General features: G+C 40.8%; 1 protein-coding gene across 1 annotated transcript; it reads left to right on the top strand.

Moving 5' to 3' along the window:
- Nucleotides 1-72,981: 72,981 nt before the first annotated feature.
- Nucleotides 72,982-140,198, top strand: rbfox3a (RNA binding fox-1 homolog 3a). The gene is made up of 11 exons (XM_062378710.1): nucleotides 72,982-73,212; nucleotides 74,667-74,810; nucleotides 94,079-94,132; nucleotides 98,275-98,367; nucleotides 105,295-105,355; nucleotides 112,683-112,736; nucleotides 126,835-126,967; nucleotides 129,322-129,361; nucleotides 129,553-129,617; nucleotides 137,989-138,075; nucleotides 140,087-140,198. Exons 1-11 carry the CDS (start codon nucleotides 72,997-72,999, stop codon nucleotides 140,196-140,198), a joined length of 1,059 nt encoding a protein of 352 aa, XP_062234694.1. The 5' UTR covers nucleotides 72,982-72,996.
- Nucleotides 140,199-144,179: the final 3,981 nt, after the last annotated feature.

The following is a 144,179-nucleotide window of genomic DNA, read 5'->3' as shown; positions in this document are numbered from 1 at the left end:
GGTATAAAGGCGCTATATTATTAAGGGCCTTGAAGGTGAGGAGGAGAATTTTAAATTCTATTCTAGATTTAACTGGAAGCCAGTGTAGCGATGCTAATATTGGAGAAATGTGCTCTCTTCTCTTTGTTCTCGTCAGGACACGTGCTGCGGCATTTTGGACAAGCTGTAGAGTCTTTAACGACTTCCTGCTGGAGCCTGATAATAATGAATTACAATAGTCCAGTCTCGATGTAACAAAGGCGTGGACTAGTTTTTCTGCATCTTTTTGTGAAAGGACATGTCTAATTTTTGAAATATTACGCAAGTGGAAAAAAGCGGTCCTAGAAATTTGTTTTAAGTGACTATTAAAGGATAAATCAGGATCGAAGATCACTCCCAAGTTCCTGACTGTTTCATTGGAAGCAAGGGCAATGTCGTCTAGCGCAGCTATATCATTAGATAATGCATCTCTAAGGTGTTTGGGGCCAAGTATTATAACCTCTGTTTTGTCTGAGTTTAATAAGAGAAAATGCGGGTCATCCAGGTTTTTATGTCCTTGAGACATGTTCGAAGTTTAGTTAATTGATTACTTTGTTCAGGTTTTATTGACAAATATAACTGGGTGTCATCCGCATAGCAGTGGAAATTTACCGAGTGTGTCCTGATAATGTTTCCTAGTGGAAGCATATATAATGAGAATAAATTTGGGCCGAGCACAGAGCCCTGTGGAACACCATGATTAACTTTGGTGTGCACAGATGACTCATCATTAATTTGCACAAATTGGGAGCGATCAGAAAAATACGATTTAAACCAGTTAAGGGCGGTTCCATTAATGTTAATTAAATGTTTTAGTCTTTGTAATAAAATTTGATGGTCAATTGTGTCGAATGCTGCACTGAGATCTAACAGAACGAGGACAGACACAAGTCCCTGATCTGAGGCTATTAAAAGGTCATTAGTGACTTTTGCCAAGGCTGTCTCTGTACTGTGATTGGCTCTAAACCCTGATTGAAAGTCTTCATATATATTATTTTCCTGGAGAAACTCACACAGCTGATTGGCTACCACTTTTTCTAAGATTTTAGAAATGAAGGGGAGGTTAGATATTGGTCTGTAATTGGCTAAAACCTCTGGGTCTAGGGTGGGTTTTTTGAGTAGGGGTTTGATGACAGCTATTTTAAAAGACTGTGGTACATAACCTGATGATAATGACAGATTGATAATGTTAAATAACAAACTATCAATTAGGGGCAGAATTTCTTTAAGTAATTTGGTAGGAATGGGATCTAAGATACAGGTTGTTGGTTTAGAACCTGAGATTAATTTGGTAAACTGATCACGGGTGATCAGAGAGAAGCTGTCTAAGTAATGGGTAGGATTCTCAGCCGTTTCTGAGATCTCTGTTGTTGGGAGGGTATTAGTGCCAATTGAGGGCAGGAGATGGTTGATTTTATTTCTAATAGTTTGAATTTTATCATTAAAAAAGGTCATAAAGATATTGCTATTTAGGGATCGAGGAATACTGGGTTCGGTGGAGGTGTGACTCTCTGTCAGCCTGGCTACAGTGCTGAAGAGAAACCTGGGGTTGTTTTTATTCTCTTCTATTAGTTTTGAATAGTAGGCGGCTCTTGCTTTGTGGAGAGCCTTTTTATAGTCTTTAACACTATTCTTCCAGTCTATGAGGTTTTCAACATTGTTGCTGGAGCGCCACTTCCTTTCTAGTTTTCTTGATAATTGTTTTAACTCATTTGTCTGGGAATTATACCACGGAGCTAATTTACTATGTTTGACATTTTTCTTTTTTAGAGGCGCTTTTGAGTCTAATGTTAATCGTAATGAGTCTGCAGAGCTATCGACGAGGTGGTCGATCTCAATGGAGCTTAGGGTTTTAAAGAATTTGTTGTTTATATCTACTGCTAATACGGGTTTAAATGTAATTGGGATTATTTCCTTAAATTTAGCTACAGCACTATCAGGTAGACATCTAGAAAATTAATTTTTTATTAGTGGTATATATTCAGTTATTGAAAAATCAAAGGTTATTAAATTATGGTCTGATAGAACTGGATTGCGCGGAAGTACTGTTAAATTTTCAATTGCGACACCGTACGATAATACAAGGTCAAGTGTGTGATTACCACAATGAGTAGGTTTGTGCACACACTGACTGAAACCAATAGAGTCTAGTATTGAAATAAATGCTACGCTAAGGCAATCTTTATTATTATCAACATGAATATTAAAGTAACCAACAATAATAATTTTATCGGTCTTTAGGACTAAGTTTGATAAAAACTCAGGGAATTCCTTTAAAAATTCAGTATAAGCCCTGGGAGCACGGTATACTACGGCAAATATGATTGGCTGTTGGTGGTTCCTGGATTGGCGTGGAAGACTAAGAACCAGACATTCAAATGACTTGTAGCTGAGTTTAGGTTTAGGATTAATTGATAGACTGGAGTTAAAAATAGCAGCAACTCCACCTCCTCGCCCAATTTCTCTAGGAACCTGTGAATTGATATGACTGGGGGGAGTAGATTCATTTAGACTGACATAATCATCAGGATGCAGCCACGTCTCAGTGAGGGACAATAAATCGATGTTGTAATCTGAGACTATTTCATTAACTAAAAGAGCCTTTTTTTCCAGTGATCTAACGTTTAAAAGACCACATTTAAAAGTCTGGGTTTCCTGTATTGTTTCAGAGGTTGTTTTAATTTGTATTAAATTTTTGTGTGGAGTTCTCGCTCTATTATTGTTTAATTTCAATAATTTAATCGGACGGTGAACAGACACAATCTCTATGGGGTTTTGTGACTGATCCAAAGGGAGCGCAGAGAAGTGTTTAGCACTGCAGCTCTGCTTCCTGGTCCCAACTATGGGTTGTCATGTTATAGACTTAGTAATATTCCTAGATAAGAGAGCTGCTCCATCCCAAGTGGGATGAACGCCGTCTCTCCTAACAAGACCAGGTTTTCTCAAAAAAAGTTAGCCAATTATCTATAAAGCTCACGCCGTTTACAGGACACCACCTCGACAGCCAGCGGTTAAAAGACAACATGCGGCTAAACATGTCATCACCTGTTGTATTAGGGAGCGGGCTAGAGAAAACTACTGTGTCCGACATCGTTTTAGCAAAAGCACACACCGACTCAACATTCAATTTAGTGACCTCCGACATACGAAGCCGGGAGTCGTTGCTGCCGACGTGAATTACGATTTTATTGTATTTACCTTTTTTAGTTTTAGCCATTAACTTAAGTTTAGATTCGATGTCGCCGGCTCTGGCCCCTGGGATTCAATTAACTATGGTCGCTGGTGTCGCTAACCTGACGTTTCTCAGAACCGAGTCGCCAATAATCAGAGTTTGTTTATCAGCGGGTGCCTCGCTGAGTGGAGAGAATCTATTTGAAACGTGAGCTGGTGGCTCTTTAATCGTGGGCTTTCTAAGTCTAGCACTATGCCCCCTCTGGAACGTCACCCATCTGCCCTGGGCTCCCGGCTGCACGGGACTAGTCTGGGGACTGCTCGTTAAGGCTAAGCTACGTGCTAAGCTAGGTGGCTCCGCGGCTAGCGGGAGGTGGCTAACTACAGCTAACGGAGTTTCTAAGCTGCTGAGCCGAGCTTCTAAGTCGCTAAGCCGAGCCTCCATCGCTATCAACACACTACATTCATTACATGTACCACTACTGTTAAGGGAGGCAGAGGAGTAGGTAAACATTAGACACTCGGAGCAAGAGAAAGCAGTAGAGCAACAGGGAGAGAGAGAAGACATCGCTGCTATAGAGCTACGAGGGTGAGCTCAGACAGAACACAGAATCACTAAGCACGATAGAATAAGGGTTGGTATGTGCGAGTGTTTAACTACAGACCGGTGATTTTAGCCGTAGTGCTACAGAGAAACAGTTGTGTTTAGCAGCGGAGCTAATTCGCAGAGCGACCACCACCAGTGGCAAGAAAACAGGAAATGACGCAGCACGCTTACCGTAATGACGACGTAACACACCATGTAACGTTCCATGATTTTAAATTATGTAAAAAAAAAAGTCACATTTTATCAGCATATGCGGTCGACATTATTGTTTTTGTAAAAAATCTGGAGGACGTCCAGGAACTGGGAAAAATCGTCAGTAATTTTAAAACAATGTCAGCTGCTAGGGTGAATTGGGGGAAAAGTGAAGCACTGGCAGTTTGAAGTTGGGAAGGGGGTCTACCCAGTCTGCGGGGGGGGTTGACGTGGAGGAGAGACGGTCTCAAATACCTGGGGGTTTATGTAGGCAATGAGTCCATGGTCCAGAAGAACTGGGAGGGTGTGGCCGAGAAGGACATTGATCATTAACAACCTGGTGGCTTCTGGCTTTCGGCATCGGCTGGCATGCCTGGAACCACCAAAAGGCTTAGTACAGAAATTACAAGCCATTTTAATAGACTTCTTTTGGGACAGGTTACACTGGGTGCCACAGTGTGTATTGTTTTTACCAAAGGAGTAGGGGGGGCAAGGGCTGGTGCACATTCAAAGTAGATTATCCACTTTTAGATTACAGTTTTTACAGAAGTATCTTGTAGGTCCACAGGATGTTGTTTGGAGATGATTGTCAAGCAGCATCCTGAGGGGGACAACTGGGCTGGTTTAAGACATGCCACTGTTCTCAATGGATTTTAAGCTTTTTAAACTGTATGGATTATCTACTTTTTATCAGTCACTTTTTAAGGCATGGAGCCTTTTTAAATGGAAAAGGCTGGAACCTACAAACTCTCTGCACTGGCTTTTAGAAGAGCCGCTGATAAACGGCCTGCCTCACCAGCATGCTGAGCACCGCTGGAGCAGTGACCCTGAGGACTATTGTCGATGCAGCGGGTCCTGGACTAAAAAACATCCCGGAGGTGGCGACCCTCATCGGGCAGAACTCCAGGCGTCAGGCAGAACGCATTCGGAACGAATGGATGAAAAGACTCACGGACGATGAGGTGGAAATGCTGAAGGATTACTCTGATGGAGCGGAAACCCCTGATGACAGCGACCCCTTTCCGGAGCTAGGTTTTAATCCAAATCTGGATGGGCTCTCAGGACCTTTTTTAAACAAAACAGACTGGAAACAAGTGGACCTGTACACAGCAAAAGGGAGAGCCATCTATGAATGCTTTGTTTTATCCTTGAACTGGAGCAAGCTGGATGTGAGGCCTGACACGGTGTGGAGGAGGAGACTGGATCTGGACATCAATGACAAACCGGTGTGGAGGGTTTTATATAAACCACCTTTAAGAAAGAGGACTGGTGACCTGCAATGGAGGATTTTACACGGAGCCATTGCGGTTAACAGTTTTACATCCATCATCAACCCAACAGTCATGTACAATTGCCCATTTTGTGGAAAAGGCAGAGACAGTTTTTCATGCTTTTTATGATTGTAAAAGACTTTTTAATACACTGCAGAAGGTTTTTAAACAGTTTGGTGAGACATGGTCTAAGAGTGTCTTCATTTTAGGAGTAGGGTACACAAAATCAAATGAGTGCAAAGGGAGACTTTCAAATTGGATTGTGGGAGAAGCTAAAAATGTCCATTTACAGCAGCAGGAAGAATAAAGTGGAACGCAGGACAGGACAAGAAGCTCTTCCTGTTTTTATCTCGCTGCTGAAAGCAAGAGTGTGGGTAGATTTTAGGTTTTTTAAAGAAATGAAGGACATGGATGGCTTCATCAAACAGTGGTGTTTTAATGATGTAGTATGTTCTGTGGTTGATGATGTTTTAAGTTTTAATATAACATTCTAGGTAGGTTTTAGTATTGTGCTGAAACTGTACAGATCCATTGAAACTTTGACAGTAGTGTTGTTTAAATTTTGAAAATAAAGATTTCAAAAATCAAAAAATATCTCTCTCTCTCTCTCTCAGACACACCCACACACACGCAAAGTGTAAATTATTACTTTTCTTTTCTGTCTTTTATCATGAAAACTAAATGTGACACTGTAATAAGTTAATATGAACCAGGAGACTGTGTTAACTGCACTCAGTGTCTGCTCCACTTGAAACATCATGTTTGTGTTAAAAGTCCCTCATAGAATTAACATATTCAAAGGGTTTCAGTTGATAATTCAACATAACCTGAATTTAAATGACTGATTTGTCTCATTGACAATAATGCAAAAGTAGGAACATGTTGAGGATAGCTATTGACAATTTGTCTTTGTTTCTAAATCAATGCCATTCCCACTCCTTTTCATTCTTGTTATACCTTTTCCATAGTGCTTACTATAATGCTGAACACAACAGAAATTACACACAAATACGTACGCAGACATTATTGATGTAATTTTGTCACTGTAGTGGTTGCAAGTCAGGGGACACAAATAAGGCCCATGCTATCAGCTCTACTCTCCTTACCGAACCCGACTCCAAGAAAAAGGAAGGGGAGACGGGAGGAAGACAGCTGCATCTGTTCTAGCCATTCCTTTATTAATTACAATTATAAGAATAAAAACAGTGGGTTTTTTTCTCAATTCTTGGTAATATGTGTCCACACTGCACCAGAAACTACAGTGAACATTCAGAGGATTGTGTTGCCCCAACTTAAAGGTTCAGTGTGTGGATTTAGTGAAATCTAGTGGTAAAGTTGCATTTTTCAATATAAGGTTTTTAAATATAAAGGGGCCCATTCTAGGGCAAGGAAAGCAACAATTTGTTCAATGTCGATGATTACACACATGTAAAATTGTCACTTGGATTATTTTATATTTCATTTCCGACTATAGATCCCTTGCATCTAAATCGTACACACTGACACTTAAATGGTTAATAGATTCTGTCAATTTTGTCATAAGGTTTGTGTCAGTACGTCCGTCTTTAGGCTCTTCTGGATAGAATACAGGCCGCCCTTCCATACTGTCATAGAAAAATGTAGAGATAAATGCCCTTTGGCTATTATACATTGTATCATGAGCTCCTAATTTTCTGTATTAACTGCAGCTGTGAGAATAGATTTTTAGTGGAAAAAGACAGATTTAAATTTTATTGTTAAGAATTGAGGTCTTCATTCATTCAAAATGCATCCACATTAAAGAACAATAAATTGTCCTTTAGAGTGATTTTTTCTTCTTTTATTGTTGTACTGTGTCACATATATTTTATGATGTGACAACAATATGGTTGGGTTAAGGGAAGATTAAGTTTGGGTAGTAGTGTATCTATATTTGGGAAAACATTGTGTGTAAGATTGGGAGGAGTGCTGCGGAACATTTATTGATTTATAACATTATTTTTCAATATTATCCCCTGCACATGACCACACCTTATTTGGGGCATTTGCTCAAAGGACAGCTTCAAAATAAAACCTTTCATCAGTAGCTATATGGACAAGACAGTTAAAGTGTTATTAAAAGGTTAACTTCTGCTTCTTAAAAAAAACAATGTACGCCTAAAGGAGAACATTTACCGATGTAATTTGACAGGATACACAGTGTATTTGATTAATGTTTGTGTGTGTTTGTGTGTGCGAAGGACAAATCGACCGACAGTATCTCTTTAAAGTTTCTGCATTTCACACAAAATAAATTTGTGCATATTTTGGGGGCAACAGCAAACCAAAGAGAATAATATTTGCAGAATGGCAGTTGCTTTAAACTGTGCAAGTTAGGAGGTAAGATAGGAGGTCAATATCTGCAGACTTTAGAAATTATGCAACTTTCTAAAATAAAATGTTTCAGGAATACATTTCAAGTTTTTTTTGCAATATGATATTGATATGCATAGATAAGTGCTAGTTAACAACAGATAAACTGGACATTCAGCTGACACAAAAAGAAGCCTCACATTAACGCACATTTTCTCTTGGAAATCATTGCATGACTGTGGATTATAGTGGCATCCGATCTTCATGGTGGATCCTGATCAGGGTGGGTGCTGACCATACACTATGATTACAACTGGACTGCTTGTTATAAAATATTTCTCCTCAGATACTCAACCATTATTGACAAGAATCCATCAATTCATTGACCTTCCATTAATGCTAAAAGGGTTTATTCTAATCAATGCTCTAGATACCCTTATCTTTCTGATGTTCTCCATTACATGTTGCATCTATTGCACTTCTGTTACTCCTGGGAGAGTGATCCCTCACACGTGGCTCTCTCTGAGATTCCTAGGTGTTTTTTATCCTGTTAAATTTTTTTAAATTTTTGGGTGGTGGTTTTTCCTTACCCTTGTTGAGTGTTTATTGCGGAGGATGTCACACCTTGCTAAAGCCCTATGAGACAAATTGTGATTTTTGAATATGAGCTATACAAATTAGATTTGATTGATTGAGTGATTGATGACACACTCCAACACAGATGTGCTTGGACAAGAAAGGGTACAAGCTAATAAACTAATATCCTCCAGCCAAATATGGTATGAAGCAATACACTGAAGATTTTAACCTGGTTCCTGTGCAAATCCTTAGATCAACTGCCGGTGAAGGCTGAACAAAGCTCAAGAGTCTTTAAAAACAGTTTCCTGTCCATCTATCTATGTTTTTCCAAACAAATAATCATTAATAAAAAGTTTAATTATCTATTCTATTGAGTTTATTCAGCCAACATGTTACAAGAGAGTTGGGTACCAAGCCCTACCGTCAGTAATGTAAAACTCTGTACAACATAAATCTCAGAGCTATAAGTTACCGTATTAGACCATGGACAGAGAAGTTTACAGATGCCGGGGGCCTGAGAGGCTTTAATGTTTCTTTCATGAGGTATATCTGCAGAGTTGACTTTTTTTGAGTGGTTTGGTTCTGCAGACAGGTAAGACTGACCGAAATGACATAGCTTTATAAAATGTCTAAATTGCCAGAGGTTTTAGAGATTTATTGACATTGAACTGCCAAACCCCCCCTTGTCTTACCTTAAGACATACTGAAGATGGATGCAAACAATTTACCGTGTTTGACATTATTGTTATAATTTGCATTAATGTAACACTTGCCTCGGGTCTTATCGAAAAATAATGAAAAATACTTATACATACATACATGAATTAGGTTTTGTAGGTTAGAGAACTGCATATTACATCAGTTAGATTATATTTATGATTTCAATAGTACAATGTCAGACAAGACATTGATTTACTTTATTGTTAGATGTCTTAACAGCAATTTAATTTTCAAGACTGTTTGATTCCAAGGTGATTTAGTCTACATTGGGAAATTTAGCTTGTAAGTATCAGTAGGTGTGTCAGTTTAGCAGCAAGATTTTTGTTTGAATTGGAGATATCACACAGAATAGTACTTCCTCTTTCAGCTTCAATGCAACCTCATTCTGTTTGTTGCTTGCAGATTGTTCTGTATCAACCCGCCAGCTGTAGTGTTGATGGAAGAAGTAGCCAGCTACTTCACCAATACAAACGCAGAGAAGATTTCATATTTATAGTAATGTTAAATATGTTAGTAATGTTATATTATATATATATATCCATCGATCCAAGGACCCCAGCTTGGTATATAGCCTGTTCCAAGTTAACAGAATGTGGATCAGACGGAAAATGTCTGTCCTGTCAGAGCAATGGTCACATTCAGTAATCCCTCTTTTATATTGTTATTCTTTTCTCTAAGGTTAGTATTTTAAGCATCATGGGCGTGGAGGTGGCTCAGAGAGCTGTAAGAGAGGACCACTCAGCTGGGGGCTGTTAGTTGATTGATCCTCATGTTTAAAAGGCAGCAGTAGAGCTGCCAAAGCGAGACACAAGGACACATTGGAGGAGCACGAGAGAAACCTTACAAGAGACGCACGTAGAGAGACTGAGATAGTCAGAGCTGAGCTGTCACACCAGCAGAAATGCCGGTAATTTGAGATTGAGTTTTAAATTTGTCTGCTCGTTTCATTAAGAAAAATGTAAAGAATGCTACAAAGAGAACGGTTTGTCGCTGGACGTTGTGGTGAGACCCCAGTGGCAATGTCATTTTCCACAAGCATTTGTATTGTTTTTTACTAAAACACTGCAGACATTAAGTCACATCTCACAGCTTTGGTTAACAGCTGTGGGGAATCTCTGAAAAAGCTAATACACTGCCAATGGAAGTTAACTAGTCACAAAAGAAGGATTCAATGCTTTGAGTATATGACTTGAAATCCCCAGAAGAGGCTTCCTCGAATGTGGGTTCTGCATGGACCTCTACATCATTCAGAGGGTGAAGGGGATGGAACGGCAGGATTTCAAGGCCCCGGGGAGGGAGAATTACCAATCGGACTGTGAATAAATCAGCTTGCAGCGCACAGAAGAAATGTATGAGTCACACTAGATAGATAATACAGAGTCTGAGTTGACTGGGATTTCCCCCCTCCCACTCTTGTCAAAGGTAGTGATTGAGGAACAAGGTAGATTGAGGAACAAGAAGAGGAGGACTCCTCTTCTTGTTCCTCAATCTACCTTTGTCCACTAATTTGGCTGTCTGTTCTTTTCATTTTTCTACCTTTCTCCAGTTCCAACTCAGTCTTGCTTATCTGTTTAATCAATCCGTTTTGAAATTTTGCTTTCTCCAGAGTCCATTTGTTTCCCAGCTCATTCCCCTTACTTATTTCCTGAGCAGAGAACAGGATGTGAGCATGAGAAAAAAAGGTTTGTGGCTTCTGTGTCGGCTGACAATTGTATTATTTAATCTGGTTTCATCTTTACTCTCGTCTCATCATTTGCCACTGTCTCCTCCATTTCAATATTGCTTTATCTATATCTTTCTTTTCCTCATTTTTTGTAGTAAATGGTAAATGTCTGTATTTATATAGCGTTTTGTTGTAGATGATGGTGGATCACGAATCGTGATTGCGTATCAGAGATTGTGATCGTTATGGTGGATCCTGTATCTTGCTTGCTGATCGTGATAATAATGGTGGATCGTGTTGCCATCTGATAGTGGTAGACCACGATCAAGCTGCCAGCTGATGGTGGATCCTGATGGCGGCAGTGGATCATGATTGTGGACTATGATGGTATCCGATCGTGATGGTGGACATGATCATGATGATCATTGAGGGTTAAGGGCCGAGGATGTCACACCTTGTTAAAGCCCTAGGAGAAAAATTGTGATTTGTGAATATTGGCTATTCAAACACAATTTGATTGATTTATTGATTGATTGATAGTCTTTCAAAGTGCTTTACACGCCATTCAATCATTCAAACACACGTATGCACTTATGTGCCAGTGTCTTGTCCAGGCATGCAGATGGGAAGACCACCAACCTTCTGGTTAAAGGACAACCACTCTAGCACCAGATCTGGCAGCTGATCCTTGATTATGATTTTAACTACTGTAGATTGCTTAGATCTACAATATGACTAGCCATGGTGAGAGGACTGTTTGGCTTGGGAACCTTATAGTTGGATCTCTGCCTTTTGTGGACATTTTGGTTTTGTTGTTACCATTAGGCTCCATTAGCACCCCAAAATCCGAGGTCATGGTTCAATCAATCAATCAATAAAATTGTTTTTATAGCTCATATTCACAAATCATAATTTGTCTCATAGGGCTTTAACAAGATGTGACATCCTCTGCCCTTAACCCTCATCAAAACAAAAAATGTAATCCCTCTTCCAGGACGGACAGAAGTGCAATAGAAGCCACGTTCAATGGAGAACATCAGAAAGATAAGGGCATTTACAACATTGATCAAATGTAAAGTGTGTCCATGTTTAAAGTATTTATGCATAAGACAATGTCTGATAGAGATAAAGAGAGCATCAATGACAAATTAATTGAGTTTCAGTATATTAATTTCAGTAATGGTTGAGTATCTGAGTAGACTTTTTGTTTATCAAGCAGTCTTGTTGAAAATAATAGTCCATGATCAACTGCCACCCCGATCAGGATTGACAACCACAATCAGATGCCACCATAATCCACAATCCATCATTATGGTCCACTAGACGCCACTATCAGGATCCACCCTCATGATCCACCATCAGCTGCCACTTCGATCATGATCCAACAGAAAACATTGGATTGGTGCTAGCTGCTGTCACATTGAAGGAGTAAATGTTTTTGGGCGTCCTGTTCACGAGTGAAGGAAAGATATGCAAGATGGAAAGCCGGTTGGTGCAGCATCAGTAACATCTGAATGTTATTCTGCACTGTTGTGGTAAGAAGAAACCAGTCCTAGGTTTACTGAAGTCAAACCATGCAAATCCCAAAATTGGGTCCAGTTGAAAATTCATGCTCACAAAAAAGTTATTTTGCTGCTTATTTATGTCAACTTTTTTCTGTCCTCCCTGTTTCTTGCTCTTGTTTCGGGAATTCACTAGCACTGCAAAACAACATCTCTGAAATACCTGCTGCTGACATGGCCAAAACATCCTGCCTCTGCTCTGGGAAGCATGGTTTCCATCCACCCGCCTCATTCCCCAGGATGCTTCAGGCCCTTACTTCTATAAATCAGATGCACCTATTCCAAAGAATGCAAATCTTGGTGGGGGTGCACTTAATCCCACACAGATATATTACTCTTTTGTGCTGTGTGTGCTTTGTGTGTGTGTGCGTACATATGGATAAGAGATATATTGATGATGTCCACTGGAAGTGCTAAAGCAGAATGGGTCGGATTGAGAATTGTATTCCTGTGATGACCAAAAATTAAAAAAAGCTACTGGAGTGCATCCTGATTTCTCCCTTTTGTCCTGTCCCCTGGAGCAATTTATCCTTTTTGACTAAAAAGAAAAATGTTGACTTTGGGAGAGAAAAAGGCGTGATTCTGTACATATAAGAAGAGGCAATGCACAAATCTAAAGGTGAGGTAAAATAAGTTAAAAGCAAACAAAGGCCTGAGTGTTGAGTGTTTGGCTGGTCAGCTGGGCATCAGTGATGGATGACCCTCCAACAGATTTGCTGAACATTAAAAGCTCATTCAATTTGGTTTGAGCTCTTGTTGTCATGGAGCCTTGGTCCCAAGCTGCTTGTGTCTGTAGGCTCTGGGTGAAATACTGCTATGGATCCACAAGCGAGGAGAAATCGGGATAGTAGGGGTAGTGATTCACGAATAAAAAAATATGCTACTTCTTTAAAAACCTTTTCTCACAAATTAGTACAATAAATACATATGGGCCCTGTACATTGGCTTTGTTGGGCCCTTCCTCATATCCATTGTTTTGTCCATGCAAATATAGGAATCAGCAATTGAATATATAACGGCTGTATTGATTATCAAACCAAAACCAAAACTGTCTTCCAGACGTCCAGGGTTTCAATTCGCAATACGTAAAGATTGAGATGCGACACGTCTCTCTGCTCAACCACACACTCTACCACAGCTGCAGGTGCAGCCAGAATCTTCAGAGACTCCCCCCCCTGCTTTTTCTTAGGCACCCACTAAACCTCCCCTCCAAAAAATAAAGAATTAAATAAAAGCGAAGGTAAAAATCGTGGATTCTGCATAAAGTTACAAACCTCAAATATATGCCTTTGTGGTGGCTCCTAGAGGACTTGGTAATGAAGTGTTTACAGTAGCTTTAAGAAAGACTGCAGCCTCTTTTGTCGCTGTACAGTCTGAGTGAGGGCCACACTTTCACTTTTAGGTTTTACAGAACTACAACGTATTTTTGTTATTGTTTTATGTACCCATCCTATACTAAGACAAAGATGGAAAGTTATGTATCTATCCTGAGTCCTACAATATATATTTATAAAAGTTTTATTTTATTTCCCTATTTCAACCTGTTATTTTATCAATATTTATAGATGAATTATAATTAGTGCCCCGAGCACTGACAGTGGAGGGCCCTATTGAAATTGTAAATATTATTATTTTTATTATTCAGGCAAAGGAATTGGCTTTTTGAGGGCTTTAACCTGCTCAAATTCTTACCAAAATGTTCAGAAAGTGGTGAAAATGTACGTATTCTGGAGGAATTTTCAATGGGTGTTGCATAATGTCTCAATGGTTTCACCCGAGACCCCAAGATACACAGGTGTATCATGACCAGACAAACAAAAAAGTCCCTTGGTGCAATTGCAATAACACAACAGGAAACCTGCTATTTTGCATTTAGTGGCCATTTTGGCCATATTCCACATTTTTACTTTGATATACTTGTACCAGGGCTTTCATTTAGATTGTTTTTTGTACATGTGATTCTTCAAGTGATCACTGAGAGCTGAGTATGACTCAGCACATACTCTCTATAGCTTCTCTTTTGGACAGATAATTTAACTTTTGATATAGAGGTGTGATTCTTAGAATATTGACAGATATGGGTTTAAATCGGTTATTATTTAAACAGTGCTATATTTATTCAGAGAAATGTTTCTGTCAAGTACATTTAAAATCAAGAACAGTCGTTTGATAATGATAAACTTACAAATGGGTTGGTAAGTTTGATAAAATATTCTGTATTTTTTTATTTTCTGTTTTTAAAAGTATAGAACGAAGGAGAGAAGGGTGAGGAGAAATTAAATGACGGAATAGGACTTTATTGTTTCTTCCTTGACTTTGAGTGTGGATCTACCTTGCAGAGGACAAGAAGGATAAAGGGAGGAGAATGCTTAATGTCGTCGCCCTGTCAAGTTGTCCTGAACACAGATTGGTTAAATGCAGAGGTTAATTTTACCTACCATTGCTTGAGTGTGTTGTGCATATCTGTGCATGTTTTTGGTATAAATAAAACATATTTCAGGACGCTTTGATTCCTCTCAACAATTACCCTTTTTCTGAATACTGCTATGCCTCGCCAACAGGGACTGGCTGCGTCTTTCAAAGTCACTTTTACTGCAGAGTCAACCTGTCTGTGCTTTGCATAAGGTTCCTGTATCCCCTGCTACAAGCCGTATTGCTTTCACGCCTGAACTTATTTGTATTGCCTCTTACTGTTCTCTCCCAGAGAAAGCAGTTTTGCAGTCTCGTTGTTCGTTGTTAACATTACAGAGGAGACTCATCAATATGCTGCTGCCTCGGCCATGATATGACATTATGCATTACAAGCAATAAAATGCACTGGAGGTTTCAAATTGGTGACAGTTTATTGAGAGAATGAGAAGACCTACAGTCAAAATTGCATTAAGCATCTACATACAACATTTCTATATAGAATATACTTCAGCTGAAATCAGTGACTGTTTGAAATTGTAATCTCATATTTGTCAAGTACACATAGATCCTCCCAAAAAATTATGTTGATTGACTTAAAGAGAGCCTACTTGCAACATCACCCTCTGCTAATTCACTGGCAGTACTTCAGAATCAGCAACATAAAGTTCCAGCGGATGTTCCTGACTGAAGACCTAATCAATCAACAACATAGCAGCTCCACTCCAGACACCACAGAGAGCAGGTCTCCCCACTTCAGCCCTCCTTAGCTTTTATAGGAGCAATCCGAAGTACCCTGACTAACTGCATAGCCTGGGCAGAATGAATGAAAAGAGTCAGCTGAGTAAAGACTGCAAATAGCGCAGCAAATGACTGACTATCCTCTTCCCTTACTGCTGGAGATAACCAGCGCAGCGTTTGCAAAATCTTTAGCATCACAAGACGCCCTAATCATCCCAAACAAGCAAACACTTCTTCTTCTTCTTCTTCTTCTTCATAGCTGTCAAAATGATAAAAATGATGAGGGTTTAAAATTGAGATTAAATTGAGATTATGGTAAACTATTTAATAATTGTACTAAAATAGTTAGTTATTATTCATTAATACAAATTCAATGTGTTTATTAGGTTATCCAAACTATCAAATACCTGATGTGTGAGTGGGTTTGTGTGTTCTATTGAAATACTAAATGGCATACTTTTTCATTTCATTGGAGCTTAAGCTTTAAGCTATTTTTTCTTCCTATTTAAACCTTATTAGAAGTCAGTTTTAGATGTAATATAGCACTCAACATATTAGTAGAATATGATATAAAACCATTACACATGATATACAATTGAGCACACTAACCCTAACCCTAACACATAGGGGAATCCAAAACACTGTCTGATGTAGGCAGAGAGGCAACATCATGAAAAATAAATAATATTTTAAAAAAAAATATTTAACAAAATGAATAAAAAAAATGAAACAGTATAGATCGCAGAATTCATTGCATGTGTGTGAGTGTTTGTTACAGCTACTTTAAAATTATTTTTCTTACATGCGTACTGATTTTTCTTCAAAGGTTAATTTTCTGCGTTCAAGGGATGACAATTGTATTTGTCTTAAGTAAAGATTTAGCAAACACAATAATGCATTACAATACTACAATCTGAGGCAATATTTTGGGCTAAAGATAACATGGGGAATTCAGAGAAGCACATACCACCACCAAGGCCAAACTGTTTAAATAGCTGAGATGTCAATGGTGAAGTAATGAAGATAAAAAGGTTGATGTGTGAATCGATGAGTTTTTGTTTGTATGTTGCATGTGTTCCCATCTCGTCTGATATGTTAAAATGAAGTTGAGTACATTGAGTACACAGAAAGTTTTTGTGTATAGATGTTAAAATGGATTGAATTGGACAGATCTGATCAAAATATATGTGTGTATGTGAGGGGGGCCACAGAGAGCACCGATACAAACAAGTCAAAGATGACGCGGAAGTGTTGAACTTAACAATCTTTGCTGTTTGCATGTAACATTATCTTGATCCCTCTATCCATGTGTTTCCTATTCTCCTCCCTACCTTACTCTCAATGGAGGAGGAGAAGTTGTTTAAACCCAACTTCCCTCCACCAGCCTTAGATTAAACTAAATCATTAAATCAGTGTTGTAGTACATCAAACAAAAGATATAGAGCTAAAGTATAAACTGCTGCCTACCTCCCCTTTGAGGCCACACAGAGGAAGAAAGGAGAGGAAGAAATCAAAGGAGGGAAGGGAGTGGGGGATGTATATTTAGCTGTACCTCATTATTCAGCCATTAGCTTTCTTCGTTCTAGGGAAATGCTACACTTAAAGAAAATATCCTGCATAAGTGAGGGGGGCCACAGAGAGCACCGATACAATGTGAGGGGGGCCACAGAGAGCACCGATACAAACAAGTCAAAGATGACGCGGAAGTGTTGAACTTAACAATCTTTGCTGTTTGCATGTAACATTATCTTGATCCCTCTATCCATGTGTTTCCTATTCTCCTCCCTACCTTACTCTCAATGGAGGAGGAGAAGTTGTTTAAACCCAACTTCCCTCCACCAGCCTTAGATTAAACTAAATCATTAAATCAGTGTTGTAGTACATCAAACAAAAGATATAGAGCTAAAGTATAAACTGCTGCCTACCTCCCCTTTGAGGCCACACAGAGGAAGAAAGGAGAGGAAGAAATCAAAGGAGGGAAGGGAGTGGGGGATGTATATTTAGCTGTACCTCATTATTCAGCCATTAGCTTTCTTCGTTCTAGGGAAATGCTACACTTAAAGAAAATATCCTCCCCACAACTGAGCCATAAATTCAATTAAGCCATTACATCAGTTGTTTGATTTGTGTAAATGCTGTATTTGTTCCCGTCCTTAATTGTTTTTTAATAAAATGAAATTTTTTTGGAAGGGAGAGTATTCCACCTTGTAATTATCTTTTCATCCAAACCAGTAGAGGATCAACATGGGCCAAAGCCACAGAATTATTTTTTTATTTGGCCTCCAAATAAAAAAACAATTGAGGGAGAAACACACTGGCATGATTTCTTTCTTTTGTAGAAAAAGTGTGGAGCAGGTTTGTGGCAAAACCACAGCAGTACAGAGTTGGCTATGAGTGAGTAGACTGGAAAGGGTTAATGCATCAGCTGCTCATATATTGTAACATGCATATACACACAGACACACGCATATATACCTGCGCACAGAAAGCAGAAAAAGACACACACAAACACACACACACACACACACACACACACACACTTGCTCTCTCGGTTTCCCTCTCCCTCTCTTATGCTTCCCCATTTGATGTTGGAATATCCCGCAGACTTCCCTCCTCCTCCCCTACTCCAAGCCACCCCTCTTCCCTCTAATCCCTCTTTCCCAGCCCTCTCCTAGCCCTTCTGCCTTTCTCCAATCACTCCGTCTCTTTTCTCAAGGACCTCCCAAGCCTTCTTTGTACCGCCTTATGCCTCCTCCTCCTCTACACTCTTTTCTGGTACCCTCCTTTATCTGTCTCCCCCTCCCTCCATACCCAATCATGTACATTGGCTTCTCCCACCTCTTTCTAAAAGTAAACAGAGGAGAGAGAAGCAGAAGCATCATTGCCTTTCAACACACATTAGATCCCTCCAGTCCTTACGACATTGATGCTGCTCAGTGTGTGCTGGAAGTCAGAGTGCTGTGTGTGTGTGTGTGTGTGTGTATGTGTGTCTGCGTGGTACTGGGTATCCCTCGCCTGCATCAATTGAAGTATAGACTCTGTTTGCTCGTTGCTGCCTCTAATAGAAGTGTAGAAGCGAGAAGGGAAGGAACAAGAGGTGTAGACAGAGAGTGGTCAAGAGAGGTTGAGAGGTGAGAAGATAGACAGAGCGGAGCATCAGTAAAAACGGGTGTAATTTAGACTCTATGAGTAAGGTGTCCCGTCTCCACATGCTGTGCTCTATGACGAACTCTGGCTGTGTGCTACTGTCCGGGTCTGGGATGTTACCGCATTCTATGCAATGCTCACCTTCCTTCCTCTATCTGCCCCAGGTAAGAAAGCCCCTATCTCACCTCCCACGCCAACATCCCTTTGTGATCTCACTTTTCAATTGTGTTATTTTTCCTCCTTTATTCTTTTCCTCCTGGGTTTCTAACTTCCCCCTGCGGCTTATTTTCTCTTTCTCAACACATTTTCCATCTTTACATCAAAGCTTGATTCTAAGATGTACATCCTGTTTACTTAATTTCTATTCATCTCTAAATGATTCACCTCTTTGGGAACAGATTATTCACTGATTTTGAAAAATTTCACTAGCAGTGTCACACTTTTTTTACAAAACTTGTTGATGGTAAGCAATCATTTAATCATGTGTCCCTCCACACTGGTTTACTGAGTGGCATTGCAGCGATGAACATGTTAAACAGCTGTGTGTGTGTGTGTGTGTGCGTGTGCGTGTGCGCGTGTGTGTGTGTGCGCACATGTCTGGGTATGTGTAGTGGGCAGCAGGACAAGGGCAGATGTCTGCTCAGATATAAAATCAACAATAGAACCAAATGACTGAACCCAGAACCTTATGCCTACTTATCACTCTTTGTGCCTCACTCTGTTTGCTTGTTGTAAAGATCTCAACTGGTGTGCCATTGCTCAATTAGCAAATTACACAACACCACATTCCACCATGCCTCTATGAGTATATGTTTTTTGTGTGTTTGTGCATGTGCTTGGTTTTACTGCTGGCAGCATGTTCTGTGTCAGGCGGCATATTTTTCTCTAGACAGTTTGTTATTGTGGTCATATAAAATATGATAAGACTGGAGAGAGCTGCCATATAAAATATGGACGGGCTGCAGTGAGCTAACCTGCCACGTCCAGACTCTAATTAGGCACCACACATCACCTTTACAGGGCAGCTCAGACCACCTGCCACTAACACACACACACACAAACACACACATGAACACAGCATACACCAGCTGGGATCCACACAGATTCAGTTCCATGTGGTGACACAAACACCATGGGTCCTTAAGGGAGCAGTCTGTTATTCCCTCGTAGTAAGTATGTAGCAGTCTGTTATTCCCTCGTAGTAAGTATGTGTGTACATTTTTTTTAGTTGCTTACAAACAGATGGGAAGACCCTATTACATGGAGCAAGGTTGTACTATAAACTGTTTTCCATCTCCAATTAGATGAGTTATCCAGAATTTATTTATCAAATAAAAATAATTGAAAATTGAGAAAAGAAACCTAAAAATGTAAATGTGTCAACTCATTTTATAATAGTAGTACTGTAGTACCGGGTGCAATGTTTAATTCAAATGAAAGTCAGATTATTTAATGTTTTATCGACTGCTGTAGTTTTCAGATGTCTTGTAAGGATGTAAAGGTAGACCTTAACTGTGGTGCTCTTCCGACATGCTACAGATAAAGCTTCACAACTGCATTTTACAACATTTTATTCTTAAAAAAAATTTTTATGGGGGGGGGGGGGGTAATTCTGCATTTTGAAGATATTTATGGTAAAGATTGGAAACTTTAAAAAGACTATGATATCTTACAACAGTATCAAACCAGGGACATTGTGGTCCAATTGCTCTGATATTTATTTTTGCAGTAAAGTATGTAGACATGACAATACATTGCTGTAAGTTAAACTGAGGGAGGGAGACTGAATATCTGGAAAAACTATAAACATTCTTGATACTGTATCAAATGAATTGGCACAAATTGGTTGAATTTGACTTCTGACTAGGAGGTGTGTATGGCTTTCTACTGTGACATTGTGTTTAAACCCTCAATAGGATCCCACTATTCATCTATCCTGTCTTCCTCTATCCATCTATTTGAAAAGACAACATGGATCGCAGCTAACCATACCTCAACACATTCATCTATTTCATCCCTGTCTATTGGATTTCAGCCTCTTTTTTTTCCATCACTCCCTGTGTCTCTCTTGCTCCTCCTTTTTCCATGGTCTTGGAATAAAAATGTCTGGTAAGTCAATACCATGTGCTAAATCTGCTTGTGCAAGCTTCTCTGCTTCTCCCAATGGAGGGTGGGGTTGGAGAGAGAAATCATTACCAAGGCGTACCGACACAATATGTTTCTGAATCTCAGCACTCAACCCTGCACACATAACATTTACCCCTTTAAAACCCAGAATAGTTTTACAGCAGCAATATTTCATGACAAATACAAACAGAACAACATCAATTAAAACCCAAAGAGCGGAGGTTTAAGCACCATGGACAGCACCTGTAGATAAAGCAAACACTATGCAAGAAACCAGGGGTAGAAAAAGACAGAAAAATGAACAGCGGGCAATTATCTCACAGATGTTGAGAGAAGAAATAAAGCTTGGTTTGTTATCTATCTATCCACCTATCAATCTATACCCCTTTCTCTTTCTCTCTCCAGCTAAGGTCTAGTATTTTTCTAGTACTGTATTTGCTTGCTTTTCCGTCTGTTTGTTAGTTAGCAAGATTGTGAAAACATTTCTGGACAAGGTAGAAGGATGCGTTATCAGACACAAAAGAACACATTCAAGTTTGGCTGGGAATCCGAATTTTCAACTTTATTTATTATTCCGAGATAGGACATGCTAACCTTTTTCATTAATTTCTCAGATAATAAATTTAAGGGATCTTAAGGGATTTAATGCAAATCAAAAAAAATCTGGTATTTTTAGGTGACTGGTATTGCACACACCTTAAAAAATCTGGGTTAGTGAATTTAAATGTGGTTTCAAAAGGAAACGGTTTGGCTTAGGCAGACATATGTGCTTTTCTGAATGCTCCATGTTAGCTGTTGCTGCTTCTTTTACAGGTTGTAATTGGTGAATCAACATTTTAAAGTGAAAGTAAGAAATACAGTGGTGCAGCGACAACGCTCTCTCTCTCTCACTCCTCCTTACACAAACATTTACTCTGCTTCCCCACAATGGCACAAACATTGAAAATATGTGTTTGATTCACTTCTCCCAATTCCCCTAATGGGAGAAAACAAATGTAAACCAAAAGTTAGAAATGTCTCAGAAATTATTTTAGGAAATACAAGAGAGCAGATTCAATCCATCTGAATTACACAAGTCAACATTGCTTAATAAACAGGATTATAAAAATAAACTGAGTTAGCCAACTTGTTTATTTATTAGAACACACACACACAGCTTTTCACTCCATCCTCAAGTGTGGTCTTTCAGAACAGCTGTAAATACTTTTGCATTTCAATATTGCCAGAGACTGAACATGTTCCTCTGCACATCCTCATTATGCTGTAATCTTTGTGTTAGTTGATTTGTTGTTTATACCTCTGTAACCGCCATTTGCGTTACTCGTATTGATAAACTGAAAAGATCATGGGCTCAACATGTCAGATCAAGCTAAAGTTTTGAAATTTGCATATGATCTATAAAAAGAGCAGGTGCAATAACAGAGATATAACAAAAAAAACTGATGAAAGAAAGATTCACTAGATCCAATCTTCTAAAAGTAACGGAAAGTACCGGTTGGGCTTAGAGAGATGGATGAAGGAAAGGGTCATAACTTGACATGCCCGAGGTCTCAAGTATCGTGTTGGGTAAAGGTCTCTGAGCAGCCACACAGATGTACAGTTAAAGGTTATCCAGAAAAACCCGCTTGTTAGCACTGCAGTGATTTGACAGCATACAGTTAAGAAAGGGGGCACAGGTCACAACTCTAAGTTGTCTTGGGGGAGCCTTAACCCTTTTTCCTAATTTGTATAAGGTTACACTTATGGCAGGATTCCCACGTTTAGTTTGGGTTTTCTCACCAGTGCTGAATACCCCCTTTGTACTGTATACCACTGGATTCAAATTTGATAGTTAAGTATCATGTAAAGTTATTGTTAGTTAAGTGTCAAAGGCCTTATCCTGGTTCAAAACACACAGAAGCATGATTGATATTTGCACATTCCGTCTATCAAGCACGTCTCTAACTACTTATCATGTGTGTGTGTGTGTGCGTGTGTGTGCATGGGTATGAGCACTTTAATAAAGATGAATTTGCTAAACTCTTTGTTACCGTCCACCCGCACTCACACAATGTGAAGGAAGGTGTATTTGCCTGTGTATTCATGTGTGTGAAATCTGATAAGCCCATTTGTCGTTGCCAAGCAGGGTCTTGAGCAGGCAGAGGTACAACTCAGCATTTTTGCCTCATGAAAGGGAAATCAAATCCCTGACCCTGGCAACCCTGCACAGGTCACCTCTCTGATCTGGCAACCCCTTGAGGCTTGCCTATTGATGTAAGTTCTTAGGTATATTTAAACGATCACATGGTGCAAGGTTGAGGTTTAGGAAAAAAACATACTTTGCTGGTATAGGTTATAGAAAAACAGGCACTTGTGTTTTTCATCTGTGTATAAAATATTTGATTATATGTAATATCTAGCAATAATAATGAACACATTGTACAAACTGACATTTCTATCTGATGATACTGTTACATGAAAGGTCAAGTTATTACAGATCATCAACTTCATAGTGCTGCCACAGGTAGAGGGTCAGGGGATCACAAAAGAAATTACACATGTGTGAATATTCCCCGATGAGGGCCTGAATGGCTGGTGGGTAGAGGAGGCAAGAGCTTCCCCAGAGGGATCTATACTGTATGAAATCACATGCTGTTATAGAGCAGTATAACATAAACATATGGATTATATTCAGTATTCAGGACACTGAGTCATACCAGCAGCTAAACTCCAACTCCCTGAAAGGAGTAGGCTGCAATAGTTGCATATATACAATAAGAGACCCTCATAAAGGGACAGAGGTAAAGTAGTTGATAATTTGCTCAAATATATAATGCCAAGTTACATTGTTGGGAAAAAAAACATAACAAAAATAAAAAGTTTATTAGCCTAAATCACACACAAATATACAGACTCCACAGGTCTGGCCATTCAAGACATTGTGTAAGGGTCATCATTTCAAGGTGTTTCAAAATTGGTTCCCAGGTTGCTCCTAATGTGTAATTGATCTATGTTCCTGGTCAATCCACCCATGCACTGCCAGCTCAGCTCATCCACATCTTTGTAGTTCTTTTTTTCATTTTTATCGTTGAAATAAAGTAACAAAGTGACATATACTTAGGCATGTTATAGACGTACCATAACAGCATTTGAGTTTGTGTGCTTTCGATCCAAACGGGTGAGTCATTTGTGAGTACAAGTATGTGTATGGGCGTGTGTGCGTGTGTGTTTGTGTCTGTGTGTGTGTCTGTGCATGCATGCCGTGTGAGGGGGAGCATACACTATAAAAAAAAGAATACATATTCAAATATTGAGTTTAACAAATTTATAGTAAAAGTTATATTAAAAAATAGCTCAGTAAAAAACATTCCCTCTTTCAAACTCCTTATCTTTCATAATTTTCCATTTCCACTCTAGGATTTCCGTTCTGTTAACGAGAAAAAAATTGGACAGGACTTGCTGAATGAGCAAGATCCATCAACTAGGCTATAGGATCATGACTTAGAATGACTATAGACTATGTGTGTGTGTGTGAGAGAGAGCGGTGTTTGCGTGTGTGTCTGTGTGTGTGAGAGAGAGAGAGAGAGTTTTGGGGGCTTTTCCAGCATGAACGCTGAACTTGTCAGGATCAGGGGGGCGGGGCACTCAAAACAGGTCAATCTGAGGAGGTCTGTTTTAGACAGGGTAAAAAGGTGCTGTTTTAAATGATCCTTGTGGTATTTTGACAAAAGTATGTTACAGACATTTCAACTTGTGGTAAAATGGGCATACGATGAGTCCTTTAAATCATTTAATGAATAATAAATAAAAGCGATAAGAAGACATCGTCACATTAAAGTTGTTTTCTTATGTCTTTCCTGTGTCTGTTTTTTCAGTTAAACCACTTTGTTAACCCTCTTATTATTATTGTCTTCATTATAATATTGATCCATCAATGACTCCCTAATAATTAATTTACTTCGTTTGTCTAATTGCATTGCTATGTTGCTTTATTTGTTGATCTGCCACAGTAAATGTTTATTGGGTCATGGTAGAGATGGAATGTACGACCTTATGCGCCTTATTAGGTTACAAAATTTAAAAGTATAATCCTATTTTTTTAAGTGAAGATCACAGTGTGGCCTGACCCAAAGACCTGTCTGACCCCTAGAATTTATAATTTAAAGCAGTGCTAGACAAAAGCATCTTCTCTCTCCTTTTCTCTGTAACACTGTCTTTCACACTTACTTCTTACATCCTTTTGTTCTTCTTGAGTCTTTCCATTTATGTTTGGCCTATGTTTAAAATTATAAAAATTATTCTATTTAAGTAACTTTCTTGCACCTGGACCACATTTCCTGCATGAGCTGAGCATGACGGCTGTGCCTCAGATCTGCTGTGTATCGTGGTCGTCTGTTGTTCAAACAGGCTGTGTGTCTATAAGAACTCAACTCTGTACATGAGCAGCCTGGCAAACTAGCTGACTCCATTGAATCTATTCTTCTATTAATTACTGGCTTGATATCATTACCAGATTTTGTATATGTTATTTAGACTCACTCACATACAATTCATAGATTAGATGCCAACATTATCACTGCAAAATCTCACCTCAACATTTCTGCCATTATCAGCCAAATGACCACCTTTCCATTCCATTGCTAACAACCCATGTGATCCATTTATTACATACTCCCTGTACTAATATCATACAAACCTGGTTGTTTCCTTTGTGTGTTCCTTTCGAGTAGAGAAAAGAGATCCACTGAATCGAGTATTCCTGACCTCATAATCTGAGACTATTTATTTATTGAATTAGATCATATATATTTGCTAACAAGTTACAGTTAACGCATTGGCAAGGCAGGGGAACTTGACTGCCTTATTTCAAATGGTGCATGAAGTTGACACCTTAAGTCCTGTTGATCTTCCTCAACTGGATGTTTATGTATCCAGTTGAGGAAGATTTAGAGCTAAAACTCCTGTCTGCACAGAGGGGGTATTAGATGGGTTGAGTTGGTCATGAATTGGGGGGTGGGGAAGACTTTAATTGTGTAATTGCTGTGTAGTTCAGAGATGAACAGATTCCTCCCCTTCATTCCATTTTTCCACACCTCAATTTGCTTTAATAGTCTCTTCTTAGCATGTCTACATCAATTACATGGACTGGTCTGTTACAATAATTGCTGCATATGGCACACACACACACACACACACAGAGTGAGAGAGAGCGAGAGAGATAGTTTATTTTTTTCAATAAAATGACACAAAGTGTAGTTGCAAATTGTACACAGGGGTGTACAAGTACATGAGTTATGACCATAGTAACATGTGTACATGTGCACCATTTCTAGTTTTAAGTGTGTTCACAGCTGCACTTTTCCGTTAGACAGAAGCAGGAGGGAGTTGGCAGCATATATTATTCAGCTAGCTTTTATTTACCTCATCTAGCATCTCGGTGTTGGTGGGCTGCCAAGCACTGAAAGCTACTGTTCTGACTCTACCCACAAGATAAACATTAGTTTGCATACACATACACTGGTTTGTATGAGTCCCACTATAACAGTTTGTGATTGACGGTGTAGGAAGTAGCACAGATTGAATTGCCTATTGTGTTCACATGCACGTTTGTCTTCATAACAAGCCAAGCAGAGTTTACACACACACACACACACACATACACACGCCTTTCCCCGACTCGCCCCGCTCCCAATCACTCACACAGAGAAACAGACACTGAACCAGAGATGAGACCCCACTAACGTGAACAAGGTGGTAAGTGGAATTTGTTTAAGAGCAAAAGCAACAAGTCAAATTTGCCCAAGATGTATTTAATAAGAATTCAACCGAAAAAAAATATCCAAAAGCATTAAAAAACAGTCTGCATGAAATATAGAGTTGCATTTACTGGTTACTTCATCATTGTTATAAAAAGCCAAATTTAGTAACTGGATAAAATGGAATTCAAGCGTACAATTCAAATGCTTGGTGTTGGTGGTGTGTCTGTGAGCGTGCGTGTGCGTGTGTGTTATTTTAGGGTTTTAACGTCATTAAACTACAAACTTAATTTGTAGTTTAATGCAGATTTAAATGTTTGTTTTTGTGATTAAAAATACTTACCTATTATATTCATATTCAGTTTTCTCAGTGCCTTTGCACAACATTTTTTTTGCTATCAAAGATTTACTTTGGTTAATGAAATCAGGGAAGAGCCAGAAGAGTAACCTCAGATGTAGCTATGCAACACACAGTTGTGATACACGGGTCGACCAGTGACATACAGGTTCTCAAAGTTACAGACAACTTGCATGAAAAGGTTTTGATAACGCCCTCAACTTTCTCTCTCTATCTAACATCATTATTCATTTAATTTAATAGAAGTGCATGGCTAAAAATGCTACATATTTTTGTGTCTAAGTGCATCTTGCCATGCTCGAAAACATTACTGACAAAAGACAGCAAAAGTGCCATTCACACACACACACAGTAGACAGAGGTTTATGTGACAGCTTGGCTGGGTGAAAGAAACGAGGGAATGGTAAAGTGACCAATAAATGTACATTCACCCCGTAAATTTAAAGTATTTCGACACCTTAAGAAAAATATATAAACTGCTTCATATTCCAGTTCCAGTCACTAGTGTTTGGAGTTCAGCTGCAGGGCTTTGCTCCGATTCAGCTACAAGAACAATATGGTAAAAGTCAGTTGAAAAGTGAAAGATGTGGAGACATACAATGAAAGATGAAAAGGAGATGAAGACAGACAAAGTATAAGGTGTCTGAGAGAAACGCATAGTAAAGAATGATGTTGGGAAGCAAGAGATTGTGGAGAGGGGGAAAAAAAGGACAAAAATGAATAATAGACCGATGAAAGAGGAGAAGAATGAGTGGAGATGATTTGATAGGAATGGCTCATACTGGCAATAGACTTCACTCCAACCACTCTCCTCCTTCCCTCCCTTTATCTCTCACAGTGCTAAAGTGTTACTCTCCATGGCGCAGTGGTGACATTGCATTTAATAGACTACCCACAGCAAAACAAACTACCACGATTAATTCTTCAGATTCTGCCCTGGCTCTCTCACTCTGACAGCCTCGGGTGGATGAGTGTGTGATTTAAGCTTTTGTCTACTCTTTTTTTCTCCCCAGTGGGTGTATAAACCAATGGTGACTGCTCCAACATGATCTACTCTTGTTCATCATCTGATTGGTTTCTTTCTATTCAATAGATATATTACCCCTGTGAATATGTTACCATTTATCTACTCTTTATCTGCCATCTGTAATATCATCTCCATGTTAGGTCTACATGTGTCAGTCCCACTGTGGTGTATTTTCAGTACTAGAATTATGAATAATGAGAGAATTCGCCTTTTCACCAAATCAGAAAACAGGCCAGAAGTCCAGAGCAGATTTGTAGTAAGTGCAGAACTGATGCCATCACCTAGAGTGAACTGGACATAAAAAAAAGGGGGATTAGGATTTCATTATATTCTAAAAACTAAACACGTATATTCAGCCCTCATTACGTTTGAAAAAAAAAGTTATGGTTGGAGTTTTTTCAATACGATAACATTTTTATAAGCTTTGAAAATATTAAAATGTTTAAGTTAAGAAATGTTCTTCCATGATAACCCATACAAGTAGATTGAGAAATTATTTGACATGTGCTGCAAATGAAGCAGCAGAATTCAGACTCTTGCTGTAGTAAGCATAGAACTCAATTTCAAATCCAAAGAAACACTTAGGAGGTACAGTGCTGTGGTAAAGTATTTGCCCCTTCCTGATTTTTTTTGTTTGTGCATTTCGGTAACACTTAAATGTTTCAGACCCTCAAGCAAATTTGAATATTAGACAAAGACAACCCAATTAAATACAAAATACAGTTTTTAAATTATGATTTCATTTATTAAGGGAAAAAAGCTATCCAAACCTTCCTGGCCCTATCTGAAAAAGTAATTGCCCCCTCTTGATAAATCATTGATGAAATGTGATTAACCACATTTTTGGGAAACCTGAGTTCAATTTCACAAACCACACCCAGGCCTGATTATTACCAGACCTGTTTTATCAATAAATCACTTAAATAGAACCTGTCTGACAAAGTGAAGTAGGCTAAAAGATCTTAAAAAGCAACACATCATGCTGCGAGCTAAAGAAATTCTAAAACAGATGAGAAACAAAGTAATTGACATGTATCAGTCTGGAAAGGGTTACAAAGCCATTTCTAAGGCTTTGGGACTTCAGTGAACCACGGTGAGAGCCATTATCCACACATGGGGAAGACTTGGAACAGTGGTGAACCTTTCCAGGAGTGGCCAGCCTACAAAAATTACTCCAACAGCGCATTGACGACTCATCCAGGAGGTCATAAAAGACCCCAGAACAACATCTAAGGAATTGCAGGCCTCACTTGCCTCAGTTACGGTCAGTGTTCTTGATTCAACAATAAGAAAGAGACTGGGCAAAAATGGCATCCATGGGAGAGTTCCAAGGCGAAAGCCACTGCTGACCAAAAAGAACACAAAGGCTCATCTCACATTTGCCAAAAAACATCTCGATGATCCCCAAGACTTTGGGACAAATATTCTGTGGACTAATGAAAAAAAAGTTGAACTTTTGTAAGGGTTGCGTCCTGTTACATTTGGTGTAAAACTAACATAGCATTTCATAAAAACAACATTATACCAATAGTCAAACATGGTGGTGGTAGTGTGATGTTCTTGGGCTGCTTTGCAGCTTCGTACGGTGGCCCTGAGAGCTCAACAAACAGCAACTTAAAAAAACACATGCAAGTTGACAAAACACATGCAAGTGGACAAAACACAAGCAAAGTAAGAAAACATCTTCATCAATTTCACAACACAAAACAACACATTACAGGAACGCGCTGCAAATAGACACACGCGCTGCAAATAGACAAACGCGCCGCAAATAGAGGCGACAACACAATGGAAGTGTTTCCAGAGGACACCTACAAGGGATGGACACCGCTGCCACAGGAGACACTAAAACGTCCAATATACACACACACACACACACGCCCTCTCCTGGTATTTCATGAGGGCCTGATATGATGATGATTAAAAAAACTAACGTGACGTTCAATCACGTTCATCGTTACGTTCACGTTAATAATAGGAAAACTGATTCGTTAAGTTCAGCGATCATGAAACATATGCACAACACTGTACTGTACAGCCACTGAAGAGGGGCTGAAGAGCCGCGTTCGGCTCCAGAGCCGCGGGTTGCCAAACCCTGTGCGGAACCGAATTTGTATGATGTATAGGACGTTTTAGTGTCTCCTGTGGCAGCGGTGTCCATCCCTATTAGCTGTCCTCTGGAAACACTTCCGTTGTGTTGTCGCCTCTATTTGCAGCGTGTTTGTCTATTTGCAGCGCGTGTGTCTATTTTCAGCGCGCGTGTGTCTATTTGCAGCGCGTTTCTGTAATGTGTTGTGTTGTGAAATTGATGAAGATGTTTTCTTACTTTGCTTGTGTTTGGTCAACTTGCATGTGTTGTGTCAACTTGCATGTGTTTTCTTAAGTTGCTGTTCGTTGAGCTCTCAGGGCCACCGTAGCTTCAGGACCTGGACGACTTTCCATAATTGATGGAACCATGAATTTTGCTCTCTACCAGAAAATCCTTAAGGAGAATGTCTGGCCATCAGTTTGTGACCTCAAGCTCAAGTGCACTTGGGTTATGCAGCAGAAAAATGATCCGAAACACAGCAGAATGTCACTTTTGAATGGCTCAAAAAAACAAAAATTAAGGTTTTTGAGTGGCCTAGTCAAGGTCAGGACTTAAATCCGATCGAGATGCTGTGGCATGACTTTAAACAAGCTGTTTATGCACGGAAAACATCCAATGTGGCTGATTTAAAACAATTCTGCAAAGAATAGTGGGCCAAAATTCCTCCACAGCTATGTGAAAGACTCATAGACAGTTATCGCAAATGCTTGATTGCAGTTGTTGCCACCAAGGATGGCACAACCAGTTATAAGGTTTAGGGGGCATTTACTTTTTCACATAGGGCCAAGTAGGTTTGGATAGCTTTTTTCACTTAATAAATGAAATCATCATTTAAAAACAGCATTTTGTATTTACTTGGGTTATCTTTGTCTAATATAAAAATGTGTTTGATGAGCTGAATCATTAAGGTGTGACAAAAATGCAAAAAGAAAAAAAAAAACTAGGAAGGGAGCAAATACTTTTTCACAGCACTGTATGTCTCCGCCTAAGTTAGCTAAATTACATTACAGATAAAAACTTAGCATAGAGAGTTTTGGGCTTGTTCTGCTTTAGATTGAACTTTGACCTAGCTCATAGCTAAGATAATACAAAGAAAATGTTTACAAAAATCATAAGAGGGGTGATGCATAACCTACACACACCAGTCAGGCTAACTCTGTCACAGTCTGCTCATCTCCTGTCTGCTGGTATTTTTCCACTCACCTGTCTCTGCTCCACTCTGCCAGTCAGCCACACCTCCTCATCAGGCCAACTCACCTGTGACAGCCCTGGCTGCATTTAAGCCTGCTCCTGTCTCTGCTTCAGTTCCAGATTGTCTTGTGTTATGCCTGATTTACAGCATGTTTTCCCCTGACTGATCACCTGTTGCCAACCCCGTCGATCCCCGACCTGCCTGCCTCGTCTCTGCCCTGGATATTACCTCAGCCTTCTGTCTTCGACCACGAGTTTTTCCTATTCCCTCCGGATTACGCTCCTGCTCGGCTCTGTGGCTACCCAGCTCACCACTGGACCTGTCTGCCAGCTAGGTAACCCATCAGCTGTTGACTTTACCTTCAGTCAGCGACACCAGGCTCGCTCCTGCTCAGATCTCGCAGATGATCACTGTGAGCAAAGACTTTTCACCCTGCCACTGTTTGAACTGTTAAAGACTGCAGTGAACAATAAAGGTCATTACCGACTGGTATTTCGTGTGCCTGTGCTGCTTTTGGGTCCTCACCATATCCGTGACAAACTCTCATATTGTAATAATTACAATGCAGGACTAGTATGGTAAATGGTCATGGTCTGTAGTTTTATAGTGCTTTTCTAGGGTTGATGACCACTCAACAATAGGGCGCGTACCCCTGCCAAAGCCCAACCGTTCCCTGTTTGACATTTTGAAGAAAATGGCTCAGCGATTTAATGTGTTTTTCACTTTTTGCATTTTGGTATGCATGGTGGGCACGAATCTCAGTTTTGTAGTACCAACCACCGGATTCCTCTTAGATAAAATTGTATTTGTGTAGCACCAAATCCTAACGTATATTATTTCGAGGCACTTTATTCAGTAGAAATTTAGAGAAACTCATCTGTTCCCACAATGAGCCAAACTCATTAACTGGTCAAACCTGTAGCAGTAACAATTGTGTAGGATTTATTGTTATGATGCAATAATAAGAGATATTTATTCATGTGATGATTTTGTTAATGATATCGCTACTGTTTTACTGGATCGCTCTGTGTACTCACACACACAGAGCAATCCAAGATGACACTGAGTTGGTTCTGAAAATATGCTCTTTAGTTTTTGTTTGTAAATTTTGTCTCATGAAGTAGTTTGAAGAAAGAAAAACGAAAAACAGCGGTAGTAAGTGGAGTCAATTTCCTCTGCATCTTTGTTCTCTTTTCCTAATTTGGTTTCCCCTTTACATCTTACCTTGACCTTGTGACATATTCCATTAGGGTCAAGGTATAGTGATTAGATTATTTAGACTTTCCGTTCTCACCCCCTGTCTGAGCTACCTCAAATAGAGCTTTAAAGTCTCATTAGGATATTGTATTTTATTTGACATTTACCTGTTAGAAAGAAAGACCTCATGTTGTTCTTTTTTAATATTCTGCAGTTTTGTATCGATCCGAAAGGTAACAATTATAATTGGTGCAATAATGGAAATAACAGAGATAAAGCACTGTGATATTCCCTTTTCCTGAAAATATAGACATACTCCAACAGCCACAAAGCACTGGGCTCCTAGGCCTTAAACCTATTGCATGCTTGATATGTTTACCAATGCTAGCGGAAGAGGCTGTGTCCATATACCGCTTGTAGGATTAACAATGTTTTTGGAAATCTTCTTGTAAAAACGTTTTTGTTTGCTATGGTTTCAGCGAAAGAGGAAATGAGCAAGCTATCATCGGTATCTAGTAAAGTATCCTTACAGGCTAAGGCTAATGGCAGCTAATAACCGCAAATATTTGTACAGTAAAGAACACTGCAATGGAAAGTCTTAAAAACCTACATGTTTGTAGACTCCATTTCAAACCTGAGGACTATGAACAGAACAGAAAAGGCAGTTCACTTCAGGACAGGTGTACTGTGAGAACAAAACCATTGGCTCTATTTAGAAACTATATATTAGAAGATAACTGTGTCATTATGTGGTTGTTGTTGTGGTAGCCAGCTATTGTCCCCTCTTCTCTTTACTGTTTACTAAGCATTAAGTGGTGCAGAGTACCAGACCGTAGAGGATTACTTTCACCGCTGCTACTACTACAAAGAGCTGGTCAGAACTGTAGGCTAAACTCTTATAGTACCAGCTGGTAAAAACTACAAATACACAAGCAGTGTATGTTCTAAGCTAGTTGAAATCACAAGGTTATAATGCGTGTCAGTAACAAAGTAGTGTCACTTTTGAACTGACTCTATGCTCAGATGTCTGATACTTCTGCTGGCAGTGGTTGTTTTCTCGTGTTACTTTGAGATCCTCCTATACTCCTCTGTTCATATGTGACAAAGCTTTCTTGTAACGTTAAACTTGCTAGAGCTGCAAATTCGCAGCAAGTCCTTTTCTGCTTCCCTTGGTGCACATTTGCCACAGTGGTACCGGTACGCGGTCCTCACGCCCTGCAGCAGCTTCAATTTTGGCAGTGGTGGCCTCTTCCTCCTTCATATGCTATGTTTGCGCCACAGTGTATTCACTTTCAATTTTCTTCTTATCTTAAAGATTATTTTGTTATATTTGTTGTTTTCACTGGTTGCTTCAACCAGGATGTTTTAATTCTGCTGCCTCCCCCTCTTTTAATGTGAAAAAAGATGGTGTATGTTGAAATTACAATGACCTATCAAAGTCAGTCCAGTGATAAAAAGTGGTCATCCGGCAGACTTTTTCCAACAAAATATCAAGTAAATTTTGGCCTTAGCAACATTGTGGGAAATTAAATATTGCCTCTCTTCATATACTATGGATATTGTATTAATATGTTTGTTCAAAATCAGCAAAGTTCCAATTTCGGTGAGACGACTCAGAGTCAAATGTTTATTGCAACAGTAGAACAGGTCAGTGTTCGGCATCTAGGCTAGGTTCCTCCCACCGATATGATTACATAGGTTGATATGCAAACACTCGTAACGCCCATCGGAGCATACAGGTGGATGCTGGGGTGGAGGAGGGGCTGAAGCAACTGACAGCAATACTGACCCAGCAGCGGGGCAAGCACAGGGACTATGTGCATCACATATCAAAGTGACTTGCATCACTATATGTGTATTTTTCATTCTTTATATTGACTGCACCAAGACATTTTAACTGCAAGTTTGATGTGTTTACTGGATTGTCCATTCACATTAAATACAAAAATTGTCCACTATGAGTATTAAGGGGAAATGTTACAATGTGTCACTTTCTAAATCCTTGTGATCCAAAGGCCAAAATTATATCATAAGTCTGTCACTCCCTGACCGTTTAACTACTCCTTAAGCAACATCTCCATATACTGCTCTAGCATGGCTGCAGCTGTAAATCAGGCAGGTCCATTTGGGCTGACTGGCAGTATTTTTCTTTTGCTAGCAATGAAGTGATGGCTTTATTAAAGGGAAATTGCCTGCCAGTGCTAGCCTCTGGCACTAGTCGCTAATCACAAGCTTGACCTTGGCTTAATCCCAGACAGCAGACCACTGGGCACAGGGATGTGTGTGTGTGTTGGGGGGGGGGGGGGGTCCTGTACTTATATGTTTGTGAGGACCATTGTTAAGCAGAGACCCTACAGAGTGAATTGTTTGGAAAGGGAGGACAAGTGTATTTCAATGGGCTGTTTGAGGGTTTTACTTTTGGGTTTTAGGGTTGGGGTTAGAATTACACCCTTAATATGGAGGGATCCTCAGACAAATTAAAATAGGTAGCTAAGGTGACTTTGACTCAGTAATTGCAGTGGGTAGTCCACTAACCAGAGTGTTAGCAGTTCACTTGAGGACAAATCTATATGTTTAAGAAAGTGCTACAATTAGATGCATCATATGAATGTGATAGTAAATTGGTTGGATGGTAAAACCACTCTGGTTAAACCAGTACTGTAAAGCACTTTAGGTGTTCATGAAGACAAGCGCTATATAAATACAGACCGTTTACCAACAAATTAGTGTTGTGTCGTTCGTGAACGATTCGTTCGTTTTGAACGAATCGTTACAAGGACTCAGGAGTAACGAGTCCTCTCAAAGACTGATTCGTTCATTTTCTCGTGGCCGCGCATCGGGACTGTTGCATAGGCTGCTGCAGGTCACGTGGAAAATTATCCAAAGACTCGTATCCGGCAGATGAACGAATCACTGATCCGAAGACTCTGTTGGCAGAAGAACGAGTCACTGATCTGAAGACACGGTCGTGAGGTGAACGATTCGTTCATCTGCCGGGTACGAGTCTTTGGATCATTTTCCACGTGACCTCCATAGGCTCAGAAGAGGAAACAGATACGTCATTCCCTATCGCGGGACCGCTGTTAAAAAGCAGCCATGACTGACAGCTTTTGTGTGGCAGATCATATTTTTTTTAAGAAAACCTCCTCTATTATATACAGTAAAACATGACAGTTTGTATGGTTTTAAATTGTCATTTATAGTCACACTGGCATTTAATTATCACAGGAAATAATTACACTGCACTAAACTGTAAGTGTAAATGTAAAGTGAAAATAACAAAACCAGTCATTATGACTTTTGAATAGGGCTGAACGATATGGGGAAATAATCTAATTGCGATTTCCCCCCCCAAATATTGCGATTAAGATTTAATATGCGATTCTTTTATTTTATCATCTCTTTCCCCCCAAAAAAAACGTAATGAATGATTTAAATATGACCAACACAATATAGATACTGTACAATATTCTTTCCCACATTTGTATTTAACTGCTCATTACAGAAACCAGAATAACAAATCGGTGTGCATTTAAGTAATTTAATCAAAGTCATTTTAAGTATAAACACAAGGCATGCACTTTTTAAAAAGTGTGTGCAAATTTACCATCTTGAGAATTTTGTTTTTTTATATATAGGTGTCTCAAGTCAGTAACATTTCCAGTGTTGGGAAGGATACTTTCAAAACGTATTCTGTTACAGAATGCAGAATACATGCCAAAAAATGTAATGTGTAACGTATTCCGTTACATTAACTAATCTGAGTAACGTATTCTGAATACTTGGATTATTCCACATTGAACTACATTTTATAAGTGTAGGAATGCGGCGTTGTTATAGTCAGTGGATCAGCAGCAGTTTAAGCTCTGTGTCCGCGGATGCGGCGGACCAGCTGGATGTGCTGGCAGCGTGCGGATCAGCAGCTCCGTAGATCCCTGTTCATGTCTGGGTGGACGTGCAGCGGTATGGAGGCGCTGGGCCGCAGCAGGAACAGCCGAACTGCTCCGTCTCGCAGATGTGCATGTAGGTGACCGGGGGGCTCTGGAGCCCCGCGCCCCGGAGCTCGGCTTGCTTTTCCGAGGAGCGATTTTCCCATCCGCCGCCCGCACCGCGGTCTGAAAAATGAGCTCGCTCTGTGTGGCCGACACGTTGGCCGAAGACTCTGTGGGCAGATGAACGAAACAGTAGAACGATTCGTTCATCTGCCGGGTACGAGTCTTTGGATCTGAACCGACACGGTAAAAAGATCCGAACTTCCCATCACTACAACAAATATACCAAACAGGTGTCTGTCTATTAGATAGAGCTTCCTTGCCTACATTTGTACCAGAAGTGATCTATCTTGTGTTGTACTGATTTCATATGGGATCCCATTACCTCGACATTTACTTCATATTAATTCTTTACACATCTCTATTATGTACAATATATATGCAGCATGTGAACCATGTAATAGATGCCAAACTTTGAATAAAACCTTTATTGCAAGAGTATCTTCCTGCAGGGTAGAGGTACCTCAATTTACAGTTCTATTATATTGCAACAGTTGTGGGGAATGGAGCTTTGATTGTTTTTACTTCATTCTGCCTTATTCCTAATCCTTCTCAACTGCTGGTCTGCTCTCTCTGGCAGCCCTTGTCTCCGTCTTCCCTCATCTCTCACCCTCTTCGGAAACATTATCACTCACTCCAACTGTCACTCACACTGTCCAACACAAACACACGCACACTATCCCCGTAGATACAGTGCATCTACGGGGATAACTTTCTAGCAATTTATACTATGAAAGTAGTATAGCGCATTTTGATTGATAGCTTTAACAGAAGAGTTAAAGTACAAGACTGGTCTTACAGCTTTTATGGGAAAATATATAATTAAAAACAAACAAAAGATAAAAAAAATCTCAGCTAGTTCTGTTTTATTGTGACTATGTGGGTCATTTTGCATAAAAATGCATCCTTAATTCTTTCTAAGCCTGCTTGAAATTAATGAGAAGAGCCAAAAGAAAATGTAATGTTATTTGACAGACTCCCTCAGTCAGAATAAAAAACTATTCAGAAATACGACATTATCAAACTATAAATAAATTGTTCCGGGTTTTGGCCAACTGCAGTTGATAAAAGTATACATCAAATAATTGTACATTTTATATGCAGTCTGTCAATCTGGTGTAATGATATTCAGTTCCATTCAATAAAATGCTAAATGCATAATGCTAAATCCCATCGCACATTATCTCAAGGCACTTCATTTAGTAAGGTCCTTTGCCTTAAACATTATAGAGGAAATCGAATAGTTCCCACACCAAGCAAGCACTATTGCCATTGTGGAGGGGAAAAAAACTGAATTTTTACTGTAAGAAACCTCTGGCTAAACAAGATTCAGTATGGGAAGTAATTGTGAACAGTTGTGAAAGTGTCATATTTAAGCACAGACAAGGTTAATGATATTTACTAATGTGATCAAAATAATGCAGTATGGCTATACTTCTAAATTCAGAGGAAAAAGAAGAAAAAAATATTCGCTAATCCCCTTCAATTTCTGCATATGCTGAGCAAATGACAGAACTGCCTCCTACTGTTTCTAATCTTGTGTTCAGTAGACTAAAACATACTGCTACATGGATTTAATTCTTGTTGATCCACTTGTCTTTACTTAAATAAACCAGTACCATTGAAGACTACAAAAGTCTTGTGTGTAATATTTTAATGACAGTATGGCACTGATAAGTGACATCAGTGGTTTAGATGGGGACTTGTTATTATCTAGCTAGGACAGTTACCATGTTTCCTGGGACAATTCCTTTAATTCTATAGTGCCAAGCCTGAACCGGCCCTGGTGAAGAAATGTGAATTGGAAAAATGTGTCCTGCTCCAAAGATATACACCTGGAATTGATTCTCATATCCTGCAAGTACAAACAAAAACACACACACACACACACACACACACACACACACACACACACACACACACACACTGTTGGTGCCTTCAGCTCAAAGAGGAGTGTGTGTAACTACACTGTGTTGAAAGAGAGCTACCTTAACACAGAGCAGCAGCAAATTAATAGGTCCAGCCTTCCCTCCTCCTCCCCCGTCTTTCTCCTCCACTTGAAGTCAAGAGGTATTTCCATTTTAAAATTGCTTTCCGGCCCTTTGTGAATGAAATGGAATTACATTGAAAAGCACTGATTGATTCTTTTTGAACACAATGGTTTTCATCGTGTAGATCTGTTGGCCCCCTTACTCTCCATCACCTACTCAATGCAGTCACTATATGCCCATTAGAGTGGTTGAGTGACTGAATGGGCGAAGTAGTGTGTATGGGCTGAATGGGCAAAGGAGTGTGTATGTTTATATATATATATATAAATACACTCCTTCGTCCATTCAGTCAGTGTGAAACCACTCTTTATCTGGGGGTGTTTGTGTGTGCGCGCAAACCTAATTTTTCTGAAGTATTTTAATCTTAGACCAGATGCCCATACATTCATACAAACAGTCCACCACTATGTTCTTGGATGTTTGTTTGACTGTTACTATTTTTATCAGTGCGGTTTTTACTGCTGCAATCACAGCTGTCTGCCTGTAATAAACTTTTGAACAATATTGACCCCATCATTTGATTTTGTTTATCTTCATGTCTTCCAATCATTCTTTTTCTATTACAGATTTTCCATAGCAGGCAGACATTTTCCATAACAGGCAGACATTAAGACATGAAGACAGACAGTTCATAGCTTCTGCACACAGAATTTCTAATTATTTTATGCCTCATATCTCCTGAGGTTAGTGGCTAAGCCCCTGTTTATGTGTTTATAGAAGACTGTTTAATATTTCACAATAAGGTAATTTGTCTGCTGGCATTTGTGCTTATTTGGAAATTTAGCTGCCGTGGTTGCTCAAAAATGCAAAGCAGCATTGTCAAAGATCAAAATTAAAACATATTCATATAAAACTAAAGATACATAAAATATGAATCAATTTGAAGAAGTCAGCCTTCTTACTATGTAATACCAAGCGGGACCTGAACCCAAATTGGTTCAAAACATTTTGTCTGAGCCACTGCTCCAGCTCAGATCAGTCAACATTCTATTTTCTTTTCCTCTTCCCCCTCTCGTTTCTGTGTTTGATAATATTCCTTTTGACTTCAATTCTGAAGTTTATTACTTCATAAAGTGACTTTATTCTGATGGAACTTTCTTCTGATGGAACTTTTACTGAACTGCATTCCATATCCAATGCTGAAACTACAAAATTAGGGTTGTCAAACAGTTACAAATTTGAATCAGGTTAATCACCATTTCTAAATGCCCGAAAAATCCCCATTTTCTAAGTTTATTGTTGAGGAAACGGAAAGATAAATGACAGAAGGCGGATATTTACATTTAACTTTTCTTTTTGAATGATGTCAAGCCCAAATGAGTTATTAAGATTGACAAATAAAATCAAACTAAAACATACCACACCATAATACAATGTGGCTGTCTCTTTGCTTTGCCTCTTAGGAAATATAGGAAAATGTTAATTTTATTTTCAAGTTATTTTTTTAATCAAACTCAAAGAGAACCTTAATCCTAAACACTTTGGGCATCTTATGCTTTGTTCTTTTTTTTTTTCTTTTTTTTGTGCAAATTTCCAAGTTCAGTTCATGCAGATGAAAATGAACTAGTACACGATCATAGTTAATTTACATTTGTGATGATTTAAGTGACAAACGTACAGTCATGTGTTTGGTTATGAATTAATGTTGTCGGATCATGATCGCATGAGCGTCACGCCTCGTGTTGTACTGAGCACAACTTGTTGATGAGTCATTTCGTTGATGTTTAAATGCAGCTTCAGAAACTCTGGAGCAAATCAAACAAATACCAAGTTACTTCATGTATTGATCATTGATAACTAGTGATATGTGTTTATTAGTTCAAGTGAGAGCAGAATGGAGGAGGACACAGACACTCCAGCTCGGTACAAACCAACTTCAGCTTCTGCTCTGATCATGACGCAGTGATGCTGATCACTGAGCAGCTGTGACCAGAGAAACTCTGTATTTCAGTGTTCTTCTACAAAGTCACTGACCGACTGCTTAACGTGAACGACTGAGCAACTGAGTGGGGACCATTATAAGTACATGGAGCGAGTCATTCTGCTAATGCGTTCCAGAAATTGACGCATTAACTCAAATTATCATCACATGTTAACGCCTCCATTTTGACAGCCTTATACAAAATGTACCACTGTTTTTACAATTTGAGTGCAGTACAGCACTCTCTATAGATTTTTTTTTTATCATTCCTGACTTTTTAAAATTTTCTTTAAGTTACTTTGATTTCTGTGTGCACACGGCACTGCTCTTGTATGGGCATTGGCGGAGTGTTTACCATGCTAATTAGGTAAAACTGACACACATTTTAACATATTTGTAATATATTTGATCAAATATTTTGCAGATGAGCTTAAGAGTAGCATGAAGTACTTTTTTTTTCAGCCAGCTTGGAGAGTCCTTTCAGCACCAAGGACAGGTTTAGGTCTTTGTGGTAGGATGAGGTAAAAGCTTGATTGTTTCTCTGGCATCACACGGCCAACTGTATATTTTTCAGTACTAGTTGTGATTTTTGTGTCAAAATCTTACATTGGCAAAATCTCTGTCAGTCTTTGTCACTCACACACACATGCTCCTACTCACTTATAGTCCAGGCAAAGTAACCCTTTAACTTTACATGTTAAAAGTATACATGAAAAGAAACTTTTTTTGTATTACAAGTTTCAAAGCTGCTTTTAGACTGGCCTCTAACCTGAAAACTGCCTGGCCTGGTAGTACCTGCCAGGGGTATAACCCCTGCCGGTATAGTCTTCAGGGACACGGAGGCACACAAGCCTCCCCAGCATGAAAGGTTGAGGAAAATTTAACATATTTCCTCAATGAGGATTTCTTAGGACTTTTAGTATGTTTTTCTGAACACCTCATAGAAATGATCTATGCTGAATTATTTTTTTTTTACAATTAGTCGGCTGTAAAACGCTACTTAGGAAGCAAAGTAGCGTAACATTTTTTTCCAGCATAGATAATTTCTAAGAGGTGTCCAGAACCTTGTGGACATCTTATGACAGTGTGTGTGAAATGTATGTCAGATATGTCACGCAGAAATATGGTACGGCTACTGTCATAGTCTTTGATGGCTACAAAGAAGAACCAACAATAAAAGACGCCACTCAACAACTGCGCCGAACAGGTGTTACTCCCGTTATGACTGTACACTTCTCTGGTGACATGATCATCCAATCCAAAAAGGACCACTTCCTAAACAATAAGAAAAACAAACAACAGTTCTTGGTTTATCTCAGTGATAAACTTGAGAGGGCTGAGTGTATCACAGACCATGCAAAGCACGATGCAGATGTGCTCATTGTCCAAACTGCCATTGCCTCTGCCAGAACAAAATACACAGTCTTAGTAGGTGATGACATAGACTTGTTAGTACTCTTGCTGCATCATGCTGATCTGAATGCAGTGGGAGCTGTTTCTGGCTCCAGAACCGAAGAAAGCAACAAAAACAAGACGGATATGTGGCATAAAGCAGATGAAGGAGTTACTTGGTCCCAAGGTGTGTGACAATATCCTCTTTATCCATGCCATTTTAGGCTGTGATTCTACATCTCGTTCTTTTTGGCATAGGAAAGGGAATGGCACTGAAAGAAGTAAAGAATGACACTAGCTTTCTCGAACAAGCTAAGGTGTTCAGCCAGTCACAGCTGTCATTTCAGCAGGTAAAAAAGCTGTAGTATCACTTAATGGGGGCGAAAAAGATGAATCACTTGATATGCTGAGATACAGGCGATTCTGTGCTAAAGTAACTCAGAAATCATCTCCAGTGGAACCTCAAACTTTCCCTCCAACGACAACAGCTGCAGAGTTCCATAGTCTTCAGGTCTTTTACCAAATGATGCAGTGGAAAGGGGGAAGTGAATGTATCCCAAAAGATGGGGGCATGTTTTGGATGGGAGATTTATGCCAAAAATGACCGATCAGCCTGCGGCATCACCAGAAATACTAGATATAGTCCGCTGTAGTTGCAAGAAAGACGGCAGCACAAAGAAATACTCATGCAAAAAACATGGACTCCCTTGTACTGCCATTTGCGGAGAATGTCTTGGTACTAGCTGCACAAACTCACAGTTGCCTGATTTATCAGATGAATATGACCCAGAGGGGAAGAACTAAGCAAAGAACAAACCAGGAACTGATATAGGGGGTGTCCAGAAAAACATGCTATAAGTCCTTAGAAATCCTCATTAAGGAAATACGTTAGATTTTCATCAACCTTTCGTGGTGGGGAGGCATGTGTGCCTCCGTGTCCCTGAATACTATACCGGCGGGGGTTATACCCCTGGCAGGTACTACCAAGCCAGGCAGTTTTCAGGTTAGAGGCCAGTCTAAAAGCAACTTTGACATCACCCATTGGCAGTAGGATGATTGGATGAAAATTTTTTGTCATACATATGAATGATGTTTCTGCCTATGCAAATTAGGACATATTCAATAAGTGTGTAGTTCATGTGCATATTCAAATTCATTTCAAAAGAAACTTATAATACAAAAAAAGTTTATTTTCATGTATACTTTTAACATGTAAAGTTTTATTGTGGTAGGAGTAAAGGAAAAAATTAAGCATATTTGAGTGTATTTTGGCATATTCGATTTGTGTATGGCTCATTTGCATATGCTAATTAATTTCCAAAGAAACTTGTTATACAAAAAATGTTACTTGGCATGGGTACTTTCATTGTGTAAAGTTTCATTTTGATAGGAGTAAAGGAAAAAAATGCCCTCATTGGGATGTATTGGTGCATCGCCTTATTGGCACACATCTCGGATTGATGAGAATTAAACATATTTCCTCAACTAGGATTTCTTAGGACTTTTAGTATGTTGTTCTGGACACCTCATAGAAATTATCTATGTGAAAAAATTATTTTACAATTAGTCTATTGTAAAACGCTATTTTGCCTGGACTATTACCTTGGCACATACTGAGCTGAAATATGAAATGACATGCACTCCACATATATACCCCAAATGTACTATTTTATTGATTTATTATTGATTTAAATCTGCATGTAATTGAGTCATGATCACCACATGTCATTTGAAATGGTTAGTATGAGATGCCGGTGTATCTACAGAGGTGATTCAAATGTAAAGTTTGTTCTGTGGTTCATTCGTTATCTTGAGACTCATTGGATTTAAAGATTTCATTCTTTGAAGGCAGTCTTCGAGAAAAAGACATATGTCATTAGATGTTGGCTCATACGTTACTGGCAGATAGATGAGCAGAGCTTTGTGAGAGTCAGCAGTAACAAGAAAAAAGAGATTAATTAATTAAAACAAATAAACTGTGTCGGTCATCCCTCAACCATCCAGCTGCCCAGATCATGAAGTTTAGAATAATTTGATCTGTAATATTTGCTTTCAGCACTAAAATCCATCAGTCTGCAAAGAAAAGATATATTTATCCACAGCTGCTGAAAGAAATTGATGACAAACACATATTGGTCACATACTGTATGCTTAATCAAATGAGATACAGTGAGCATAATAATAATGAGCTTAAACATGTATTATTGTCCTTCAATATATTTAATGAACACAGTAGTCAATGGTTATACAGTAGTGTATTGCTAGTGAAAGCAGTTTGTGGCTGGAAACAATAAAGTACTGAAACCCTCAACATTCCAACAGTAACATAAATTATGCTCCTATTTTATTAATGCCATTTAAGATTATCCAACTTGACTTCAGTTTGAATTTATTCTAACATTACCATGAAATGATCCAGTATTCAATTATATATACTTAGTGCAATACCAGTCTAGAATATATTTGGGAATTAATGTAAAACAGACTAAGATAATATTTCACATGTGATGAATTCACATATAGCATATATACATATTTAACGTTTTCTTCTAAACAACAAACAACACATAGCCTAGTAAATAAAAAATAATATTTTTTATTGTCAAACTGTCAAAGCCTGTTTTACACTTATTGGACACTGCCACCGTATCAGTTAAAAGTGAGTTAACTTGAGTTACTTGAGTTTTTAGAAAAAAATTACATTTAAAGTATTATAATGATAAGATAAAGTGTGCCTTTAAAGCTACTAAAACTGTAGTGTTTGTGTTATAATCATATATGCTAGTTTGTGTACTGATGTGCGACCCATGACAGAACGGCATTGAGGTCAGGAAAGTACTACAAAAAAAATCTAAACATAAGAGCAATGCTTAATATAAAGCCACTTCTATTCACTTGATCACTTAATGGGATAGAGAGACCTACTGCTCATCAAATTTACTAAACTAAAAATGTTCACGCAATGGAAAAATAACAGCAAGTTATTTGCCTGCTTTTTTTTGCTTTCTCGATGTGATGAATTGCATTTTGAGGATGACGGATGAGCGAGAAAAAATTTATAATTTATCTAGTCACTCATTTTGGAAGATCATTGAAGCAGCTGGCACATGTTCACCTCTTCATTTACACACACCTCATATCTTCTTCTCAGCTGCTCATTAGCAAGCAACATCTGAATTTCTGTACCACATTATTCTTCTGTATTATTAGTGTGAATTGTTGACTTGCTCCACAATGGATTTCACATCTAGATTGATATGGTATCTCTTTCAGTAACACTCATTAAGGGTCACATGGGTCACTGTGAGTAAACTAGTGTTAAATTGCAAAAGAAAAACAACAGATCTCTTGATACAACAGTTTTGTTGTTGGTTCAGAAAGACTCCGTCTGTACTGATCACATTTAATTTTCTTCTTTGTCCGGTTTATTGGCGGTCGGCTACCAACCACAAGGTGCATTACCACCATTTACTGCGTTGGTGCACCGTTCCTTGATTCAGTATTTAAAAAAAACATGTTCTTTATATTTTAGAAATTCTGACCCTTTGTTCAGCCCCATGTTGACTCCTCGTTCCTCAGTTGCAGCCCTCACCCCCTCCTGAATCCATTCTGTGACATTTAGGTAATTTGAGTCGCTGTACATCATTACCTCTCTTGTCCGTGGCACGTTGAACTCCTATTCCAAGGACTTCAAGGGCAACCATGTTATAAAAGCTTCTGGGCAACCCCAACCATTTCCCGAGACAGCCACTGACTTTCTTCTCCAAGGCCTGGGGACTTTGTTGACCAGAGTATCCTTAGAAAACATACATTGCTGATATATCCACACCTTGAACTTGCTAAGTAGCCCCAATCAGTCAACTGTGCTCTCAACCAGCTGTCCAGTTCCTGACATGCTGCCTGAATGTAGAGTCCTGCTGTTGAAAACCTTGGCCAGGCTCTTGACTGGATTCTCTGAGACAGTTCAAATTGGTAACCCTTCGATTCTGAAGTGGAACCTGATTATGACTGGTCCTTTCTTTAACACGAGTGATCTGAAGTTTGATGACATAAAGCCCATCCAAGCCCACCGAATAAGCTTTTCTAGTCATTCAAAGACCCACTTACATCTTTGCGCTGACTCTGTTGTTCCTGCAGGTCATCCATAAAAGCCCCTGGAGGCTGGTTTGTCCCTGATGATAATAAAAGTATTAATAATAATGCTACATTTATTTTATAGAAGGTTTTCATGATACTCAAAGACAATTTACAAAATTAAATATTTATCATAAAAAGTAGCTCAATATAAACATGTAGCACATATCATACATTCACATTAAAAGCAATTCTAAAGGTGTTTTGATTAGAGTTTTGAACATGATAAGGTCGCTGCAGTCACTGATGTGTTTGGAAAGAGAGTTAGGAGGGAGGGGGGGCTACGGAGAAGGCTCTGTCGCCCTAGGCCCGGTGTTTGGACTTCAGTGGATGGGAGGGGAGATTGGCGTTGGAGGAGAAGCGCCGATGGGATGGAGTGTGGTGATGGTCGTAGAGGTAGGAGGGGCCCTGATTATGGAGGGCTTTCTGAGTGAGGAAAAGGACCTTGTATTCAATGCGTTGTGGGACAGGGGTGATGTGGTCACAGGAGCGGGAGTGGGTGAGCAGGTGAGCAGCAGTGTTCTGGATGTACTGTAGTTTATTAAGTATTTTGGATGATGTGTCATAGAGAATGCTATTGCAATGATTGAGTTAGAGGACCGCTACACACTAGTTCTACATATTTTACAATCATATTCATCACCAGGATGATTAGGGTCACAGAGATGGTGCAGCCTGTAATTATCCCAGCATCCTCCTAAGGATCACTTACAAGTTGCTCTCTCTGAGGTTACTAGTTTTTTACCCTACTCTTTTTGAGGGTTATGGACAGAGGATGTCACAACTAGTTAAGCCCTATGAGACAAATTGTGATTTGTGAATATTGGCTGTGAAAATATAGAATTAATTTGATGGATCTAGCCAGAGCACTGTGACTTCCTTGGTGGAGGTCGATATCCTCCTTGAAGAAGGCCAGGTTCCTCTTGGGCTCCCCTTGGGGTATATGTCCATAAGTTGATCTGTAGCTTGTTGTGTGTTTCCTCTTTTCAGAGAATGCGATTTGAGATGCCGACCCTCCCTGCCCAGAATGCAGTCCAAGCTGTAAACTGTCCATCTAGTAGTCACAAACCTATTCCTGATTGTCAACCAGTCTGTTCCTGGTCGCCAATGGTTTGCCAGTGAATTGAGTCTTTAAATATATCTCCCGATGCACCACAAAATATCAATATACATTAGTGCCGAGTTTTGTCTATGTCAGCGATTGTATCCTTATGATGGTGAATTGGATGTCACAGTCTAAGCTACTGCTACATATTTCTAATTGAGAAAGACAAACTGCAGAGTTGTAGCCTGTGCAAAGGGCCCTTCAAAGGAAGTGGATCAAAGATGATGAACCATCCACAAACATATATACTATATATCTGCTCAGCAGTGTGGTGAAAACTTCGAACCCAAACTCTTATACAGTTTGTGAGTGTGAGAGAGAGAGAGTAGAAGATCATAGTCACTGTATATGGTGCAAATGAGTTTGTGAGGTGATATTCTCACTTTCAATTTTCTTCAATACTTCTCAAAGACAAGTTGCCAAATTATTGCTAATCAACTGTGATTTTTTTTTCTTCTGTGGATCTCTCACATGAGAAATAAAACACATTTAACACATCCTCTCGAACCCTCACATTTGGTAAATGACAGTTTACTCTGCCTTTTTGTCAGGAGTAAACTGTACTTTTCAGTCATATTATTTATGTATTTGACTCCATTTTGATTCTTTTCTCTTTGAAAGACATCCTAATGTGGTTTTAGTAAAACAGTCTTTCCATTCTGAGTGTAGTTTCAAGGGCTCTAATTTACAAATGTATTTATTCAAATTATTTAAAAGTATTTTATTGAAAATAGTGCCAAAAGAGTGGCATACAAGAAAGCTAAGACATTCAGAAATGCACATATAATGAGATTACTTACAGAAAAAAACTGTTAGAATGGGGTTTATGATAATGATATTATAAAGCTTAGAGGAGAAGTACATATGTGTCATGTGGTACATGTCCATCTTTAGTGGGGTTGGAAGAGTTATTGTCTAAGGTAGGGAGTATGGAGCAGAGAGAGACAAATATTTGCTGTTTCTACTAGTTATAATAAATATATGAGGTCATATCAAAATAATTATAATACATATATATTATATCACCTATAAATAGTATAACATAATAATTATACGTCATAATTATTATTGACCCTATAATTAACATACGTTGCTCTGAGGAGAACAGTGGAGGTTGTAGTTGGAAGTTGTAAAGCAGATAAGTTGCCTAAAATGCACACCTCATGGGATAAAGGGATGTGGCTGGCAAAACGTCAGATAATTGATCTATATACCTTGTGGCCAAAAGAACCTGATTGTTGAGTAGTGCCAGGTGGCATGTGAGAAGTTATCCACAGTGTTTTTTTTGTGAGCAGTGTTACACTATCTCAGATACATAAACTGGTGTACCAAATTAAAAGTCGACTCTACAGCTCATGCTGTCCGTGTCAGCACTCCTTAGCCTGGAGTCCCACAGTTACAGTTATCCCCTACCAACACACACTCACTAAGGCTGCTGTTGTGTATTTGTGAGAGTAAAACATGTTGACATTTGCTTAAAACATAAAGATAGGCTTACACTTATGGTGCTTGCCCTCTGGACACTCAGACATTCTCAGAGAGTCCACCAGATGTTTGTCTTATTTACTCTTTACCTTTTTGGGGACGACCTTTGACTAAGGGATTTATCTCTGACCAGCTAATGTATGGGTTAAGAAGGAATGTTCTTGACCTGTGTGTCTTCATATGCGGACACAGAAACAGGCCCTTATTTAGTCAGAAATCCCATGTGGGATGTGTTTTACCTGAAGTCATGGGTGGAACCAAACCCCCTATATAACTGTGTGTAAGACCCCAGCACGTCAGATTTCACTATTGGCTGTGTGTCTCCAGGTATCTAGATGCCCGTCCCGACCTGTAATTTCTTGTAATAAACTTTGTTACACTGAAACTACTGGGTCCTCGGAATCATTCCTTCATCATCAACAACTTCTACAACATCATTGACCTCTCGGCTGCATCAAATATACGATACTGCATATACTGCAATATGCACCGTCAATTACAGTTGGACCTTTTTCTCTTCCTGGGCACTGTATATGTATGTGTGATTCTCTAGGTGTCCCACTAATAATGTGTGCATGATAAAGTGCATGTGCACTTGCACATAAGATAATACAAGATCCCACCATAAAAAAAACAACCTTATCACAGCTTCCTCTTGGGGACAGGCCGCCCAGCCGTGCCACTCTGGAGGCACAATCATCTAATCTTTATATGACAACAAAACCATCACAGCAAATATCTCTTTTGGCCCTGATAACCCCCGCTCTAGACAATTATATTTCCTACCTAAATAGCCACACACCTGGACCATTCCCTATGAAGTTTCTACCGGCATAACTAACAGTCTCAGATTGCAACAGCACATCGTACGTTTCTGAATACATGGACAATTCCTCAGCCCCCTCTCCGCCAAGCATCCTACTTACATCAGACACATACCATAGCAGCCAGTATCTTGAGCTATAATTATTATTTGTCAGAATGATAGTCATTGTTGGTTTGGCTCTGCACATGGGATTTGTTAATTATGAAGCTATGTAGAACATCATGAAACTAATCCTTCTATGTCATTCAGGCATAGGCCTCTTTTACATAAAAATGTGACAGGCATGTTATCATACAGCCAAGATAGAACCACTAAGGAATGAACCACATTGCTGATAATTCAGGACAGTGTGTCACTACAAAAACACCAAAGAGATAAAGAGATAACTGAAGGAGAGTGTTCTCAGTCCTCTCACAGGATTAATTATTAAAGTCTTAGTTAATGAGAATTTGGGGAAAACCATCCCTGCTTCTCACAGTAAATCAACTGTCTAATGGTATCAATTTTTAAATGTTTCTAATAACAGTGCTGGCTGTTTCCAACAGTACACAACCATGAAGTAAGGAGATATTAAGTTGGGACTTTGATTTAATTTCTGTTTGCTCATATGCAATATAAAGTAGTAAAGTACAGATTTTCTTCAGCACAGCTAGCAGCACATTCATCTGATGTAGAAGCTCATGAGATATGATTGAAAGCATGAGAAAAAAAACAATAACTTTGTTGATATATTAAATATTTTTCTTTGTTTAACATAACTCTCTGTATTTAACCTGTATGTGTGCCAACCTGACAAGAGCAGGGTTTGAGAAGCATTTAAGGACTGTCATCTTAGTATTATCTACACGTGACCTCATCATGTCTGAAATCTCTCTTCTACACACAAGCAGCAATTATCACCAATCTCTTTTTCCTCTTCTGAGGAGAAATTTGGGGATATGGGGAAATTCCAACACAAATGCAACATTTGCTGTCTCAACACTACTGCCCATTACCTGAAGTTCTTCACGTTAACTTTTAATACAACTAAAGCCTTTCTGAGGTTTAGGCAAAATCACTGTATTTCCTTGTATAAAAGTAGTCCTAGGTTCTCAAATAAATACCAGTACTATTTAGTATGAAGCCGTGCATCTTCTCACCTAATGTTTACAATAAAAACCTTTTAAAAAAACAATTTAATGGATTCAGTCAACAGAAACGCTGGAATGCTTTTATTTTCAAACAGAAGTCTACGGGAAGTGTTGCAGACTTTATGTTGGTGAGATATTGTACAGATAAACATTGTTACTGTGCTGTAAGATCATCTATTCTGCTGTGAACTGCACGTGGAACACAGAAAAAAAATCACACGACTTCCCCGGCTAAACAGCGGTTGACCGCAGCCGGTCTGCCAGCTCTAAATTGTTGACATAGGCATGTAAATAAAAATCCAGCTGTTGCATTTCCAGTGGGCCCCTGGCCTAATGTTCTCTTTCTTAGCATTCGTTTTGATGTCTCACTATGGGATACGCCCCTCGCGCGTATTCACAGAAGCACTTATTCCAATTCGCCAGCCCTGATAGGCTGGCAGTCGTGACGTCCGCGTCAAGGTGCCGCACCTTAAATGCGGTGGACACGGCGTCACATGTCATTCAAACACCTCTTCTCGCTTCACGAACAAGCATTTTTCGAATCTGCGTTGATGCTTACCAGCTGCTGTCCACGGACCGGAGCCAACACCTCCATCGCCGGACGCTAGTGGAATAAACGCCGATCCGACTGCCTTCACCATAGGTAGTTGCTTCTATTTATATAGCTAAGCGGCACCGGGAGCCTGCGGTCACCACACTGCCTGCCAACGGAGCTAGCTAACAGCGACTATCATTCCAGATAATTCGCTCCCCTTTAGCACACCAAGCTAAATGGATCAAGCTGCAAAGCTTCCCTCCACCTCGCAACCAGGCGATGCCCATCGCCTGTGCACCTGTGGAAATAAAATATCGAGCATGGACACTCACCAGGTCTGCTCCGCGTGTCAGCAACGCGAGCTCGTGCGCCGACTGCGCCCGCTTCACAGCGAAGAGTCTCCGCCGACGACTAGCAAGCCAAGCTAGCGTCTCTGAGAGGGACCCGATCCTTTCCAGTGCCTCTACCGAGGAACCCCAACCCGGTGTGGACGAGGAGGACGCTCCCAAACCAGAGATTCTGCGCTGGGGCTCCACGCTGGAGTCCCAGCTCTCCAAGCCCTGCAAAGGGGCTCGGTTGGGACAAATACGCCCCAGCCCAGTGGCGATATGCACAATGTGTGTAAACGCGCAGCAGAGAGACTGAAGATTCCATGGCCCGCGGTCGTGGCGGAGGCCCCAAGGTCCCGCTACGAGGGGAAGAAATTACCCCAAGCAAAGAGGGCTGCGAGACAACTTCTCCCGGTGTTCCCGGAACTCCTGGAGGAAGTTACCGCCTCATGGAAGCAGAACCCTTACTCCAGCAAAACCACCATTCAAGGTGTGTCTTCCTTGGATATTGAGGGGATGGATAAGCATGCCATGGCCCGCATGCCTCCCATGGAGCCCCTGATGGCAGCACACCTTCATCCACGGCTGTCAGCTGCCTAATCCAGGGCCCCCACACTTCCCACGAAAGCCGATCGCTTCCAGTCTACCATGACTGAGCAAGCTTATAAAGCAGCAACTTTGACGGTGAGGGCTCTCAACGTCACCTCAGTGTTGTCAGCTTACCAAGCGGAGCTTTTTGACGACATGCCCGAAAGTTCCGTGTGAGCGAGATCACAACCACAATCGCGGATATCTGCCTACGCGTCCAGCGATGCGCTGTACAGGCGGCAGAGAAGTGCATGTCGATGTTGGTGTTACAAGAGAGGACGAGATGGCTGAATCTGACCAATCTGTCCGATAAAGAAAAGGAGGACATCCTGGACATGCCTATTGTCCCGAGGGTGTCTTCGGCTCCGCCCTCGCCTCAATGCAAAAGCACTGTGAGGAGAAGAAAAAGGAGGATGAGGCGCTACAGCTCTGCCTTCCGAGCACAACACCTGCCTCGGCGCCTCCGCCCCCCCGGCAGACTTTCGCTCAGGTTGCTTCTAGGAGCGCCGCTCCTGCTTTTCGCATCCCGAAGCGCCCCAGGGCTCAACCGGGTGCGAACACCAACGGCCCCCCGGAAACGAAGCCTGCTTGGCCGAGAAAGCCCTTCTATTCCCCGTCAACCCAGGCTGCTCAACCGGGCCCGTCACCCAGTCAGCAGGCCAGGCGGAAGAAGAAGGCGACTTAGCGGTCAACCCCACCGCGAGCGGAGCTGCCACCCGTTCCCTGTTCACTGTCAGCCCAGCTATCCCATGTGTTAGGGGAGAAATTACCCAGTGCCACCCATCCCTCTCAGCGATGCGTGGGCCCAGAGCTCAGTTTGTGCGTCCCAGTAAAGAGGCGAAGAGACATGTTTCAGATGTGGGATTGTTCAACGCCATATCAATGTCTCACAAGCACGCACACAGAGTTTGTGTTAATAAAAAGGTTGCAAAATCACAAAAACACAAAAACAAAACCAACAAAGCACAGAGGTGCAGAGCACACTGTTGTTCCCCATAACACCACAAGGGGGAAGGTGAAACATCCCGGTCCGCTCGCTCCGAGCCTATCAGACCGCGCATGCGCAGTGATACTCGGAAGTGCGCAGCTGGTACGGGCCACCAAAGATCGTCTGTGTCAGACAGAGCTTCAACCCCCCTAACTAGAGAGTTGGAAAGCATGCACAGCGTCAGAATGGGTATTGAGAACACTGGCCAAAGGCAACAGGCTTCAATTCACCACAATGCCCCCCCGTTTTCCCGGCCTCATCGCTTCCCGTGCGCAGGGAGAGTCGGCCCGGGTGTCACGGGAAGAAATATCAGCTCTATTAAACAAAAGAGCCATACGAATAGTGCCACACAGGCAGGGACTGGAGGGTTTCTATTCGAGGTATTTCCTGGTCCCAAAGAAAGGGGGGACCTCATTACATCCCATCCTGGACCTTCGCATTTTGAACTCGTATCTCAGGAGATACTGTGCGACGCCGCGTCCACCGTATTTAAGATGCGGCACCTTGACGCGGACGTCACGACTGCCAGCCAATCAGGGCTGGTGAATTGGAATAAGTGCTTCTGTGAATACGCGCGAGGGGCGTATCCCATAGTGAGACATCTCACTCTGGCTACTCAGAGAACCGGGGTTACGAAAGTAAGCTAAAGTTTTATGTCAGTGTTGTAGTTCTGAGTGATGAGTGCCCACCTCAGTAAATGTCGGTTGTCTGTTGTACATACGTGACAAGAAAGCGAGGGGATTGTGATCAGTGTATATCTCCACAGGCACCGAGATGGATCCCACCTAGATTCCAAACTGTAATAGATCAAGCAGCATGACGAGAGTTTATTTCTCTACGGTAGAGTATCCTATCTGTTGTTTATTGAATTTCAGTGAGAAATAACAAACTGGACATTCCTTGTACATCATCTTCGAGGACCGTTCTGGCTCCAGCATCGCTGGTATCCACCATACACTTTGAAAGGCAAGGTCAAATTTAGACCAGCATCACTGGAGAACTTGAACAGCTTTGACACAGTCCAACGCAACAGTCAATGTCAAGACCAAGGGCCAATGTCATGGTTCAATACTGTTGTGCATTTAGGGACATCACCAAAGAGTGCTTGAGTTTGAGTTGTGGTTTTCTTCTGGATACAAAAGTGTTGTCTGTACACTTCAGGCACAAGTTCACCACATCCTACTGCAAGCTATCCTCTAAGGCAGAGGTCTTCAACAGGGGGTCCGCGGAGGTACTGCAGGGGGGTCGCGAAATCTTTGATTGATTAGACAATTTTTATAATTTTTTATAATTTTTTTTTTTTTTATTATTATTTTCGAACCCCACAAATTTAAATGTCTTTAAATACACATTTACATGCATCCAACATATTGTGAGGCTGATATGACCCTCTGCCTGACAACCTCCATCCGTCCAAGATTAGATAAGTTGTGTGCTACCCATCAGGGGCCGACATCTCACTAATGTGGGTGTATGTGTGCCATCCACAGATGGCTTGAGGATTCATGTTTAAAATAAAACATGAATCTGTGAATTAATTTAACAGCTCAGTGTTGTATGCAAGATGTATGTTTATAAATGGCAGTGGCATGGCCACCCTGTAACTTGCACATGTTTAAATTAGTAGCTTAGTATTGATTGCACAATAAAAGGGTAGCTATGTTTATACAAGGCAATAGGCCCAGTTTAATATAAAACCCAATTGTATAGGGGAGAGCGGGGTAATGTGGGACATCAGGTAATGTGAGAAACCCCCTGTATCTAGGCAACGGAAGACATTTGTGGTCATTTGACCAATATGTTTTCAAGCCCCTCCCATTCCCCCCTTGCCATGAAGGAGAAGTTGGTGCTTGTGCTGTGGAAAGTATGTTTTTTCACAAAAAATTGTGAAAAAATTGTTTTTTGCATGTGTTTTTTGCATGTGCATGTAAAGTGGGACAAATGCTGTGGGGTAAAGTGAGACAGTGTCTCACTTTACCCCACCCCATGAAGCCCAAGTTAAATTTAGTCTTAAACATATTCAAGTGTTATAATACATAATATATGTTTTATTGTTGATGTCATAAACATTGTAGAAAAGCCATCATGCAAAGAAACTATACGCCAGGAAGACGACCTGGGGCCAAACAGCCCTCGCAGAGATGGAGAGTGCAGCCGCTGAGGTCATGAAGGAAAGAAGTCCTTAAGAAAAGATGGAAGGGATAGAAATAATGATAAGACAACCCTCAAAAGATTCATAAAGAAGAAAGAGAACGGGAAAGTAAAATCAGTAGCCTGGGGTGCAGTAGCTGAGGTAAAGAGAATATTCACAGATGAGATGGAGGAGGAGCCAAACACTTGAAACAACTAGCTGACCAGTTCCATGGCCTTGCTCCAGTTAAGTGCCGTGATCTGCGATTGAAAACGCAGAGAAAAACAATATCCCTGTCCCTGCCAATTGGACAGAGAAACAATTTGCAGGTAAACTAGGGTCTGCAAGAGATCACATGAATCATAATAATCATAAATGTGCTTAATTGACCAATCCCCATGATTCTGTTACTAGTCCGATATTAGTGGTTGTCAATCTAGCTGTCGGGATTTTAACTATTACAACATGTGTTGTTATGGTAGTTTTAAAGTGGAAAAAGCAAGTAGCCGGGATAAAGTGGGACACAAGACCACCTTTTTTAAAACAATCATATTTTCACTGCCCTTTGTCCTGTTGGGCCACAGTCCAGAGGCTGAACACCAGACACTGGAGCCGACGGTGAGGACAAAGGGTCGTAAAACTTTTGGAGGGAAAACATTCTCCAGCAGGCCTGAGAATCTCCCCCTGGTGGTTGGGAAATGTCCTGAAGAGCCTTCAGGACCCCCGCTGAGTTCCAAGCCCCGCCCACTGAGGTCCAACTCTGACACTCAATTGGCTTAAAGCCAGCATCATCCTATGACCAGCACCTCAAGGAGGAAGAACCTCTCAGGTAGAATAAAACCACTGAGACATCAAAAAATCGCTGCCATTTTCCCTGCTCTGAAGACGCCAACAGACCCCTCCGGGTCTTTCCAGATGATTTAGTTGCTAAAGGGGGCAACCAGAGTTATTTTCTTTCATTTCTTTCATTTTCTTTTATCTTAAGTCTGATGTTACTTTGATAGAGACTATTTTTGTTTTTAACTTGAAAAGGCCGTGCACAGGAACTCACTCGCTCGCTGGCCGAGCTCAGAGACTTTCTTTCCAAATCCACAGCTGCGTCAACCGCTGCTCATCCCTGCAGAGGAGACGAAGCCGAATCCCGTTCCAAGAGCAAGAGACTTCGCTCTTTTCGGTCCAGCGCTGACCTCCGTTGCAACCACGAGACCCACCGGAGCACCGCTTAAGAGGCCAGGACACTGATTTGTTTTCCAGGAATCCGCCCGTTCGCACGCATCCTGAAGTTTAACGACAGATTCACTGGACTTCCGGGAAATCCGCGCACCACACGCAAGCAACACCGCGGAGGTCACAGTAAGAGGCTTTATTGTCTGGGCAGAGACTAGTTTAAATACTTAGCGTGTCATTTGTTTGATTGTATGTTTGTTTGTAGATCGCTGATCTGTTTTTAGCCGTGCTACACGGCGGGCCGAGACGACACATCCGGTTTCTTTGTTTACTGTGTTTTTGGGAAGAGCGCGGTACAGAGCCGGCGCTTCCTTTTTGCGTGTTACCGTCAGAGATATTGTGCGGAGATTTACATCTGTTAAAAGATAAATCTCACGTAACTGGACTGCCTGCTTTGCTAGTAGTTGTCTCTGACGATGTTTCCTGATCTCTCTCTCTCTCTCTCTCTCTCTCTCTCTCTCTCTCTCTCTCTCTCTCTCTCTCTCTCTCTCTCTCTCTCTCCTCCTAAACCTGTTTTTACACACGTCCCGACCTACATTTATACATTTCATGTTACATGGAGAAATCTAGATTTAACGAGCATTTATACATCTCGACGCCATTCGGCGTCAAAACCACGAGATAAGAAATCTCTTTGTCTTAAAGATCCCCTTTGTTAAGGTCAGTGACCAGCAGCCATTTTGCTTTTCGCAACGTGGCGTCACTAAGGTAACCTCCATCTTGGAAGTACGTGAATGTAACATCACCTTGAATTCGGCCAGAGGACGTCACCACGTCATTACGCCATAGCCACTCCCCTTTCTCTTTCTTACACACACACACACACACACACACACACAGACAGGCAGCCACACACGACCACACACACACACATAGATACTCCGTATTACATGTGTGACAATTGTGATAAGTGCTGCTGCTGTTGTTACCATCTTTGAAATATTGGAGTTTGTTAAATGAAGAATCATTGAAATAACATTAACTTTATTTCCCCTTTTTAATAAATACTTTTGTAATTAAAGTATTTGTATTTCTGTGATTATTTGTGCATATGTATGTGTATACAGCTGGATTACTATAGCCTGTGTTCGAACTTAAAACCCTTCATTGTTTATTATATAATCATTAATACTAAATATTGAGATTATTAATATAACCTATATCATTGAGACTGATATTTAAAGATTGAATTGTTGGTCCCTGTAACCAGGGTGGTGCCCCGCGACAATAAGCAATGATTACAGATTTGTATTATTCTTAATTGATAATTTTATTGTTTTCATTAATTATTTTAACTATTATTAATGGATAACCGTATCATTTCTAATTAAATGTGTTACTATTCTTAATTAATAGCTTTATCATTTTTTGATTATTTTTAAGAAATAATTGTTATTTTAATAATCATATTTCATGATTATTAATAATTAGCCAACGTCAATTCTACTCCTACTATTGCACAACAGTCCTGAAGACATTCTGATCATTTCCATTGCTAGAAAACATCCTGAATTCATGGGAAATGTGTCAATTTTAATGATATATCATTTTAGCTCACCTACAGGGAAGCAAATGTAAAAAATGTCCCACATTACCCCGCTCTCCCCTACTGTATATATACATTTATAGTAGGGGGTCCCTGCTCCATCTCTTGCCCAGTTTGGGGGTCCTTGGCCTGAAAAACGTTGAAGACCCCTGCTCTAAGGCAGCGGTTCTCAGAGCGTTGGGGGCGCGGACACTCTCCAGGGAGGGCACAATGTCACAGCTAAAAAAAAAAAAAAAGACAGACGACCTGTCACTGGTTAGTGAAAGCTCCCTCAGTGGCGAAATGCAAGGGGCTGGACTGACACAAACAAATAAAATACTGTTTCGTTCCTGATCCACCAATCAAAAGAGGCGTGTTATCGTTTGAACGCAAGTTGCATGTACGTTTCCGAGTATAAACGTAACTGCAGGCATGGTCAGCGCTCAACCTCACTGAGACGACTCCCTGCAGAGTTTGTGCGATTGCTCTTGTTTCCTCTATAATTCAGATATTCTTTGCTTAATAATAGTCTTTTTAAAGACTCACTACTTCCTTAGTAATACCTTCCTGCACTTGCAGCAGGCCTATTCGTAGCCTAATCTAAGGAGGAATTAGCTCCAGTCTTTTTTAGAAAGCTCATAGCCCCAAGAGCTAACCTTCTAGCAAGCTAACTTCTTCCAACTGCAGCTAGCCCTTTTCTACTTAACACCTACCTTTACATCTTCAATCATCCACTGTGTTGCAACAAATAAAACACCAGCACTTGAATACTATTCTGTGCTGTCCCTTTCTACATTGTGTAGTGTTTGTTTTGTTAGGAACCATGCCTAGCATAGCCTTATTCATTATTCGTGTGCAAGTCACTCACAGCCACACATACAAACACACTCACAAGACCACAACGTTGCAATTAGAACTTTATTAACATCACACACACTGTATCAGCAAACAAACTCAACTATGGACATGTTTCTGATTCTTAAAAGTCAGGCAACCGATGCGCCAGTTGCGAAGAAGCCAAAGCTTCGCAAATATGACAAGAGGTACTTGCAGTTTGGTTTCACCGTCACTGGCACGACAGAGCAACTTCCTCAGTGTGTTTTGTGCACCGAGGTGATGGCAAATGACAGAATGAAACCATGCAAATTAAAAAGGCACCTGGACACCAAACACCCCGACTTGAAAAGAGAGGCATGTGGACTTCTTTAAAAGGTATACGTGATGGCCTGTAGCAACAACAATCCACCATCTCCAAGCATAGCACTGTCTCCAATCTATCTATCTATCTATCTAAATATTGTGGTGTAGTTGAGGGCAGTGGTGGCGGGCGGCGCGGGGGGGGGCCCAGCTTGCAAAAGTTTGAGAACCCCTGCTCTAAGGACAAAGCAGAACAAACCTCTTGGGCTTTACCAACCAGTTTATACTGAAGTAGCAAGGGCCAAACTTCTCTAGGCCAATGCAAGAAAGCAGACACATGCTCAAACACATTAAAATATACGAAATGGAGGTAACAACACAATCTGTTTGTTTTCATTAGAGACTGGCGATAAAAAAGATAGAGGCACCTGGGAAGTAAGATCATTGGCAGCCAGGAAATCAGAGCCTGATGGGTTCGAGATATTAAAAACAATAGGGGCTTGTGAAGTTGTGCCAGAGACATTTGCCCATAACTCTAGATGACTAATCACATCTCTGTTTTCTGTGTTCATACACATTTTCAGTTACCTAACTCCCTTGCACCACTTGCTGCACAATGGCTTCAGAACGGCAGGTGTGCCGGATAAGATCTAGCAGTTCAGCCGCTGCACAGTCCAAGAAATCACACTGCTCTTCTAAAGATTTGAGTTAAAGTTCATACTCTTCTTGTTGAGATTGGATTTTGTCCCTGGAAATTGAAACTCCAGGAGAACAGCAGGAAAATCTAAAGTATGGAATGCATATTTGATCACTTAAATACTATATAATATATAATTTGTGTTTTCTGGCCCGATTCGCTTGCTGCAACTGGAAAAAAATAGAACAGACACCCAAACCCTTACGGCAGATCAGGAGCCGGCAGCTTTGCTGCCGATGTGAACAGCCCAATTGATTAAAATGGGCGCAGAAAGGAGGTGGACAGCATTTCGTGTCTCTACATAGTGCTCCCACACCCATTCACAGAATGATGTCACACAGTCTGGTGCTACACATTTGATAAAGGTTTCTGCAAAATGCAAAAGTACATCTTAAGATTCACAATCGCCACAGTGTTGTCTGCTTTCATATACAATCTTGTTCTTTTTCTAATTTACATGAGACTTCACGCTCATCCACAAAAAACATAACAAAGTACCAACATGCATGAAAACAATATTCATAGCACCATTTCAAGTCTTTAGAATGTAATATGTTTCCATATGTAGCAGGTATTAAAACTAATATTGCATTCCCAAAAAAATCCCTCAGCTTTTGTTAATTATTGCAGTTTATTGTATTGGGTGTTTTCCATGGGTCTGACACCCTCTGTCGCTTTGCGGACATTGTGTTTATTTCCCGGCCCTCGTCAGAATGCACTGGAGTTTGTCGAGAGCGGTATGTATTTTGTACTGCTTGACACTAATGTGTACGGTTCTAAGCTGAAGGTATACCTAAGTGTTTAGAATGATTAAGTGCTTGTAATGTATCATTTTTGTTAGGTTCAATTTAATTTGTGAGTTAGTTCAGAGTGACTTAGCGAGCTAGCAAACATGTGTTATGTTTCTGTGCATGTGCTTTGGCGTTCACCATTTTGTGTACTGAAGTCAAATGACCAACGCTGTTTCTTTTCTACTTCTAAAACACTGAACAGGTATGTTTTGTTGCATAGGACTCTTGCTGTTGTAAGTTGAAAATGTGCACTGGAGCTTGCCGAGAGCGGCATGTATTGAAGATTAATGACCAACACTGTTTCTTTTCTTCGTTCCCTCTGTATAACAGCATATTTCTTAATAACTCATTATTGAAATGATTACATGAGCGACAGGGTCTCCCTCACATGAGGGCTCATTAACATCACTGATGCTGCAATAGTGGCTAACTGGCTAACGGTACTCAAATACTATCGCTCATGAACACCTGCTTCATTAAACACACACACACAACTTCAGTACACACATAGTCCTATCGCACCACAGTGTTATCTGCTTTCATACACAAAAAAATTGTGTTCTTTCACTTGTTCACGCAAGACTTCCCTGTGACTCTTCCTACAGATTGTGTACCTGCATTTGTAAACCACCTACCTAACAATGATACTGGCAAGTAGTGGCAATGAATAATTACTCAATTCACCAAACAGTTTCCATATAGTTTTTCTCCCTCCCTCTTACGTCTAGAAAACACAGCTCGGAAGCTTGAAAAAGTCACAGAATGACCCAATAATCATCATCTGGTGGAGTTTTGGCAATAAATAGTATGTCTTTGTCCATGCAAAACTTTGGCAAATAAAAAATTGCTTATCCTCATATACTATATATATTGTAACAATACAAACTAACTCTTCCTGCAGTTTTTCCAAAACCATACACCATAGATCTCATCTGCAAATATTGTAGAAAGAAAACCTAATTGGACGCTGGAAAAACTGTGAACATAATACAGGCTTTTAAAGTATCACCCAATGTTGCCATTCTTTTTTAGTGATATGATGATAATATAGTTTTAAAATTATTACCATGACTGACTTCTGTAAATGTCGATGACATTTGGCAGATTGGCTTCCTGTTTCAGCTCAAGTGACATCCGATGGTAGTTAATTACACAACATGCAGATCCTGCTTTATTGTGGTATGTTTTATGTGCCTGGATTAGAGAACTGAATGGGGTTAGCAATGGTGTTGTAATGACATAGATACACAGATGGTTTGGACCTGTGCAAAGGAGAGATGGAGAATGGATATATGGTTATGGTATGGGTATATTGGGAGAAGGATGCTGAAGATGGTAAAAGCAAATGTAGAAAGGGCAAAGAGGAAGTTGACGGATGTGTTGAGAGACTATATTTAGGTTGTTGGCGAGACAGATGAAGATAAAATGAAGACGGACATGGATTATCCATTGTGGCGACTCGTACAGGGAGCAGTCTGGGAAGAAGCAATGGGACAACTTCCTTTTCCCCAATTATGATAATGTGGTACTGAGTTAAAGCACCCATGTCATATTCTACACACTGATCATGTATAACATATGTTTTAGCTACATTTGGGTTCTGAAATAAGCTTCTTGTAAAAAGTTATTAGTCTTTGGTTCATTGTTTAGGAATCATTATACATGGTGTATGTAATGTCTTGCTCACTCAGATCAACTTAATCAAACTCAATCCTGCCCAATCAAGAAGGGGCTGCAGTAAAGAAGGAGAATGTGGTCATTAGTGAATTGAACAAGTCCAAGGCTCCCATGTGTCAGATTGACCTACATTTCCTCATCAGCATGCTTTCCCCTTCACTCTTTGCACCTAAAGTGCCAATTGATGTTCATTGGTTGTTCATTTTTTAAGTTGAAGTGGGTTCTTGTCCGTGTCAGTTTCCTTGCCCTCCTGAGCTCTTTGCTCTCTTAGTGACTGTTTCCACTATTTCGCTCCTTTCTATCGTTGCTCTACATCCCATCTCTCTGGTGAGTATTCTGATGTCTATTCTGCCTTTCTGTCTTTGATAGAAGGAGTGCCATGATGGAGGGTCCCTATAAATAATGTAGTATTTTTTCTGCTCTGGTTGCTTTTACAACGAATCAAATTTAAAGCATCAAGATTTACAGGGGCCCTTCTCTTTCTATGAAAGGGAAGGGCTTCTTTAGAGGCTTAAGCTGGCAGCTTCAACAATATTAAAAAACTATTTTAATTTCTGTGGTATTTAAATTACTAATAATAACATTTATTATGCACCATTTAAAATAATGATTGGAGTTTATTGAACTTTCCTATGGTTTAAGTAACAAATGCATTACCAGCCCAGATCAGATCTATAGTCCACCTTCTACTATTAACCTGAACAAGAACACCGTTACAGTGGGCTTTGACACTCAATTAAAGGATCAAAACCATCAATCACCTCATGAAATTGAATAAATCTTTTACACAAGAAACACATTTAACAAGCTGAGAACCACAATATCTCAAACTATCACAATTCAATATAGTATTTTCATCAACGTTAGTAAACAAAGTTTTCTAACGTTAGTTAAAGTTGTTTAAACAGTAAACAAAGAGGCAATTCAATTCTAGTAAATAAAAAGGTCCTATCCACCCACAATACACCTTCCAATGATCCAGGGGGAAGGTTTATGATAATTAATGCATTAATTAACCAAACACAATTTACACTTGCCAATATCTATACAAGATGATGCTTCAATAAATCACTTTTAGAGGATTCCAATTTCAATTCTGTGACTTGAGAATTGGCATCCTTTCCGAAAATGTAAAAACAGTCCTTAAATCATTCCATAATTTCTGTAGGGAAACAGGCAAAATACATTTTACAGCAACCTATTCTCCTCAGATTGTGAACCCAACCAATCTGAAATACCTTTCAAAACAACCTTGATCTACCATATTTGAGACCTCAAATCTTTAGAAGAGCAACATTACTTTGCAGCTGGACAACAGCCGATCTGGCACGGGTGTTAAAGTGTAATGTCTTTTGTTTTGCAATAAAAGAATGAAATGGTAATGGTTGATAAATGGGTTTGTATTAATATAGCCCTTTTCTAGTCTTGATGACCACTCAAAGCGCTTTACAGTACAGTTTTACATTCACCCATTCACAAACGCATTCATATAGTGCATTTATTCGCAGAACTTGTTGTTCAATGGGGGGCCATTCAGGGTTTAGCATCTTGCCCAAGGACACTTCGGCATGCAGATGGGTCAGACTGGGGATCGAACTGCCGACCTTCAGTTTGAAGGAAAACTACTCTACCCCTGAACCACAGCCGCAAAGACAAACCTTCTGTGATTATGATTCCCTAAAGGCCATGCTCATTCATTTCACAGAGACAGAGACAGTGTATCTATGTGTTTGTGACCGAGCCTTGTGATTAATGCATATTATTCTTGTCAACATCAATGAAAACAGCCAAACCAGCAGTTAATTGATCTGCTTACCATTATTGTATCTAAAACCTCATTTATCTTATTCCTCTTTGCCACAAAACCATTTCAACACATCAATAGTCCATACTGTGGCACTGGGTGATGGGTTCCTCATTACCCAAACATGGACACACACATTTGTCATTGAATCCCACACACCATCCTGCCTGAAGTACTCAAAGGTGCACCACATGAGGCGGCTATGGCTGAGGGGTAGAGTGGTCATCCTCCAACCTGAAGGTCGGCAGTTCAATCCCCAGTCTGACCCATCTGCATGCCGAAGTGTCCTTGGGCAAGATGCTGAACCCTAAATGGCCCCCCCTAGAATATCAAAGTGCTGTGAATAGATGCACTGTATGAATGTGTGTGAATGGGTGATTATAACACTGTACTGTAAAGCGCTTTGAGTGGTCATCAAAGACTAGAAAAGCGTTATATAAATACAAAACCATTTATCATATGTGCTGTAGTCCCTCAAAAATGCATGGTGTATTTGAGTTATGTTTACGGGGAAAAAAACAGGTATTTTAACAGATTACTAAATCTTCAAAAAATAAAACATATATGAATGTTTTATTTTCCTGTGAATATTGTACGCTGTTATAGGTTGTTATCTTTAATGGGATTTGTTGACGATGAGAAAACAATAGAATTACATCAGCCTTTAACTCACAATACAATTGATTATGTTCTGTGGAATGTTCCGGTTGTCGTTGGGTGTAGGTTTTTTTCAAGTGTTTGGATTTTTTTTACCCTCTTATGCATTTGTATTGTTGAGTAACGTATCATGGAGTTTGCTCTGAAAAAGTTGCAATATATTACCTCACAATAATAATATAACTCTGTTGGTCAGCATTCATATAGTACATCTACTAAATCCTAAAATGTCTTCCTAAACGTGTTTCTCACGAACAATTCATCTAATAGACTTGACTGATTGAGTTTGGTGTGATTTGGAAACAGGAAACCTTTGAAGTCAATGAGAATTGAATAAACAAGTTTAAAAACTGCTGCCAGATTATTATGATGATTTGTTTTTTAATTTCACCATATTGGACTGACACAGAAATTCACAGGAATTACTGGCACTGCCCTCCTTCAAGTCAACCACATGCATACAATCACTTTCTCTTTAGCAAGGTCGCCTTGTAAAAGTTCAACTTAAATTTTGGTGCGGCAATGATTATATAGAGGTGACTTAATGAGCTTCTTTCTTGACATTGGGTCCTCTGAAATAGCCGACATGAGACGTAAGAGAAAATAACACCATATCAGTATATCACTCAAACATATATAAACAACATGTGAAGTTCAATGCTGTTTTTCAACTTCACTCTGAACCATACACTTTATATAAAAAAGCTTCTCCGCTCCCTTCAGTGGTTACCAGTGGATTCTCCCATCCGCCACTAGTTTTTGTCTACTGTGCTGTGAATGGATCAGGCTCAGTCTACATCCAGCACATGGTTAAACCTTACACCCCAGCCCGTCCAATCCGTTCTGCATCTGCCAATCGGCTTGTTGCTCCCTAACTGCGAGGGACACCTAGCCACTCAAGAAAATCCAGAATGTTTGCTGAAAGTGGAAACAGTTCACATCTTACATCGCACGCCAAAAACACATCTCTTCCGACCTCACCTTTGTTAAGAAGATGATGTCTAATAACCAACTCTGCTTTTTTTATTAATACATTTAATAGTAAAAAAAAAAAGTTAAGTTGCAGTCATATATTGCACTTACATGTAGCACTTGTAGTTTGGCTTTTTTTAAGCATATTGTACTAGCATCGTTTTTTGTGTTCAGGATTTCTACCCTCATGGTTGAATGCACTTATTATAAGTCGCTTCGGAATAATACGTAAGCAAAATGTAATGTAATGTAATGTAAAAAAAAGCTCTGAACATAAATCCCAGAACACAAATAATAAAGAAGGAACAGTAAGTGAGTACATTGTAGAACTGTTTGAAGAGGATTCACTAATGCCACAGAATAATTCTGAAGTACCTGTAACTCTGGAGCATTAACAGGGGCCAAGCAAAGAGACCACTCCAAATAAGCAGGTTTACAACATGCCTGCACTGGCATTTCTCAAATGCCAGTGCAGGCATGTTCAACAGTTTACTTTGGTGTCATATAGGATAATAAGTATCGAGGATAATGCACATCATCAGAAAAATAGGTGGCCGAGTTTACAGGGAAGACTTTAAACATTTTGCCTTCTTTTTTTACAAAGGTAGACAAGGCTGATTGCTATACAAAGGGATGTTACCTAATTGTATTAGTTGACTTTGTCAATGCTTTAACTTATTAAAAGAACCTGCATTACACAGACACAATGTGTGTATAGATGGACACAAACACACATCCTTTCCTCCTTTGTGTCTGACTACTTGAAACATGTGTCCTCCGCTGTTTGTGCTGGCAGTGCCAGTGGCTGTTCTCTGGTCTGATTGAAGCGGGCACACATGGAGATTTCCATATGTTTGTCATTGTAAGGGGGTTTAGTGAATATCATGTAGCAGGCCTAGAGAGACCTGGGACACACTCTGAATCCTAAACAGTCTCCTCCATCAGCACCACTCCTCCTCCATGAACATGATTTCTCTTTTTTTTCTCTTATCTCGCTCTCTCTCTCCTTCTCGCTCACTCCCTCGCTTTTATGTTCTGTCAGTAGCTATCGCCTCACTCACACATACACACTCTTATAGAAACACACACACAGGGGTTGCATCATGGAGTGTCCTCGCTTGGCCAGTGAGAGACTGGGAGTGTCAGCTAATCTCTGCTCAGCCAAGTGTTAAATTAGATTCTGTTGACTTTCTGTTGGAGCTCTCTCTCTCTCTCTCTCTCTCTCTCTCTCTCTCTCTCTCTCTCTCTCTCTCTCTCTCTCTCTCTCTCTCTCTCTCTCTCTCTCTCTAACTCACTTACGAGGGCTTGGTCACTGCCTCACTGTCTCACTGTAAGAATTTTCTCAGGGCAAAGTAAGTGTTTGGAACTGCAGCTGCCCCCATGTTGATGATGCAGGGTTATTATTAAGCAGTTTTGGCCAATATTTAGTTAGATACACCCGTTTACTGCTCTCCTATCACTTAAAGAGATAGTTCACTGAAAAATAAAACATTAACTCTTTATCTACTCTCCACTATGCCGATGGAAGGGTGGGGGAAGTGTATGAGTCAACAGAACACTTTAGGCGTTGTGGAGGAAATTTGACTTTGCAAGACTTCTGAAATAAAGACAACTGAACATAATGGTTTTTAAGTGCACCTTTATTCTTTGGCAAAGAAGGTCGAACTGATCTCACAGCATGCAGAAGATCAGTAAGACAAAGGAACATTCTCGGGGGTGCTCTTTTATGCAGAAAGATGTGATGTATGTGCGTAAGACGCAGATGTGTGTGTTAAAAGGTAAAGTGTTTGTGTACGAATGGAGTATGAAGTGAGCCCCCAGAAGATACGATTGGAGGAGCACTGTGATCTCACAGAGAAAAACATAACATGCCTCCATACTGCTACCTAAGATTAAGGTGTACTTGTAACTTGTATTTTTTTTATTTTACCTTGTGCTTTTAGTAAAGACTCTTGTCTATTTTTCCGAAACCCAATCTGTCATTTTAAAGGTGGCGACAACGTCAGTAAGGGATTAGCAAAAAACGTATAAAACAAAACAAAAAAAAAAATACATTCAGGAAAGGTCCAGATGGGGTTAAAATACTTTTTGATGTATGATAAGACAAGGCGATTCATCAGATAATTGCGTGGTGGAGGATACGCATGGTAGTTAGTGAGGCGCATGTAGATCGTGGTGAATGAGGAGTCTGTGGAGTAGAACGAAACAAGTTTTGACCAGGTGAAAAATCCAGGTGAAGATTTTTGCCTGTAACTCACACCTCACACACTTTGCTTCCATTGTGTAATTGAACTGTTTTTGTTCGTGGCTCACTTGAGTTAGGCTATGTGTGTTTATGTTAGTGTATGCACTTGTCTCCAGTGTGTGTGTCAATCAATCAAATTGTATTTGTATAGCCCATATTCACAAATCACAATTGGTCTGATAGGGCTTTAACAGGGTGTGAATTCCTCTGTCCATAACCCTCAGCAAGAGTAAGGAAAAACTTCTAAAAACCCTTTTAACAGGGTCAAAATACGTAGAAACCTCAGAGAGAGCCACATGTGAGGGATCCCTCTCCCAGGACGGGCAGAAGTGCAATAGATGTCAGGTGTAGGAAAATATCATAAAGATTAAAGTTTTTGGCATTGATGACTGGTAAACATTTTGAAGGATACCTTCAGTCAGGGTTCATAGAAATTTTGACGAATGGAGTTCCATGACTTTTCAATAACTTTAAACCAAATTTCCATGACCGAACATTTTGTGAAATCTTGGTGTATATGTGAAGCGTAAATGAACTAGGGATGGGCATTCAATTAAATTGTCTTAATTGATCGTCGGGAGAATTAGTGATTGATTTTTGATTAATCGTTAATATTTTTATATTAAAATTCACTATTTATAGGCTATATTAAAATGCAGTGAAAATAGAAAAAACACAGCGTGTTTCCTTATTGAGGTCTTCATTACAAGATGAACAACTCTTGTGGCAGTTAAACAGGATCAGTTCACTGGTTACACTTGAAAATATGTGCTGCTGTACTCTTAAACCCAGATGATAGAGCAGCTAGCTGCTGAGCGCTAGCTGGATTTGACGGTTCTCAACCTCTCAATCCGGTGTAAGTAACAAACTATCAATAATTTTGTCGGAATCGGATCTACGATACAGGTTGTTGGTTTAGAACCTGAGATTATTTTGGTAAACTGATCACGGGTGATCAGAGAGAAACTGTCTAAATAATGGGTAGGCCGTAATGGGTATGCCTCAGCCGTTTCTGAGATTTCTGTTGTTGGGAGGGTATTAGTGCCAATTGAGGGCAGGAGATGGTTGATTTTATTTCTAATAGTTTGAATTTTATCATTGAAAAAGATCATAAAGATATTGCTATTTTAGGAAATGAGGAATACTGGGTTCGGTGGAGGTGTGAAACTCATTTGTCTGGGAATTATACCATGGAGCTAATTTAATATGTTTGACATTTTTCTTTTTTAGAGGCGCTATTGAGTCTGATGTTAATCGTAATGAGTCTGCAGAGCTATCGACGAGATGATCGATCCCAATGGAGCTTGGGTTTTTAAAGAGTTTGTTGTTTATATTGACGGATAATACGGGTTTAAATGTAATTTTGAATTATTTCCTTTTTTTTTCTTTTTTTTTATATATATGTTTATTAGTTTTCCAACAGGTAATACAACACAAAACAAAACAAAAACAAGACAAACATTTGGCTCACAAACATATTCAAATCCATACAGGCAGAAGATTCAGGGGTCACGTCCTATACAAGTAAGAAACAATTTAAAACAGATAAGTAAAATAAAAGTATACAGAAATAAAAGGAAATCAAATAAATGGTAAAACAGAGTGCCTCTTTTGAGGCAGAGTATTCTGAGCTATGATACAAACCCTCTTGTGAGAATGGTGGAAACATTCAGACCAACATATGACAGAAAGGGTTCCCATGTTTTACGAAAGGCATCATCATTGCTCTGAAGTTTACATGTCAAATGGTCCAACACAACATATTCAGAATTATTTTCTTAAATTTAGCTACAGCACTTTCAGGTAGACAAATCTAGAAAAGGAGTTTTTTATTAGTGGCATATGTTCAGTTATTGAAAAATCCAAGGTTATTAAATTATGGTCTGATAGAACTGGATTGTGCGGAAGTACTGTTAAATGTTCAAACCCGACACTGTACTATAATACAAGGTCAAGTGTGTGGTTACAACAATGAGTAGGTTGATGTACACACTGACTAAAACCAATTGAGTCTAGTATCAAAGTAAATGCTACACTAGGGATATCTTTATTATTGTCAACATGAATATTAAAGTCACCAACAATAATAATTGTATTGGTCTTTAAGACTAGGTTTGATAAAAACTCAGGGAATACCGTTAAAAATCTGGTTCTGGATTGGCGAGGAAGACTAAGAACAAGACATTCAAATCAGTTATAGCTGAGTTAAGGTTTAGGATTAATTGATAGACTGGAGTTAAAAATAGCAGCAACCTTTTCGCAAAAATTCTCTGGGAACGTGTGAATAGACTTACATATTCATCAGGATGCAGCCACGTCTCAGTGACAATAAATCTATGTTGTAAGCAGAGACTAGTTCATTAACTAAAATAGCCTTAGTTGACAGTGATCTAATGTTTAAAAGACCACTGTAACATCTGTTCAGTTTGTTTTGTTTGTATTCACTTCCTGTTTTATTTGTTGCCCGGGTTCTTGTGTCTTGTGTCTAGCTTTACTTTCTGTTGGTTTCCCCACACACCTGTACCTTGTTTGTCATTAAGCACTCCCTATTTGTACCCTGTGTTTCCCCTCGCCCTCTGCCAGATTGTCATTGTCTCCGTCGTGTGTACATGAGTGCTAGCCTTTTCTGCCGTGTTTTTGATTACCTGCTTTTTGACTCTACCTGGATTTATGACTTTGGATTTTGCCTTACCCCTTAATGGACTATTAAAGTAAAGTTTGATTTTTATACTTTATCTTGCTGTCTCCCGAGCTTCTTTTCTGCAACTGAGTCCCAGACTTGTCAAGGACTCCACATTTAAAAGTCTTAGTTTCCTGTGTTGTTTCAGAGGTTATTTTAATTTGAAACATTGAGCCATGTGTAAGGCTGGTTTCATTCTAAAGTGCTGACTCAAACTTCTGTGCTAGTTTTGGTTTGGTGTTCATGGGCCAAGTAAAACTGGAGCTATGGTTGTTTAAATCAAATGTAAAAAAAATGCATATTTTACAATAAAGTAAAGAAAAGAAAGATAAGAGTGCATGGTGTTGTACACAACATGTATACAGGGACGGGTGGGGAGGGGACAATGACCATAGAGCAGGGAGAGCACAGCAAGAGAGAAGTGGACAGAGATTGGTCAATGAATTACATTTTTTAATCTATTATTAAGGCCAACATGAAGTTGAAATTTAACAACTGAACTGTTTTTAAAAGTATATATTTTAGACATATATATACATATATATATATGTATATTTATATATATATATACACTGCTCAAAAAAATGTTAGGAACACTTTGAAAACACATCAGATCTCATTGTGAAAAAAAGTATGTTGGATACTTATACTGATATGGACAGTTTAATGTCTTAGGAACAAAAGGATGCCACATCTTTGATAGAAATAAAAGTTTTCAGCCTACAGAGGGCTCAATTTTATAGACACCCCGGAAATCATTTTGAAAAAGTGATGTGGCAGTCTTGTCCATTTTGCCAAAATTCATTTCTGCAACTCAAAATGCTTCTCAATATCTTGTGTGGCCCCCACGTGCTTGTATGCATGCTTGACAATGTCGCGGCATGCTCCTAATGACACAACGGATGGTGTCTTGTGGGATGTCCTCCCAGATCTGTCTAAGGGCATCAGTGAGCTCCTGTAAAGTCTGAGGAGCAATCTGGCGGCGTCTGATGGACTGTTACGTTATGTCCCAGAGGTGTTCTATCGGGTTTAGGTCAGGTGATCGTGAGGGCCATTCAATTGCATCAATTTCTTCATCTTCCAGGTACTGCCTGCATACCCTTGCCACATGAGGCCGGGCATTATCATGCATCAGGAGGAACCCAGGACCTACTGCACCAGCGTAGGGTCTGACCATGGGTTCAAGGATTTCATCCTGATACCTTATGGCAGTAAGACTGCCGTTCTCTAGCATGTAGAGGTCTGTGCGTCCCTCCATGGATATGCCTCCCCAGACCATCACTGACCCACCACCAATCCGGTCATGCTGAACGATGTTGCAGGCAGCATAGCGTTCTCCTTGGCTTCTCCAGATCCTTTCACGTCTATCACAGGTGCTCAGGGTGAACCTGCTTTCATCTGTGAAAAGCACAGGGCGCCAGTGATGGACATGCCAATTCTGGTGTTCTATAGCAAATGCCAATCGAGCTCCACGGTGCTGGGCAGTGAGCACAGGGCACACTACAGGATGTCGCGCCCTGAGGCCACCCTCATGAAGTCTGTTTCTGACTCTTTGGGCAGAGACATTCACACCAGTGGCCTGCTGGAGGTCATTCTGTAGGGCTTGGGCAGTGCTCAACCTGTTCCTCCTTGCACAAAGCAGCAGATATCGGTCCTGCTGATGGGTTGAGGACCTTCTACGGCCTTGTCCAGCTCTCCTAGAATAACTGCCTGTCTCCTGGAATCTCCTCCATGTTCTGGAGATTATGTTGGGAGACACATCAAATCTCCTTGCAACGGCACGCATGGATGTGCCATCCTGGAGGAGTTGGACAATCTGTGCAACTTCTGTAGGGTTAAGAAATCGCTTCATGCTCCCAGTAGAGATAATGACTCTAGCTAAAGCCAACACTAATGGAAAACCAGTCGAAGTGATCAAGAGGGAGAAACTTGAAATGGCCTCCACATGCAAAACCACTCCTATTTTGGGGGTAGTCTCATTGTTGCCCCTCTAATGCACCTGTTGTTAATTCCATCAACACCAATGCAGCTGAAACTGATTAACAACCCCCTCTGCTACTTAACTGACCAGATAATTATCAAAAAAGTGCAATTGAATTCATGCCATACCCTGATAAAAAAGTGTTTCTTTAATTTTTTTGGGCAGTGTATATATACACACAGAAAAATACTCCAGGTCCAAACTCGTCATCAGTAGTCTCCCCACTGCCAGGATACCCACCCTCCCAGCTGTGAAGCTTGGCTTGGGACCCTGCCAATATACCAACATACGGCGCATTCTTCTGCTTTCATATTGTATCCTCTGTGTCACAAGGCACTGGATTTTAATACCCAACCCTAATGCAAACGACTATAAATGGTCTGCATTGTAATTGGTCTGTATTTCATATAGAGCTTTTCTAGTCCTGATGACCACTCAAAGTGCTTTACACTACAGTTTTACATTCACCCTTTCACACAAACTGTGCAGCACTCTCTATTAGAAGGGCCAATTTGGGGTTCAGTATCTTACGCCTGTATGTATTTAGATCTGTACATCTGTTACCCAAGAGGTATGCTATTACCAACAAAGATCAACCATTTTGTGCAACAAAAAAAACTGGCTATTGTCTTATCTGTCAATGTACTAATACATCAGATTAATTTGACAAGCTAGACCATGATTCCGACAAGTAAAGCAGTCACAATAAACAACCCCTTTTTGTATCTGTTGGTATTGATTTTTCCTTCCTTTTGTCCTATCTGCAGGGTAACCAAGAGGCCCCAGCTCTCCCTGAAGCCATGGCTCAACCTTTTCCACCAACCCAGTACCCTTCTCCACCACAAAATGGCATCCCTGCTGACTACACCACAGCCCATACCCATCCCCCGGCCGACTACACAGGACCAAGGACGGTTGCCGAGCACGCCCCAACACTGTACACAGCGACACACTCACAAAGCGAACAGCAAGGAAATGAAAGCAACAACCCTTCACTAACATCCAACACAGTAACGGTGAGTCTTCAGTTTCCAGACACACTAAATTAACTGTGAATTAGGTTCCCTTTTAAAATGTCATGCAATTCAACACAACATGGAATGACGAACGTCTTCTTCATTAACCATGCAGAATATACTGTGTTCTGCTGTATTTTTTTATTAACCCTAGAACACTAACGTCGGGTGTTTTTTACCCAAGCGAGTGTGGTCATGGGATTTTCATTTTGTTGCTGCTGTCTGAGTGACGTGGGTCCTTGGGTAGCTTCAGTCTGCTCACTGACGTCATAGAATGTAGGCTAGTTTCCCTGCTCCCATCCATGTTTTTTTCGATAGACACGTGTTCGGGTGATTTTTACCAGACGTTAGTGATAGAGGGTCAAATATTTGATGGATATAATATAAGTTGTAAATTATGCAGAAAACTGTGCCTCCAGCCGTTCCTGGGACATGTCCCAGGAACGGCTGGACCGAGAAACAACTTCCCAGCTAAATATTTTTTTTTAACGACTCCCAAATTTTTCACAATTTTTATAGGGTCCCCCATGATAACCTTTTTTAGTACCCCATGTTAATAAAAGTACCCCACGTTATTGATGGTGTAACTAATTGTACGTTAGTGTTCAAGGGTTAAAAAAGGTTGGCATCAATGAATATTAAACAACAAGGGGCTTGACTGATTGTCTTTTATCTGCACATTAGGGGTACAAAGTCTTAACTGTAAACATTCAATCAATTTCTAAATCTACTCATTTCATTATTGGAAGCATGTTAAGATGAGTGTCATTCAAAATCTTCATCTTTGAAACAATGATGTTTTATGATGATTATAATTACTGCTCCAATCCATAATCTGTGATTTGAATGAAACTTGAAATTTGTTTTACATATAATGTGGAGATGACCACCAACCAAAACACAAACATGATTTTAGAAAATGTAGCCTCAAACAACACTTTAAGATAGTACAATGTTCTCTTAGTGGCTACATGAAGCTGCCATTAAAGAAAGTACTGTTTTTCTGTCTGACTGTCTGTACATTTTGGAGCCACAGTTTCATGAAAGCTGCTTTTATAACAGCAGGGCTGGCATTGTCCAATTATTGACAGATTGTACTCAAAAAGGTGATCTATATGTCCTGAGTGATTTCAGTCATGCTAAAACCCATCACTTTGCTCCTCTGCATTTCAATCACACTCTTGCTCCACAAGGCGTATTATAATGAATGCTTTGGTGTATACATCTTTACTTTACTTTTAGTCTCCTAATAACCTGAAGGTCAGCAGTTCAATCCTAGTCTCCCCGAGTTCAGACCAGTTACCATTTATTAGTGCCATGGGAGATCTGGCTCTGTCTAGTTTTCGATGTGAAACTACAAAATAAACAACCTTGACCTGAGACTTTTTCAGCCCTCTCAGGACATTTGTATACAATAGGAGCTAATCTGTGACATGCTGTGTGTTTTCCTGCAGGCAGAGGAGGCTGTACAGACAGAGGGCTCCCAGCCGCTCCACCTGCAACCCAATGATTCATCTATGAAGCAGCAGCCTAAGAGATTACATGTCTCCAACATTCCTTTCCGTTTCCGAGATCCTGACCTCCGGCAAATGTTTGGGGTGAGATAAAAAAAAACAGATACAAATGTTTTGGGGTAATGACTGACTGACCGTGTTTTTAGACACCACACATAACTATACATATAACTCAAACACTTCACCCACCCCTCCACTGGCATAGTGGTGAATAATGAATGAGTGAATTTCACTTTTTTTGTGAACCATACCTTTCAGTGCTGTGCCTTGCCACTGTGTCTTTCTTTGGAATTCCCCCCCTTCCAAATGCTAAAATGCTTTTACTTTGAAACAGGAATAGGAAGTGTTGCAAATATATAAATCAGTCAATAGATTTTTTGTTTGTATAGCCCATATTCATGTCTAATGAGCATAACAAGGTGCAACATCATCTCCCCTGGCTCACATGGGCAGTGTGGCTACTTTGACCTCCTAAGAAGTTTTTGCAATGCACACGTGGTGCTCACGCATTCAGTGTGGCCCGGGCGTTTCTCCTCTCTGATACCACCATCCAAAATCCCTTTAGTTGAGAGGAACATCTGTTCCTGCAGGCCTTTGCTCTTCAGAGCTTCTAATGTGGGAAAGGGGAAGGGTCAATAGCAACACAATTAATGAGATTCCTCAAGTAAAGGTCAAGATTTTATCTTCATTATTTCATTGGTTGCAGGTTGATTTGTATTAGTGTGCCAATATTCAATAGCAGGAATTGATAATTTCAAACTAAAAGCATTCAGTTAAACCACCACAATCTTGTGGACTAGTTTTTCTGCATCTTTTTGAGAAAGGAAATGTCAGATTTTACGCAATTGGAAGAAGGCGGTCCTAGAAATTTGTTTTAAGTGAGAATTAAAGGACAAATCAGGATCGATGATCACTCCCAAGTTCCTGACCATTTCATTGGAAGCAAAGGCAATGTCGTCTATGCCAGATGAATTTAGCCCCGCCCACAACATTTGAGGTTGGGAAGTTCGGTCTGGCATTGCTCCGTTGGGTAGAAACTATGCCCGAAATGAAGCTGTACAGACCAATCAAATTGTCAGGGTTGACTTTATTTAAAAGTAAAGTCTGACTCCTTTCTAAGTAAAGGAGCAGCGGCTCTAATCCGAGTTCCTCACGGATGGCTGAGCTTCTCACCCTATCCCTAAGGGAGACGCCAGCCACCCTTCTGAGAAAACTCATCTCGGCCGCTTGTACCCGTGATCTCGTCCTTTCGGTCATCACCCAGCCCTCATGACCATAGGTGAGGATAGGAACGAAGATCGACTGGTAGATCGAGAGCTTTGCCTTGCGGCTCAGCTCTCTTTTCGTTACAACGGTGCGGTAAAGCAAACGCAATACCGCTCCCGCTGCTCCGATTCTCCGGCCAATCTCACGCTCCATAGTACCCTCATTCGCGAACAAGACCCCAAGGTACTTGAACTCCTTCACTTGGGCTAAGGACTCATTTCCTACCCGGAGTAAGCAATCCATCGGTTTCCTGCTAAGAGTCATGGCCTCAGATTTAGCGGTGCTGATCCTCATCCCAGCCGCTTCACACTCGGCCGCCAGCCGATCCAGTGAGTGCTGAAGGTCACAGGCCGATGATCCAATGAGGACCACGTCATCTGCAAAAAGCAGTGACGAGATCCTCAGACCACCGAACTGCAACCCCTCCCCACCACGACTACGCCTCGATATCCTGTCCATGTATATCACAAACAGGATTGGTGACAAGGCGCAGCCCTGGCGGAGACCAGCATCCACTGAGAACGAAACTGACTGGCTGCCGAGGACGCAAACACAGCTCTCGCTTTGGGAGTACAGGGATTGGATGGCCCTGAGGATAGACCCCCTTACCCCATACTCCCGCAGCACCTCCCACAGTTTCTCCCGGGGGACCCGGTCATACGCCTTCTCCAGATCCACAAAACACATGTAGACCGGATGGGCATACTCCCAGGCCCCCTCCAGGATCCTTGCGAGAGTGAAGAGCTGATCCGTAGTTCCACGTCCGGGGCGAAAACCGCATTGTTCCTCTTCAATCTGAGGTTCGACGATCGGCCGAACCCTCCTTTCCAGCACCTTGGAGTAGACTTTACCAGGGAGGCTGAGAAGTGTGATGACCCGGTAATTAGCACACACTCAATTACCGGATTGAGGTCAAGAGGAATATTTTTCCCCTTTACCATTCCAAAACCTTGTCCATATCACACTGTGTGCCATGCGTGGGGACAGTGTGACGTTAACCTACAGTGTTAGTAGGAAGGTGTTGTAGGCATAATGGCTGTGTCCATACGCTTTATAGAAAAAGCAGGGCAACTTTATAAGGTCTCATTAGCTTCTCACCATCGCCTTCTCTTACTGCGTCCTGCATGTTTAGCAGGAAGAAGCCAAAGCTAAGTCTAGCTTCTGGGTGTTGTTTTTGGTGATCTTGGTTTGCTGGACCTGCATGTTCTGGAGAAGAGTTTAATGGAGCCACAAGATTGTCCCTCTTTTGCTCATGTGCTTCCCTTGCCTTGACCTATATATACACATTGCCACACCCGTCCGCACGACAAGGAAACTGCTGCCTCTGCCTTTGCTGTGTCGAAGGCTGCCTTTGACTTGCAGCTTCTGTGACGCCTGTCATCATGACAAAAGTGTCCACAAACTGTCCAGCCTTCTCATGCAGCCCCCTCGTCTTCAGTTGTGGCAATCCGTCGTTGACATCCACTTGGACAAACCAATCTGGAATTTCTGTTAGCTCACAGAATAAAATGTTTAACTTCTCACCACCGGTAGTGTAAATGCAGATTTAAGTCCAATAATATTGGGTACTAACTTTTATCGGAGTGAATTACAATTTTAGCAATTAACTATAACAGTAGTAACAAATAATTTCTCTGAAGGAGGCAAGAGTAAATCCTCTCCTGAAGAAACCCACCCTGGACCCGTCTGAAGTAAATAACTACAGACCTGTCTCTCTCCTTCACTTTGTTTCCAAAATTCTTGAGCGTGCTATCTTTAATCAACTTTCCTCCTATCTTAACCACAATAATCTTCTTGACCCTCACCAGTCTGGTTTCAAGGCAGGTCACTCAACTGAGACTGCCCTCCTTGCTGTCTCTCAGCAGCTTCACACTGCTAGAGCAGCCTCTCTCTCCTCTGTCCTCATCCTTCTAGACCTCTCTGCTGCATTCGACACAGTGAACCACCAGATCCTTATTTCCTCCCTTCAGGACCTCGGTGTCTCAGGCTCTGCTCTCTCCCTGCTCTCTTCCTACCTCAATGAACGCACTTATAGGGTAACTTGGAGAGGGTCTGTGTCTGAACCTTGTTCCCTCACTACTGGGGTCCCTCAAGGTTCTGTCCTAGGTCCTCTCCTCTTCTCCTTGTACACCAACTCCCTCGGCTCTGTCATTCACTCACATGGCTTTTCCTACCATAGCTATGCTGATGACACCCAACTAATCCTGTCTTTTCCCCGATCAGAAACACAGGTAGCAGCACTAATCACTGCCTGTCTGACCGACATCTCTCAGTGGATGTCTCAACACCACCTGAAGATTAACCTTGACAAAACTGAACTTCTTTTCCTTCCAGGGGAAAAACTCTCCCATCCACGACCTGACTATTAACTTTGACAACTCTGTGTTAACCCCCACTCCGACGGCTAGGAACCTGGGCGTAACACTCGACAGCCAACTCTCCCTTACTGCCAACATTTCTGCAACAACACGGTCCTGTAGATTCATGCTGTACAACATCAGGAGAATACGCCCCCTTCTCACTCAGAAGGCGGTGCAGGTTCTGGTCCAGGCTTTGATCATCTCACGTCTAGATTACTGTAACTCGCTCCTGGCAGGTCTACCTGCTACTGCCATCCGACCTTTGCAGCTCATCCAGAATGCAGCAGCTCGACTGGTTTTTAACCAACCTAAATTCACTCACACTACTCCTCTCCTCCGCTCCCTTCACTGGTTACCAGTGGCTGCTCGCATCCGGTTCAAAACACTAGTACTTGCGTACCATGCTGTGAACGGATCCGGTCCAGTCTACATCCAGGACATGGTCAAACGCTACACCCCACCCCGTTCACTCCGCTCTGCTTCGGCCAAACAGCTCGTTGCTCCCTCACTGCGAGCTAAACAATCATCAAAAACACGACTGTTTTCCGTCCTGGCTCCTAAATGGTGGAATGAGCTCCCCATTGACATCCGGACATCAGAAAGTCTACACATCTTCCGCCGAAAACTAAAAACATACCTCTTCCGACTTTACCTTGAATAAATAAAAAAAAAAAAAAAAAAAACAAACAAAAAAACACTAACAACTTTTTGAAACTAACACTTTACTAGCACTTAAATGGCACTTACTTATAGCACTTTGTAGTTTTGCCTTATTTGAAGAAATTGTATTTTCTTGATTCTTGTCGTCCTTGGTATGTACCCTCGGGTTTGAATGCACTTATTGTAAGTCGCTTTGGATAAAAGCGTCAGCTAAATGAAATGTAATGTAATGTAATGTAAAATAGATACATGTATTTATGTGATAAATGCTTGTTCTCAACTATGAATGTGATGCCAAGTGCCAATTTACCTGTGACATCCTGCAACCCAAAGTGCTCCTTTGCAGCATCTAGCTAGGAAGAGTGTCCTGCACACAAATTCCTTGTAGGCATCCAAGCTGCATGGGGACCTTGTTTTGCATTGCTGCACCTATGCAACAGAAATATTTAGTTTAGCGAATGGCTGATATAGTTTTCTCAGTGTTATTCTGTCCATCTCTCACAGATATTTACATTTATTAATTTAGTAGACGCCTTCATCCAAAGTAATTTATTAGGTCAATTATATAACAAGGGTAATGAAATAGGGCATTGAACCCACAACTTTGTTGCAGGCCAAACAGGTCCTTAACCTCTACACTACCACTACTTCGCTCACACACACGCACACACACATGTTCAAAACAGTCTTTCACACAGGGACAGTAAGAGTATTGTGCGTCCAGTGTGCTATTTAGCACTGCTGAGACTAACCAACTAAACAACAAATATCTTGACAAAGCCTCAACTGCCCACATACAGTTAGTGAAAACATACCATACCCATGCATTAGTTGAAATAATGCCCCGGAGAACCCCAGGGCTGAGTTCATTATAGCAGGACTGTGTTCTCCATCCCATAACAACCCAATTCATGAATTATCCAGACATGTGAACTGGATTTCTGTGAAACAACTGGAAAGCAAGGTCAACAAAAAGTACTTATGATCATTGTAGTTAACAACAATATTGTTTAGACCGTAAAGACAGGCTGTTCCACTGCCGCACAGTGTGAGATGTGGATCCCTTCAAAGAGCCATCCCTACTTTCTCTTTCCTCCCTTTTTTTAATGGTTGTGGGTAGGGCGGGAGCATTACAGTTGAGGTTCCATCTGAGGTCTGCCTTTGCCAAATTGGGCTCCAGTGGCATTTCCCTCAATTCATTTAAAATGGGATTTGTGAGCAACTGGCTCAATTTCCTAATATCGCTCTGCACCACAATGCAAACAAACACAATAGCAAAGGCATTACAGCAAATGGGATTCTGTATCATTTCAACCAAAAGTATGATAGAAAACCAATATGAGAGCAGTAAACAAAGCCATATAAACAAGTTCAATCAAAGATGATGCAGCCACAAGCTGGAGGTCTGCCTCTTTCAATTACGCAATAAAATACTGTAATACTCTGTCAAACACCTCTGGAAATCAAGCTCAGGACACAGGATTAAAGCCAGATTGTTGGGTACATCAGCAACAGAGAAATACAAGGAAGAAAAAATACTGCTTCAGGAAGAAATAAACTAGGTTCATTACCCAAGCTGATTTGAATTTAAAAAAACACATTGGTAGGGAAATTACTCGGCAAACGAAGAGGATTTTACGGGGTTGAAGGATAATTGGTATTCACAGCACCACTTTACTGATTCAGTACTCACATTTGCAACATGTGGCTGAAATCTGTAATCTATTTCTCCACCTCAAATAATTCCCTGGGACTGAAAATGCACTCTGCTCATTTTACTAGATATCAACGGTTATTTGAATTTATACCTTCCTCCAAACTGTATGAAAGCACTGACATTCTAACAACATGTGAGTCTTTGTCTGAGGAATTTATGAAAGGCAAAAACAAACCAAAGTTATCTCTGACAAATGGAACCTGTGTTCATAGGGTTTGCTTCGCATGACATGAACCAAATCCAAATTTTTGCCAGTGCTGGAGAACACTCTTAGAACTCATGTTAGTTGAGTGCCACACAGAGTGAAACTTCATAAGCTGATATTAGGGACTGTTACTGTCCTCTGAGTCCCTGCTGTTTAATGAATTAGCAAGCACTTAGTGAGTCTGCCGCATTAAGGTCCTTACAGTCACATTCCCAGTGGTAGGGGTCCAGATGAGTCATTAGACACTCAATCTATCACTTTCATATCCAAACACTTTACAGCAGTGTTCATGCATGTGTTTGGGGTGGGTATCATTGGTTGGAGTTTGTGCTAATGGGGTATTCATGAAACATACTCCTGCCTAAACAACTCTGGAGGCTTCCAGCATTCCAGGTAACCCTGTGTTTACAACAAGGGAATTTTGTCTTCTGTTACTATACTGGCAATACTCTAATTTGCCACCCCAGTTATTGCACAAGGCTCCACACTAACCAGCTCTGCATCTAGGGAGGCAATGGGTAATTAATAATCGAAAAACCGATATTTTATACCAACATATCGGTGCGGCACTAGAGCCATTATACAGTGAGTGGGAAGGTAGAAAATATGAGCTTTGCCATTGTTGTGTTACCCCCATGGTAGCAGCTTTTTTGTTGTTGATAAAGACAGTTGAATGTGTAGAACTTACTAATATTTAACAAGAGAACCTTTGGTAGCTGTCATTTGTCATAAAAAAAAGACACAAGAAGACCTAGCTGACGTCTCTGACCCAGTTTAAATAAGATTATTTTGAATGACTGCCGCAATTTCACGATGATTACCACATAATTATTGAAGCCTTTCTTAAATGAGAAAAATATTTCTTCATAGCTGCGCTCATTCTTTCATAATTCAGCTCATCCTGACTCTGCTTGCTCTCTTTCTGTCGCGCTGACACACACCGATTTGCACTGACACACAAACAGTGTCGTCTTATACGTGAGTAAATTCAGACTGGGTAAAAACCACAGAATTATTTAACTTAACTCGGAGTGCTTCAGATGAACAGATGAACACTGCTGTGGCCACCAACCAATGTGTCTTTCTACAACCTCCGTTTTTACAATAACCGTGATATTCTTTTTTATAAAGTTGCGCCTATTCTTGAATGATTCACCATAGAAAGCAATGGATCACATTTGTCATTCAATATTCAATAGGAATTTGCTCTGGTTATTGGTGCATACAATGAACATAGAAACATAAAAACGCAATAAACACAACATACATAGGAAAAGCAATAAAAAAATAGAAAACCAGTATATATTTACTCACTGTTTACTTCTTATTTACTCACTTTTTTCCAATATTTATACAAAGTAGCAATTATTTTGACAAACATTTCTGAATAAAATTATATGAAAGATAAAAGATATAAAAAGTGAAGTAGATAGTGAAATGCAAAATGCCAAAACAGTAAACAGTGTCCGATTGCAATATGCAAGTTCTAAGGAAATAACATAACTATTGTGGACAACAGTTTAAGGTAGCTTTCATCCCATTCATCAATCCACAACCAGTTCTTTGGTTTTCCCCGCACTGATCTGGAGGCAGTTCCGCTGGCAACAGTCCACAAAGTCCTGCTTCAGTCGTCTGTATTCCCCGTCGTCCTCGTCAGTGGTGTGGTCGACAAACGCAGATAAATCAGAGAACTTCTACAGGTGATAGGAGGGTGAGTGGTAGGGTGAAGTATACAGTGTACAGGGTTAAGAGGAACGGAGACCGTTCCCTGCAGGCAACCCGTACTGCAGACAGAGTCTCTGGTCCTCATATACTGAGGTTTGTTGGTCAGGTAGTCTGATATCCAGGATGTGGGTTGGAGGTTCACTCCAGCATGCTCCAGTTTGACCCTCAGAATTGCCGGTTGAATGATGTTGAAAGTACAGGAGAAATCAAAGAACATGATCTGCACAGTGCTCCCAGGCTTCTTCAGATGAGAAAGAAACCTGTGTTGTAGATAGATGACGACATCATCCACCACGATGCTAGGCTAATAGGCGAACTGCAGCAGGTCCATCGTTGGTCTCACCAGGGGGTTCCCTGGGACAACCGTCTTTTGTACAGGGATCACACAGGGGGTTTTCCACAGGGCTTGAGCCTTCTCAGTCAGAAGCTCAGGTTGATGATGTGCAGAACCACCTGACAGAGCTTCTCTGCACAATCCCTAAGTAGCCATCACGGCCAGTGGAGGTGTGTTAGTGCTTTCTGATGATGTTGCCTAAAGGAGTCATACAAAGTGAAGAGTACCAGTCCAAGGACCGAGTCTTGTCGAACTCCATGACCAACTGTTGTGCATGGAGGAGTAATTTTTTTGGAAAAATTGGATTCTATCTGATTAGTCTGACTTAAGCCAGCCTAGTGCTGTTCATTTTCTCCCTACATGTGGTTCAAGTTTCTTTTACAGAATCGTTTGATCTATGGTGTAAAAGGCTGAGCTAAGATCCAGCAGTCAATTATCTGAGAGAGTTATTGGTAACTTTTAATAGAACTGTTTCGGTGCTACTTGACTTAAAATCCTTATTGAGTAACTTTAAACAAAACATTGTTGTGCAAGTAACTACGTAACTGTTTAGCAATAGCATTGTTGATAGAACAAGCAAGAAATAGTTGATGGACCTCCTGCAAGTCCTATGTCATCTCTGCAGGATTGTCACCTTACTGATGCAAGCATGTACAGTGCTTTGCATAAGTATTCACCCCCTTTGGACTTTTCTACATTTTGTCATGGTATAACCACAGATTAAAATTTATTTCATCATCAGTTTATGTAATGGACCAACACAAAATAGTGCATCATTTGGAAGTGGGGGGAAATATTACATGGATTTCACAATTATTTACAAATAAAAATCGGAAAAGTGTTGAGTGCATATGTATTCACCCCCTTTACTGTGAAACCCCTAACAAAGATTTGGTGCGACCAATTGCTTTCACAAGTCACATTTGCAAGTCACATAATTAGTAAATAGGGTCCGCCTGTCTGCAATTTAATCTCAGTATAAATACACCTGTTCTGTGACGGACTCAGAGTTTGTTGGAGATCATTACTGAACAAACAGCATCATGAAGACCAAGGAGCTCACCAAACAGGTCAAGGATAAAGTTGTGGAGAAATATGAAGCAGGGTAAGGTTATAAAAAAATATCCAGAGCTTTGAACATCTCTCTGAGCACCATAAAATCCATCATAAGAAAATGGAAAGAATATGGCACAACCGCAAACCTACCAAGAGGAGGCCGTCCACCCAAACTGAAGAGTCGGACAAGGAGAAAATTAATCAGAGAAGCAACCAGGAGGCCCATGGTTACTCTGGAGGAGTTGCAGAGATCCACAGCTGAGGTGGGAGAATCTGTCCACAGGACAACTATTAGTCGTCTACTCCACAAATCTGGCCTTTATGGAAGAGTGGCAAGAAGAAAGCCATTGTTAAAAGGGATCCATAAAAAATCCCGTTTGGAGTTTGCCAGAAGCCATGTGGGAGACACAGCAAACATGTGGAAGAAGGTGCTCTGGTCAGATGAGACCAAAATTGAACTTTTTGGCCTCAATGCAAAACGCTATGTGTGGCGAAAACCCAACACTGCCCATCACCCTGAGCACACCATCCCAACAATGAAACATGATGGTGGTAGCATCATGCTGTGGGGATGCTTCTCTTCAGCAGTTACAGGGAAACTGGTCAGAATAGAGGGAAAGATGGATGGAGCCAAATACAGGGAAATCCTTGAAGAAAATCTGATGCAGTCTGCAAAAGACTTGAGACTGAGGCGGAGGTTCATCTTCCAGCAGGACAATGACCCTAAACATACAGCCAGAGCTACAAAGGAATGGTTTGGATTAAAGAATGGTAATGTCTTAAAATGGCCCAGTCAAACCCCAGACCTCAATCCAATAGAGAATCTATGGCAAGACTTGAAGATTGCGGTTCACAGACGGTCTCCATCCAATCTGACTGAGCTTCATCTTTTTTGCCAAGAAGAATGGACAAACCTTTCCATCTCTAGATGTGCAAAGCTGGTAGAGACATACCCCAAAAGACTTACAGTTGTAATTGCAGCGAAAGGGGGTTCTACCAAGTATTGACCCAGGGGGCTGAATACTTATGCACCCAACAGATGTCAACTTTTCTGTTCTCATTATTGTTTGTGTCACAATAAAATTTATTTTGCACCTCCAAAGTACTATGCATGTTTTGTTGATCAAACGGGAAAAAGTTTATTGCTGATTAAAGGCTGGATGGGCGGTCTGCAACTGCATAAAGTCTCCAATTAACATTCTGATATATGCCCTTGTAGGATGCCGTGTGCGATTTGCTCTTGTTCATCTTCAGAATTGGTTTCTGAACATATGTAACTGATTTTGTATTACCACTTGCAAAAGCAGAGAGCTGCAGGCTAGAAGCTGAGCAGTAGTTGGAAAAGAGATGTACATTTTATTAGGACCCGCAATGCCAAATGAGGAAAAGATGTTACATCATGGAAAAGATATTAATTATTCAGAACAATTATTAAAACATCGCAATGGTTAGAGGCAAGACCCAAACGCAGACATTGAAGCAGATTCGGGCTCACACCGTACTCAAGGCTAACAAGACGAACTGGCAACTAAAGGGGGGGGCACATAGAATAATACTAAAGAGAGAGGGGGTGACAATAAGAGGTTGGTTCGACTCATTAGGGCAGGTTTGTCTAAACACACCTGCAGGGGCACAGAAAACACTGGGGGATTGGAAGTGAAGACACCCGAAACATGGACAACTCTGAGTGTCATAAAAAATTTAACTCAGGGATGTGACAGAACTAGGCCTACAACAACAAATTGAATAAATTATGCGAATAATTTAGGAGTCAGGTCTGCATGGCATTTTCTGTGGCATCCTTTGGTGGGGGCCAGTAATCAGCTAATTATTAACCTTGTTTGTCTCACATGACTGGAGGAGTTTTTTTTAAAGGCAGAGGCAAACACAGTTTACGATACATTGGAGATTAGTCGTCGACATCATTCTTCTTTTCCTGGTTTAGTGACAACTATAGTTTCACCGTGATCTTTTGCTGCTGTGTCATGTGAAATCAGCTGTACTCAAGTTTTCTTCAAGGTTTTAACAAACAATTTTCTCACACTTTGAACATCGGTTACTACCCCAACTTAATGAGGAAGAGAGAGTACTGTTGTTGAGAGACATATACTGAATGAACAGAGGGAGCGCCAAACACAAAGCAATGAAACAAAGACACAATGTAAATTTCTGATTGTTTAACACCGTTTATGTTTTAAAAGCACAAAAACAAACGGTTGGAAGAGTTGTGTGTCTGGTCTGCTGTGAGTGAGAAACACAGACATCTCTCTCTATCAGAACCATTCAGCTATTTTAACTAGGGCTGTCAAACCATGAAAATGTTTAATCAGATTAATCACAAGGTAAATAGATTTCTAAATACCCGAAAAATCTATATTGTTGTGAAAACAGAAAGATAAAAGACAGAAAGTGGATACATAAATTTAATATTTGTTTTTTTATTGATGCAAGTCCAAATTATATTATTATAAGAGTTATTAAGATTGAAAAATCAAATCATTTCAAACTAAAACATAACACACAATAATAAAATGTCACTGAGCATTCGTAGGATGATGTTATTTAGATTTTTCAAACTCAAAGTTAGCCTTGACGTAAACAATTGGGGCAGCTAAGACTTTGCTCTTTCTTTTTTCTTTATTTAGCAAATATAGGATGGCTTAATAAAACTTTTTTCTGTTCTTTTTTAAATAAAACAACAACCAAACTTTGTCACAATTAAATGTGAATGTGAAATCTGAATCTAAGCCCATCTGTACAAGCAGTGTTATGCCAGTTCACACTTAAAAAGAACGAATTCCAAGTTCAGCTCATGCGGATGAAAATGAAGTAGTTCAAGTCATAGTTCATTTTTTAATAGGATGATTTAGGTGGCAACCTAAATAAGGGGGTACAGTCATGGGTTTGGTTATGAATCTATGGTGTCAGATCATGTTTGCGTGTCTCTACACTCATTTTAATACTGAGTCCTGAATGTGAGCATCACATCTTGTGTTGTACTGAGCACAACATGTTGACGAGTCATTTTCATGATGTTTAAATGCAGCCTCATAAACTCTGGAGCGAAAGTTACTTCATGTGCTGATCAGGTCCTGATAACTAGTCATGTGGGTTTATAAGAGAGAGCAGAGTGGAGGACGAGACAGAAACTCAAGCTCGGTACAAACTAACTGCAGCTTCTGCTGTGATCATGACGCAGCGACGCTGATCCCTGAGCAGCTGTGACCAGAGAAACTCTGGTATTTCACTGTTCTTCTACAAAGTCATTGACCAGCTGCTTATCGTGAACGAACTCTGATTTCATTGCATGTGTGTCGCTGTGAGTGACTGAGTGGGGGCGGGTATGGATACATGGAGCGGGTCATTTTGCACAAGATATATTTAACATTATTTTGACTTGTCAAAATGTCATCCTTAATTCCCTTTTAACTACTCAAAACTACAATTTTCAACATCTGTGTTACATAGTAAGATTCAAACTACTTTTGTCATCATTGTGTGTGTTTTTTCTCATTACAAAAATCTGTTGAAATATTATATTATATAAATAAGATATAATTTTATTAAAATAATATTGAATTGTAGTTTCAGATATTAACAATTTAATTCTGTCATAATTCACAAACCTAATATAAGGTATCTTGAATTCAGTTGCATTAAGACATCTTAAACTGTTGGAAAGGGTCAAATGTAGCTTTTGTCTAATAAATCAGTGATAAAATAATTGACAGATATATCAGTTATCCAAATAATTGCTCTATCAAATTGTTTGGATACAAGCTTAATCTACAAATTAACAAATGATTTTCAAAAAATTTCTAATGACCTAAAATTACAATGGCAGAAGATATATTGGAATGAATGATTAATATTTATTCCAAAAAGGGCGCAGTTAAGTGTCTGTTCTAGCATACAATACATTGAGTGGTTACTCTGTTTGGAGAATATATACAGTTAGGTCCATAAATATTTGGATATTGACACAATTTTCATCATTTTGGCTCTGAATTTTAAATGACGCAATCAAGATGTGCTTTAATTGCAGACTTTCAGCTTAAATTTTCAGCATGACATTTTATATGTGGCTCTCCCTTTTTAAAGGGACCAAAGGTAATTGGACAAACTAACATAATCATAAATGTAATTGTCACTTCAATACTTGGTTGCAAATCCTACTGTAAGTGAATAACAAACACACAATGTGACTTGCTAATAAACAATTTGAACAATTAATTAAATTAAAACAATAACTCAGTTTAAGCATTTTATATGTTATTGTAATTGAAGTGACAACAGTCCAGCATGTTTTGCCCTTTTTTTATGGCGTTTCTGACTGCTCAGTTCCTCCATATATCCAATTAAAAACACATGAATGGTCTGTATTTACATAGCAATATTGTAGTCTTGATCACTTCTCAAATTTGCTTTCAGTAAAGTTTTCCATTCACCCATTCATACAATACACATGTGTGCAGCACTTTCTTCATCCCATGTCACTCATACATTGCTGTCAGAGCCATCAAGGTCACTTTTTGGTTCAGTATCTTGCTCAAGGACACTTCAGCATAGACAATGGGGGAGACTGGGATCGAACTGCCGTCCTTCTGGTTAGCGGACAAACTGCTCTAGTTTTAGTAGTGTACATATTGTGATCTTTTTTTTTTTATTGTGCTTCGGCACTGTTACTTTAATTCTGTTTTTCTATTATTGCTGTAACAAGTGAATTTCCCCATTGTGTGGATAAATAAAGAAATCGAATCTAATCTAATCTAAACCACAGCCATCCACCATATATTGTTGTTGATTGTGATCTTGCCTTCGCTATGCTGTCTCTTCCGTGTTTATTTATTTATTGAAATATAGTGCTTGATTCAATACACATGTACAAGCAAATTCATTCAGTGCATCTTGTGCAGCACTTTACTGACACACTGCCGACACAGATTTCAAGGACCATTTGGTATTGGTTTGCCTGCTAGCTGATTGGGACCAAATATTATTATTTGTGTTTTTTTTATATATTAAGTTGAAGGAAGTTAAATGACATATATTATTTGATGGCATATAGGCAGAGTTTTAAGATGCTCCAGCAGCTGTCCTTATCTGGTTTAAAAGAAAGGTTGATTAGGGTGTTATAGGCAAAGCAATGATAATGGCCACACTAGCCCAGGTCAAAGAGGAACTCACAAGCATTTATTGTCTCATTTACTAGAAGGGCTCATGTACTAGAACTATTCTAATAGTAGAACCATATTGCTTGAGATTGCAAACGATCATTTGCTATTTCTGTTATTCCCCACACCAATACTAGATTGTTTTAATTTTGATACAATGTTTTTCAGATACATTTAATTTACTATACATCTACTGATGTAATTAACTCAGAATTCAACCAAAACAAGACTATACCTTAAATAACATATCTCAATTACCTCCTCCTGGCTAGCAAAGTTTATGTAGCATATAGGTCCTGGATAAGCTGCATCATCAGCCAGTATGATAATCACAAAGAATTGACTAGTTTAATCAGGAGACTTCCTAATGCGAAATGAGGAGGAAATTATACTATATTTAATGAAAACTCAGGAGACTGATGTGTTGCTAAAGCTCACTTGTACATGTATATTAAAAGGAAAATAGATGAACAAACCAAAATAGAAAAATGAATAAATTGTAATATATGATACATCTGGCCATCATATCATATTGAAATTGTTAATCTTTTTTGTTATTATTAGGTGCAGATTATTAAGTGCTAATACACACAAATGAATGAGTTCTTAATTTCCATTAAGTAAGTGTCTGGTCTGGAAAGGTAAAGAAAAGGGGCATGTGCTGGGGAAATATGTTATTTTGCTATAAGTTCTTTGTGGTCTCATCCATTCATCAGCTCGCCATCCAAAGTTTATAAAAACCTGGCCAATTTGCCGATGTAGGTTTTCAACCACAAGCAATCGCTTTTAACATTCCCTCTGTAGGGATCTGCAGCATCTCCTCTCCCTGAAGATAACCCATTAATCTGTGTGATTAGTGTCACCTGCTACCAGTGTATGCTACTATGGCCACAGGAACTCGTCTCATTGCGGGATGTCAACACACAGGAATAAATGCGTCCAATACTTTTCCATTTAATTTCTTAAATGGCAATGTCAGTTACGTTAACCCAATGGAGATATTTGGAATGAGTTCAGAGAGCTGTTCACACGACACATCCCAGGTGTGGGTAGGGGCTGGTAAATTGACCAAAAATGTATCAAAACCGACATTGATCCAGTCAAAATTTGTTAATAAAGCAGATTTAAAAAACAACAGAGTTGACCAAAGTGCTGTAAATCATTTAATAGATCAAACATAAACATTATGTTTTTGCTGTTGTTTACCAAACAGCAAAACCTCAAACGGTCAAACCCTCATACATGGTCAGAAATAGCCAATAGGTTTTAAACAAGATTCGAAACCCAAACCAAGTGGGGGCTAGTCTAATCTGGGGGGGCAGCTCATTCCAGAGTTTTGGGCACAAAACAGCAAAGGCTCTGTCCCCCCTGTTTTTCAACCTTGCTTTAAGTACGACAAGTATTTTGTCGGCAGATCTCAGTCAATGTGATGGGATATATGGGTTAAGAAGGTTGGAAAGGCAGGATGGAGCAAGCCTAGTCAGAGTTTTATAGGCAAACAAAATGATCTTGGACTGGTCCCAAAATGTACAGGGAGCCATTGGAGAGATTTGCTCTTGCTGGCGTGTCCCAGTTTGAAGTCAAACGGCAGCAGTCAGGACTAATTGCAAGCGAGAGAAGGAAATCTGGCCAACACCACAATAGGGGTAATTACAATAATCAAGTCGGTTGGAGACAAAGGCATGTATAACCCTCTCAGAATCATTGGATTTCAGAACATAATTAATCTGTTGATACATTTTAAAAATCACCGTAAATTGTAATCCCCTGGATCTGTTACTGCTGGTTTGACAAAAGGAACACGGGAGCCCAGGATAAAAGAGGAATTAGGGGCACCACTAGGTCCAAATATATTATAATTTCTGTTTTGCTGTAATTGAAATTAAAAACGTTTAGAATCAATCAAGTTTCAATGTCCTGGAGACACTCTGACAAGAAAAAAGAAAGAGGTCAGGCAGCTGTAAGGTCTTTAAGTATAAGAATAGCATAATCCCCAGTATTGTTAGCTTAAAAAAAAGTAGTGAAAAACTAAAAGTGCCGATTTGGTGCTGTGAAGAGGTTTAAACCCAGATTGGACTACTTCAAGAGAAATATGAACATTTAAAGGTTCAATGTTCTGAACTTAATTCAGTGAATCTTGTGACATCTAGTGATGAAGTTGCATGTTGCAGCTGAAAACCCCTCAACTCACCCTCTCCATTCAAACATGGAGGATAAACTGTGGTAATCTTCAGTTGTAAAAAAAACTTAAAATGCGTTTAGTTTTTCTAGTTTAGCTATAGGCAAAAAAACGTTGCCCCCTTCCTGATTTTTTTTGCATATTTGTCACACTTGTGTTGTTTCAAATGTTTCAAATCATCAAACCAATTTTAATATTAGAGAAAGATAACCCAAGTTAATGCAAAATGCGGTTTTTAAATGACTTCATTTATTAAGGGAAAAAAGCTATCCAAACCTACTTGGCCCTATGTGAAAAAGTAATTGCCCCCTAAACCGAATAACTGGTTGTGCCACCCTTGGCGGCAACAACTGCAATAAAGCGTGTGCGATAACTGGCAATGAGCCTTTCACATAGCTGTGTAGGTCATGCCACATCATCTCAATGGGATTTTCCGGACTTTGACTAGGCCTCTCCAAAACCTTCATTTTGTATTATTTGAGCCATTCAGAGGTGGACTTGCTGGTGTGTTTCGGATCATTGTCCTGCTGCATAACTCGAGTGCGCTTGAGCTTGAGGTCACAAACTGATTGCTGGACATTCTCCTTCAGAATTTTCTGGTAGAGAGCAGAATTCATGGTTCCATCAATTATGGCAAGTCATCCAGGTCCTGAAGCTGCCCCAGACCATCACACTACCACCACCATGTTTGACTGTTAGTATGATGTTGTTTTCATGAAATGCTATGTTAGTTTTACGCCAGATAGAACGGGACGCACACCTTCCATAAAGTTAAACTTTTGTTGCGTCAGTCCACAGATTAATTGTCCAAAGGTATTGGGGATCATCAAGATGTTTTTTGGCAAACGTGAGATGAGCCTTTGTGTTCTTTTTGGTCAGCAGTGGCATTGGAACTCACCCATGGATGCTATTTTTGCCAAGTCTCTTTCTTCTTGTTGAATCATGAAAAATTACCTTAACTGAGGCAAGTGAGGCCTGCGGTTCTTTAGATGTTGTTCTGGGGTCTTTCATGACCTCCTGGATGAGTCGTCGATGTGCTCTTGGAGTAATTTTGGTCGGCCATTCCTGGGAAGGTTCACCAGTGTTCCAAGTGTTCTCCATTTGTAGATAATGGCTCTCACAGTGGTTCGCTGAAGTCCCAGTTAGAAATGGCTTTGTAACCCTTTCCAGACTGATACATGTCAATTACTTTGTTTCTCATCAGTTTAGGAATTTCTTTAGATTACGGCATGATGTGTTGCTGTAATCAGCTTTCCAAAAAATGTGGTAAATCACAGTTCATTCATTATTTATCAAGGGGGGCAATTCATTTTTCCCTTAGGGCCTAGTAGGTTTGAATAGCTTAATTCCCTTAATAAATGAAATCATCGTTTAAAAACTGCATTTTATATTTACTTGGGTTTTATTTGTCTAATATAAAAATGTTTAATGATCTAAAACATTTAGTGTAACAAATAAGAAAAAAAAAATAAGAAACCAGGAAGGGGGAAAATACTTTTTCACAGCACTGTAGATGTGACACATTAGCAAAAATATCTCTAGGATTATTTTATATATAATTTCTGCCAATAGAAAATTGGCAGAAATTTCTGGTCCATTTCTCCTAAATCTTACACACAAGATTTAGAAATGGGTCTAAAATGATTCATGATTGGGGTATTCAAGTTTGCTTTTTTGATCAAAGGCTGCACCACAGCTTGCTTAAGAAACTTAGGAACAGCACCTGTAGCAATCAATAAATCAATCAAATGTTATTTGTATAGCCCATATTCACAAATTACAATTCATCTCATAGGGCTTTAACAGGGTGTGACACCCTCTGTCCTTAACCCTCAGCAAGAGTAAGGAAGGAAAACTACTAAAAACCCTTTTAACAGGGTAAAAATACGTAGAAACCTCAGAGAGAGCCACATGTGAGGGATCCCTCTCCCAGGACGGACAGAAGTGCAATAGATGCCACGTGTAGGAGAACATCATCAATAATCAAAGTCTCTAGCAGCATCTGATGAGGGTAGACATCCCGAAGGACACCCCAACATGACATGCCAAGCAGTCCCGCTGTAATCACAGTCCATGGTCAGCAACCATCCAGACCACGATCCACCATCCAGACCAGATGCCACTCCAGTCCTCAGTCACCGTCCACCGCCGCCCACCTTGACCCATTACGAGCCACCACCACGGTCCTGATCCACCGCCCGTGCCCAATGCCAACGCGACACAGGGTCCGCCACCAGCACCACGATCAGCCCACATGACTCAGAATCCGCCACACTGGATCCAACACTGCGACCCCCGGTGCGTGATCCACAAACCGCAATCCATGGTGCGGCCACAGAGGCCCTGGATCTGCGGGTGATAAAGTAAAGGGATTCCGGGGAAGGGGGATAGGGATGGAGAAGAGGAAGGAGAAGCTGGAAAGAGAAGCTCCGTGTGTCATGTGTCATAAAATAGAACAAGTAACGTTCTGGCGCACTGAATATGATGCATTGACTGATGACAGGGAGGATGTTCTACTATGGTCCTGTATATATACCTACTTTGTAGGTTTTGGCGTACTGAGGAAGCATTTTAGAGTAGGAGATAAAAGTAAAGGTACCATGTTCTAATTAATACTTTCCCTTTTCTGCTCTTTTTTTTTATCCTATATTTCTTTTCCCTTCCTTACTTCTGCAGCAATTTGGCAAGATTTTAGATGTGGAGATTATTTTTAACGAGCGAGGATCCAAGGTAAGTGCACAAAAACCATACATTTATGAACACTCTATCACACTTACTTTTTCTAGCTGGCTGTATTTGTCCCAAGGCCCTCTCTTCCTTTGTTGTCATCCACTCTCACTATCTTCGTTGCTCCCTTTCTGTCTGTTATATAGTAATTATGGACTTATCACTGAAACTTGACTCCAGGCAGCTTATACCCCTGACCGAACTGTCATACATTGTGGCATACAATGAATTGCACCCACTTATCTTAATGCTGACATTGAGATTCACGCATTCTGCCACCAGGAACTGTCTTCCCTGGCTAGGTTCCCCAACCTATAGTCCTAAAGAAATAACCATCAACAGCTACTATACTCAACCCAGCAAAAATTTAGGACAGTATTGAATCTCAGATTTCACTGAAAAAACTGATAACTTAGTTTGCATTTATAATACATATATAATTTATTAATGTATATAAAAAGATATTGCTTTTACAGAGCAATAGAGTGTCACATAGATTAATATCGCCCCCCACTATGTATTCAGGCCTGAGTGTTCCTCGTGATTAGCAGAAAGTAGTGAATCCTGTATCGAGATTACAACATTGGATGCAGTTCACAGATATTATCTGGAAAATCAATTACAGTTTGATTGGACCAGGACACATAAACCTATCAAGTGGATTTAATTGTCCTCAATACCAGCAACTCAACAGTGTCAAAGCAGTCCAGCAGCAGCATCTGTGTGTCCAAGCCAAATGATAATCCATAACAAGGATTTGCTTGAAACGATGCACCTATCTGCTTCAATTCTACTCTGCATGTGTCCAGCTGGTCCCTCAGCCAAAACAATAAAACCAATAGGTTTTACTGTTGAACAAGAATTTGTATTTTGTCCAATAATGGTGCTTGTGAAGGGTCTCAATACAGGATGACACATTACAGGATGGCTACACTCAGTTATAATTGTGTGTGCATTATCGAATGGCCTCTCCATGTTCCTGCAAGGTGTAATGTAAATTTAATGTAAATCAGTAGACAGTGGATCAATTTACTACTCTTTAATGGAGTTGATTTTAATTGTTTGTATGTGTGTTTGTGTATGAGTGTGGTTCTGAAAAAGAAACCAAACAATGTAGCTTTTATTAACAGCTCAATCATAATATACATAATCACAAGCATAATAATCATAATCATCAGCCACAGATATTCAGAAGCACATAGCTTAGCTGCAATGCACGTCCAACAAATTATAAGAACCTAAACCATTTCAGTCACAGAATATGAATGTTATATAGACGTAGAAACACAACTGCTCATTTGAACAACTGTGTGCTACATTAGCGACACCACACATGAATTACAAATGGTAAGAAACTTCCAATGTCTAAACCTAAACATAACAGGACCGTCAGGTGCCATTCACATACTTGATCAGATTAAGATTAAGATTATTAAGATATGTTTATTTATACCAAACACATGCACAGACATGCACAACACACTCGTGCAATGGTAGGTAAATTTAACCTCTGCATTTAACCCATCTGTGTGCAGGACACACAGAGCAGTCAGCGACCATGTACGGCGCTCGGGGAGCAGATGTTGGGGGAGTAAGGTGCCTTGCTCAGGGGCACTAGACAGGGTAGGGAGATTCTTGGATTTTTGGACAGATCAATCCAGGTTCGTCTTTTGTTGTTTCTCCATGGAGTTGAACCAGAGACGAACCAGAGACCTTCTCTGCCAATAGTCCAAGCTTCTGCCACTAGACCATCGCCTCTCCCTTAAGGCATTCTGAATATGATTCACAAACACAATGATTTCAGAACCAAACAAATTTGCAGAGACAACGTACCTGATGAATAAGCTAAACAACAAAATTAGCTTTTCTCTGGATGCACACACAGGAATGGCTCTGTCAACTGAACAATAGAAGCATCTACAACTAGCACTTAGCCGAAGCTTTCATATCAAGGCTTGTGACACAATCGATATTTTGTGGAAAAAACTCATCATATAAAAGTAATTAACTTGAACAACATTTTTCTCATCATTTGTGTTTTTTTCATCAGAAACTCATGTTATTTATTGCTAATCTCAAAATTGTATTAAACAAAGGGCCAAATGATAATTATGTCAATCCTGGCATACACCTGCATACACCTGCGAACTACACCTCAAAGTATGACATGGGCAGCCTTTTAGGTTGGTAAAAACTTAATTTATGTTTTAATGGCACACTTACTCAAGATTTCTCCAGATGCTGCCAAAAGAGAGAGAAGGGGAGGGAGCACAGCAAAGAGCACTGCACACAGGTCTACCATGAGGCAATGGAGCAACACACAAAGTTAAAGATCTTAAGTGTCAATATGCGCGTGGAAACAATTTTGTTCATTAAGAAACTGTATCAGGATCCATGGCAACAACTGCAGTTTATCTGGGTAGCTGTGTGACCATTCCTGTGTGTTCAAGAAAGCCTGGAACTCGAAGGATTCCTCTTTTCTGAACTGCAGTGTCTGTGTATCCATTTCCGAGGAAGAAACCAGCCAGTCTCTTAGCTATGATGCTGAACACTGAGCAACAAGATGATTCGTAACTTGCTGATGTTCTTGGAGTCGTCCACTTTTGGAGTCCAGACATGTTTTTCCTCTCTTCCAGATGACTTGAGGATCCTCCAATGCAGGTGTAGCAGCTTGGTGCAGTGCTTGTACACCTTGTAGGCTGCCTCTGGTCAAGGCCACAGCAAGCTCTGGTGGAATAATCACTGCGTTACACTGCCCAAAGTCCTGTTCTCTGGTGGGATCAGAATAGGGGTCATGAAGGTGTTGGTCACTTTCGTCCTTTCAAATAACATTAACTCAAAAATAACAACATATATATCAGTGTATTAAGTAAACAAGTATTTACACTATAATAGCATGTTGTGCTTTTTTGTGCCACCCCAAGATTTTCAGTGTCCTTGTGGCACCAACCACTTTTCTCAGCCTATCAAGTAGTGACTTAACATTCAGCCTTACACCAGATGTACAGTGGTACAGTGGTGGTAACTGAAAGTGATGATATGCCACAAGGTATAAAATACTTATCTACTTACACTATAATAGCATGTTGTGCTTTTTCTGCCACCCCAAGATTTTCAGTGTCCTCATCACTGAGGACACCACTGTTGTCAGGTCTGCCAGTAGATAAAAACCAGTGACCGCTTTAACTTGTGCCCTGTGACTATTGACCTGTTTATATTTATTTGTTATTTTTGAATGCCCATCATTAACTGCACCAACCACTTTTCTCAGCCTATCAAGTAGTGACTTAACATTCAGCCTTACACCAGATGTACAGTGGTACAGTGGTGGTAACTGAAAGTGATGATATGCCACAAGGTATAAAATACTGATTAACATTACCATATAATAAAGTACTGTTGGCAACATTATTTCTAAACGTACCCCTTCAATACACCTCTCTAATTGATTAATTCATGATCTATCAATGTGATGCAACTCAAAAATAAGTATTGTAATTTCCACCACTAGTGACTGAAAGAAGTACAGTATGGGTGATTCGTTCTTTCGTATATGCAACCTATAAAGGTCTGGACTTTTGGAAACCACTCTCTTGTTCAAGGCTGAGGACGCATACAAGATGTTAAGAGCGAGCCGAGTCCTTGGGCTCAGAGGGTCACAACTGACTGATCACATAGAGATTGAAATTGTATGGCAGTTATCTGCTTTCACAGGGTCTCAGCACACCAGCTGAGCAACTTTACTTTGCATTAAATACATACACCCGAAAATCCTCACAACCTAAACTAAATAGTGTGTTGAGGCACTTATTGCCTCTGCTAATTTGGTGCAGTCCAGTTGTGAAAAAAGCTGACAAAAACACTAACAAAATATGTTGAATGCAAAGATAAATGCGGGAATGTGTGTGTATCTGTGTGTAAGAGAGAGAGAGAGAGAGACAGAGAGAGAGAGACAGAGAGAGAGAGAGAGAGTGCCTAATGTCACTCTGCCTTCTGCCTCTAGAGCTACACCTCCTCCTGACCTGCAGCTCTCTCATCATTGCTTTATGTGTGTTTTCTTTTCTCTGTCTTTCCCTGTTTGTTTCATCATCACATTTCTTGACTACTTTCCTTTATTGCTTAACTCCACCTCTTTGCCACTGCAGGGATTTGGGTTTGTAACATTCGAAACAAGTGCAGATGCTGATCGTGCAAGGGACAAACTAAATGGTACAATCGTAGAAGGACGGAAAATTGAGGTGCCTTCCTTGTCCTGTCTCTTTTTACTTCCTATACTCCCTCCTCTTCTCTTAATCCCTCCCCCTGACTCTCTCCTTCCTTGCTCTCTCCTTCCTACAGTGCTCCTTCCCTTCTCTCTCTTCCCTTCTTCTATTTCTTCTCTCCTACCCGCCTGCTGCACCTTGAATACTGCATGCCGAACCCTGATCAGTAAGTGTGTGTGACAAAGACAAAGTCAGATCTTTTCAGTGTGTTGCAGTGTTTAATGGCATGAATGCTTAATTCAGCTTTGCTTATGAAAGGTTTTGTCATGTGTGTTTGGGTTTTTGGATTTTAGATAATCATCCATTACTCAAATAAACTCCTTCAAAATGACAATCAATGATCTACCAGTGTGTTTTACACCTTTTAAAAATGTTTTCCCTAAAACAGTTCAATCTTTTGTCACTCAATCCATTTTCCAGGGTTTTTTTTTTTTGATTCAGAAAGGTTCATAGAGCAAATTACTGCTTCTTTGTTTTTCCATTAACATTTTCAAAAAAGTGAGTCTGAATATAGAGATTTTATTCTAGTGGGCAGAGGTAAAGCAAATAATCTTCCTCCATAATAGCCACCAGAAACTATGGAAGGAGTTGTTTCTGTGATTGAATGACACGGGTTGAGTGATGAAGTTGTAATAGAAGAAGGAAGCGCCATTCCAGGAAGATAGGGAATGTTGTCATTTATGCATCAATACTAATATAAAAACATACTAATTTCGCAAAAAGATACCGAAAAATGTGTCCACGCCCTTGTAACATCCAGACTGGACTAGTGTTATTCATTATTATCAGTCTCCAGCTGTAAGTCGTTAAAGACTCTGCAGCTTGTCCAAAATGTTGCAGCACGTGTCGTGATGAGAACCAAGAAAAGAGAGCACATTTCTCTAGTATTGGCATCGCTACACTGGCTTTCGGTTAAATCTAGAATAGAATTTAAAATTCTCCTCCTCACCTTCAAGGCCCTTAATAAAATGGCGCCATTTTACCTTAAAGAGCTGTTAGTACCCTATCAACCCACTAGAGCACTAGAGCAGCAATTCAGGCCTACTTGTCGTCCCTAAAGTCTCTGAAAGTAGAGTAGGAGCCAGAGCTTTCATCATCAAGCCCCTCTCCTGTGGAATAATCTCTCGCTTTCAGTTCGGGGAGCAGACACAATCTGTTCGTTTTAGAGTAGGCTCAAAACCCTCCTTTTTGATAAAGCGTATAGTTAGAGCTGGTCCAGTCTTGTCTTAGACCTTCTCTTAGTTATGCTGCTATAGGTCTAGAAGGTTGATAACATCAACTGGCGGCATGCATTAATAAGTGTGGCAGAGCGTAACTTAACCTATGTTCTAAGATAGGAAGTTTAGTTCAAAAAGGCATAGAGGTTTTGATGTCTGATCTACTGATCTGGCCACATGGTTTTCATAGTACTGCCATACAAACCAGTAATGCAATAAAGCAATAATGTGCATGCATAAATGAGGTGCAATGATCCTTCCTGCTGTATGACTTTACTATGACTGGAGTTGAAACAATGGAGAGACTACAACAAATCCATGTGAAGAAATTGGCTGGTTATTCCCCCAATTTTCAGCTTGATTACCCTTTAACAACAAGCCGTCCAAGCTCAGTTTACCAGTGTCATCAGTGGTGGAGGAATTCAAAGCTACCAAGGCAAGAGTAACTAACCCTCTGCTACTGTCAGATACAGTGCCTTGCATAAGTATTCACCCCCTTTGGACTTTTCTACATTTTGTCATGGTATAACCACAGATTAAAATGTATTTCATTGTGAGTTTATGTAATGGCCAACACAAAATAGTGCATCATTTGGAAGTGGGGGGAAATATTACATGGATTTCACAATTATTTACAAATAAAAATCGGAAAAGTGTTGAGTGCATATGTATTCACCCCCTTTACTGTGAAACCCCTAACAAAGATCTGGTGCGACCAATTGCATTCACAAGTCACATTTGCAAGTCACATAATTAGTAAATAGGGTCCACCTGTCTGCATTTAATCTCAGTATAAATACACCTGTTCTGTGACGGACTCAGAGTTTGTTGGAGATCATTACTGAACAAACAGCATCATGAAGACCAAGGAGCTCACCAAACAGGTCAGGGATAAAGTTGTGGAGAAATATGAAGCAAGGTTAGGTTATAAAAAAATATCCAGAGCTTTGAACATCTCTCTGAGCACCATAAAATCAATCATAAGAAAATGGAAAGAATATGGCACAACCGCAAACCTACCAAGAGGAGGCCGTCCACCCAAACTGAAGAGTCGGACAAGGAGAAAATTAATCAGAGAAGCAACCAGGAGGCCCATGGTTACTCTGGAGGAGTTGCAGAGATCCACAGCTGAGGTGGGAGAATCTGTCCACAGGACAACTATTAGTCGTCTACTCCACAAATCTGGCCTTTATGGAAGAGTGGCAAGAAGAAAGCCATTGTTGAAAGGGATCCATAAAAAATCCCGTTTGGAGTTTGCCAGAAGCCATGTGGGAGACACAGCAAACATGTGGAAGAAGGTGCTCTGGTCAGATGAGACCAAAATTTAACTTTTTGGCCTCAATGCAAAACGCTATGTGTGGCGAAAACCCAACACTGCCCATCACCCTGAGCACACCATCCCAACAGTGAAACATGGTGGTGGTAGCATCATGCTGTGGGGATGCTTCTCTTCAGCAGGTACAGGGAAACTGGTCAGAATAGAAGGACAGATGGATGGAGCCAAATACAGGGAAATCCTTGAAGAAAATCTAATGCAGTCTGCAAAAGACTTGAGACTGGGGCGGAGGTTCATCTTCCAGCAGGACAATGACCCTAAACATACAGCCAGAGCTACAAAGGAATGGTTTGGATTAAAGAATGTTGATGTCTTAAAATGACCCAGTCAAAGCCCAGACCTCAATCCAATAGAGAATCTATGGCAAGACTTGAAGATTGCGGTTCACAGACGGTCTCCATCCAATCTGACTGAGCTTCATCTTTTTTGCCAAGAAGAATGGACAAACCTTTCCATCTCTAGATGTGCAAAGCTGGTAGAGACATACCCCAAAAGACTTGCAGCTGTAATTGCAGCGAAAGGGGGTTCTACCAAGTATTGATACAGGGGGGTGAATACTCATGCACCCAACAGATGTCAACTTTTCTGTTCTCATTATTGTTTGTGTCACAATAAAATTTATTTTGCACCGCCAAAGTACTATGCATGTTTTGTTGATCAAACGGGAAAAAGTTTATTTAAGTCTATTTGACTTCCAGTTAGTAGCAGTACATAATGGGAAAAAGTCCAAGGGGGTTGAATACTTATGCAAGGCACTGTATGTTAACAAGACCATCAAGTGTGGCAGGAGATGGAAGCCTCAGGAATCAGTGAGAGAAGAAGAAGCATACTGGAAGCATCAGGAGATTATTGAAACTGTCTGCCAGGATGGCTGGGACTTGGGTAATTTCCAGCCTTGTTGTGGTGCAAAGGGACTGAGAGGCTACAGAAGAAGATTGCAGTGTAAAAGCGGCAGGGCTCGCCTACCAAGGCTAGTGGATGCAGTGGGACCAGATACTGTCCTGGAAGGAAATCTGGGCTACCGACAAGGGCAAGTAGACTTTCCTCCTGCGAGCTGTTGCTGACCTGTTGCCAAATCATAACAACCTAAAGATCTGGGAGCAAAGAGGATAACACATCTTGTAAGCAGCGCAGAGCAATCATCTGTATCCTTATTGGATGCGTGAAATTGCAGATAGAGGCATGACAAGGTCTTAATGGAAATTGCTAAATGGAAAAACCTGGAAAGATTGAAAGCTAGTAAACCAGGTATCGTCATCCATATTTACTAACTTCCAGAGGGATGGTGAAATGGCTCCGGCAGCAAGAATACCAGCCAAGAATCCATCCTCTTATCTTGCATCGCAAAGACCATCGTTGTAGACAAACTCACAGTGCCTTGGGAGGACTCTCACCAACAGAAGAGAGTACCAGGATCCTTATTCCCTCCCTAGCAACATCAATGCACAATTTTCTGCCGAAGATTGGTTTGGAAACAATAGAACCAAAAAAAGTCTCTAGGGAGTTTTCGATGGCGGCTGGACTACCTCAAGATGAGTGTGGCTTTGGAGACACAGCAGTTGGAATCTTTCTTCAAGTGAAGAATAACATTGTTCACTGCCCACTCAGGGGACATTTTTAGAGCAGGGGTGTCCAAACTACGGCCCGCAGGCCTTCTGCGGCCTGCCATCCATTTTAAATTTGCCCGTCTCAAAAAAATTAAAATTAAAGAAAATATATATAATACTTCTTCTTTTTTTAAACTAGCAATTTAGTAGCACTTAAATGGCACTTTACTTATAGCACTTTGTAGTTTTGCTATATTCTTGATTCTTGTTGTTCGGTGTTTGTCCCCTCGGGTACCCTTGAATGCATTGATTGTAAATCACTTTGGATTAAAGTGTCAGCTAAATTAATTGTAACGTAACGGACTATGGCCCACTGTATTGTACTTCTCAGTTTAGACACTAGGTGGCGCCCATCTCACCCCTGACCTGCCAGCTGTCCCTCAAAACGCCGCCAAGGCCCCCGCCCTGAGCGACGCAATTGAGGCGCACTGTCAACAGTCCTATCAAGGGCAGGGGGGCATGGCATGAATGGCCCAGACCTTCACATTATTTTTCTGTATGTGGCACTCGGGATAAAAAAGTTTGGACACCCCTGGTTTAGAGGGACATATAAGTCTAGGCAGAGGGGGGTAGGGCAGTTGTCCTCCAACCATAAGGGCAACAGCTCAAATCCCAGCCCATGCCTAATCATCCGGGGGTTGAACCCCCCCAAAACATGCCCCCTCATAGATGTTGAATGCACTACTTGTAGGTCACTTTTGATAAAAGCATCAGTTAAATGACATGTAATGTCATGAAACGTTCATGAACCTGAGACACCTGCTGAAGATGCAGATGGGTTACCAACAATGCAATCACGCTAACCGTCCTGCCACCATTAAGAGGAGAGACTTCCAACATCACCTTTTAAGTGTGAAACATCACTGATGCATTATTTTACCTGAAGAAAGATTATTTCGTTTTATTTAAGTCTTAGTTAAATTACCTTGGACTGTATTCATGACAAACAAGATCTTTGCCCTAAACAGAAACATGAAAAGGATATTGAGCAGATATAATATATATATTTTCCATTGCTAAATTAGTGGTAGTGTTGTGAATACAGAAAATAGTGAAATAATAAAGTCTAAATTTACATTTTAGTAGCATCTTGAGACATAGCATTTAAATCAATGTAACTATAGATGCAAATTAAACATTGCAATGAAATGTTGATCAATTCTCACTATATTGTGTGGCTTCACAAAAATTAACACCTTTGTTTTAACCTCAAGCCTCTTTTAAGTCCCTCAAACAGACACAAACTTAAGTAGGAACATTATATGCAGTACAGTGGTGAATAGCAGGGGAATTTCCAATAGTTTATAAGAGCAGAGGTTGGAAGGTTGTTCCAATTTTAATTTTTAAATGACATCTAGAAGTCTTGTGTGACAGTGTGATTCGTATCAGTAAATACAGTTTATAAATAATACATTTAAGTTCACATAGTATAATTATTAGGGATGAGCGAGTACAGCATTATCTGTATCTGTATCTGTATCTGTTAACCATATGAATTATCTGTATCCGTATCCGTACTCGGAGTGGGCGGGGCCTAACCCGGAAGTGGGTGTGATTTAACCCGGGAGTGTGTGTGTGTGTGTGTGTGTGTGTGTGTGTGTGTGTTTGAGTGAGTAAGAGAGAGACATAGAGAGAGAGGGGGAGTGTGTGTGTGTGTGTGTGTGTGTAGCTTAATTTGTAATATTTTTTATACCACTACTACCTAGAATGTGTCAGACACTCAGTGCGTGAAGTAAAATAACAAACTGGTTAGAGCCAACTGACGGTTTAAAAAAAAAAAAAAAAACTCCAACGACTGGCAGAGCGAGGGAGAGATAGAGAGAGAGAGAGAGAGAGTGAGGGAGCGTAGCCAGACGCTAGAGAGTAGTCAGACACTTAATGCGTGAAGTAAAAAAAAAAAACTGTTTAACAAAAACAAAAAAAAAAATCTCCGACAGGCAGAGACGCAACGCGAGTCGCTTTCTACCAGCACCACGTCTGAACGAACCCACGTTTAACAGAACTCTACTGGTTAATAAGTAAGTACAAACTGAAATAAAAACAAACTTCAAGCTGAAGAAACCCTAAACGTTAACCGAAAAGACCCGCGAACCTGAGTGACTGAGAGAGACAGAGAGCTGTTCTGTGAGTGAGTGAGCAGAGCGGTGTGTGAAGGGGAGGAGCGCTGTGACGCTGTGTGAGGATTTTCATTCAGTCCGAGCACAGATAATGACTCGTATTACTCGTATAATACTCGTGCTCGGCAAAAGTGCTTTATCCGTACCGGATACTCGTTTCAGCCGAGTATCCGGCTCATCTCTAATAATTATCCCTCTAGCGGACATTGCAATTATGATGGCAAAGTCTGCTGAGTGTAAGGTCAAGGTGGATGGATGGACTGAACAAATATTGGATCTTAATGGAGGACACCACTCTTCACTTCTTGTTTACAACTGTCATTTAATGCTTCTTTTAACCATGACAGTGATTGTTCTATTACCAGCTTGGTATTATAACCACAATGGTGAATGTCGTCTTAATTAAGCAAAGTGCTGTTGTTGAACATCATCTTTGACTAACTGCATGTAGCCTCACTTGCTGAAATGCTAAAATTCCAGCATGGCATGAAGAAAGCTTATAATGTGGATTATTCACACTGTGCAGGTTTTGCTTGTTGTTTGATCTGTGTGTCTTGTTGTTTGTTCTAGTTGTGTGTGTGTGTGAGTGTGTGTCCTTTCATTGACAGCTGTACGTCTGTCAACAGGTCAACAATGCCACTGCCAGAGTAATGACTAACAAAAAGGTGACCAACCCTTATACAAATGGTGAGAATTCAGCTTTATGACTATATTTTTCTTGTCACCATCCTAATTGTTGCTGCCCATTTCTTCCATTATTATGCATTACATAGGAACTGGTGTAACTAAACCTTGATGCCATTTTATATCGCTGAAAATCAATGTTTATGGATATTCAGCATTGTTGTTGATTGATTCAGGTCAACATCTTGACATTGTAGTGCAGAGATTAAATTATAGACTTTCTTTGGTAAAAATGCTCAGTGACTGCCCTCTATTGGTTGTAACTCATTTATTTCAATGGTATTTAGCTGTTAGCTGATCTAGAGGCAGCTGACGGACACTGCACAGAGTGCGGACTGACTGTGCAGATTGTGGGAGAAGTAATATGAAAGAGTGGATTGAATATTTTTATTTAAGCCTTCCTTTAATCTTAACAATGTGGGAAGGAAAATGGTCGAAAATAATCACAAAACTATAATTTATCACAGTAATTTCTGGGACACTGCATTGTCCAGCAAAATGTGTTATCGTGTCAGGCCTAGCTGACTGTATTAGTAATTCAAACGGCCCGGCAAGATGTGTTCTTAGCAATAAGGAAAGTCCGGAAACAAGAACCCTCTAAAAATGTGTGCTGCACTTCGGATGTTTTTCTCTCTACTCGCTTCCAATTTTTACCCCAACATCTTTTGAATTTCACGCTGTGACTGTTACTCAACCGGTACAATTAACTATTGTTGTCCTCTACCGTCCACCAGGTTCTTTGGGAGATTTTTTGGAGGAATTAGATGTCCTCCTGTCAAACTTCCCAGAAAATGGCCCTGCACTTATCCTTCTGGGTGACTTTAACATCCAGACAGACAAGTCATCTGATCTTTTACTTTTACTCTCTTCTTTTGCTCTCTCACTCAGTCCTTCCCCTCCTACTCACAAAGCCGGTAACCACCTGGACTATATTTTCACCAGAAACTGCTCAACATCTAACCTCACTGTAACCCCACTTCATGTCTCCGACCACTTCTTTATCTCTTACTCTCTCCCATTATCTCAAACTGACAACCTTAACACATCAACAGAGTCTGTACCTGTCCGTCGCAACATTTGTTCCCTCTCTCCTTCCTCTCTAGCCTCCTCTGTATTATCAGCCCTCCCTTTCACTGACTCTTTCTCCTTCATGCATCCTAACTCTGCCACTGACATTCTCCTTTCTACTCTGTCCTCCTCTCTTGACTCTCTCTGTCCTCTTACGTCACGACAGGTCCGTAAGTCCTTCCCAGCTCCGTGGTTGTCTGACTCGGTGCGTGCCGACAGAGCCACTATGGGAGCATCAGAAAGGAAATGGCAGAAATCTAAACACCTGGACGACCTGCTAGCTTATCACTCTCTTCTCTCCTCTTCTCGCCTCTATTTCCACAGCCAAAAGCACTTTTTACCAAACTGCAATTCAAGCCTCATTTTCTAACCCCAAAAAACTCTTCTCCATCTTTTCCAACCTCCTCAACCCTCCCAGTCCCCCTCCTCCTTCCTCCCTTCTACCAAGCCACTTTGTCAACGACTTTACAAAAAATAGATGACATACGCTCTTTATTTTCTGATCCTCCTTCTATAACCACACGTCAAACAACTTCATTTTCATCCCCTTCGCTCTCCTCTTTCACCCCCCTGTCTCCCAATCAAGTTCTGACCTTGATAACCTCCGCCCGCCCGACCACCTGCCCCCTTGACCCAATCCCTTCTCACATTCTCCAGTCTATTGCCCCTGACCTTCTTCCTTTTCTTAACCATCTAATCAACACTTCCCTGTCAACTGGCTGTTTCCCTAATTCTCTGAATGAGGCAAGAGTAAATCCTCTCCTGAAGAAACCCACCCTCGACCCGTCTGAAGTAAATAACTACAGACCTGTCTCTCTCCTTCCATTTGTTTCCAAAATTCTTGAGCGTGCTATCTTTAATCAACTTTCCCCCTATCTTAACCACAATAATCTTCTTGACCCTCACCAGTCTGGTTTCAAGGCAGGTCACTCAACTGAGACTGCCCTCCTTGCTGTCTCTGAGCAGCTTCACACTGCTAGAGCAGCCTCTCTCTCCTCTGTCCTCATCCTTCTAGACCTCTCTGCTGCATTTGACACATTGAACCACCAGATCCTCATTTCCTCCCTTCAGGACCCCAGTGTCTCAGGCTCTGCTCTCTCCCTGCTCTCTTCCTACCTCAATAAACGCACTTATAGGGTAACTTAGAGAGGATCTGTGTTTGAACCTTGTCCCCTCACTACTGGGGTCCCTCAAGGTTCTGTCCTTGGTCCTCTCCTCTTCTCTTTGTACACCAACTCCCTCTGCTCTGTCATTCACTCACACGGCTTTTCCTACCATAGCTATGCCGATGACACCCAACTAATCCTGTCTTTTCCCCGATCAGAAACACAGGTAGCAGCACTAATCACTGCCTGTCTGACCGACATCTCTCAGTGGATGTCTCAACACCATCTGAAGATTAACCTTGACAAGACTGAACTACCTTTCCTTCCAGGGAAAGACTCTCCCATCCACGACCTTACTATTAACTTTGACAACTCTGTGTTAACCCCCACTCAGACGGCTAGGAACCTGGGCATAACACTCGATAGCCAACTCTCCCTTACTGCCAACATTACTGCAACAACACGGTCCTGTAGATTCATGCTGTACAACATCAGGAGAATACGCCCCCTTTTCACTCAGAAGGCGGTGCAGGTTCTGGTCCAGGCTCTGGTCATCTGACCCCTAGATTACTGTAACTCCCTCCTGGCAGGTCTACCTGCTACTGCCATCCGACCTTTGCAGCTCATCCAGAATGCAGCAGCTCGACTGGTTTTTAACCAACCTAAATTCACTCACACTACTCCTCTCCTCCACTCCCTTCACTGGTTACCAGTGGCTGCTCGCATCCGGTTCAAAACACTAGTACTTGCGTACCATGCTGTGAACGGATCCGGTCCAGTCTACATCCAGGACATGGTCAAACGTTACACCCCACCCCGTTCACTCTGCTCTGCGTCGGCTAATCGGCTCGTTGCTCCCTCACTGCGAGCTAAACACTCATCAAAAACACGACTGTTTGCCTTCCTGGCTCCTAAATGGTGGAATGAGCCCCCCATTGACATCCGGACATCAGAAAGTTTACACATCTTCCGCCGAAAGCTAAAAACATACCTCTTCCGACTTTACCTTGAATTAAAAAAAAAAAAAAAAAAAAATACTAACAACTTTTGAAACTAACACTTTAGTAGCACTTAAATGGCACTTACTTATAGCACTTTGTAGTTTTGCTTTATTTTGAAGAAATTGTATTTTCTTGATTCTTGTCGTCCTTGGTATGTACCCTCGGGTTTGAATGCACTTATTGTAAGTCGCTTTGGATAAAAGCGTCAGCTAAATGAAATGTGATTAATGTAATGTATTTTTTATTATTACTTTAAGAAGCGAGGCACCTCAGCCAAAACTTAGGAAGGTTGTTACACTTTATCATCCAAATCTAGCTTTTGAGCTGGCACTATGAATGGAAAGAAAGCCGAAAGCGATGAATGGAAGCTAGTCAGTGGACTCTGTCTTAACTTGTAAAGAGTTGTTCACATTTGATTAACTAGTGCCGTTCATGTTCTAAACCTGCCTATTTGGAATAGGCGGTTTGCTTGGCCTGTGGCAATGCTCTGGAGCTACTTTGAAATCTATCCTTTTCATTAGTGACCCCTAATTATATTTAGTTTGTTGTGCAATAGTAGGAGTAGAATTGACGTTGGCTTATTATTAATAATCATGAAATATGATTATTAAATTAACAATTATTTATTAAAAATAATCAAAAATGATAAAGCTATTAATTAAGAACAGTAACACATTTAATTAGAAATGATACGGTTATCCATTAATAATAGTTAAAATAATTAATGAAAACAATAAAATTATCAATTAAGAATAATACAAATCTGTAATCATTGCTTATTGTCGCGGGGCACCACCCTGGTTACAGGGACCAACAATTCAATCTTTAAATATCAGTCTCATAATGATAAATGTCAAATCAATAATCTCAATATTTAATATTAATAATTATTTAATTAACAGTGAAGGCTTCTAAGTTCGAGCACAGGCAATCATAATCCAGCTGCAATCACATACATATGCACAAATAATCACAGACTACAGATACTTTAATTACAAAAGCATTTATTAAAAAGGGGAAATAAAGTTAGTGTTATTTAATGTTTCATCATTTTAACAAACTCCGATATTTCAAAGATAAACACAGCAGCAGCACTTATCACAATTCAGAAAGTACATGTAAAACCGGCGGTCTACCTATGTATGTCTGTCATGGCATGCGTGTGTGTCTGTGTCAAAGTGTCTCTCTGTGAGTGTGTCTATGTGTGTGCATGTGAAATACAGTTAGTGTTATTTAATGATTCATAATTTTAACAAACTCCCATATTTCAAAGATAACAACAGCAGCCGCTTATCACAATTTAGAAAACACATGTATTCATCTATGTGTATCTGTGTGTGTGTATCTGTCTGTGTCTATCAATGTGTCTCTGTGTCTGTGTGTGTGTGTGTGTGAGAGAGAGAGAGAGAGAGAGAGAGAGAAAAAGAAGGGGGGCGTGGCGATGACGAAGTCACGTCACATCTAAGATGGCGGCCGATCATGATTCGTGGAACCAAGGCCTAAAAACTCTCAAAATGGCGAATTGACTACAAAACAAGATGGCGGAGCCGTTATGAATTTAGAGCCAGAATGGGGGGAGAGTGAGAGAGGAGGCGTGGCAATAATAGACTCAAAATGGTGGTTTAACTTGCGTTCTTCAAAATGGAGTCTATGTTAATGACACCATGTGGCCGGAGCTCACACTGGTGGTCACATGAATTACACAAAGGGATTTTCAGACAAAGAGAATTCTTTGTCTCTGCTTTGGCGTTCGGCCGCATGGCTTCCAGATGTGTCCAGCCTCTCTGAATATAGATTTAACTATGTTACATGAACTGTATTCTAAATACAGATCGGATGTGTGTATAGGTCGGTTTAGAAGGAGAGAGAGAGAGAGAGAGAGAATACAAGGAGAGAGCAAAGCTCTTTAAAAGCAACGTCAGAGACAAGTTACATTTACTTTACCACTCAGCACCCAAGTGGCGTTGTGTGCTGAGGTTTGACCAGTAAAGTCTCTTTAAAGTTGTTCAAACGGTCACAATGAGCTGGAGACGCTGCTCACGGCGCTTAAAAACTATGGCACAAGGCCGTAACCGGAAACCGGAAGTGGCGAATAGCCGCTAAAAACACTGGAGACTCTGCGGTCTCATACAAAACAAATACATTCAAGTATTAAAACAATACGCTACGTATTAGATTAACATCTGCCCAGACAATAAAGCCTCTTACTGTGACCTTCACGGTGTTGCATGCGCGTGTCGCGCGGATATTTCGGAAGTCCAGTGAATAATCGTGGTCGCTCAAGCTCTGTTGCGCTGGTTCCTCTGTCGCAGCGGTGTCGGCTGGGCCGAATAGGAGCAGATTCGTCTTACTCCTCAACGGGATGAACATCGTCCTTCGTCAGGGATGTGGAGGTCGTGCTCCTCAGCGGAATGAATCTCGCGCTTCTGCAGGGGACGGCTGTGGATTTGGAAAGAAAGTCTCTGAGCTCGGCCAGCGAGCGAGTGAGTTCCTGTGCACGGCCTTTTCAAGTTAAAAACAAAAATAGTCTCTATCAAAGTAAGATCAAACTTAAGATAAAAGAAAATAAAAGAAATGAAAGAAAATAACTCTGGTTGCCCCCTTTAGCAACTAAATCATCTGGAAAGACCCGGAGGGGTCTGTTGACGTCTTCAGAGCAGGGGAAATGGCTGATAAACTAGAAGTTAAGGTTACCCCCTTTTGCAACTAAAACAGCTGGGAGGCCCCGAAGGGGCCTCATGATGTCTTCAGAGCAGGGTAAAAATGGCTGATAATTGATGTCTCAGTGGTTTTATTCTACCTGAGAGGTTCTGCCTCCTTGAGGTGCTGGTCATGGGATGATGCTGGCTTTTAGCCAATTGAGTGTCAGAGGTCAAAGGAGAGTGGGAGCGGCCAGGAGCAGAGCAGGGGTTTCTGGGGAGACCCCAGGGATTAAGTTAACACCAGAAGATACAATCTCCATGCTGGATCTTAGAGGGAGACTTTAGCTGGCTTCATCTTGGCTCAAAGGCCACGCTTTTACGACCCATTGTGTGTGGATCCTACCACATGGTTAGTTCTGTAGGGACTCTTGCCCAACAAGTTCTACAATAAACTGTCACTGCAAGTTTTGTGCAAATTAATTTATATACCATGCAGAGTGAAGGTAGAAAAAATTCTGGTTAATTTCTCCCCCCCAAAATTAAGGGAGGTTTCTTTATTACTGTTTGAAAGATTTACTTAAAAAATTCTGTAATTCAGCTTGATATAAGACATTGCAGCTCAAAATGAATGCTTTGCTTTTGCTTTGAAGACAGATCACACACCCACATTAACACACTGACTGTTACAGAGAACTGGTCGCTTTACTATTTAAGTTACTTTACTATTTAAGTTACTTACTTTGGTCCAAATTGCACCAAACTTCCCATGATCACTAAGACTCCACTTGACAAGTGTGAAGATTCCACAATATATGCATTCCACATACAGAGTCGTGAAATTAGGTAAATTAAATTGGGATTTGTCAAAGAGTATGAAAAATTTGATTTGTTTTGAAATATCATGAAAATAGCAAAGTAAAATCTCTTCTTACGAGTGGTGAGCAGAGAAAGAGTAAGATTGGAGATGGAGGAGGGGACTTTGTCATGATGGACAAGGAAGATTTGGTAAATGGATGATAAGCTGAATGGGTTAATGAGAATGATGAGAGCTGTGGAATTTAAAAGAAAGCAAGGGGGAGGGGATGGATGTTCAAGGGAGAGAATTAAATGACCAGACACATGAGCATATGCACACACATGCACACAGTCACATCCATGTCTATCTTGTTTTTGGGTGCAGAGATAGAGGATAACCCCTAAAGGGTTTCCCATTTGTCACTGTCACCAGGCCAGTGCAGGCCTGTACATACATAAACACACACACAAATACACACACACACACACACACACACATATGCATGGAGGAAGACGAACAAAAAAAGAACAAGAAGGGGGCGAGTGGGTTCCAAATGTGTAAAAGTTAATCGATTGGTCAAACAAAATGTAGAAATAAGCACTTTGGTGTAACATACTAAGATGGAAGCAGCAATTTTGGCATTATGATACATAGCTTCATGGAGAAATCAAATACTAACATTCATCCTGTGTGTGTGTGTTTGTGTCTCCTGTGCAGGCTGGAAGCTGAATCCAGTAGTTGGAGCCGTTTATGGTCCTGAATTTTATGCAGGTTAGTAAACACACAGGTCTGAAAATAAAAACACTGTGAAAAACATACTGTGTTGTAGAATCCATATGAAGCAGTCTTTACATCTGTGCTTCTTTTTTCAACTTAATTCCTTGTCCTCTTTTCTACCATTGTAGTGTGTGAAGGAAATGTGTGGACATCCACCTAATGCATTGGTTTAAACCCAAATCATTAACTAATGAAAAATACTTGAAACATAAATTTGTCCTCATGGTTCCATGGTGCACAGGCAAGAGACATATACTGCTCAAAAGGTCCAGGAGAGTTGCCTGATCCTCCCTACAGTGAATACAATACATTTGCTAATGTTGCCATCATGTCAATGCATTATATTTATATACATCTAAGCTTGTTTTATGGTACAATTGCTAAGACTGACTGCATTTCTCAACGGCTCTACATTTTTGCTTATTAGTTTGAAATCTGTTCATCCCTAGGGGTTTTACAGGACTCCTCTAATAACTTTCCTGTAAGAGAGAGGCCACCCATCTCTTTTATTTATCTTTCTCTCTTTTTCTGATTTCCGCCCCATCCAACCAAACAGAATGTTACTAAAAGAGCAGCTTGCAGATGAAGTTTTTTATAAAATTCATACATAGCTTTGCTTGGACATTTTTTTTTAATAGTTAACCGAGGATTTTTTATACGTGAAAACTTCTGAGCAAACTGAGGTGAATTTCAGCAAAGCTCCGACAAATGCTTTTCTCACCAAGATCGTGTCAAATTACTTAACATAAAGGAGTCTTCCCAACAGTAAAATGCATAGTAGTAGATGGTGGTTAGTCTGAGGGGTTGTGTTTTAGGATAATTTGTGATCATTCCGAATGATTGTGATTGTGTTTGAGTGCACAAATTTCAGTGTACAGTTTGCCACACAGAAAAGTGTGTGGCCCTACCTTCCATGACTAGGTGTGATACGTACAGGGGAAAGATGGGATTTTTCGTATGCAGTGCTCCTTTCAAAGAGGACAATTATGTTCTAAGTGATTTGACAGAGTTAAGAATGGGATATTGAAGCAAGAACCACGCTAGACTGACAGCATATGCAGTTCTGTCAATACACTGCAGTTTTTCATCCAGTGCGCTGTCAGCAGCTGCTTCTGGTTCCTCCTCCACTGCTCAACAGGAAATTCATCTGTGCATTGTAAGGCTTGTTTGTCTATTGATTGCTAGATCCCAAATTCATCATCATAATGATGTCATATGCGATAAGTATTAATTATTTGGCAGCCTTGTCCTGTCTGAGGATATTTCGACCCAGCCTCAATATTATGTGAAGCCCAACAGCCTATAAGGCTAACAGTAACTAGCATTAGCAATGTATTTTGTAAAATCTACCATTTGATAAGGCACAATTAGAAATAATGAAGTGCATTTACATAGCTTGGTGACTTTGTTTGCACAGCTCATACATATGGAATGTATTCCAATGCGGAATGTTTAGTGCTAAGGTTTAAGGAGATACTGCGAGTGATGGTGGAAACGATGCACCTTGCACACAGTCGACCACCATCTGTGCTTCAATGTGGCTCACAGTGTAACATCAGACCTTTCCATCTTTCCACAGGTAATGTTACATCAGGCTTGTATCGAGCATTAGCTGTGCAGGTTTATAGCAAACAGATTAAGCTACTCCATTTTCATAATGTAGGATGGCAAAATATTCTAACTGTCAGCATAGTGTATACTGGTACAACTTCAAGACTAATTAGTAACTAAATAATTGACATTAAATAATATAATTAATGGTAGAATGTAACTAAGTACATTTACTCAAGAACTGCATTTGAACTATACTATTTTTAAGTATTTGTATTCCTTTAAACTACACACAAAACATATGAAGGGTTTATTAAATATTTAATATATATTTAACCATCCAACAATTTACAGGTAAAATCATAAGATGGCAAAAAATAACTTGGAAATTGTTTGGTTAATTGTTTACCATGTGTCTTGTGAATATATAAAGGTTACGTCTAGTCAAATATCATTCCTTTTAATTATTTTAATCATTTTAATGTTATCGTAATAATTCGGAGGTTTGAACTGAGTTTTGAACTGACAAAACAAACATGAATGTTTCAGTCTGAGCAAATTTTATTAAAACATCTCAGACCAACTCACAACAGAAACTATTTTGAAATTATGTAAATATTGATGTTATGACAGGTCTGTTTTAGTGGATTGTATTTGCTTTATCTAATAGAGTTGTGACTGATTGCTTATTGTTCCACAGATATATAAGGTAGAACTCTTTTTATCCCTGTTGTCCAAGAATGTCAGTGTGGGGTCCGACAGAAATGTCTGATAGTTGAATATCAACTCGAAATATAGAACATACTCCTTGATTGAAGATAGGTTTTGAATCCTCATATTTTCCAGGTAAAGTAACTGAATCAGAAGTAGCACCTTAATCACTGACACAGTTACCAATATGACTCAACAATGTTTTTTATAGAGGTCAGAGCTCCCAAGCAGCAGTTGGTGTGAAGCCGGGGGTCTAAAGCACAACAATGAGTTCCTTATCAACCAACACATACAAGTGTCAGCCCTCAGCACATACATAAATTGCCAGGTACACCCAAGAACACAATAATCTACATACAAACAATGTCAGCACACAATATTTACAGCTAAAGGTACATTTTAATATTATAATTACGGTGTCTTGTCCCATTTGTTAAGTTAATGGTTTTGGTAAATGGCTTTGTTTTTATATAGCGCTTTTCTAGTCTTGATGACCACTCAAAGCGCTTTACAGTACAGTTTTACATTCACCAATTCACACGGATATCGAGGCGTAGTCGTGGTGGGGAGGGGTTGCAGTTCGGTGGTCTGAGGATCTCGTCACTGCTTTTTGCAGATGACGTGGTCCTCATTGGATCATCGGCCTGTGACCTTCAGCACTCACTGGATCGGCTGGCGGCCGAGTGTGAAGCGGCTGGGATGAGGATCAGCACCGCTAAATCTGAGGTCATGACTCTTAGCAGGAAACCGATGGATTGCTTACTCCGGGTAGGAAATGAGTCCTTAGCCCAAGTGAAGGAGTTCAAGTACCTTGGGGTCTTGTTCGCGAGTGAGGGTACTATGGAGCGTGAGATTGGCCGGAGAATCGGAGCAGCGGGGGCGGTATTGCGTTCGCTTTACCGCACCGTTGTAACGAAAAGAGAGCTGAGCCGCAAGGCAAAGCTCTCGATCTACCGGTCGATCTTTATTCCTATCCTCACCTATGGTCATGAGGGCTGGGTGATGACCGAAAGGACGAGATCGCGGGTACAAGCGGCCGAGATGAGTTTTCTCAGAAGGGTGGCTGGCGTCTCCCTTAGGGATAGGGTGAGAAGCTCAGCCATCCGTGAGGAACTCGGATTAGAGCCGCTGCTCCTTTACTTAGAAAGGAGTCAGCTGAGGTGGTTCGGGCATCTGGTAAGGATGCCTACTGGGCGCCTTCCTTGGGAGGTGTTTCAGGCACGTCCAGTGGGGAGGAGACCTCGGGGAAGACCCAGGACTAGGTGGAGAGATTATATCTCAACACTGGGGCCCCCTGCTTGAGCTGCTCCCCCCGCGACCCGACCCCGGATAAGCGGATGAAAATGAGATGAGAGATTCACACACGCATTCATACGGTGCATCTATTCACAGCACTTCGTTATTCTAAGGGGGGCCATTCAGGGTTCAGCATCTTGCTCAAAGACACTTCGGCATGCAGATGGGTCAGACTGGGGATCAAACTGCTGACCTTCAGGTTGGAGGATGACCACTCTACCCCCCAGCCACAGCTTCTGTGTTCAGAAGTACAAAGACATTTGTTTATTTGAAGTTTGTACACTCTGTTGATGTTGGGGGTTTCATTTAGGTTTGCTGTTCTCCATAATTACACAGCTTTTTTTTTAGATGTAATCTGAGAATGTGCTGACAAATCCTTTTGTTGTTATTGCCAGAGCACAGACAATAAATATGTCTTCATGGAGGACAACAGTACTGGAGATTGAACTTCAACAGCAGTACTGAAAGATGTCCAGCAGTTGTCTACACAGTATCAGACTTTTCCCTGAGGGCATTTCACTCCCTCATCCTAACCTTTGTACCAAAGCACACTTGGTTCTCCTTTGTTGGGATGTAAAGTTTGTACATGTTATGTGATGAACACCTAGAGCTAAAAGTAACAGTCACATACACAGTAGTAAACAAATCTTTGATAAAAATGGGTTGGAATAAATATTACACAAAAACACCTCAGCAGTACACAATACAATTCAGCAGGATTATCCTGAATGAGTTTGGTTTATCGTACCACAAACTGAAGACCCAGCAAATTAACATAGATCAAGGATCCTGGAATTAGGATTACTGATAGGGCTGCAGCACCCCCTTCTGCCGAGAGGATGTATGTTGCACTACTGCACTGCATCTAATATGACAGCATTGTCTTTACTTCATCTGAGCACTTCTAGCTCTGACTGACTTCCGGCATCCCTTACATGACTTTGAACTATCACCTAAATATAACCTTCATGAAGATATAATAGACTGCAGGGCTACTGTATTAGACTGCATTAGTATTAGCAAGATGTATTTAATCAACTGGGATAGTTAATGGCACTCTTTATTTGTTTTGGGGGTTGTATTGTGTGCTTGAATTGCATAATCAAGCACATAAGACACCCTTGGAGCCCTGAATTTGAACAGTAATGGCAGCCATTGTGTTGCTCGAACCACCTTATTAGGGTGGCCGGGTAGTCCACCCTAATAAGGAGAAGCCATCATATGGTTTGCACCCTCAGTCAGTCCCTAAATATTATGTGTTTGAGTCAGTTATAGTATCACTGAATATACTCTGTACTCTGAAGGGTTTTTTTTCTTACCCCAGCAGCCCTCATGGAGTCTCTGAAAGAGATGCTCCAGGTCACCACAGGCTCTACGAGAGAGCAGTGCCCTCTTTTCTTCCCTGGTACCTTCCCCCCTTCCAACATCTTGCCAAAAGATCATCAAAGATGAAGCAGTTGGGCAGTATGTTGCAAAGGATTCCTGATTTAACATAGGACATTAAACTGTAATTAATTAACTGGTAATTTAGTGTGATCTGATCTATATAAAAGAATATAGTGCTTAAGCTGAAAAAAACAATACATATCTATTTGGAGTCCTATTTTAACACAAACATTTACAGTGCAAGTGGCAAAAGTAAATAGAAACTTGGATTTAATAATTGGTTAACCTTCCGAAAAAATCATCAGTAGCTAAAGATCGGATTGGCATAAGAGGAATTTTGGACCATTCTTTCTACAGAGCTGAATATGGCTGACCTCAACAGTCTTCTCTTATTCTTAAGATGTCTGGTGTTGCTCCCTGGTGAAATCTGGTGTGATTTCTTTTAAGCCTTTAGTTTACACCTCACTGATTATTTTGTCTTGTGTCTTCTAGGAAATAGCCACACCGGGCCACTGCTAGCCATTTTGGTGCCCTAGCCATAATTGCCTAGGGCAGGGGTTCTTTACTATCAAAAGAGCCGTCCAGCTAGATCATGTTCATTTGTTACATTTTTATATTGGGATGATTCAGGAGACAATCTTATGATCATGTGTTAAGTTATGAATCGATGGTGTCGGATTGTGTCTGGGTGTTGCTCCCTTCACCTTAACACTGAGTCCTGACTGTCTCGCGTTGTACGTCTCGCGTTGTACTCAGCTCAAAAGTGTTGACGAATAATTTTAGTGATGTTAAATGCACTCTAATAAACTCTGGAGCCAACCAAACAAACACTACTCACAGCTCCTGCTCTGATCACTGAGCAGCTTTTACAAGAGAAACTCGTTGTTTTCACTGTTTTTCAACCGAGTCAGTTACAGTGAGACAGTGCAGAGGGGCTGAAGAGGCGCATGAGGCTCCGAAGCCGCAGGTTTCCGATCCCTGGCCTATGGCAATGTATTTTAATTTTTACAAATCAAACACATATACAACTGTCACAAATCTTCACAAATTGAGCAGAGCAGCTATTTCATGAGTTGCCGGGAGCTCTAAAGATGTACTCGTCTGCATTACATTCAAGGGCAGGAAACTAGCCAGATTGAGCAGAGCCCAACCACAGCACCACCAAGCCTGGGGGGAAGCTCTGGCTGGGCCTGCAGGCCCAGCCAGAGCGCATGTAGCCACAAGCAATGTCAGTTGATAAGCAACATCCGAGTAACATTTTGACGCCTTTGTCACTTGGCTGCGGCTGCAACATGGAGCAGCTGCTTGTTGCGGTTTTCAACACAGGGAGCGTGTCAGCTGTGGTTCTCCAGCAGAGCTGCTTGGAGTGGTTTCTACTAGAACTACTGTATTTCCTTGTGTAAGATGGAATATGTACCCAGCTAAATGTTGGACTTTATGCGGAATGGCGACAACTTGGATTGAACTGCTGACCTTCTGGTTAGAGGGAAACCAGTCCTCCCCCTAAACCAGAGATAGGAGATGCGAAAGACAAGTGGGTACGATGGTGAGAAAAGAAAACATGGAGAGGTGGAGAGTAGATGCAGATACAAGCCCTGTCTCCCTTTGGTCAAGCTGTCCGAACTGCACGCATGGATTAAACACCAGCTGGAAATAAGAAGCTGCTGTGGTCTGGTGTTCACAGAGACATGGCTGGAGAACAGCGTACCTGGCTGTACCGTCACTCCGTCAGGTTTCTCCATCTACCGGCACGACCAAACAAAGAACTGAGGTAAGTCTAGAGATGGGGGCAGTGTGCTTCAAGGTTAAGTCTTTGTGGGCCATGGATGTCAGTGTTTTAAGAATGCACTGCTCTTCCGTTCTGGAGCTGCTGTCCATCAAAGTTCAACCCTTCTACCTCTCCAGAGAGTTCAGCTCAGTCATCTCACAGCTGTTTACAACCATCCTCAAATGGATAAATCTTTAGCTCTGGAGAAGCTGCATTGGATTATAAATCGACTGGAGAACTCTTACCCTAAAGCCATTTTCATTATTTTGAAAGACTGGCGATCTCTATCTGCAGTTAGATATATGACTTCCTGACCGGCAGACCCCAGGTGGTGAGAATTGGCCGTCACATCTCCACCCAGCTGATTCTCAACATGGGCAAACCTCAGGGCTGTGTGCTCAGTCCTCCCCCTGTATTCCCTATTCACCAATGACTGCACAGCCAGTTAAGTTCACCAAGGACACGACCATCCTGGGCCTCATCACAAACGACGAGATGGCCTACAGAAAGGAGGTCACTGACAAGCTGGTGCAAGGAAAAAAACGTCTCTCTCAATGATTATAAATAGAAGGAGATTATTGTGGATTACAGAAATCAGCAGAGAGGTAGACATCCCCCCTATTCACATACGTGATGCTGAAATTGAGAGAGTCAGGAGCTTAAGGTTCCTCGGCGTGCACATCACTGAGGACCTCTCCTGGACACTTGAAAGAGACACCACAGTCAAGATAGCTCATCAGCAGTTAATTTACTTTGGCATAAACGCCAACATCCTCGCAAACTTCTACCTGTGTACCATTGAACGCTTGCTGACAGGCCGCATCACAGTGGTAAAGGCGCAAGAGACATTCTCCCAGCCACCCAGGACATTTACCACCAGCTGTGTCTGTGGAAGGCACACAACATCATCAAGGAATACAGTCATCCAGCAAGCAGACTGTTCACTCTGTTACCATCTGGTAGAAGGTTTAAGAGCAGGGCTGAATAACAGTTTCGTCCATCAGGCCATCAGGTTCCTAAAATAGAATTCAAATCAATCATAACTTACAACCCTCTCTGCATGTAACACAATTTAAATGTTACTGTTGCACTGCTGAGTTGACACCTTTCATTGTACTGTTGACCCTGTTTTAACTGCATATGACAAATATGTTTGAATGTACACTCACTTGATAACAAGATGGACGATCTTTCTGCAATGGTCAATGGACAGCGTGAATACTGGGAGTGCAGTGTGTTATGCCAGACTGTACAGTGTAAGTGAAATTGACCGGCTTCTCGGCATTTTCAAAAAACCCCTCAAGCACAACCTCTTCACTAAGGCCCATGTTGGTGTGAATTTGATCAAGAACGCCCAAAAGTAATATCATAACATTTGGCACAAACATTCACTTGGACTGACAAATTGTCTAATTTGATATTGGAAGGCAAAGGTCAAAGGTTAAAATCACAATGACCCTACAAACTATGAAAATTACATCTTAAGGGAATGCTAAAATTTGGAAAAAACAGTCACTTTATGTGACCCAGAGGTTTGTGCACAGTGTGAGCAGTTAGGCCTTTCTCATGTTAAAGTCTTCATCCAGCCACTGAACTGTTAAACTAAACATATTAACTGAAGTTCCATATGTCCGTGATTAAATTATGTCAAATTTGTATCAATCAGACTATAAAAGCGTGTGAGGTCTAAAAAATCGGTGACTGAACAAGGAAATACCAGGGGCCGGATTTATAAAAGAGTGCGTAGGATTCTTACTAAAAATGTGCATACGCACAAAAGCCGGAAATGGCGTACGCCAAAGCTAATTCCGCTTTATTAAACTGTGCTCACACAAACCAGAACTCCAAATCCGCCCTCCACACGCTCAATTTCCACTATAACTGGTCAATGCAAAGCATGTCACGAATATTAAATTATGAAGCTGACCAATGGGTTTCCACCGTGAGTCCTGACGGACGCACGGACCAAGCGATGTGAAGAGGAAGTGAAACTTTCTGACAATGAAGTTGAGGTGTTTGTTAGTGATGTTGAGGTGAAGAGCGACTTTATGGGACAGCAGTGATGTCACTAATAAAGAAAATACACAGATACTCTGCCGCTGCTGCTGTGGATAACACAATGTGTGAGATCAGAAATCGCTGAACCCTCGCTTCCTCCTCATCCTTCCATTCGCATGCACACATCTTGCAGAATCTCGTACCAGTGTCACGGCAGTATTTATCCATTTAGAGCATCGGACGGATTCCCTCACATCAGTGGATCCTTGCCTCCACTCTGGGATATTATTTGGAAAGTTTCTTAATTTCTTGTGTTCTCAAGTTTGTTTTTATAAATCCGAACGTTTGCGTGAGAAGTTGCAAAAGCATGTTTCAGGCCCAGTTTTGTGTGAACGCAACGGTTATAAATCTGACCCCTGGGAAATATGCACATTTTCCTGTCAAGTTCGTTTTTACAAATCCCAACTTTGGCGTGAGAAGTGGCGTACGCACGTTTCAGGCCCCGTTTTGTGCATACGCAACGGTTATAAATCTGACCCCTGGAACCTGACCTGGATCTCTCTAACATTTAAAAAGCTGGAACCCAGACCAGTGCAGAACCAAAAAAAGCTGGACCCGAACCTGACCGGGAGACACAGACCCAATCAGCACTGATTTCACATCTAATTGCTTCGACAAGTTAATGTGAATTCACAAGTTGTTAAAACCAAACTCTGTCACACCAAATGTAACATTAGCAGCCTTGCCTAACCTATGCCTGTTTGTGATACATATAATCCTTTTGTAAAATATAAGCAGGTCTTCTGATACTCCTCTGGTTTACTTAATCTACTCATGATTTCAGATTAGAAATCAGTTTATTGTCCCCCTGACGGGTGGCAAATGTAACTTGTTTTCGGCTTTTAATTGTTTTGCACACACAAACACACACACACACACACACACACAGGACTTTCATCAGTTGTTTACAATCAGATTTGCACACACACAGGACTTTCATCAGTGCTGTCTGACATGGCCGGGGCCGGCACTTCTCAGCGCCACTTGGTTATTACACATAAATAATCTTAAACACTCCCGGTGACTTATAAGATGTATTGTGTTAAAACCTGCAGTCTCAGGAGAGTCTTCTCTCCTCTCAGAATCAAGTACAGTGCAGTCCAATGCTTCCCCCCACTGGTGTAGTAATGTCATTGCAATTATCATCTTAAAATTCCTTATTGGATTAATAAAAAAAATAAAAAACATTCCCTTCATCAACCAATGATTTAATGGCCCTGATAACTTTTGTAGAAGAATATGGAAGTAAAAAGGATGAGGTGGTAAAGCACTGCTTATGCTTTGGCCATGTGGGAGGGGGCTCCATTATAACTCACAAGAGAGCTTATGTATGGGCTTTGAAATTATTGCAGAAAATGTCAAAACCATGGGACCTCAGTATGTTTTCTATTTACATTTTTGTATTCGGTCGCCTGCCTAGTTAGCAAAAGAACATGTCAGCTTTAAAAACCTCTCCCTACGAAACAGAAGTCCATGCCTAACTCGATAGAGATATTTGTTGATGTTATACTTTTGTTACATTGTATATTTATTTATATTATATGAATATAATGCCTATTTGATATGAATATACAATAATAGATAATATATCAAATAGATCAGCTTTGCCTGGTAACACAAATTAGGGCGGGGTTAGAGCAGTCATGTTTGAAACAGAAGGTTGACGGTTTGATCCTAGTCTTCCCCAGTCCGCATGCTGAAGTGTACTTGGGCAAGATACTGAACCCCAAATAGACCCTCCTCATAAAGAAAGAGCCACACACACACACAGAGACCCTATTTCATCTCCACTCCAGTGGTGAGATTATTATACCTTAAGCATGACACCATTGAACTGTGGCTGTTAGAAAAACTTTAATTGACAATAATGCTAGCTCGGGGCAACACACTTTAAAGGAGGGAAAAAATAGCCAATTTATTGATTAAGTCATTGAGATCTATCTCCGAATTTGGAACTATAAGTACTTACTGAAGACAACATTTGTTAAAGAAAAACATTTATTGTGAAAATAATATTGTATGCATGTGTGTGAATGTGTGATTGTATTTTTCAAAATGGTGGCTGATCATTATGAAGACAAAAGAACACATGGAACGGTGCAGTCATGTGGTTGAGGTCACATGACACATGTGTGTGTGAGGTGTTGGTGCCAGGTTGGAGAAAGTAGTTAGTTGCAAGCAAAGAATGCCTGTAAAGAGCATAACATAACTAGCATTCACTTTCCAATAACGTATTACCAAACACCACAACAACCCAAATCAAACTTATAAACATCGCATGAATAGAAGTCATCAGTTCTGTACATAACCTAGTGTAATTATTAAGCCCACTTATGTTCCCAGTTCATGAAAAGGGGGAAAAGGTCCTTTCTGTTGTGCTGTTCGCAGTCCACGGACATGATGGTTGTTGTTCCTGTTGTTGTGCATCTGCTGCTTAGGCCGTGTCCTTTGCCACTTCGTAATGATATTGTTAGGCAGGCTCTCACGTCGCTGCCTTATGGAAGGTTTTACAAGTCTTCCTGAAGGTGGAATAGCTTATGTTAGGGAGAGGTACCTACTCCTCTGGGAGAGGTCAATAGAAAAAAAGCTTTAAGCCTGAAACATGCTTCTGCGACTGCGTCTGCGTCTTTTCACGCCGCTGTGGCGCAAGACTCGTTTTCATTCATGCTTCCCCAACCGTTGCGCGTCTTACAAAGCAATTCCGCGCCAGAACACTAGGCGGAGTAATGCTTTTTGTCGAAGACGACCTTAGAGACGCCTTCTTTCTTCTTCGTCGATTGTTTATTTACATAGCCACTGCGGCTCCTTGTAGCCTTTTTCTGACGGACAAATCCGCCAGTCAGTGACAGGTTATACAAGTGATCATACCATCGGATGTCTGCTGCCAAATCTCTTCTATTTGGTCCATATTCGTTCTTCTAAATCTTCCGTGATTTCTGCAGGTATTATGGGGCATGAAACCGGAAATGCAGCTCCAGAAGGGATGTAGAGCAGACCAATCACAGCCTTGCGGGCTGAGTGAGCTTGCGGAGCTTTGCCGTAAATTTTAGAAAAGGGGGTCGACACCCGTCAGCACGTAAGGAGGGATACATAAGCACGTAAGGGACCCGGAAGGGCTCTTGCGCTTACGGGCCCGTGAAAACGCAGAAGCATGTTTCAGGCTTTACCCTTCTCTCCTGAGTGAGTAGTAAGAGAGACATAAGATGGGGAACTTGGATTTAATAGGCCAATAGTAGTTGAAAGGTGTGCTCAGGGGCAGTTTTGAAACCTGGGTGTGAAGAAGAAGCATCCTGGGAGACTAAGTTCTGGAGGCTCTCCTTCTCAAGAACAAAGAAGACATGAAGGGTTTGGCTACACATGTAGGCCTAACTATTCTTCACAAATACTAAGTCCCAACACCACCTTATTTCATCACCACATTATCATACACATAACTTCAACTGCATCATGCTATGTCTGTCTTTTCATTATGTGCATTTATCTGTGTTTCTTATCTATCTTGTACATCACTTTCTGTTATCACCATTTCATAAAAAGAATAAAATATAGATATAGATATAAAGATATGTATATATATATATATATATATATATATATATATATATAGGAGTTATTGTCTATATATATATATATATATAAACTAATGTATTGCTTTCAAGCAGGATAATAAGAGGAAATAACAATGTAAAGTGCATATTGATTGTAAAGTTTCCCATTCAAAAGTCGGCAAATGCCAGAAGAAAAAATTAAGACAGAGTTATACATAGATGCAGTGTATGAATGTGTGGGTGAATATAAACTGTAGTGTAGAGTCCCTTAAGTGGTCCTCAGGACAAAAAAAAAGATTTTTTTCTTTTTCAATGAGGAGCAACTTCGCTTCAACGTTTTAACAGTATTTATTGACATGCGCACAGAAAGTGATGTTAATGTAATAATCTTTTGGCTTTTTAGAAACCTCTGTTGATGCCATCGGGATTAGATGGGGGTGAAAAAGAACGTAGTACAGGAATTCCCCCTGGGGTCTAGCCACTGGTGCTAGTGGTTAAATCTAATTCTATTTGTATAGCCAATATGCATGAATCACAATTTGTCTCATCGGGCTTTAACAAGGTGCAACAACCTCTGTCCTTAACCCTGAACTAGAGTTAGGAAAAACTACCCAAAACCTATAAACCGGGTAAAAAGAATGTAGAAACCTCAGAGAGAGCCACATGTGAGGGATCCTTTTCCCAGGATGGACAGAAGTGAAATTGTATTATAAAGAGTATTAACAACATCCATTATATAAACAGCTTGTAAAATAATGGAAAGTAAATGAACTAAGGAGTTATTGTCTATAATGGTAGAGTAACTGAGTAAACATATAGAATATCAAGTAGTCTTGCTGGAAATAATAGTCGCATTTATGGTCATGGTGAGTAGATAATGAGTAAATTTACTATCGCTTGAATGTAGAGTAGAACTTCATCATATTTAATCAGAATCAGTAGAGAATGTTTTGCTATTTCAACATAACAATTCATAATGTCAGAATTCATGATGTCAAGTGCTCTGTAAGCAATTTTACTTATGATCCAAATTTAACAAACAAAAATATTGATATTGAACATATCAGTAAATGGGAAAAGCATGTCTTTCTTGCCAATATGTGTAACCCTGGAAACAGAACAGAGTCTCTGGTTTAACTATTTAATGTGGCATTCACCTCAACCAATCATTAATTATGTTGAATAGAAATTAAGATGATGATTACTTTCTCCAGTTTCATGGATAGAACGTTACTGATTATTGGGATGTTTGAAAATGTATAAACTTCTCTTATGATCTTAATAAATAGGGGTGATATCGTTGTCCAAAAGTGTTAAATCCAGTGGGTTAAACATCTGATCCAGATGCTTCGTTATGTGATCTGGCTTGAAGTGGTTGCGCAAAGTAATCGAATGTGGTGGGTCTATTGGAAATATTTGCATGAAGTTCAGATAACTTAAGATCTATACTTAAAATAAAAATGTGTTTATTGTAGTTATATCAGGTGTACAATCTAGTTTTTAAAAGGTGGTATAGAAATTTGGAATGTTGCTGATGTTGTTTTTGATGTAATTTATGCTCCTCCTGTTTAGGAGTTTTAAATCAAGTATCCATCTTTTTTAATAGCAACTACTGAAATACTGAACCCCAACCCTTTCATTTTTATACTTGGTTGGTTTTGTGTTTTCATCACAGAATAAATAAACTACAGTCTAAAGCTAGTATGTCCTTCCAACTGTGTGTGTGTGCGTGTGTGCGTGTATGTATGTATGTGTGTTGATGTCTTTTTCTCAGTGACAGGCTTTCCTTACCCCAGTGCAGGAGCAGCCATGGCCTATAGGGGGGCTCACTTGAGAGGGAGGGGTCGTGCTGTCTACAATGCATTCCGAGCTGCACCTCCAACTCCACCTTTCCCTGCCTATGGAGCGTGAGTGCCTGCTAACACACACAACATACACACATCCAAATACACACAATCAAAACTGTATGACATGTCTTCACAACTTAAAATATGCATCTGCACAAAACAAATTCATAGTAATACTGAAAACATAAAAACTAACAGATATTGCTCCCGACAAATTTGCCTTGTCAATCTTTTTTCGGCTGTGAATGTTCTGCTATATACTTTGATGGGTCTGCTTCAGCGAGGGCAAGATACCTTGTGAAAAGGAAGGGGAAGACTGAGATAGAGAATAAGAATAGATGAAAAAGAAAGAAAAATGCAGATGAATACAGAGAGTAAAGGCCAAATGCTGAGAGAAGAATAATGAGAATGTTTCAGTTTGTCATTTGTCATTAACTGTATGCTAGTAAAATAAATACATTTTTGTTATGGCTCTTTTTTCATACAATTAAAGTAAAGGATGTAAAATTTCCTCTGTGCAAAGAAAAGGTTTTCTTCTCTCAGATTTTGTTCTCAACTTTGTTAAAATCAATGATAGTGAGCACCGCACCTTTGCCAAGATAATCCATCCACCTGACAGGTGTGACATTTGAGAAGATGCTGATTATAGAGCATGATTATTGCACAGATGTGCCTTGGACTGGTTACAATCAAGGCCACTTTATAAGGTGCTGTTTATATTTAAGAAATACTTTAATTGGGCACTATAGTTTAACATAGGGTATTGATGTTGTTTTGTTGTGTTTTTAGGGGGGGCAGTAAACCAGTCAGTATCTGGCATGCCCACCATTTGTCTCACAAAGTGCAACACATCTGCTTCATATAATTGATTATTGATTGTGGCCTTTGGAAAATTGGTCCACTCCTCTTCAATAGCTATAGGAAGTTGCTGGATATTTCTGCTGAGTATGTAAGAACTGGATTGTTGTCAGCTTTCAGGAATTGTGCACAGATCCTCGCAACATGGTGCTGGGGATTATCATGCTGAAACATTAGGCAATGGCGACGAATGAATGGTATGACAATGGGCCTCAGGATTTCATCAGTGTGCTACTGGAAACACCTACAGGCCAAAGGAATTACTGCTGAATTTGTGCCAAATTCTCTGGCAGCTTAGACAGAAGATTGATGATTAAGCATTAACAGAGATAACATGGCTCCTTTATGAACTGTGTGGTGAGCTGAGAAATAAAAAACAACTATATGTACTCGTAGATATTTATTCAACTGTAAGGTGCAGTATTTTGATGTGACATATAAGAATATATGAGATAACATACATGTATACAAGTAGGTGTGGCATGGGACATCTGACCACCACCAGTGCAACCCCTACATCACATGGCTGTGACATATGTTGTCTCTATTGTGTGTTTATGTTATTTTTTGGCGTGCACTCAGAAGTTTGTTTAGATCTGGAGAAGTACCAAATAGAAGAGCGATTGGCAGAAGAGATCCGAAAGTATGTCCACTTGCATAACCTGTCACTGACTGGCGGATTTGTCTGCCAGAAATAGACTATGAGAAGCCGCCATGGCGATCTAAATAAACAGTCGACGAAGAAGAAAGAAGGCGTCTCTAACCGTCTTCAACAAAAAACGTTACTCCGCCTAGTGTTCTGGTGGGGAATTGCTTTGTAACAGGCGAAACGGTTTGAGAAGCATGAATGACAACCAGTCCTTCGACACAGCTGCGGAAAAGCCGCAGACGCAGTTGCAGAAGCATGCTCCGGCCTTTAGTTGGCTAAATCATTATAAAACCATCGGTGAGCATGATGGAGCAGGAAAGGCATGTGGATGACGTAATGGCAACGGCAAGTTCCGATCCTTCTACCCCCTGCATCTGTCTGCATGATAATATGTATCATAAACACACACAACACAAAATAGGAATATGAAGTAGTCTCTAACCTATTTGCCTCTAACAGATTCAGCCCTCCTACTACCGCTAGTGGGAGTGGCGTGATGGAAGAATTTCTTTACTCATCATGAACGAATTAAGAGCAGGCTGAATATCACTTCCTTCATACTACAGTCTCCCAGAGTCACTTGAAAGTAGATGACATAAGCAAATATTGCCCATTTCCCAGTGTACCATGTTGGAGTTGAGAGGCAAGGGTCAGTGATCAAACCTCCCAAAAAAGTGATAACAGGTGGAGAGGCCGGCTACCTATGTGCTAGAACATTTTGTGTGTATGTGTTTCTATATGTGCAGTTTGCACAGAATCATGTTGAAGACAGCTGTCCCTAATTACAGACATACTATCCAGTTGTGACTCTTAAGTTAAAAAATTTGTAACAAAAACTTCAGATGACCTATTCATTTAATTTATTTGAATGGAAACATTTGTAATGTTTCATTTCCTTTATCAACAGTGTGGTCTACCTGGATGGCTTCTATGGGGCAGATGTATATGTAAGTCAAAATCCAAATATATCTACCAAAATATTATACTTAAAATCATGATGATTAATCATCAAAATAACTTGTAACTGAGTATCTTTCCCATTGCTTTACTTATAGTCGTTTGTGATTGTAGATTCATTTTGGCTTCAATTTTTGGTTTCTAATATGATTTGACAATAAATCCCCCCATCTCTTCTCAGGGAGGATATGCAGCTTATAGATATGCACAGCCAACCGGTACGGCTGCAGCTGCATACAGCGACAGGTATGTTGGCTTTCGGTTCTGTTAAAACTTTGCTGGAAATAATATTTTTGTTGCATTCAAAATTCCTTAAAACACAGCCTGGGCTCCTTACCTGCCTGTAAGCCATACCAAATATGTGCACCGATATATGGATGCGTGGTGGAATTGTTTACAAAAGGTCCATGTCGAAGCCTACATTGAATGTGATGTCATCTGGTAAATGGCTCATGGAATAGAAAAAGATTAAATTATTTCCGCAATCAATTAATCAAATTTATTTGTATAGCCCATATTCAAAAATCACATTTTGTCTCATAGGGCATAATAGCGTCAGCTTAATTGTATTGATTTTAATGCAACATTTTTAAACAGGTGGATGATAAATCATCAACCCCAAAGGATTCAGCAATAAGGGATCCAACACATCATGTTGGCTCGTTGGAACACAAAGTCCAACACAGGAGCAGACGTTAAACATAGTTTGGGCGAATTTGAAATAGATTTCATTGATGTTCCTATATATTGACACTGCTCATCTTGTTAAATTTAGTCTGTAAATAAGTGCCTTATTATTGATGACATTGGTGGCATGTGACAGGCACTGCCACTTACACTATAGTGTAGAATGATTATGGAACAAATGTCTAATTTATTTTAGTGTACAGTGTGGTTCATTCCATCTTTCAATTATAATTTCCCTTGAAGCTCCCATCACTCTTGCAACTCGAAACCATTAACATTAGGGGTCTTGTGGCATATCTTATCATCGCTTCCCCCGACTCTACCCAAGGCAGCACTCTGCCCGGAACTGCTGCTCAACTCCCTGTGCAAGTGCACTTAGAGCTCTTGGAGCCTGCCAGGTATTCATCCAGATCAGTGACGCGTATTTATAGAATAAAATAGTTCTATGCTTCTGAAGACATTCCCCTAACATCTGCTGGTGGTCATGTCAACAACATCCAAACATCAACTGGTTGGCATAAAGTAGTGTTTTAGAACATACAATGGATATTCTCCATGTGCTATGTTCTATGTTCTAAAATGGAAAAGCATTTAGTTTAAAAAGTCATAGAGGTAAGGATGTCCAATCAACTGATGAGTGGCCCACATGGCTTACATAGTACTGCCATACATGCCAGATTTGCCTTTTTTTTTTTTTTTTTTTTTTTTAATAATGTTTTTATTACATTTTCTCATAACACAAAACATACAGAACTGCTCAGACACGACAGAAAATATAACAAAACAACAGAATGTGGGCATGTGGGTACAGTAAATAGAAAATAATTAAGAAAATAAAAGTAAATGACAGTGGGCACATTTTCCAACCCGCCCCCCCTCCCCCTCAATCCCCCACTTCAAGACAAGGCAGAGTCCAGATAGGAGTCAATACAGAGCATACAAACATAGCAAGGCTACAAGGTGCACGTAACCAATTAAGACAAAGTCACAAAGACAGGCTAGGCTGATCTGGGAAATCCACAAGGCAAGGAAGATGACAGTGTGGGCCCGATATGCTGCAAGTAAGGGTCCCAGACCTTATAGAAGGCATCTATTTTGTAATGAAGCATGCACGTGATGTATTCACTAGGAATGCAGTCCATAACAATGTTGTTCCATGACTTTTTTGTTGGCGCAACATTCTTGTTCCAGAAGAGTAGAATGTTCTTTCTAGCAGCAAAAGACAGTATATTGAAAAGTATCCTGTGTTTACTGTCAGTGATCCGATCATCCGGGAGACCAAGTATCAGGCACATAGGGTCCATCCGTATTGGGACACCAAAGATAAAAGTCAGTTCAATCCCAATACTAGACCAGTAGCTTTGTATATTCACACATGACCAGAGGCAGTGGACATAATTACCAGTCTCAGAGTTGCATTTCCAGCAGGGCGGGGAGATATTAGCATGCATTTTGTTCTTGACAACAGGTGTTATATGCGTGCGATGTACAATTCTGAACTGTATGGATTTGGTGCCGTTACACACAAAAATGTTCATGGCCTGAGACCAGACTTCCTGCCAGTCAGCATCATCTAGAAATCACCCTGATTGAACAAACCAAATTGTTGTTGCAACTGCTGGAAAGATAGTAAAGTCTGGCTTTTAAATAGATCACCTATTTCTTTAGCCCTTGGGTGCTCCACACTTTAAAGCCCTGATCCCTACAGCCTGGCAGGAAGTCCGGGTTATCAAGGATGGGAGTAAGAGGAGACGATAACTGAGCCCAGCCTTCTATAGAGCGAATGGATCTCCAGGCTATGATGGTACTAAGAGTGACAGGGTTAGAACAGTGTTTTTTAACAGATATAGGATATTTCATAAACAATAGATTCAACAAGGGACACTTTGACTGAGAGGATTCAATATCGTGCCAAATCGAGGCTGGATCACAATCAATCAATCAATCAATCAAATTTTATTTGTAAAGCCCATATTCACAAATTACAATTCATCTCATAGGGCTTTAACAGGGTGTGACATCCTCTGTCCTTAACCCTCAGCAAGGGTTGTGCCAGCTTGCAATCACCCACAGGTGTGATGCCAGTTGGTAAAATCTGAGATTTGGCACATCTAACCCTCCATCACAACCTGCCATTTGAAGTTTTATCATCTTGAGACGGGGCTTCCTTTTGCTCCAAATGAAGGAGCTTAGCCAGCTCTCAAGCACCTTGATAACCTTGTTGGATAATAAGATAGGGATCATTCGCAGTGGGTACAGCAATCTAGGCAGGACGTTAATTTTTATAAGAGCAACCCTACCTAGCCTGGAAAGAGGGAGAGGGGCCCAGCGATCCAAGTCCGCCCTTATAGCATCCAAGAGGGGGGGAAATTGTACTTAAACATCTGACCAAAGTGGGTGTTACATGCACTGTTACATGTGTGCCATATCTGGAACAAATGTTAACGACCCCAGGGGCATGGCCTCTGATTTTGCTAAGTTAATTGTATATCCTGAAAAGGCACTGATTGACAAAATGAACTCAATCAAGCAGGGAACAGAAGTTTGGGGTTGTGATAAATGTATCAAAATGTAATCCGCATATAAAGTAATTTTGTTTTCCTTTTCACCAACGAAAATACCAGAAATTAAAGTGTTTTGCCTTACTGCTTGGGATAGCGGCTCAATAGCAATATCAAAGAGCAGGGGGCTGAGGGGGTCACCCTGCCTATACCCGCGGTGGAGGGGGAAGTTATCGGATCTCAGCCCATTAGTCAGAACCGCTGCCGTCGGAGTATTATATAGAACCCTAATCCATTTCACAAAATTGTCACCTAGGCCAAATTCCTCTAGAGCGTAGAATAAATACGACCACTTGACCCGGTCAAATGCCTTCTCGGCGTCGAGAGACAGCACGAGGGCCAGGTCTTTGCAGTTCTGAGTTAGATGAATGATGTTAAGGAGCCTCCTCACATTATCCCAGGAGTTCCGGCCCTTGACAAAACCCGTTTTGTCTTCCTTGACAATATGGGGCAGAACCTTCTCCAGGCGTAAGGCCAAAATTTTGGAGAGCAATTTTTGGTCAGAGTTGAGTAAGGCTATTGGCCTGTAATAGGCACAGCTGTCCAGACTTTTTCCTTTTTTAAGGATGAGAGAGATGTTGGCCTCCCTAAGGGATTGAGGTAAAATTCCATTTTCCAATGAATGATTGAGCATAAACAACAGAGGGTCTAAAAGAATACCACTAAACTCTTTCAGCTAAATCAGGTCTAGGACTAGATATATGATTTTTCTCCAGTTCAGCTAATCGAGATTCGAGAAGTCTACGCTGTTCATTCTTCCCATGTCTCTTGGATGCAACAAAAGACATAATCAGTACACGAGAGTATATCTTACACGTCTCCCAGAGGATAGAGGGTTGGTGAGTTGATAGAATAAAAAAATCTTAAATTCGGAAGTAAAATAGGAGATAAACTTGTTGTCTTTGAGGAGGTATGGTTGAAATCTCCAGCACTGTGACAGTGCCCTTTCCTCAGCGAGAGAGAATACACCAAATAAATAAAGGGGGGCGTGGTCCGATAACACAATATTGCCTATAGGACAAGATAAAGCAAGAGACATTTTTGAGGAGGGGATAAAATTGTAATCAATTCTGGTGTGGCTTTTATGTGGGGCCGAAAAAAAAATGAGCTCTGAATCAGTAGGGTGAAGCTGCCTCCATACATCACAATATTCAATATCAACACATATATTAGAGCGTACCCTTGCTCGCTTAGAAGGGGGAGAAATGTCAGATTGAAGTTTGTCAAGAGAGGGATTAAGGTGACAATTGAAATCTCCTCCCACAAAAGAGTCCCCTGATGCCCGCTCCATAAAAACTGCAATAGCCTTCGAAAGAAAATCAGGGGAGTAAGCTGGGGGACAATATAGATTATGTTACCTCTTTCCCTGCGAGTATTCCCTTAACAATTACATACCGGCCCTGGCTGTCTTTGACACACTAAGAGACCTAAATGCCAGCTTTTTGCTAATCAAAATGGCAACGCCCCTACTGAAAGGGGAATATGAGGAGGCTAAGGCGTGCCCCACCCAGCTCCTCAGCAATTTAGCATTATCCTTGTCCTCCAGGTGAGTCTCCTGGAGGAATGCAATAGAAAATTTTTCCTTCTTCAAAAATGATAATTCTGCCGTCCTCTTGGCAGGTTTTTGTAGGCCACGGACGTTCCATGAACAGATCTTAATATTATGTAAATCAGACATGACCATAAGACACTATTTGCCACCAGGGCAGGATAAGAGTCAGAGCGGGTTAAGCCTACATTCATCCTGTATATGCCTCCCATGACCCTCATTATATGATGCATAGGGCAGGAATAGAAACACACTGATACCTCCACAAAAATCTTATATACATGTCATGTACTGACCTAAACACATGAACTACACTAAACAAGCATAACAAATGTACAAAAAAGAAAAACAAACTGAGGGTCGTTACCCGAATAAACAGGGACTGTTCACCATACAAACAGCTTTCAAACTCACCAAGAGCAAACTGATGGCATATGATGAAATGTATGCAAAAAAGGCCTCCATACGGGGGTGAACGAAATAAGGTGGAAACGCGATATTCACGTCAAGAGCAGCCGCGCCACTAGGTTAAGAAACGTTCATTAAGTTCATAATGTTCAGAGTGCTCAAGAGAAAGCGACATGTAGAAAAAAAGGAGCATGATCTGCCAGCCTGAGTGGAAGAACTACGGCTGTCCGCAAAGTTATCATCCAGGCAGAGATTCACCTCCTCCGGGGTGGAAAAGCTATTTTTGGAGTCTCCGTGTGTCACCTGGAGAGTAGCCGGGAACAGCATAGCATACGGCATCCCTCGCTCTCGAAGCCGCTGTTTCACTGCATCGTATGCCACCATCGAGGAGAAATCGCTGTAAAAAGAGACCTTGGCTCCAACGTAGGTTAAGCCGCCATCCTGGCTCGCCTGGCACGCTGTCTCCATGACTCTAAACGCGTGGAATCGCAGCAGCAGCGACCTGTTTCTCCAGCTCCACGATCCTCGGCTCTTGTGTGGAGGAGGAGTTTTCAACTGCTAGTAGCCTAGCCTCTGCTTCATCCAGCCGCTCACTTGCGGCCTGGCTCTCCTTAGCATGTTTGTGGATAGTCTCGGCCAAAGGACAGAGTTTTTCATCAATAACTTTAATAGTGTTGGAGGTCATTACGTTCAGAGCTTTAGCAAGGGCAGGGTCAAGTCCATCTGCGGAATCAGACTCGGCTAGGTCGCCATCTTGTGTGTCGTCGTCGGGCTCGGACGGGACGTCTTTTTTTATCTTTATTATAAATAAACTGTGTTCAAACGTCAATTTCCACATTATAATAATCCCAGAGTGGAGGTTAGGATCCCACTGATGTTAGATGTTCTTGGTCCGGTTGGTGCAAACATAAATGCTGTGGTGACACTTGTGCGAAATTTTGATTGATTTATGATTGATGCACAGGCACTGATACCGGAGTATGTGGATAGAAGGATGAGGAGGAAACAAGTGTTCAGCTCTTATAAATTCTATATATATATTTATTATAAAGATCTTTGTGCTGAACCACGTCCGGTATTACACAGACAGAACCGAACCATCCAACCATGATTAACACTATAATATTTATCTTTCTATAAAGCCTCTTTTCATAATTTTGAAAATTATTATCTTTTGCAATTTCATGGATTGGGAATTTTGCAGCTGTCACTGAATTTTATAATCCTGCAGTTTTGGGGACATATTATGAAAATTCCACTTTTGTAGTGCTTCTAATTTGGGTGTCTGGCATGTCTACCGTCCCAAAAGCTCTGGAAAAAAGCAACTCCCCCTATTTTTTGTGATTCCTCTATGTCAGAAACTATACGATAGAGTGCGCTGAATGGGAATACGACTAGAATTGACGTCACAGTCGGTCTACATGGCATAGCGCCCCTATGGCATGCATGCCTTTGGAGAAAACAAAGGCATGCATTAACATTCCTAGGTCAGGGAGAGATGGAACCGATTGATTTAGAAATGTTTCATACCTATAGGCTGCAGGATTTAATGATTTGGGTAACATGTGTTATGAAGTTCGAATTTGACACCTAGATTTGTAGCTGTTGTTTCAATATTGGCTGCCATGGGACCGAGAAATGATAGGGGTCTGCCTGCTGTCTTATTTCATTTTTATTTGAATTTGACTGAAGGAAGTTAAATGACAAGTATATTTGGGTTTCATCAGCATAATAATGATCTGATATCCCATTAAATGGCTGATGAAGTTTCCTAATGGAAGCATGTAGAGCGAAAATAGGATGGGGCCAAGAATGGAACCTTGTGGCGGAAGGATGAGGTGTTATTTCGAATGGAAATGGAGATTTGTCTATCTGAGAGATATGACTTGGAATCATCTAAGAGCAATTAGCTATTGATCAGAATGTTATGATCAATGGTGTCAAATCACTGGTGTCACTGACGTCAAGGAGCAGTAATACCATGCAAGGGACCAAGCAACAGACCACTCCACCTCAGTCTCCTTGATGGTGATAGGCTGCAGAAGGGGTACCTACTTCCTGAAGTACATGATCAGCTCTTTGGTTTTGATAACTCACCCAGTCAGTCCGATAACCACCCCGAGGGACCCGTCTAACCTCCTACAATATAAACAGTGAGACAGATAGACAGAATATCATTGATATATTTTTGGCTGGCTCTGCTTGAACACATGACCTTCAGTTTGTCTTTGTTCTTTTGGAGATTGATTGTTATATGACCAACTCTAAGCATTTTTAAGCATAAAAATGTTTAAATCAGCTCTGGTTCCGACACCTACACATCAGAAATAGATTAGACGCCAGCTTCGTACAATCCCACCTTAACATAATATCTGCCAACATAATATCTGCCCCCAAAATAACCGCCTATTCATTAATTTTTTATAAATCCTTATGGGTTATATAGTTAGGGATATTTCAGTGTAATCATCATTGTAAATATTCACTTCAGGGTAGATAAAACCTCATAATTGTATACCTGCTTGTTGCCTGTGTTATTTGAAGTCAAATCAAAGTAACCGGTATTGCATCTTGACATTGGGCTTGTAATAAATCAAACAAATAAGAAGAATGATTTGGATTTCGATAGGAGATGGCACCCCTTTTTCACAAGTGCAGATTCATCATAATGCTACTTAAATTATATTAACTGTAAGTTTGGCACTTTTTAATGATGAACGCAAATCAAGCATTATTAGCCTGCACACTACAGGAGTCCACTTAAGAAGACTGAACACAAATAACACAATACCCCTCCTTCGCAGAGGGGTATTGTGTCACTGTTATGACAAATATACAGTTTGACAGCAACACCATGATTGGTTGATTTAGATTCTGGCCAAATCTGATTGGATTATCAAAAACTCCCACAGTCAGATGATAAGAAAAGGTGGATAGAGTGAAAAAGGGAATTGTTAATTAATGGGTCATAAAGATAGTCTTCCTGATTGAGATTACCCTAAGTTTAACTTTTGATATGGGCACGTTTTACTTTTCTGACTGCTTTTTGACTTATTCATGCCATCACTTACAAAGCTGTGTTTGTGTTTCTTTGACCATTTTTAATTTGACCTAGACCTTTGACCAATCAGCTCCAAATGTTTATCAGGAGATTCCCTGAGAGTAGGAGTAATAAACCCACCAGATTTGGTGAAAATGGATTCATGCATGTTTGAGTTATTTTGTACATACGCACAAACACACACACGGGAAAAACAATACCCTCCTGCTGGCTTTGCCAATATACAGTGTTAAAGTGGCAATTAATGTGAAAAGGATTGGGTTTTGGTGTTATGAACTTTTAAGCTACAATAGTGGTTTTCTACTGTATTATCATATTAAACACAGTTTCTGCCTGTTTTCTCCTCTATAGTTTTGGCAGAGTCTATGCAACAGCAGACCCATATCACCATACGATCGCTCCTGCGGCCACTTACAGTGTAGGCTCTATGGTGAGTCTGTTTTCTGTTTCTTAGCTGCAGAGTATCTGAACATTATATTAGACTCTATGACAAATCATAATGTCCACTTACCTCATTTTACACCTCAAAGGGTCTAATGAACCATTAATTTGTATAACTAAAGTTTTTGATCAATTGACTGTAACACATCTATTAATTTGTTGACATGCTTCAGCAATAGTCTTGGAAGATCTTAAACAGAACAGTCTACTCTTGCTTTTAGACTTATTCCTACGATTTGTGTTTTCCTCTAAGAGATGCATTTTAGTGTTTCCTGTGACTCTTTGACACTTCAGTAAATGACAAATGGACAATGCTTTCTCATCAAACTCCCATTCAGATTAATTGGCCTGAACCTTCATGCTTGAAATCCACCAGACTCTGAGTTCTTCCTTACAGGAAACACTGTGAAAGATGAGCAAGGGGAGTCAAATGGTTAATGTTTGTTTTAGCTAGCTTTGAAGATAACATCACAGATGAAAAAATTTAACGATATTGCAGCTGTAATGAAATAATCAGAGCACAATATTAAGGTGTGTATAGGGACTTCCTGCAAAGATTGACAGTCATCTAGCACATGCGTCAACCTGCTGTGGGAGATGTAAGTAGAAAAGAGTAGAAAGAGAAAACAAAAACAGAAGAAGGAGAACTAGGTGAGGGGATGGCAAGCAGGCTGCAACTAGAGCTACTGCTTAGTGGATATATTCTTGGACTCAAGACTGAGTGCTGACATGTTTGTGGTGATGGAAAGAGAAAAAACCTATTACCTCCCCATGCACCCCCCTTTCCCTCCTACTTCTAATCCTTGATGCTAGTTAAAATCCTGCATTGACTTTATGACACTGTTTTCCTTTTCATTTACTTAATTAAAACATTGCTCTGAATTTGCCCCCTTATTTCCCAACACTTTTTTTCCTTCAAATTATTGTTCCATTTAATCCCAATTTTCTCATGTGTAATCCAAACCCCTATTTTAAAATTGTTAAAAAAAATTATCTATGATATGACAGACAAAGGGGAATTATTCATTACTTTCAACTATAAATGATCTGATTTATCAATCCAGGTGGATGTACATACACAATCACTCAATTACATTTCCTCACTTCACAAATGTCTTTCCAGCCTTCAGAACCTGTATAATTATGCAAAGGCTACTGGACTTGCTTGTGTTTCTTGAAGAAGTTTCCTCTATCACCCAAGCCAAATCACAAAGATTTACCATCCTCAAAAATATGGTCCTTGTCGTTGAAGTGTAAGTGATGTCATGGCCTGAGGAACTGGCTCTTCTGTGTTGTACCATCCTGTTATGTAGTGGTTGTTTTGTTTCCCTGGTGTAATGTGCATATTTGGGCTAAAGAAGACAGATGGTTTGAAAGAGGATTGAAAGAAGCTATCTTTGTCAACATAGAATAACACGTCCACCTGTCCCTCTGGTTTAAGACATTAACTATTAACTATTAGCCACCTACAATGCTGCCCTAAATTCTCTCTCCAGACAGCTCAACACCCAACTCCAGAGACCCTAATGACTAACACAATAGCAGGGTCGGTCCAAGGACCACAACCATGTGTCAACAGCCATTCACACCTTGACTCAGAGAACCCAAACGACCCCTAGTTGCAGGAGGGGTTTTAATGACCCGCCTGTTTAATATAACAATTCTCAATACAGGTCCAGAGCCACAGAGGTTAAATACCTAAAACCTCCCATTAGTCAGTTAGAACTGAAGAAGCGTTTTGGAATTAGAGGTGAAACGTATTCAAGAAACACAAACAAGTCCTGTTGTCTACATACTCTTTTACAACTTCTGAAGATACCATGACCTGGTTGAATGAGAATGTTCAGACACGTCCTACCAGCCTCATGCACAAAGATACACTAAAACAACGATCCAATACTAAAAGGGAGGACATTTCCTCTGAGGTTTAATGTAAGTATGCATTTTACAAACAGCGGTTCTACATTGAATACTGATCAGATTTTTCGTCTTTGATGTTGCGGGCTAGCCTTTACAGAGGAGGGTGCAGTTGCTTCACTTCCTACAAGAAAAGGGGGGGGGGGGGGACACGCGCCCTTCCCTTCCCCGCAAAACAGACAAAAACACACAGCAACAAATGAAATGAAACCGATGTTATGGAAAACTAAAAACAACATTTTGCAGAGATGCAAATGTGATCCTGAACTCCAAGAATCATACTCAAGTTCATACCCTTTGTACAGTGTACACATTGTCATTTACTGATGTAGTGTTTATTGCCTCTTTTTTATATTAGCATTTTGTTACTCTGTGTTGACTTAAATGTATCTGTATTGAACTGTCTGTAGTAAAAATAGACAATAGTAAAGGACATAAAATTGGGATAGAGTTAGACAATTTTTTTCTACAACCTACTCACTCTCCACAACTCAGCTTCTTTCAAATGGCCTTTTTCATCCTGATTTTACATACCAATTTTTGGCAAACACATTTCAGGCAGGATTAATTAAACTATATAACCATTCACACCATGACACACCTGGCTCCATTGTAAGTGAACTAACTGAATCATAGTTTGTAATTATCCTAATGGGTCTTTGAGCTGTTCAGCTCAAAGGAGGTGAACTTTTAAAGAAATGGCTACCATGGAGTGATGCATTATGAAACTCAGAAGTTGTGAGGAAGAGTGTGATATATTACTGAATGTGAATGCAGGAGGAGGTTTTATATAACAGGTTGGATCAAAAAGTATGCCCACCATTGCAAAATCAGAATCAGAATGTATTTATTGCCAAGTAGGTTTACACCTACAAGGAAATAATCTAAATAAAATATATATAATAGATAAAAGATATAAAAAGTGAAATGCAAGACAGTGAACAGTGTCAGATAGTGTCCCAGTTGTAGCTTAGTACCAGAAGCATGAGGTATCCCATTACTACTGAATGGTTCAAAAAACCTCAATGAATAACGAAAAAAGAGGAGATGTGACCCGGCCCGGAGGAAGCCCGGGGCCCCCGTCTGGAGCTAGGCCTAGACGGAGGGCTCGATGGCGAGCGCCTGGTGGCCGGGTTTGCCACGGAGCCCGGTCGGGCATAGCCTGAACAAACTACGTGGCACCCCCCCTCTCTTCATCCCATGGGCCCACCACCTGTGGGACGACCCGTTGGGGTCGGGTGCGCAGCCACATGGGTGGCAGCGAAGGTCAGGGGTCTCGACGGACCAGACCCGGGCGGCAGAAGCTGGCTCTGGGGACGTGGAACGTCACCTCGCTGTGGGGAAAGGAACCGGAGCTTGTGAGGGAGGTGGAGCACTATCAGTTAGATCTGGTGGGGCTTACCTCCACGCACAGTCTCAGCTCTGGTATCGTACTCCTGGATAAGGGTTGGACTCTATTCTTCTCCGGAGTTGCCGAGGGCGTGAGGCGCCGGGCGGGTGTGGGGATACTCATAAATCCCCGGCTGAGCGCCGCAGTGTTGGAGTTTACCCCGGTAGACGAGAGGGTCGCCTCCCTGCGCCTAAGGGTTGTAGGGGGGAAAACTCTGACTGTTGTTTGTGCGTATGCACCAAACAGCAGCTCAGAGTACTCGGCCTTCTTGGAGACCCTGAATGGAGTCCTGTATGGGGCTCCAGTAGGGGACTCCGTAGTTCTGCTGGGTGACTTCAACGCCCACGTGGGCAACGATGGAGACACCTGGAGAGGCGTGGTGGGGAGGAACGGCCTCCCTGATCTAAACCCGAGCGGTCGTTTGTTATTGGACTTCTGTGCTAGTCATGGATTATCCATAACAAACACCATGTTCGAACATAAGGGTGCTCATAAGTGTACCTGGTACCAGAGTACCCTAGGCCGAAGATCAATGATCGATTTTGTGATTGTGTCATCTGATCTGAGGCCACATGTTTTGGACACTCGGGTAAAGAGAGGGGCGGAACTGTCAACCGACCACCATCTGGTTGTGAGTTGGATCAGGGAATGGGGGAAATTTCCGGATAGACCTGGTAAGCCCAAACGAGTAGTGCGGGTGAACTGGGAACGTCTGGAGGAGGCCCCCGTCCTAGGTATCTTCAACTCACACCTCCGGCGGAGTTTTTCTGGCATTCCTGTGGAGGTTGGGGGCATTGAGCCGGAGTGGGCGGTGTTCAAAGCCTCCATTGCTGAAGCTGCGGTGGCTAGCTGTGGCCTCAGGGTCTTAGGCTCCTCAAGGGGCGGTAACCCTCGGACACCGTGGTGGACACCGGTGGTCAGGGAAGCCGTCCGATTGAAGAAGGAGGCCTTCCGGGATATGATATCCTGGAGGACTCCGGACTCGGTTGCAGGGTACCGACAGGCCCGAAGGGCTGCAGCTGCTGCTGTGTCGGAGGCTAAGCAGCGGGTGTGGGAGAAGTTCGGAGAGGCCATGGAGAAGGACCTTCGGTCTGCACCAAAGTGTTTCTGGAAGACTATCTGGCACCTCAGGAGGGGGAAACGGGGAACCATCCAAGCTGTGTACAGTAAGGATAGGACTCTGTTGACCTCAACTGAGGAGGTCGTCGGACGTTGGAAGGAACACTTTGAGGAACTCCTGAATCCAAATAACACGCCCTCTATGTTGGAGGCAGAGCTCGAGGTTGATGGTGTTTCGTCGTCAATTTCCCTGGTGGAGGTCACTGAGGTAGTCAAACATCTCCGCAGTGGCAAAGCCCCAGGGATTGATGAGATCCAGCCAGAAATGTTAAAGGCTCTGGGTGTTGAGGGGCTGTCATGGTTGACACGCCTGTTCAACATCGCGTGGGAGTCGGGTACAGTGCCAAAGGAGTGGCAAACCGGGGTGGTGGTTCCCCTGTTCAAAAAGGGGGACCAGAGAGTGTGTACCAATTACCGGGGTATCACACTTCTCAGCCTCCCTGGTAAAGTCTACTCCAAGGTGCTGGAAAGGAGGCTCTTCACTCTCGCAAGGATCCTGGAGGGGGCCTGGGAGTATGCCCATCCGGTCCACTTGTGTTTTGTGGATCTGGAGAAGGCGTATGACTGGGTCCCCCGGGAGAAACTGTGGGAGGTGCTGCGGGAGTATGGGGTAAGGGGGTCTCTCCTCAGGGCCATCCAATCTCTGTACTCCCAAAGCGAGAGCTGTGTTCGGGTCCTCGGCAGCCAGTCAGTTTCGTTCTCAGTGGGTGCTGGTCTCCGCCAGGGCTGCGCCTTGTCACCAATCCTGTTTGTGATATACATGGACAGGATATCGAGGCGTAGTCGTGGTGGGGAGGGGTTGCAGTTCGGTGGTCTGAGGATCTCGTCACTGCTTTTTGCGGATGATGTGGTCCTCATTGGATCATCGGCTTGTGACCTTCAGCACTCACTGGATCGGCTGGCGGCCGAGTGTGAAGCGGCTGGGATGAGGATCAGCACCGCTAAATCTGAGGCCATGACTCCGGGTAGGAAATGAGTCCTTAGCCCAAGTGAAGGAGTTCAAGTACCTCGGGGTCTTGTTCGCGAGTGAGGGTACTATGGAGCGTGAGATTGGCCGGAGAATCGGAGCAGCGGGGGCGGTATTGCGTTACACCGTTGTAACGAAAAGAGAGCTGAGCCGCAAGGCAAAGCTCTCGATCTACCGGTCGATCTTCGTTCCTATCCTCACCTATGGTCATGAGGGCAGGGTGATGACCGAAAGGACGAGATCACGGGTACAAGCGGCCGAGATGAGTTTTCTCAGAAGGGTGGCTGGCGTCTCCCTTAGGGATAGGGTGAGAAGCTCAGTCATCCGTGAGGAACTCGGATTAGAGCCGCTGCTCCTTTACTTAGAAAGGAGTCAGCTGAGGTGGTTCGGGCATCTGGTAAGGATGCCCACTGGGCGCCTCCCTTGGGAGGTTTTCCAGGCACGTCCAGTGGGGAGGAGACCTCGGGGAAGACCCAGGACTAGGTGGAGAGATTATATCTCAACACTGGCCTGGGAACGCCTCGGGATCCCCCCGTCAGAGCTTCTCAATGTGGCCCGGGAAAGGGAAGTCTGGGGCCCCCTGCTTGAGCTGCTCCCCCCGCGACCCGACCCCGGATAAGCGGATGACGATGAGTGATGAGTGATGAGTGAGTGAGTTTAAAAGGTGAATACAACATCTTCTCAGTAATTAATGTCTTAACTTCATGC

Source organism: Platichthys flesus, chromosome 20 (assembly GCF_949316205.1).
Source record: "Platichthys flesus chromosome 20, fPlaFle2.1, whole genome shotgun sequence".
Classification (NCBI taxonomy): Eukaryota; Metazoa; Chordata; class Actinopteri; order Pleuronectiformes; family Pleuronectidae; genus Platichthys; species Platichthys flesus.
Note: the sequence above shows the minus strand (reverse complement) of the source record. Positions and strands in the feature narration are given on the sequence as shown.

Bases quoted from the DNA above. Each gene is read 5' to 3' on its own strand.
- rbfox3a (XM_062378710.1), top strand. From the start codon at position 72,997: ATGGCTCAACCTTTTCCACCAACCCAGTACCCTTCTCCACCACAAAAT. The intron at 129,362-129,552 runs GTAAGTCAAAAT...ATCTCTTCTCAG, and splicing joins TCTATGGGGCAGATGTATAT to GGAGGATATGCAGCTTATAG. The intron at 138,076-140,086 runs GTTTTCTGTTTC...GTTGCGGGCTAG, and splicing joins GTAGGCTCTATGGTGAGTCT to CCTTTACAGAGGAGGGTGCA.